The 144,179-nt window shown below is 38.2% G+C and overlaps 3 protein-coding genes across 4 annotated transcripts in view; 2 read left to right on the top strand and 1 right to left on the bottom strand.

The window, feature by feature from the left end:
- The first annotated feature begins 34,223 nt into the window (after nt 1-34,223).
- On the top strand, nt 34,224-82,827 carry LOC133541761 (protein Hook homolog 2-like). Its single transcript, XM_061885334.1, has 22 exons — nt 34,224-34,467; nt 44,083-44,165; nt 44,381-44,453; nt 44,520-44,570; nt 46,441-46,573; nt 46,862-46,929; nt 47,898-47,963; nt 48,051-48,131; nt 49,152-49,318; nt 49,521-49,661; nt 54,846-55,047; nt 55,191-55,301; nt 57,645-57,732; nt 62,626-62,692; nt 69,774-69,911; nt 70,396-70,483; nt 72,148-72,182; nt 72,252-72,334; nt 72,429-72,532; nt 72,592-72,699; nt 78,597-78,668; nt 81,486-82,827. Exons 1-22 carry the CDS (start codon nt 34,423-34,425, stop codon nt 81,612-81,614), a joined length of 2,133 nt encoding a protein of 710 aa, XP_061741318.1. The 5' UTR covers nt 34,224-34,422; the 3' UTR covers nt 81,615-82,827.
- A 16,636-nt stretch (nt 82,828-99,463) lies between these two features.
- On the top strand, nt 99,464-108,320 carry trir (telomerase RNA component interacting RNase). The gene is made up of 3 exons (XM_061885333.1): nt 99,464-100,182; nt 102,867-102,938; nt 108,010-108,320. The coding sequence occupies exons 1-3, from the start codon at nt 99,862-99,864 to the stop codon at nt 108,115-108,117; spliced, it is 501 nt and encodes a 166-aa protein (XP_061741317.1). The 5' UTR covers nt 99,464-99,861; the 3' UTR covers nt 108,118-108,320.
- Nucleotides 108,321-110,760: 2,440 nt separating this feature from the next.
- The window catches only part of ubn2b (ubinuclein 2b), a 102,134-nt gene continuing 68,715 nt past the window's right edge, over nt 110,761-144,179 (bottom strand). For both annotated transcript variants that reach the window (XM_061885328.1, XM_061885330.1), the window contains exons 16-17: nt 111,299-111,367; nt 110,761-111,220 (exon numbers count right to left, since the gene is read on the bottom strand). In XM_061885328.1, the coding sequence (XP_061741312.1) occupies nt 111,177-111,220; nt 111,299-111,367 (113 nt within the window). In that variant the 3' untranslated portion in view covers nt 110,761-111,176. The remainder of the gene's footprint in view (nt 111,221-111,298; nt 111,368-144,179) is intronic.

The following is a 144,179-nucleotide window of genomic DNA, read 5'->3' as shown; positions in this document are numbered from 1 at the left end:
ACATTGTGGTGAACCTTTCAGCCATTGCCATAGGACAGGGCTGTCAAACTCAAATACAGAGTGGGCCAAAATTTAAAACTGAACAAAGCCGCGGGCCGAGGTTGAACAAATAACCCTTTAATAGGGACCCAAACAAGTTTTGCATTGAATATTGACCAAGCAAGGCTTATATAACTTTATAGTGACATGCAAAATCCAGTTTCAAAAAATAATAATTAAAATATATCAATGGCATATCAAATCAAATAAAAACGCAAATTTAATACCTTTTTTCGGCGGCGGGTTTGAGTTGGGGCGGGGTTTGGTGGTAGCGGGGGTGTATATTGTAGCGTCCCGGAAGAGTTAGTGATGCAAGGGGTTCTGGGTATTTGTCCGGTTGTGTTACAGTGTGGATGTTCTCACGAATTGTGTTTGTCATTCTTGTTTGCTGTGGGTTCACAGCGTGGCACATATTTGTAACAGTGTTAACCTTGTTTTTATGGCCACCTTCAGTGTGACCTGTATGGTTGTTGACTAGGTATGCATTGCATACACTTGTGTGTGTGTATGAGCCGCATATATTATGTGAGTGGGCCGGCACACTGTTTTTATAGAAGAAAAGCGGACGTGGCGACATGTTGAGAACGCCAAAAGCAGCGCTTTTACGGCCCGCCCCCAATATTATTGTCCAGGTGGAAATCGAGAGAAATTCGGGAGGAGCACTGAACTTCGGGAGTCTCTCGGGAAAATTGGGAGGGTTTACGAGTATGAGTATTAGCGGTGAATGTGGTGTTACAGCGGCGGGCCAACTCTAATGTTAATTTGATATTGCCTCAAGGGCCAAATGAAATTACACGGCGGGCCATATATGGCCCGCGGGCCAGAGTTTGATACCCATGCCATAGGAGCTGCATGTATGTCCTTTTGTTTTACTGTTGCAATATAAAATAACAGGGATCTATTCTTAAACAGATAAACAATGTCAATAAATTAGCAAATTATTGCATATGCATTTAATACAAATGAATTAAAATATAAAATCCCTCAATTTTGTTATGTTGCGCAGATGTTACTGATAAAAAAAATGATGACATCTGGAGTAGACGCATTTTAGAGTGGTGACAACAGTTTTTTTTTTGTTTTGTTATGAATAATTGACGCATATTAAAAGTGCAATTTTAATGTTGACAATGAGCATTCATTCTAAAAAAAAGAGTGAAGATTATGGCAAGCAGAAAAGTCAACTATTTCCCCTCGCTGAGGCTAAAAAAGGTGTTACTCAAACTAATCGGTAGATAATCTGATTGCTGAAATGAAAGCAGGCATACAACTAATACAATAAACACAACATGTACGCATAGAAGTATAGACATGGGAGTGGGTTTTTTGTTTGTTTTTGTATTACAATTATTTATTTTTCTAATATTTGTGTTTATTTTTTAAATTATTGTTCTGTACTTTTTTATATACATGACATTCACTGTAATTATTGTATATTTCTTTTTAAAAAAAAGGCAATATGACAAATGGAATTATTGCAATAAAGTCATTAATAAACATGTATTTATTATTATTATTATTATTATTAGTGTTGTCAAATGATATTCTTTTAAATGATTATGAATCGCAGGTTATGACTCAACTTTAATTCATACTCAAATTCACAAAAAAGGAGTCTAATATCGTGCTGATCACTTGCTAGCGCGCTGATCGCTAGCTACGTTGGTGATTGCTACCTGGCAGCTTGCTAATCACGTGTAAATCAGTACGTTTTGATGTAATTAATGTCATTACCTCCCTAAAAGACACATTTTTATCAGTGACAAAGCCTAATAAGATTATTACACATGTGAACTGTTAACATTTGAACTGATACAGTACCAGTTCCCCGTACCTGGGAATAAGCACCAGTACTCAACGGTACCAGTTTTTAAAGTTTTGTGTGTATTGATGTATCAATTGTTTTTTAGGATAAAATCAAAATTTTTTTTGCAACTTGAAAAATGAGCTGACAATGATAACTGCTGTCCAGGGGTTTTATCTTGTTTTATTTTGTATATATATACCCTTTGGGTAACCCTGGTCTAGCATGTAAAAAAGTAATGCACATTACTAACTAAAAACATTTATTTCATTATAAATCCCATGGTCTACAGTAATCCCAGTGCTGGCCCTCTTGGCATACTGTGAGACCATTGGACTTTTTTTACATCCGGTGTCACCAAAGAGCAAAGAAACCTTTTCGACTTCTCGGCATCGCGATCGGGGCGTGGGATCAGTCGGCATCGTCTTCCAAGGGTGTTTATGGTTGCAAACTTGGAGACAATGGAGGCCAGTGTCACGTTGCCATCACCTGATACTCTCCAGGTGATCACGGAGGGACTGTCCCTGAGAAGAAGCCCTGGTTACCAAGCTGTGACTCATTCAAGATGGCCATGTGCAGCCTGCTTGTATGTGAAGGGAGAGGCTTGGAAACACGAACCCAGACAGAGAGGGACACGGAGACACAGACGCACGGGGACGAGGACCCGATTACAAGATTACACAGGGACATGGACCAGATTACACAGGGATATAGACCATATTACACGGAGACATAGACCATATTACACGGAGACATGGACCAGATTACACAGGGATATGGACCAGTTTGCACGGGGCCATGGACCATATTATATGGGGACATGGACCTGATTACATAGGGACATAGACCAGATTACACGGGGACGTGGACCAGATTATTAGATTACACAGGGACATGGACCAGATTACACAGAGATATGGACCAGATTACATGGGGACATGGACCAGATTACACGGGGCCATGGACCAGATTATACGGGGACATAGACCATATTACACAGGGATTTGGACCAGTTTGCACAGTGACATAGACCATATTACAAGGGGACATGGGCCATATTACACGGGTACAAAAAACAGATTATGTGAGGACATGGACCACATTACACGGGGACATGGACCAAATTACACGGGGATATAGACCAGAGTACAAGGGAACATGGACCAGATTACACGGGGACATGGACCAGTTTGCACGGGGCCATGTACCAGATTATATGGGGACATGGACCTGATTATACAGGGACATAGACCAGATTACACGGGGACGTGGACCAGATTATTAGATTACACAGGGACATGGACCATATTACACAGAGACAGGGACCAAATTACATGGGGACATGAACCAGATTATACGTGGACATGGACCATATTACACAGGGATTTGGACCAGATTACACAGTGACATAGACCATATTACAAGGGGACATGGGCCATATTACACGGGTACAAAAACCAGATCATGCGAGGACATGGACTGCATTATACGGAGACATGGACCAGATAACACGGGGATATAGACCAGAGTACACGGGAACATGGACCAGATTACACGGCGACATGGACCAGTTTGCACGGGGCCATGGACCAGATTGTATGGGGACATGGACCTGATTACACAGGGACATAGACCAGATTACACGGGGACGTGGACCAGATTATTAGATTACACAGGGACATGGACCAGATTACACAGAGATATGGACCAGATTGCATGGGACATAGACCAGATTACACGGGGACATAGACCATATTACACAGGGATTTTGACCAGATTACATGGGTACAAAAAACAGATTGTTTGAGGACATGGACTGCATTACACGGGGACATGAACCAGATTACACGGGGATATAGACCAGAGTACACGGGAACATGGACCAGATTACACGGGAACATGGACCAGACTCTACGGGGAAATAGACCAGATTACACTGGGATTTGGACCAGATTACACAAAGACATAAACCATATTACATGGGGACATGGATCAGATTACACGGGTACATAGACCAGATTACGCGGGAACATGGACCAGATTACACGGGGACATAGACCAGACTACACGGGACATAGACTAGATTATACAGGGACATGGACCAGAATATACGTTGACATAGACCAGATTACACAGGAACATAGTCCAGATCACATGGGGACATACATCAGATCACACAGGGACATAGACCAGATTACACAGGGACATGGACAAGATTGCACGGGGACATGGACCTGATTACACAGGGACATAGACCAGATTACACGGGGACGTGGACCAGATTATTAGATTACACAGGGACATGGACCAGATTACACAGAGATAGGGACCAGATTGCATGGGGACATGGACCAGATTACACGGGGCCATGGACCAGATTATACGAGGACATAGACCATATTACACAGGGATTTTGACCAGATTGCACAGTGACATAGACCATATTACAAGGGGACATGAGCCATATTACACGGGTACAATAACCAGATTATGTGAGGACATGGACCATATTACACGGGGACATGGACCACATTACACAGGGATATAAACCATATTACACGGAGCCATAGACCAGATTACACAGGGGCATGGACCAGATTACACAGGGACATGGACCAGTTTGCACGGGGCCATGGACTAGATTATATGGGGACATGGACCTGATTACACGGGGACATAGACCAGATTACACGGGGACGTGGGCAAGATTATTAGATTACACAGGGACATGGACCAAATTACATGGGGACATGGACCAGATTACACAGGTCCATGGACCAGATTATACGGGGACATAGACTATATTACAAGGGGACATGGGCCATATTACACAGGTATAATAACCAGATTATGTGAGGACATGGACCACATTACACGAGGACATGGACCACGTTACACAGGGATATAAACCATATTGCACGGAGCCATAGACCAGATTACACAGGGACATGGACCAGATTACACAGGGACATGGACCAGTTTGCATGGGGCCATGGACCGGATTATATGGGGACATGGACCTGATTACACAGGGACATAGTCCAGATTACACGGGGACGTGGGCCAGATTATTAGATTACACAGGGACATAGACCAGATTACACAGAGATAGGGACCAGATTACATGGGGACATGGACCAAATTACACGGGGCCATGGACCAGATTATACGGGGACATAGACCATATTACACAGGGATTCGGACTAGATTACACAGAGACATAGACCATATTACAAGGGGACATGGGCCATATTACACGGGTACAAAAAACAGATTATGTGAGGACATGGGCTGCATTACACGGGGACATGGACCAGATTACACGGGGATATAGACCGGAGTACACAGGGACATAGACCAGATTACATGGGAAAATAGATCAGATTACATTGGGATTTGGACCATATTACACGGGGACATAAACCATGTTACATGGGGACATTGACCAGATTACATGGGTATATAGACCAGATTATGCGAGAAAATGGAACAGATTACACGGGGACATAGACCAGACTACAGAGGACATAGACCAGATTACACAGGGACATGGACCATATTATACGGTGACATAGACCAGATTAGACAGGAACATCGACCAGATCATATGGGGACATACACCAGATCACACAGGGACATACACCAGATTACACACAGACGTAGACCAGATTACACAGTGACATGGACCAGATTATACGGTGACATAGACCAGATTACACAGGAACATAGACCGGATCACATGGGGACATACACCAGATCATACAAGGACATTGACCAGATTACACAGTGACATGGACCAGATTACACAGGGACATGGACCAGTTTGAACGGGGCCATGGACCAGATTATATGGGGACATGGACCTGATTACACAGAGACAGACCATATTACACGGGGACGTGAGCCATATTATTAGATTACACAGGGACATGGACCAGATTACACAGAGATAGGGACCAGATTACATGGGGACATGGACCAGATTACACGGGGCCATGGACCAGATTATACGGGGATATAGACCATATTACACAGGGATTTGGACTAGATTACACAGGGACATGGACCACATTACAAGGGGACATGGACCAGATTACACAGGGATATAAACCATATTACACGGAGCCATAGACCAGATTACACAGGGACATGGACCTGATTACACAGGGACATAGACCAGATTACAGGGGGACGTGGGCCATATTATTAGATTACACAGGGACATGGACCAGATTACACAGAGATAGGGACCAGATAACATGGGGACATGGACCAGATTACACGGGGCCATGGACCAGATTATACGGGGACATAAACCATGTTACACAGGGATTTGGACTAGATTACACAGGGACATAGACCATATTACAAGGGGACATGGGCCATATTACACGGGTACAAAAACCAGATTATGTGAGGACATGGACTGCATTACACGGGGACATGGACCAGATTACACGGGGATATAGACCGGAGTACACGGGGACATAGACCAGATTGCATGGGAAAATACATCAGATTACACTGGGATTTGGACCATATTACACGGGGACATAAACCATGTTACATGGGGACATGGACCAGATTACATGGGTATATAGACCAGATTATGCGAGAACATGGACCAGATTACACGGGGACATAGAACAGACAACAGGGGACAAGAGACCAGATTACACAGGGACATGGACCATATCATACGGTGACATAGACCAGATTAGACAGGAACATCGACCAGATCATATGGGGACATACACCAGATCACACAGGGACATAGACCAGATTACACAGGGACACAGACCAGATTACACACAAACGTAGACCAGATTACACAGGGACATGGACCAGATTATACGGTGACATAGACCAGATTACAAAGGAACATAGACCAGATCATATGGGGACATACACCAGATCACACAGGGACATAGACCAGATTACACACAGACATAGACCAGATTACACAGGTACATAGACCAGATTACATGGGAACATAGACCAGATTACAGGGGGGCGTAGACCAGATTGATCAAAAACAAATCCAATGTGCACTGAAATGCACTAAAATGTTATGTAACGATGAACAAACATTATTAAAGTGGTTTGGGGATTCTAGGTCCCATGACTAAAAAGCTATTGACGGTTGAAATTTGCTAAAATTGTTAAGTAAAAAAAAAAAAAAGTAAAATAAAAAATCGGGAATAACCAACGCGTGAGTCAAGTATAGTAAATTGTTGTCAAGATAAAAAAAAAAAACAATATACAAGTGGTTTGGAGTTTCTAGGTCACATGACTAAAGCGCTATTGCCGGTTGAAACTTGCACACATTAAATAAAACCCACAAAAGATAAAATCTGTAAAAAAAAAACAAAATGCGAGCCAAGTATAATGATGATGAACAAACAGTATGAAAGTGGTGTGGGGATTGTAGGTCACATGACTAAAACGCTATCGATGATTGAAATTTGCTATAAAAAAGTAATAATAAAATGAAAATATAGAAAAACCAAGATGCGAGCCAAGTGATTTAACGATGAACAAACAATATCAAAGTGGCTTGGAGTTCCTAGGTTACATGACTAATACACTATTGACGATTAAAATGTCCTGTATGAGCCATTGACAAGTCATTGATTGACAGTCAGCACGGACTGAGCTTCCAATGCCGAATGACAAACTTCAGCAAACTTGGCTGAATGTTGCACGTCTTGTTGAACATCCAACTTGAAACCAACTTCCCCTCGCTCCTTCGGCTCGATGACGGGGTTTCAACTGCCGTTTCTGTTGAGTCCATACTTGCCAACCCTCCCAATTTTCCCGGGAGACTCCCGAATTTCAGTGCCCCTCCCGAAAACCACCCGGTGCAACTGTTGTCCAGAATTTCTCCCGATTTTCACCCGGACAACAATGTCGGGGGCGTGCCTGAACGCACAGCCTTTAGCGGCCTCTACAACCTGTCATCACATCCGCTCTTCCATTCAAACAGCGTGCCGACACAAACAAATAATATATGCAACTACGACATACACATGAGTGAATCCAGGGCATACTTGATCAACAGCCATACAGGTCACACTGAGCGTGGCCGTATAAACAACTTTAACACTGTTACAAATATGCGCCACACTGTCAACCCACACCAAACAAGAATGACAAACACATTTCGGGAGAACATCTGCACCGTAACACAACATAAACACATCAGAACAAACACCCAGAATCCATTGCAGCACTAACACTTCCGGGTCGTTACAATATACAACCTCGCTACCACCAAACCCCCCCCCAACCCCCTCGTCCTCAAACCCCTCTGCCTACCCCCCACCCAACCCCCCGTTTCCCGAATTCGGAGGTCTCAAAGTTGAATCACCTTAAAATGTAATTGGCCCGAGGGGTCATTTTGTGCCGCTAATAGACTAAAAGTGATGTTTCTTAGTAAATTGGAGCTTTTTTTAGTACCTTATTGATTCCTTCAGGAGAGTTCCTTCAGGAAAATTAAAATTACAACAGCAATGTACAGAATTTAAATCAAATTTAAAAAGTAAAAAGTCAATAATGGGGGTATAAATGAAAACAAAATATTACAATAATAATAAAAATAAAAAGCAACGATGAAAATAAGAATATAACAGTAAAATAAGAACATAACAGGAGAAAGTATAGGCAGTAGTGACCATGTTATGAAAAAGTATTGCACTGTTATTGTTTTGCATCCCCTGTCATTCTAGTACCCCCCGCCCTCTGCCCCAGAGAAGAGTTGTACAGTCTAATGGTGTGTGGGATAAAGGAGTTTTTCAGTCTATTAGTCCTGCACTTGGGATGAAACAGTCTAGAACTGAACAAGCTCCTCTCGCTACTGATAACGCTATGCAGAAGCTGACTGGCATCATGGTATTAGTGCAGTATCAATGGAGGAAAATGATCAAACTATATCGATAACATACTGTAATTTGATTTTGATATATTTTTTGTATCTTGATAGATTTAAAATTATTACACCAATGACTTGACTGATGAACATTATCACATAGTTTATTCAGAAAATATAAATAAATAAAGATAGAATACTATTAACCGCAACATGTTACTGTAAAAAAAAAAAAAAACAACAACATTGTGAGGCGTACAATTTCAGATTGTGCTTGTTCGGTTTTTAAACTTAGAAAACAATCTGAAGTCGTCTTTATTTTTAAGTTATCGTGCCGTGATTTTACCAGTCCGGCCCACTTGGGAGTAGATTTTTCTCCATGTGGCCCCGGTCTAAAATTTGTTTGACACCCCTGGTTCAAGGGTTAGGGTTAGGCCAGCGGTGTCAATACTACGGCCTGTGGGCCAAGTGCGCCCCGCATGATGCACAGCTTTAAAATCTACCTTAAATACCAGGTGCTCTTTAAATGCTACATATTTGCTGCCATTTTGTGGCCAATGTGAGTAAATCAGATCAATGACCCTGAAATAATTTACAATTAATAACCCAGCATTCACTTATATGACACAATCCAAAAAACCTTCCCTAGTCATGGTGCAAAAAAAAGAAAAAACTTTAACAAAAGTCAGCTTACAGTGGAGTGAATAGGTGTCACTCTATTTTGTCTATAATGTGCATGTTTTGTTCAGATAGCTTAGCATGTATTGGCTAACGTTGTGTTATAGGTGAAAAAGCAAAGGTTGAGATAACTAATGATACACCTCATTAATAATTCATTGATTTTATTTTGATCTTATCCCAAGGTCCAATAAAAGAAGCTTCTAGATGAAAATTACCCTTCTGGACACTCCTGCCATATACTGTGAATCTTTGGGCAGCACACGAATCGATTCAAAATTAATTTTCGATTCAAAACAATTCTCGATGCAAAAAAAAAAAAAAAAAATTAATAACATTGGAAAAAAAGTTCATTAAATCTGCAAGCAGCGATAGACAGGACTGAGTTCATATGGAAGTGGCTGAGGAGAGGGAAGTCTGGGCTTCCCAGATGTAAGTTAGAACAACACACTACTTTGTATTATATTGTAGTTTTTACCTTCCATAACGTGTTTACTGACAGATATAAGTTAGAACTACTGTATACACTACTATTTACTATAAATGTTGTAGTTTTTACCTTCCATTATGTGTCAACTGACAGATATAAGTTAGAACTGTACACTACTTTGTATTATAAATGTTTTAGTTTTTATCTTCCCTAACGTGTCTACTGACAGATATAAGTTACAACTATACACTACTTTGTATCATAATTGTTGTAGTTTTTACCTTCCTTAACGTGTCTACTGACAGATATTAGCTAGAACTACACACTACTTTGTATTATGTTGTAGTTTTTACCTTCCATAACGTGCCTACGGAGATATATAAGTTAGAAATACTTAGTATTATAAATGTAGTTTTTATCTTCCATAACGTGTCTTAAAACGCCACAACAGTCAGGCACCATGTGTAAGTACCCAAAATAAAGACTCGACATAAAAATAAATCCAATCGGAGCAGAAACATAGGAGGAAACGGGTTAAAACCTGATGCTAACCGCCCATTGAAAATACATGGGTAAGGCTAGTAGCTACTATTAGCAAACAGATAGACCTACCAAAGTTTTGTAAAAACACTCACCTTTGCCTCTTTGAGCTGTAATTCAAAACTCACCAAACTGGACACACACATCAGGACTGGCGAAAATTGCAATCTAATCAAAAAACCTAACTCCAAAACTCAAAATTGTGCTCTAGTGCCCCCTAGGAATAAAACACAGACAAAACTGCTCCTAGGAAGAAAACACAGACAAAACTGCCTGAAACTCGCAGTAGGAATGTCATAGGGACATGAAACAAAAACCTATATGTAGGTCTCACTCAGACCTACATTTCATATACTGACAACTCACAGCAGAAATCACTAGAAAGTTTGAAATTCCCCCTTCAAAACAAAGGTTTTGTAAAAAACGGTCACCTTTTTTCAAACATTATCTCCTCTGAGCGCGTTTATTGTGATTTTATCAGCCTTCAAAGAACCGTTGCGCTGAAAAACATTTCAAAGATGGCCGCCGTGTGCAGACACAGTGAGGAAGACGTTTTTTTTGTTTGTTTGTTTTTTTCGTACCGTCTGCTGCTGGTGCGCACGCACCAACATTCGTGAGAGAAGGTCTGTGATCGTCTATACCAAGATGACTGCCAGGTGCCGTAGCTAAGCCGGTATGTTTTAATGTTGTCGTTTTCCTGCATATCCTAAAAAACAACCGTCCAACATTTTACAACTAATTGTAAACTTATAGGTGCTACAACTTCATTGTTTTTTTTTTATTTGTATTGTAATAAATTGTGAACGAGTAGAATCATCTACCCTTATTTTGGATGGTTGCTCTCACTACATTGGGTTCTTAATATTTTGATTGGTTTTTAATATTCCACCACTCGGATCCATCACACATACACATACACATACACATCACTTGAAAACAACACACTGCTATTATTACCATTACACTGTATAAATTAAAGAATTCTGCTCCTCTTTTTTGTATTTTTTTTATTTCCCCTCTTTTTTCCTTTCCCTTTTTAATTCAGTTATTCATTTAATGTATATATTGTTACATTTTAAATCAAAGTACTCAAAGTACTATTAATATTGGGCTTCACAGTGGAAGAGGGGTTAGTGTGTCTGCCTCACAATACGAAGGTCCTGAGTGGTCAGGGTTCAATCCCGGGCTCGGGATCTTTCTGTGTGGAGTTTGCATGTCCTCCCCGTGAATGTGTGGGTTCCCTCCGGGTACTCCGGCTTCCTCCCACTTCCAAATACATGCACCTGGGGATAGGTTGATTGGCAACACTAAATTGGCCCGAGTGTGTAAATGTGAGTGTGAATGTGGTCTGTCTATCTGTGTTGGCCCTGTGATGAAGTGGCGACTTGTCCAGGATGTATCCCGCCTTCCGCCCGATTGTAGCTGAGATAGACACCAGCGCCCCCGTGACCCCAAAAGGAATAAGTGGTAGAAAATGGAAGGATGGAGTCACTTGCCCTTCCTTTTGTATCATCAATCGGACGTCATTCCTGATCCCTGATTGTTTCCACCTGTTCCCCTTTACCCTCATGCGTTTTATAAGCCCACGCCTCCCTTTGTTCTGTGCCAGATTGTCTCGTTTGTTCGTGCCTCTCTAGCATCCTGTCCATGCCTTGCCTCGTAATCTTGTTTGAATATCTTTATCCTGAATTCCTTTGTTGATATTTTGAGTTGTCTTTTTCGGCAGGGTGATTTTGGTTATTTAATTTTGCAGCCAAGGTGGTGAGTTTTCAGTTTTTTCTTACAGTTCTTCTTTTTCCTTGATTTTTTGAGTGACACCTATTGTTTACCTTTTTTAGATGAGATACAGTGTAGAAGTTTTACAGCCATTCATTCTCCCTCCTTTTGGAGCGTTTTTTGTTTATGATATATTTAATAAATTATATCCTGCGCCAAGTTTAGTTTGTTATTGTTTTTGTGTTTCCGCCATTCGGAGTGATTTTCGGTTGTTCCTTTTTGTGGAACCTTTTTTCGCCGACTAGTCAGGTTATAGCCTATGTTGATTTGCCCTGACTCTGGAGGTGAAAAGAAACTTTCAAAATAAAAGCCTGCCGGATTGTTCCCTACTCTACATCTGAGTCCCATTTTTTTACCAAGCCTGACAGTAAATCTGTACAGCAGATATAGATCATAGTCCTGTGGCTGGACAGGACAGGTGAAAAAATAAAATTGAATCGATTTTTGATTTGTATTTTTCATTTTTGGGAATTGTTACGAATAAGAATCGCATTTTTCTAAAAAGGAAATTAAGCAGTACTTTATAACCGGCACAAAAAGAACACAACAAAAACAGTTGTGTGGTTTCAGGATCAAATTAATTCTTGAGCGTCATTGTTTTCAGATTGCAGAAACACAGACTTCTGTAACCTTGGTGGAGTTCTGCCAGTTGTGATGAACCCACGTGTTTTTTTAAGACAGACATCTAGTTTCTCTTGGCAGGCTTTTTCAAGATGAACGCTTGCCAGCGACTTAAGACGAGGTTATTATTAACTACTTTGGCGGACACCCTGTACTTGTAAAAGTGTGCTTTGAAAGGGAGTGATGGTCCAGATGATAAGGCCCAGGTCCATACAACAGTATGTACCTGTGAGTGAGGTCAGAGGTTTGTTATTAGATGTGAGATTTTTCCCACTATGGTTCTTTCCTCTCTCCCTGTAACACCTGAGAAAGATGCCGGGGAAATGATTGAGCCGCTGCCAGCTGTAACACATTCCAGCTCCGAATGCCTGGGCACAGCAGCACATCCTCGACATTCTTTAATTTAAAGGTGCAGCGTTTCTTTTGTTTGCATGTGGGAGCTTTTTTTCTCTCTCAATAAATATGTGGAACAACGACTAAGTCAACAAACGCCGGCTCCGTTTGGAATTCAAGGTTTTCCAGTTGAAAACACTAATAATTAATCTGTTTCCTTTTAAAACAAATGTATTCCTCTTTTTGCTAAAAACCACAATCATTTCGGATGTAGATCATTAAATCTAACTAGAATTTTTGTAAACGCCCTATGTCCGCGGATAAATGCTTCAATATCTAGGCTAAGGGTCGGCAACCCAAAATGTTTAAAGAGCCATATTGGACCAAAAATACAAAAGAAGAAATCTGTCCGGAGCCGCAAAAAATAAAAAGTTGTATATATGTCTTATAACGAAGGTAACACGTGATGTAAGTGTCTATATTAGCTATAATAGCCTACTATCAAAATGACCATGTGTCGCAGGCTGACGCAAATATTCGTTGTCAGAAATGTTTACTTTTAATATTTATTCTACACATTTTTACAACATTAGAAACCATTAGTAAATCAGAGGTTACTCAGAAGGTGAGATAACTCCTGGAAATTACTGTCTTAGAATGGTCAAAGGTATAAATGTTTGTGTCCAAGTTAAAAGAAACGGCGGGCTGTCTTCTTTTATTAGATTTATTACAATCTTTGGCAAAATAGGTAATGTTTGCTGTGGTCTGGAACAACATGGCACACAAACAACTATCTGAAATGGCAGCCAATATTACTGTACGTACAGCTAATGTGTCATGAGACATGCAAAACTAAATTATATAAAAAGAGGACATAAGTAAACTAAATTCAATGAGCTCAAATATACCTACAAATGAGGCATACTGATGCAATATGTTCATACAGCTAGCCTATATAGCATGCTAGCATTGATTAGCTTGCAGTCATGCTTTGACCAAATATGCCTTAATAGCACTCCAACAAGTCAATAACATCAACAAAGCTCACCATTGTGCATTCATGCCCAGTATAAAATGTTTGGTGGACGACATGAGAACAGAAGTTTTGTTTTGTTGGTGTTCGTTTCTTTGTTTGTATTTTTCCCCCATATTTTTCCATTTTCAATCCGTTTTTGAAAATGCTCCAGGGAGCCGCTAGGGCGGAACTAAAGAGCTGCGTGCGGCTCAAGAGCCACACGTAGCTGATCTCCGGTCGAGGGTGAATGGAGTGTGTTAATGTTGGAGCGCTTCCAATGGTTTGAGAAATAAGTTATCGGGAGAGGTTTGTATATTACCCATTCATTTTCAATGTGGGGAAATTCCTGGTTATTGCGGGTAATCGGGGAATGTTTGGAACTGGGAAACATGCTGGCCTGAATGTCCAGGGTGGGTGGAGTGTGTGGATGGTGGAGCGGTTCAAATCGGTTGTGAAATGTGGGATGTTTATTAGATTGTATAATGCCCATTGTCAATGTGGAGAAAATTCTGGGAATTTTGGGAAAGGGAAAACATGTTTTCCGTTTGCTAATTTGGAAGAGCAGTGTGGGTAGATTCTTGAAAGGTTCGGAATCTGGTTTAAATATGCTGCAACATTTTGAGAATATAGGGCATTGCAGAACTATAAATAGGTCCATTCATTTGAATTGGAATAACCTGTAAATCTTGGAATTTCAGGTAAACCTTAATTTTTTTTCAATATTGGGATGAGCACAATTGTCTTAAACGGTATGAATGGGTTGCTGTTAGAATTTTTTTAATCGGTTGAAGTAGTAACAGTTTAAATTGAAAATTGGTATTTTGGGATTCCTAGAATGTCTGGAAAATCGGGAATTTGTACAGAAAATAACTGGAGTGTTTGTTGTCCCAACTAAGAAAAATGTATGGAGGTGGAATGGTCAAAAACGGTTAAAAATGTGGACTGTGAAAATTCTCCAGGAAGAGGTGAAAATACATAGGACTTTGGAAACCGGGAATTCTGGGAATTCTGGGAATTCCTGGGATTCTTTTGAACTTGGTGGTTTGATTGTCCAAGGTGAGTGGATTGTGTGGATGGAGGAACAGTTGGAATCCTACTTGCCAACCCTCTCGATTTTTCCGGGAGACTCCCCAAATTCAGTGCCCCTCCCAAAATTCTCCTGAGGCAACCATTTTCCCGAATTTCACCCGATTTCCACCCGGACAACAATATTGGGGGCATGCCTCAAAGGCACTGCCTTTAGCATCCTCAATAACCTTCCGTCACGTCTGATTTTCCTCCATACACACAGCGTGTCGGCCCAGTCACATAATACATGCGGCTTTTACAAACACACGTAAGTGAATGCAACGCATACTTGATCAACAGCCATACAGGTCACACTGAGGGTGGCCGTACAAAACAACTTTAACACTGTTACAAATATGGGCCACACTGTGAACCCACACCAAACAAGAATAACAAACACATTTTGGGAGAACATCCGTACCGTAACACAACATAAACACAACTGAACAAATACCCAGAAGCCCTTGCAGCACTAACTCTTACGAGTCGCTACAATAAACACCCCCGCTCCCACCAAACCCCGCCCCCCACCTCAAACCCGACCGCGACCCGACCCCGACCCCGAACCCCCCGAATTCTGAGGTCTCAAGTTTGGCAAGTATGGTTGTAATCAGGGCAGAAATGTGGGAATTGTTCATGTTTGAAAATGGGATTATTCATTTTCAACGGAAATTCTTGGTAATGCGGGATTATTTTTTTTTACATTTTTCAATTAATGGTATAAAAATAAATAGAATTTTGTGTAGAATCTTTGCTGTGTGACTGCATTCAGACAAATATCTTTAAAAACTCAATTTATTTAAAAAGTTGAATTTAATTACTGTATTTTATATCAGAGGTCCCCAACAAGGGAATCTATTGTCGTGAAATTTTTGATGGATTAGACCATTTTTTCGCGGCACATTCTAAATATACTATCAGATCAGATGTTGAAAAAATCCGATTCGGGCCTCACCAAAATCAATAGGCTTAAGTTCCATTTGATAAGATCAGACTCCAATGGTATTCCTGATATGGCTTGAATCTGATGCGAAAAGATCAGATGTGAAGCACTTTGGAGCGTTTAGACTGGCAAGTAAAATACGACCTGTGTGACTTGAGGGATTAAAAACAGGATTTGGTGTGCAGTGTAAACATAGTGTCTCCATAGTGGAAAAAAACTAATTTGAATGAGGCTGTCACACCTATGGATCATGTTTTGTTTTGTCATGTTATGTTTTTGATTTTGGACATTCAGTCACGTTTTGCACTTCCTGGTTTTGTTTGTTTCCATGCCAACGTATTAATTCTCACATGTGCACGCACCCTACCCATGCTGCACCTCCTTCATGTCCTTGTCCATAGTTCCATGCCGTGTAAGTTTTTGTATTTATGCCACTGTGCTAGTTTTGTTTTGTTTGTATATAGTCATGCCATTGTGCTGTTTTGTTTTAAGTATAGTATAGATTTTTATCCGCCACAGAGCGCGTCCTTGGTTTGCCTTTTTGTAGTTTGTTTGTTTATTTAATAAATATCATGTACTTACATTCATGCCTGACTAGTCCCACATCATCCTTGCATCGAGGAAGCACAAACATCCACAGTCCAAGCTTGACAGAGGTGGTCTACACCAGTTATCAATTGTACACACAGTCTTAGTAGATCACACGCAACACGCAATTTTATCATTTGCACATGCTATGTTGGCGCTTGCGATGAGGTCGCAACTTATCCAGGGGGTACGCCGCCTTCCGCCCGATTGTAGCTGAGATAGGCACAAGCGCCCCCCGGGATCCCAAAGGGAATAAGCGGTAGAAAATGGATGGATGGACATGTTGTCAAGTGCGTTATTATGATCTTAGTAGATCAGGCCCTTTGAAAAAAGTGCGCTGAAATTCATTAAAAATATGTTCAAATCACTACTGTTTCTATTTTACCTGTAAACATAAGAATTATGACACAAATGATATAATGTTGTCAGTATTAGACAAGGTTCTTCGTGTTGCATTTCATGTAGAAGAAAAAAAAACAAAATAAGGAAGCAAAAAGCAATATTGTGTGATATGAAAGGTTTCTCTCTTCAACAGTTTTACCCGGATGATTTACGCTTAACGCACAAAAAAAGGAACCAGACTGTTTTTTTTTTCCATACAAGTCAACCCACAAGCTTAAAAAAAGTAAATCGTTACTCAATCTTAGCGTCTGACCCCCCCTAAGTGCGTCAGAGTAGGGTTGGAAAAGAGGAGAAGTAAAGCCTTTTGACTTTCAGGAAGGAAACACATCTGGGGAATAAGGAAAGAGAGAAGGGCTGAAAAGAGGAATTAACGTGGAGGAAGAGGAGCCGGCCAAAAATAGTCAGCTTTGCCTTGCCAGAGCCCCCCCCCCCCCCACACACACACACACACACCTCCTGCCTCTTAGTCAGCTCCGACCTGCCCCTTTCAGGGTAAATAACTTCTCTTCTAAAGCCCCCCGGGTTGAGAACCTCACTTCCTCCCGGACTTTTTTGTTCCACCTGACGTTTTGCTTCCTCTTACACGGCCACTCTTTATGTAGAATTCTGTAGAGCGTGCGGTATAGTTAAAGTTAAAGTACCAATGATTGTCTCACACACACACTCGGTGTGGCGAAATTATTCTCTGCATTTGACCCATCACCCTTAATCACCCCCTGGGAGGTGAGAGGAGCAGTGAGCAGCAGCGGTGGCCACGCCCGGGAATCATTTTTGGTGATTTAACCCCAAATTCCAACCCTTGATGCTCAGTGCCAAGTAGGGAGGTACTGGGTCCCATTTTTATAGTCTTTGGAATGACTCGGCCGGGATTTGAACTCACAAGCTACAGATCTCAGGCCTGACACTCTAGTGTAGTGCTTCACAGCGTTGGATTGGGATCAATACCCACTCATTGGGATTTTCACGATCAAACTGCGATTGGGTATTTTATTTTACTTCATAATTCCCATCCATCCATTTTTTACCGCTTGTCTCTTTCGGGTCGCTGGGGTTGCTGGAGCCTCAGCTGAATTCGAATACTTGATCATTTAATATATTAATTAATTTTTTAATATAGTTTTGTCTCTTTTTTAATAGCTATATACACATATAGATTAATATTTATACATATGTATACACACATTTTTATATATGTATATATATATATATATATATATATATATATATATATATATATATATATATATATATTAGGGGTGTGGGAAAAAATCGATTCGAATACGAATCGAATCGTTTATGTCAGTGGTCCCCAACCACCGGGCCGCAGAATAATTTTTTATTAAAATAAAAAATAATAGTAATGATAATATTTGTATTTATTTATTTTTTTTATTAAATCAACATAAAAAACACTATACTTACAATTAGTGCACCAACCACAAAAACCTCCTTTTGTCATGACAAAAAAGTCCCTTTTTCATGACAAAGAAGAAAAAAAAAGAAAAAAGAAAATAAAAAGGACGCGGGACAAATTATTAAGCGTTGACCAGTCCGCGGATACAAAAAGGTTGGGGACCACTGGTTATGTTGTGCGATTCAGAATCGATTCTCATTTTTTTTAAATCAATTTTTTTTTTTTTTTTTTTTTTTTAATATTTTTTTTTTTTTTTTTTAAATCAATCCAACAAACCACTACAAAGCAGTACCATAACAATACAATCCAATTCCAAAACCAAACCTGACCCAGCAACACTCAGAACTGCAATAAACAGAGCAATTGAGAGGAGACATAAACACGACACAGAACAAACCAAAAGTAATGAAACAAAAATGAATATTATCAACAACAGTATCAATATTAATTATGATTTCAGCATAGCAGTGATTAAAAATCCCTCATTAACATTATCATTAGGCATTTATAAAAATATTTTAAAAAGAACAATAGTGTCACAGTGGCTTACACTTGCATCGCATCTCATAAGCTTGACAACACACTGTGTCCAATGTTTTCACAAAGATAAAATAGGTATTATTTTTGGTTTGTTCAATAGTTAAAACAAATTTACATTATTGCATTAAGTTGATAAAACATTGTCCTTTACAATGTTTTTTATCTACTACTCTGCTAGCATGTCAGCAGACTGGGGTAGATCCTGCTGAAATCCTATGTATTGAATGAATACAGAATCGTTTTGAATCGGAAAAATATGGATTTTGAGAATCGAATCGAATCGAAAAAATCGATATATTATCGAATCGTGACCCCAAGAAACGATATTGAATCGAATCGTGGGACACCCAAAGATTCACAGCCCTAATATATATATATATATATATATATATATATATATATATATATATATATATATATATGATATATATCATATGATATAGAGAGGTGTCCAAACTTTTTCCCCTCATAGCCGCACACTAAAATCAAAGCATGCGAGGACCATTTTGATATGTTTCATTTCCTAAACCAATACAATACTGTATATAGATTTTTTTAGGGCTCCCCTAAAGTTTGGGGTCCCAAAAGGATCTCGGTCATAAAAAAATATTATTATTATTTTCATCCATCCATTTTCTACCGCTTATTCCCTTTTGGGGTCGCGGGGGGCGCTGGCGCCTATCTCAGCTACAATCGGGCGGAAGGCGGGGTACACCCTGGACAAGTCGCCACCTCATCGCAGGGCCAACACAGATAGACAGACAACATTCACACACTAGGGCAATTTTATTTGTGTTAATTCAACGCCTAAAACACAAGATCAACCTCAAGTCTATCTGTCAATATAGGTCTCAGGTCTATCTGTTTTTTTTTAATGTTATAATGCCCTTTTTTGTTAAACCTCTGTTTTTTATGGGAAAAAACACAAATACATGCAATATGTCAAAGTTGAATTTGTGATGTGAGTTAATTGGAACCTTCATTAGGTCATAATTCATAAAAAACATTGATTTTGAATTATTACAGTTTTTTCCATTTGCTTGCACACAATTTTACGTGTGTCTTTTTTCAAAAGATATACACACTTTACCCAACACCACATTCGATTTTCTTAATTCCGAGATTATTTGCGAAATGACTCACTTCGTTCAAAACATATGCCCATTCATTAAAATGAAGCAAGCATTTGTAAAAAATACAGTTTCATTTTCATCTCACTCACACAGACTTCAAATGATAAGACAGATTGAGTTACCTGGAACAGTGATAAATACAAAACGCATTTGTAAAAAACCCTATTGTACTATAAGAAATCACATGTTTGGGGCATTTTGCCCAACCTTTTTAGCATATGTGATTAATGATTACTGTAATTTGACAAGATATATTGGCAAATTGTTTCATTGTTTACTTTGAAGTGGGCCTATATGCACGGACCCAAAGAGAAAGTAAAAATATCCTGTAATCTTATAAAGAACTGCTCAACAATGATGCTGCAAACTGAAAATATTTATTTTCACCAGTCAGACAAAGTAACATATCACAGTAGTCAACAATGACATGCAGTACAAATTAAAATCTGAGACAAATAAAAAGGTTTGAAAAAAAATCTGGATATAATTACAAATTATAGCATAGAGTAGGGCTGGGCGATTTGGCCTTTTTTTAATATCTCGATATTTTTAGGCCATATCGCGATATACGATATATAGCTCAATATTTTTCCTTAGCCTTAAATTAACACTTGATACATATAATCACAGCAGTATGATGATTCTATGTGTCTACATTAAAACATTATTCTTCATATATGCTCATTTTAAACTTTCATGCAGAGAAGGAAATCACAACTAAGTCAATTTACCAAAAGTGGATTTATTAAAGAGTTATTATGCAGTGGCACAAACATTCATGTCATTTCAAAACAGACAGTGCAAGATTGTCAGAGACATTTTAAAACAAGCTTTAGGGCACTTTTGTGCATGATGTCACTAAGATGACATATCAAAACAACCCTAAATTAAAGTGCACTTTTTGTACAGAACGCCACTACAATAGTTAAAAACAAATAAAGTGCAATTTTGTGCATAATTTTGTGGGCGTGTGGCACCGAATGGAGATGTTGACATGCAGAGTTTTAAAGGGGAACATTATCACCAAACCTATGCAAGCATCAATATATACCTTGATGTTGCAGAAAAAAGAGCATGTATTTCTTTAACCGATTTCCGAACTCTAAATGGGTGAATTTTGGCAAATTAAATGCCTTTCTGTTTATCGGTCTTTTAGCGATGACGTCAGAACGTGACGTCACCGAGGTAACACACCCACTAGATTCATTTTCACATTACAAACACCGGGTCTCAGCTCTGTTATTTTCCGTTTTTTCGACAATTTTTTGGAACCTTGGAGACATCATGCCTTGCCGGTGTGTTGTCGGAGGGTGTAACAACACTAACAGGGAGGGATTCAAGAAATCTGCCGCCAGACCCCCATTGAATGTACCAAAGTGTCTTCACATTTAACCGGCGATGCTAAGACAGACATGGTACAGAGATGTATGGATAACCTGCAGATGCATTTGCAACGATTAAGTCAACGAAATCACAAAGATGAGTTTTGTTGATGTTGTTGACTTATGTGCTAATCAGACATATTTGGTCACGGCATGACTGCCAGCTAATGGATGCTAACATGCTACGCTAATCGATGCTAACATGCTATTTACGCTAGCTGTATGTACATTTGAAACTAGATACCCACATTTAATGCGAAACAAACACTTACCAATCGACGGATTTAAGTTGCTCCAGTGTCACAAGATGCGAAAGTCCTTATCGTTTGGTACGCACATTTTACCGGCGATGCTAATAAGGCAGCCATGCTATGGGCCACTTCATTAGGTACACCCACGCTATGGCCGAATAGCGTCAACAGCTATTCGCTCAATAGCTTCAATTTCTTCTTCAATTTCGTTTTCGCTATCTGCCTCCATACTCCGACCATCTGTTTCAATACATGCGTAATCTGTTGAATCGCTTAAGCCGCTGAAATCCGAGTCTGAATCCGAGCTAATGTCGCTATATCTTGCTGTGGTACCCGCCATGTTGTTTGTATTGGCAGCCCTGTATGACGTCACAGGGAAATGGATAGTGGTTTCGAAGATAGCGAAAATAAGGCACTTTAAAGCTTTATTTAGGGATATTACGGGACCGGTAACATTTTGAAAAAAAATTCAAAAAATACAACAAGCCACTGGGAACTGATTTTTATTGTTTTTAATCCTTTTGAAATTGTGATAATGTTCCCCTTTAAGCACTCTTCATTCTCTAGCAGGTGACTTTTCAAATGATGCTACATATTAACAGTAATGCTACTTCTTGTAGCAACGCTTTAGCACCACACTTGACAAATTACAGTTGTCTGTTTGACACATTCCCACTTGAAGCCAAACCACCTCCAGACGATGGACCCCTGCTGTTTTTCTTGGGAATTAATTCGTCCTTCATTTGTGACCAGATTCGTACTCTCTCGTATTACCACTCGCACGGCTCTGTGAGCATCACAGCTAACCTTACCCATGCTGCTACCTCTCTGCTCCGCTAGGGCATATACGTATGTTACGTATGACGTGACAGTATGTGACGTAAGTAAGAAGGTGCGCTTGCTGTCTGTGAGAAGGAGAGACAAGATAGAGTGAAGAAGGGCCTGTAGTGTAATGCCAGCAGCTAAAAGCCACTGCGTGAGAACGTATACTCAAATATCGCGATATAGTTATTTTCTATATCGCACAGAGACAAACCCGCGACATATCGCGTATATCGATACACCGCCCAGCCCTAGCATAGAGCTACATGTGAAGACTTAGACGACTTAGGCAACAGCAACTCTTTGAAAGCATGTACTCAAAAGCCTCAGTTACTGATTGTAATCATTAGCTGCCTGTCTAGCTAGATCAGGCAATATTATCTCATCCACAATCCTTATGTGTGCAAGACGGGAAGGTGTGTGTAAAGCATTGTGTGTAATATTTCGCAAAAACTGTGAAGGAGAGTCTACGCCTGTGAACGTCTCTGCGAGAGTGGGTTCTCTGTGGCTGTGGCAGAATGATGGGTTTTGATTGATTGATTGATTGATTGATTTAAACTTTTATTAGTAGATTTCACAGCACAGTACATATTCCGTACAATTGACCACTAAATGGTAACACCCAAATAAGTTTTTCAACTTGTTTAAGTCGGGGTCCACATAAATCAATTCATGGTAAATTCATGGGATCTGCAGTCCAGGGTTCAATTAGTCTTTTATTTGCTTCTCTTTCCAGTTCTCCAGCTCTCTCGCTCGCATGTGTTGGCATGTGCTTTCTCTCCCTCTCTCCTCATGGCCTCGGACGCTCCTAATAAGGGAGACAGGTGATTAAATAACCCGCTTCAGCTGGGGAATCCACTCACCTGTCAGCTGCTTTGTAGCCGGCTCCTGCACACGCCCTTCCCGCAGGTGACGCGCCAACCACGCCCCCTCCACAATGCCGAATACAGTTTTTTCTAATTGCTTGCACACAAAATGTTTAATTTTAACAAAAGTCTACACACTGTAAACAAAACCACGGTGCAGATTTGCCTAACATTAGGCATAGACTCTGCTTCACATTTTTTGCGAAATATTTATTACACACAATGCTTTACACACACCTTCCAATCTTGCACACAGATAACGATTGTGATACACACATTTTGACACTTTACACACACACTAGGATTTTGATACAAACATCTTTACACCTTACCCCAGGGGTGTCCAAACTTTTATCACTGAGGGCCGCACACTGAAAAATCAAAGCATTTTGATACATTTTTTATTTAAAAAAACAAAAAAATATATGTATAAAAAATATACATTTCGGTCTCCACTCAGACCCCATAGGATTTTGGTCAAAAAAATATTAAAAATGTGTCATTATTCAGTATTATTATTTGTATTATTTTTCAAGTTTTAAATCCCTAAATCAACATTAAGTTATTAAGTCAATATAACATTTTTAAAGATTTAGGTTGTATGCTCTTTTTGTCAAAGAAAACCCTGTTTTTATGGAAAAAACACAAAATATGCAATATTTTTACCCAATAAAATTTTCAAGTGGAATATTTGAGATTATATAATAATTGGAGCCTTAACGAGTTCAATAACTGATAACACCATTGATTTTAATTCATTATTAATTTTTGAGCAATGACACTTAAAAACAAATCAAACCAAAATTATTGGAGATCCAAAAAGGTCCTAACCATTAAAGTGTTAAAAAATAATTTTTTTTTTTTTTTTTACTGTTTACTTTTAACATAATAAACTCTAGATCATCTTCAGATCCATCCGTTAATTATAAGTTATATTGTGGTTTATGTTTTTTGTTTGTTCGTTTTCGGCCTTTATTTAAAAAAAAAAAAAAAAAACAGCTTAATTTTTTATATGGCAAACACAAAAAATGCATAATTTTCCCCTAAAATATCTCAAAGTGGAATATTTAATGTGACATAATTGGAGCCTTGTATCGGTCAATAACATTGATTTTGATTCATTATTATGGCAGCTTTGTGTTAGTATAGTAAACATTGCAACATTTTCTTGTTACATTTCACCTGTTTGCTCTTGTATACCACTTTTTATGTTTTAAATTTTTTCAATCGTATTTTTAAAATGTGCCGTGGGGCTGTTAAAAAATGACCTTTTTGGGGGGCCGCACTTTGGACACCCCTGCCTTACACCAAGCTAAGGATTGTGAAGTTACTTCCTGGTCAATCCAAAGGACTGGCTTGCCAATGACCACACAATTGAACACATTGGAAAATCACGTCCAAAATACAGCTTTCAAGTGGGTGCTACAGCTATACAGTTTTTTCCATTTGTAATTTTTTTCTCCATATTTTTTTTCAAACCTATTTATTTGTCTCATTTTTTTTAATTTGCATTGCATATCATTGTTGACCACTGTGATATGTTACTTTGTCTGACTGTGGTAAGAATACATATTTTTAGTTTCCAGCATCATTGTTGAGCAGTTCTTGACAATATTAAAGGGCAATTTTTACTTTTTCTTCAGGTCTTTATGTATACAGGACAAGTTTTACTTTCTCTTTAGGTCCTTACGTATAGGCCCACTTCAAAGTAAACGATCACGATTGCTATGGATTAGCCAATATATTCTGTCAAGTTACAGTGCTCATTCATCACATATGCTAAAAAGGTCAGGCAAATTGCCCCAAACATGTGACTTCTTATAGCAAAATAGTGCAGAAGTATCTCCATTGTGAAAGGCCAAGTCACACACCAGAGATTTCATGTCAGCGGAACACCAATACCAACTGTTTCAGAAATGCCAGTAAAGAGCTTGGGAAGGTGGTACGACGCAAGGCTCAAAGACACGGAGCAGTTTGAGCAACTAAAAAAGGATACCATCACTTACATGGATTGCACCAATAAAACCTTGTTGCCAGGATAACTCAAGTTGTGGTGTTTTCAATTTGGCATAGTCCCAAGACTCTTGTGGCCTTTAACTGGCGTCCCACTGGATGTGAATTCTCCCTGCCCACTGGGTGTGAGTTTTCCTTGCCCTTTTGTGGGTTCTTCAGAGGATGTCGTAGTCGTAATGGTTTGTACAGTCCTTTGAGACATTTGTGATTTAGGGCTATATAAATAAACATTGATTGATTGATTGATTGATTGATAACTGTGTACAAAATCCCCATCACCAAGGTTGGAAAATTGGAACGTGTGATAAGTACGCAGCTGAAACAGTGGCTTGGAATTCCAAGATGTTTCAGTTCCATCGGACTATATGGGCATGGCAAATTGGAATTACCAATCTCAGGACTGGTGGAAGAATTCAAATGCACCAAAGCAAGGCTGGTCATGACGCTAACCGAAACTGAGGATGCAGTCGATCGAACAGCGGCCCCCCGTTTAACAGCGGGAAGGAAGTGGATTCCATCAGAAGCTGTTCAAAGTGCAAAGTCTGCTCTTCAATTCAGAGATGCGGTTGGGCAAGTACAGCATGGGAGAGCAGGACTCGGACTCATCCCAAAATCTCCCCTATGGCACAAAGCAACAACAGAGCAGAAGAGACGGCTAGCAGTAGAGGAAGTCAGGAGACAGGAGGAGGGAGAGCGACCTGCTAAAGCCGTCTCAATGGCCTAGCAGGGGAGATGGACCAACTGGGAAAGTCTGGAGAAGAAAAATCTCAACTGGTATGACATCTGGCAGATGGAGGGAGCACGGCTTAGTTGTATCATCAAAGCCACGTACGACCTGCTACCGTCCCCCCGAAATCTGAAAACCTGGTACGGAGAAGATCCCGCCTGTTCCCTGTGTCAAGTACCTGCATCTCTAAGACATACCCTATCAGGGTGTACTATAAGTCTCACCCGAGGACGCTATACTTGGCGGCATAACCAAGAACTCAGAGAGCTTGCATTAACACTGGAACAGAGGCGAACCACCACAAACAATCTCCCACAAACATCAGCATTTTGTACCAGCTGGCCAACATCAAGAGTGTCAAAGGACACCAAATAATGCAAGCACCCTGCAATCGGCTCGAGATTGGAAATTGGAAGTAGACCTTGATAAAAAGCTTGTGTTTCCCCCAGAAATAATGGCTACAACACTCCGGCCAGACGTGGTCCTGTGGTCTCCAACAGCAAAGCTGGCTTATGTCGTGGAGCTGACAGTACCATGGGAAGAAGGGGTTGAAGAGGCTTACGAGAGGAAAAATAATATTCTGACCTGGCAGCTGCAGCATCCCAGAACGACTGGAAGACCAGCATTTTCCCAATAGAGGTGGGATACAGGGGATTCAGGGAAAAGGACGACCCTGCCTTGTAGAGTCCGACAGGATATGGAGGGTATGGCATGGAGGGGGGTGTACCTGGGACGCTAGGTACACCGTTGAGCCCTCTGGAGACGTCATGGGCTTCAAATCAACGAAACGTCGATGAAGCAGGGTGCCCACCCGAAGACCCCAATGACATACTTACCCTCCCTTTCACCACTCCACACCGACTGCTACCGTCAAGACTGTTCCTACTTACCAAAGGGATTGAAACATCTTGTTCTATTTGCTTTACTGATTGTTTTTTTACAAATGTGTTTTGTATTTATCACTGTTCTGGGTAACTCACTCCAATAATGTATAATTATTTGAAGTGTGTGAGAGTGAGATGACAATAAAACTGCATTTTTATAAATGCTTGCTTTATTTTGATGAATGGCCATAAGTTAATCTAGGAATTAAGTAAATTGAATGTTCTATTTGGAAAAGTGTGTACATAATTTTGAAAAAAGACACAGTTATTAAAATTGTGTGTAAGCAAATGGGGAAAAAAATGATTAGGTAAGTCTGCACGGTGGTTTTGCTTACAGTGTGTAGACTTTGTTAACTGTGTTAAAATTTAAAATTTAGTGTGTAAGGAATTGGAAAAAAGTGTAAAAAGACAATAAAATATAATCAAGTGTTTCAAAAAGTTGTTTTCAACCAAATTAATGCAGTTTTAAGTGCGTGTAAACATACCAAATGTGTGTATACCAAAGACTATAAAAATGGGACCCATTACCTCCCTGCTTGGCACTCAGCATTAAGGGTTGGAATTTGGGGTTAAATCACCATAAATGATTCCCGGGCGTGGCACCGCTGCTGCCCACTGCTCCCCTCACCTCTCAAGGGGTGATCAAGGGTGATGGGTCAAATGCAGAGAATAATTTCGCCACATCTCGTATGTGTGTGACAATCATTGTTACTTTAACTTTAACTTTATTTGGGGTGGCGACATTTGGTTTAGTACGAGGTCGTGTGTATGGGTATTTGGTGCAAAGCCCCTGAAAATAGATACTCTGGTAGAGGATTTTAAAACCCCAGTTAAATTAGAAAATGTGTTAATGTTCTCTGATTCCCAAATCCACATTTTATTTCAGTGTTTTAATGATTCGCTTGTTCCCAAACAAACACGTCCATAAACAATGTGTTTTGGTAATAAATGTGCACTCCTCTGGTTCTGAAATCATGTAGAAAAAGAAGGCAAATCTGCTATAAGAGACGATCCGGAATTATAGAGCAGAATAAAAAAGGTTTTTCAAAAAAAGGTGATCAACTTGTGTTTGATGACAAAGGAAGGAGATAGGTGGCCAGAGGGCGATACTTACTATAGCAAAGAAGAGGGAATATGTGTGTGACAGCATGTCGGTTACACAGGGCCACATTTTTTAGAACTACAGCCTTGCAAGAACGTGTCTAAACACTCTGCATAGTTCATGTCTTGAATGAAGAATTGAGGAGGAGCTGTGGAACATATCCAACCACAAGTTGGGTTTCTAATTTCTAATGAATTAGTTAGAAAAGAAGTCGGTGCCAATTCTGTTATTTAAAGGTCTAATTAGTGGCTTCCATTTAATAGGATTGCATATTACAGGTGTTTGTCCAAACTAGGGCTGTTAAAAACAACGAGTTAACTCATGTGAATGATCACAAAAAATATAGCATAATCATATTTAGTTGCAGATTAATCACATATTTATTTAGATTTGTATTAATTTTTTTAACAATAATGTTTTGTGAGCTCCTTTACCTTAACCTAATTGTTACCTGTCAGGTGGCATGGATCCTTATTAGGTCATGATCAGGTCAGTATATACACATTCAACATTTGGGCTTAAATTTGTGTAATCCCTGCAGGCACAAGACAAACGTTGATTATACGTACATGTACTTTAGAACTGACTTTGAAACAACGTCGCAAAATTGGTGGATTTGTAAATTGAGACAACATTAATGTCCCAACGTTGGATCCACGATGTTGGCTGGTAAATTACCAGATTTCAATGGTCAAATCAACGTTAGAACCCAACATTGATTAAACGTTGTCAAAAAGCATGTTGTTTGAATGTTGAATTCGTGTTGTACAATATTGGTTGGGAAATGACCAAATTTCAATGTCAAATCAACTTCACAACCTGACATTGAATAAATGTTGTCAAAAAGCATGTTTCAACGTTGTATTTGTGTCGTAGAATATTGGTTTGAAAATGATCAAATTTCAATGGTCAAATAAACATCACAACCTGACATTGATTAAACTTTGTCAAAAAGCATGTTTTTTCAACGATTTATTTGTGATGTAGAATATTAATTTGGGAAATGACCAAAATTCAATGGTGAAATCAACGTCACACTTTGACGTTTACCAACGAACTGATTAACGTGGACACTGACTTAAACAAGTTGAAAAACTTATTCGGGTGTTACCACTTAGTGGTCAATTGTACGGAACATGTACTGTATGTCATGGTCCACATCTTGGACCGTGTCAAATTCTGTTTTTGTTTCTGTTTTATTATCATCCTGTGTTGCATTCGACGTCGTTGGTTCCCGGTGGCACTTCATGTTTGGTTTTCTGTTGTCAGGGTAAATCATTCAATGTCACCTGACTTGATTAGTTATCTCCTTATTTAAGACCGCCCTTGTTTTACATTCGGTCTCGGACTATAGTTTGCTACACGCAACAAGTGACATCAATCTTCCCGCATTGTGGTAACTATCCTTTTTCACCCTATTAGCTTCCATCCTATTTTGTTTGTTTACTTGTCCCTAGTTCACATACTAGCGCTTTCTGTTCATTCTAGCTTCCACGCTAGTTCTGTTTGTTTTGTCTTTAGTGCCTATTGGGCCAGTATTTCTGTTATTAGTTTGTTTTTGTAGTTGGGAATAAATCATCATTCCTACCTTAACGCTGTGTTCCATCTCTGCTGCACCACGAGAAAGCAAACACACGCCACGATGCCACCTAGACGTCACACTGTACTGTGCAATCTACTAATAAAAGTTTCAATCAATCTATCAAAAAAAAAATGTTGAATAAACGCTGTCAAAAAGCATGTTGTGTCAACGTTGTATTTATGGTAGAATATTGGTTGGAAATTGACAAAATTTCAATGGTCAAATCAACGTCACAATTTGACGAAAATACGTTGTCAAAAAGTATGTTGTTTCAACGTTGTATTTGTGTTGTAGAATATTGGTTGGGAAATTACCAAAAGTCAATGGTCAAATCAACATCACAACTTGACATTGATTAAACATTGTTAAAACGCACTTTGTTTCAATGTTGTATTTGTGTTGTAGAATATTGGTTGGAAAACTACCAAAATTCAATGGTCAAATCAACCTCAGAACCTGACATTGTATAAACATTGTTAAAGAGCATGTTGTTTCAACGTTGTATTTGTGTTATTAAATATTGGTGGGGAAATTACTAAATTTCAATGTCAAATCAACGTCACAACCTGACATTGAATACATTTTGTCAAAAGGCATGTTGTTTCGACGTTGTATTTGTTTGTAAATTATCCATCCATGCATTTCCTACCGCTTGGCCCTCTCGGTCGGGAAATGATCAAAATGCAATGGCCAAAGCAACATCAGGACCCAACAATGATTAAACGTCGCCAAGGAGCATGTTGTTTCAATGTTATGTTTGAAATGCTCAATGCCAAAATGTAATTCAACAAGTTCTCAACATTGTTTCAATGTCTTTCGCTTTCTGGGTTTCTGCACCGTGTTGGAGACATCCATCCATCCATCCAATTTCTACCGCTTTTCCCTTTTGGGGTCGCGGGGGTGGTGGAGCCTATCTCGGCAACATTCAGGAGTGAAGTTGTTTGAGCCGTCATGTCATTGTTTGCCTGTACTTATTTGACTGATGCATGTTTTTTTTCTAGTTCATTTTTTATATGTACCTTTTGTGGGTTACTTGTTTGGGGGGAAATAATATTGGACATGTATTTAATTGTATTTCTGGACTGTATATGTCAAAAACTCAATAAACTTTTTTTTTTAAGTGCTTCAAAATAAATCTAGACAGAACCTGTAGATAGTAATAATATTTCTTAATAATTTAGATTAAACATTCTGATGATAAATATTAGGGTCTTTTTTTTAGGTTGATGTAAATTATGTAAACAAGTACCAAGTAGGGCGGCACGGTGGTACAGGGGTTATTGCATGTGCCTCACTATACAAAGATCCTGGGTTCAATCCTGGGTTCGGGATCTTTCTGTGTGGAGTTTGCATGTTCTCCCCGTGCCTGCATGGGTTTACTCCGGCTTCCTCCCACCTCCAAAGACATGCACCTGGGGATAGGTTGATTGGCAACACCAAATTGGCCCTAGTGTGAGAATGTGAGCGTGTAATGTTGTTTGTCTATCTGTGTTGGCCCTGCGATGAGATGGCGACTTGTCCAGGATGTACCCCGCCTCCCGCCCGAAGCAGTTGAAATAGGCTTTAGAATAGAATAGAATAGAAAGTACTTCATTGATCCCTGGGGGAAATTCAGCACCACAGTTCGCTCACAATGGACAATAATAATAATAAATAATATAAAACAACCAGCCATCCATCTTCTTCCGCTTATCCGAGGTCGGGTCGCGGGGGCAGCAGCCTAAGCATGGAAGCCCAGACTTCCCTCTCCCCAACCACTTCGTCTACCTCTTCCTGGGGGATCCCGAGGCGTTCCCAGGCCAGCCGGGAGACATAGTCTTCCCAACGTGTCCTGGGTCTTCTCCGTGGCCTCCTACCAGTTGGACGTGCCCTAAACACCTCCCTAGGGAGGCGTTCGGGTGGCACCCAGACCAGATGCCCGAACCACCTCATCTGGCTCCTCTCGATGTGGAGGAGCAGCGACTTTACTTTGAGTCCTTCCCGGATGGCAGAGCTTCTTTACCATGAACTGATTAACAAGTTGAAAAACGTATTCGGGTGTTACCATTTAGTGGTCAGTTGTACGGAATATGTACTGAACTGTGCAATCTACTAATAAAAGTATCAATCAATCAATCAAAAAACTCACCCTATCTCTAAGGGAGAGCCCCGCCGCTCGGCGGAGGAAACTAATTTCGGCCGCTTGTACCCGTGATATTATCCTTTCGGTCATGACCCACAGCTCATGACAATAGGTGAGGATGGGAACGTAGATCGACTGGTAAATTGAGAGCTTTGCCTTCCGGCTTGGCTCCTTCTTCACCACAACGGATCGGTACAACGTCCGCATTACTGAAGACGCTGCACCGATCCACCTGTCGATCTCACGATCCACTCTTCCCTAACTCGTGAACAAGACTGCTAGGTACTTGAAGTCCTCCACTTGGCGCAGGGTCTCCTTCCCAACCCGGAGATGGCATTCCACCCTTTTCTAGGCGAGAACCATGGACTCGGACTTGGAGGTGCTGATTCTCATTCCGGTCGCTTCACACCCGGCTGCGAACCGATCCAGCAAGAGCTGAAGATCCCGGCCAGATGAAGCCATCAGGACCACACCATCTGCAAAAAGCAGAGACCTAATCCTGCGGCCTCTAAACCGGAACCCCTCAACGCCTTGACTGCGCCTAGAAATTCTGTCCATAAAAGTTATGAACAGAATCGGTGATAAAGGACAGCTTTGGGGGAGTCCAACCCTCACTGGAAATGTGAGGGTTGGATGTTATATAATATATATATATATAATATATGAATAGTATAAATATATTCTACACAAGTGCAGTCAAGTTTAGCACCCCCGCAACAACGAGACAAGCGGTAGAAAATGGATGGATGGATGGAAGTACAAAGTAAAAAAATTGTGATTAATCACAATTAATCTAAATTGAAAACTGAAAAGGGTGGAGTGCCATCTCCGGGTAGGGGAGGAGACCCTGCCCCAAGTGGAAGAGTTCAAGTATCTAGGAGTCTTGTTCACGAGTTGGGGAAGAGTGGATCGTGTGATCGACAGGCAGATCGGTGCGGCGTCTTCAGTAATGCGGACGTTTTATCGATCAGTTATGGTGAAGAAGGAGCTGAGCCGGAAGGCAAAGCTCTCAATTTACCGGTCGATCTACGTTCCCATCCTCACCTATGGTCATGAGCTTTGGGTTATGACCGAAAGGACAAGATCACGGGTACAAGCGGCCGAAATGAGTTTCCTCCGCCGGGTGGCGGGGCTCTCCCTTAGAGATAGGGTGAGAAACTCTATCATCCGAGAGGAACTCAAAGTAAAGCCGCTGCTCCTCCACATCGAGAGGAGCCAGATGAGGTGGCTCGGGCATCTGGTCAGGATGCCACCCGAACGCCTCCCTAGGGAGGTGTTTAGGGCACGTCCAAACGGTAGGAGGCCACGGGGAAGACCCAGGACACGTTGGGAAAACTATGTCTCCCGGCTGGCCTGGGAACGCCTCGGGATCCCCCGGGAAGAGCTAGACGAAGTGGCTGGGGAGAGGGAAGTCTGGGCTTCACTGCTTAGGCTGCTGCCCCCGCGACCCGACCTCGGATAAGCGGAAGATGATGGATGGATAGATGAAAACTGATTCATCTGATTAAAAAATGAAAAATGAGCCCACACACCTTCACGGTAGAAGAGGGGTTAGTGCGTCTGCCTCAAAATACGAAGGTCCTGAGTAGCCAGGGTTCAATCCCAGGCTTTGGATCTTTCTGTGTGGAGTATGCATGTCCTCCCCATGAATGCGTGGGTTCCCTCTGGGTACTCCGGCTTCCTCCCACTTCCAAAGACATTACTTGGGGATAGGTTGATTGGCAACACTAAATTGGCCCTAGTGTGTGAATGTAAGTGTGAATGTTGTCTATCTGTGTTGGCCCTGTGATGAGATGGTGACTTGTCCAGGGTTTACACCGCCTTCCGCCCGATTGTAGCTGAGATAGGCACCAGTGCCCCCCGCTACCCCAAAGGGAATAAGCGGTAGGAATGGATGGATGAAGCCCACACACTACTATCAGGCTTCATTATAAGGCTGTTGGTCAACTAGAGCCATCCAGTGGCGCTTCTAGGAAGTCATAATGTGTCAAACTTTTCGGAACAGATGCACATATTAAGGATGTTTAGGAAACTAAAATAATGTGGTTGTTTTTAGCTGCAATTTGACAAACAGGCCCAAAATAATTTACACTTGTCGTATAAGTCGGCTTCAATTAGGGCAGCTCTAAATAGTAATATTAGAAATTTTACTCAGCATTTCAATCATAAATTACAAGATTAACTGTGTTGTCTTGTTGTTGTAATATTTAGCCTATTTTAGACAGGCTGACCCCCCCAAAAATAATCCGTTTCTATGGAAACGCTCTTAATACGGAAACTCGCGAGGCCAGCCGGAGGTGAGACAGCCGCGAAGAGGAGGCCATGGCAGCCTGACTGACGTGGAAAAGTGTCCAGAGTCCGCTCCTAACTTTTTAAGGAACGTCTTGGGAGCAACTTCGTCGTCTCCTCACTCTCACGCCGAAGCCGTAGGTTGGACGGTTATACCCCAAAAAAAATTATAAAAGAAAAAAAAAGAAGAATGAGTCTGGACAAAGCCGAGCTGTGTGATTCCCTTCTAACTTGGGTAAGTTTGACGTTAGCCACCTAGCGTGGTTAGCTGCTAAACAGGTGGCCGCACACGGTATTTAACCAGTGACGTCATGTCAGTGACGTAATGCGTGTACTTTTCTTCTCGGGAAAATACAGACGTCGTATTACTTATGATCCTTTTCGTGAACGGGTGTGAACGTTGAGCGTCTCTATGCTAGCAGCGCTAACCAGCACAAGAGCTAACTAGCTGAGTAAGTGAGCTGTTGTGTTTACCTTGCTGTCTTATTTGTAACTCGCCTGCACCCTCCCTAATCTATAAGAAAGTCCAATAGTATGTGTTCAGGTGAGAGTTTTGTGAGTGGTCGAATCAACGTCACAACCTGACATTGAATAAACGTTGTCAAAAAACCATGTTTCAACCTTGTATTTGTGTTGTAGAATATTGGTGGGGAAATGACATTGATTAAACGTTGTCGAAAAGCATGTTTTTTCAACGTTGTATTTGTGTTATAGAATATTCACAGAAAAAAATAACTCATAAGATTTACTTAAAAAAAATATTGTAAGTATTTGCACGCAAATGATTTAAGTAAAATTTAATGCTGCAATATCAAGTAACACTCACTTGCCAGTATCAAGTAAATTCTACTTGCCATATAACATAACAGTTGTGAAGATATTAAGTAACAGTTACTTAATTACATCCACGTTTTAAGTTATATTTATTTAAACAAATTAAGTAAAGTGTACTTGTTTTTCATTGGCAGGAACATCTTTTTACTCAAAATTTTAAGTACATTTTATATACCATATTTCCTTGAATAGCCGTCGTAGCACAAATTATTTTAAAACCTCATTTCACTCCTACGCTTATTGATGGTGTGCAGGAAAAAAATGTGTGATTAATTAGACTTTAATAAACAATTATTCTGCGGCCGCGGCATGGTGGTTGAGGACCATTCATCTTTAGCATGTCATCTCGCCCAGTCTTACACAATTCTGTCAACGTACCGGAAGGACGCATGCGTTTCGCTATTTGCAGTATGAGATTGCAATGCATACTTAGTCAACAGCCATACCTTTTACACTGACGGTTGTGATATAAACAAATTTAAAATTCTTTCTAATATGTGCCACACTCTGTGAACCCACACCAAATACATTTCTGATAAACATCGACTCTGTAACACATTACAAACGCAAGATAAGAATTACCCATAATGCCACCTAGCAGTGCTCTGTGAAGTGATCCTAAAGGCCGGAGCAGAGCCAGTCGGCCAGAGCCTGTTGTGCTGTGCGCATGCGTCGTTGTGCATTCGTTTCAAAACACTAGATTTTCAGAGTAAAGTTTAAGTAATATTTTTAGGTTTATGTACGTACTACTATTAAACATTTAAATAGTATGAGGAAACATAAGTAAAACTTACTCTTCCCCCATAATTCATGTATTACGTTAATAAAATGTTTAATTTTACTTAAGAAACTCTAGTTCTTACTGAATGTTAAAAATACTAGGTATAAATTATGACAGTTAGTCTAATAGAGTTTACAGCTCCAAAAAGTCACTTTTTCCGGTGTTGGTTGGGAAATGACCAAAATTCAATGACATCGATTAAAGTCCTATTGAAATGAGATTTTCTTATTTAAACAGGGATAGCAGGTCCATTCTATGTGTCGTACTTGATCATTTCGCGATATTGCCATATTTTTGCTGAAAGGATTTAGTAGAGAACATCCACGATAAAGTTCGCAACTTTAGGTGCTAAGAGAAATGCCCTGCCTCTACCGGAAGTCGCAGACGATGATGTCACATGTTTGATGGCTCCTCACATCTTCACATTGTTTCTAACGGGAGCCTCCAACATAAAGTGCTATTCGGACCGAGAAAACGACAATTTCACCATTTAATTTGAGCGAGGATGAAAGATTCCTTTTTTAGGATATTAATAGCGACGGACTAGGAAAAAAAAAAAAAAAGTTAATAAAAATAAAAAACACGATTGCCTTGGATTCCGATATTTTTAGACACATTTACTACGTTAATTCTGGGAAATCCCTTATCTTTCTATTGTGTTGCTAGTGTTTTAGTGAGTTAAATAGTACCTGATAGTCGAAAGGACGTCTTGACACGCAGTGTCTCAGGGCAGTCGACGGCAGCTATGGACGGCACAAGCTCAGCTTTTCTCCGGTAAGAACTGACTTTTTAACCACAATGTTCTCACCGAAACTTGCTGGTTGACATTTGGTAGGGATCCATGTTGGCTTGACCGCGCTCTGATCCATAGGAAAGTTTCACCTCCAGGAATTTTAAACAAGGAATCACCGTGTGTTTGTGTGGCTAAAGGCTAAAGCTTCCCAACTCCATCTTTCTACTGTGACTTCTCCAATATTAATTGAACAAATTGCGAAAGATTCAGCAACACAGATGTCCAAAATACTGTGTAATTATGCCGTTAAAGCAGACGACTTTTAGCTGTGTATGTGCTCATACTTCCTAAAAACCCATGACCTCTTGCATACACCTCATCATTACACGACGTTTCGACGACGAAACTCGCGGGAAATATAAAATTGCAATTTAGTAAACTAAACCGGCCGTATTTGCATGTGTTGCAATGTTAATATTTCATCATTGATATATAAACTATCAAACTGCGTGGTGGGTAGTAGTGGGTTTCCGTAGGCCTTTAAACATTGTCAAAAAGCATGTTGTTTCAACGTTGTATTTGTGTTGTAGAATATTGGTGGGGAAATTACCAAAATTCAATGACATTGATTAAACGTTGTCAAAAACCATGTTGTTTCAACGTTGTATTTGTGTTGTAGAATATTGGTTGGGAAATGACCAAAATTCAATGGTCAAATCAACGTCACAACTTGACATTGAAAAGGCCTACTGAAACCCACTAATAGCGACCACGCAGTCTGATAGTTTATATATCATTGATGAAATCTTAACATTGCAACACATGCCAATACGGCCGGTTTAGTTCACTAAATTACAGTTTTAAATTTCCCGCGGAGTTTCCTGTTGAAAACGTCGCGGAATGATGATGTGTGTTTATGACGTTATTGGTTGGAGGGGACATTTTAGCCCAGCACCACTTACGGCTAAAAGTCGTCTCTTTTCAGCGCATAATTACACAGTAATTTGGACATCTGTGTTGCTGAATCTTTTGCAATTTGTTCAATTAATAATGGAGAGTATAAAGAATAATGCTGTTGGTGGAAAGCGGTGGATTGCAGCTGCCTTTAGCCCCGAAACACAGCCGGTGTTTCTTTGTTTGTTGTGAAACTTTAACACAGAGGGGTCAAGCGAACATGTTTCTCTACGTCAACCAGCACGTTTTTGGATGGGAAAATTGTGATATTAAGTCAGCTCTTACCGGAGACTTGAGTGGGTTATGCGACCTCCTCCTGTAGCTGTCAAAAAGGAGGCTGTGATCTTGGCTCCTCCATTGGCTTCTCTGAGAGACGCTGGCGTTCACCGCAGCCCTCCGACTTTCAGGTATGACTTTATAATCTCACTAAAACACTATTAACACAATAAGCAGATAAGGGATTTTCCAGAATTATCCTAGTAAATGTGTCTAATAACATCTGAATCGCTCACACTGCCATCGCTTGGAGCCGTCGCCTTTTCTTTTTTCTTTTTTTTTAGTGCTTCACTCTAACTTTCCTCATCCACAAATCTTTCATCCTCGCTCAAATTAATGGGGAACTCGTCGCTTTCCCTGTCCGAATTGCACTTGCTGCTGGTGGCTATGATTATAAACAATGTGAGGATGTGAGGAGCCCTATAACCGGTGACGTCACGCGCACATCGTCTGCTACTTCCGGTAGAGGCAAGGCTTCTTTATTAGCAACCAAAAGTTGCGAACGTTATCGTCGATGTTCTCTACTAAATCCTTTCAGCAAAAATATGGCAATATCGCGAAATGATCAAGTATGACAGATAGAATGGACCTGCTATCCCCGTTTTAAATAAGAACATTTCATTTCAGTAGGCCTTTGAATAAACGTTGTCAAAAAGCATGTTGTTTTAACCTTGTATTTGTGTCGTAGTATATTGGTTGGGAAATGACCAAATTTCAATGACATTGATTAAACGTTGTCCAAAAACATGTTGTTTCAACGTTGTATTTGTGTTGTAGAATATTGGTTGAGAAATGACCAAAATTCAATGGTCAAATCAACGTCACAACTTGACGTTTAAACAAGTTGAAAAATGTATTCGGGTGTTACCGTTTAGTGGTCAATTGTACGTAATATGTACTGTACTGTTCAATCTACTAATAAAAGTTTCAATCAAACAAAAAAACCCATTGAATAAACGTTGTCAAAAAGTATGGTGTTTCAACCTATTTGTCATAGAATATTGGTTTGAAAATTACCACATTTCACTGGTCAAATCAACGTCTCAACTTGACATTGATTAAACGTTGTATTTGTGTTGAAGAATATGGTTGGGGAATTACCAAAATTCAATGTTCAAATCAACGTCACAACTTGATATTGAATAAACAATAGGGGTGTGGGGAAAAATAGATTCGAATACAAATCAAATCGAATGAGTTGTGCGATTCAGAATCGATTCTCTTTTTTTTTTAATAGATTTTTATTTTTTTATTTTTTATTTTTTTTAATCAATCCAACAAACCACTACACAGCAAAACCATAACAATGCAATCCAAAACCAAACCTGAACCAGCAACGCTCAGAACTGCAATAAACAGCAATTGAGAAAAGACACAAACATGACACAGAGCAAACCAAAAGTAGTGAAACAAAAATGAATATTATCAACAACAGTATCAATATTAGTTATACTTTCAGCATAGCAGTGATTAAAAATCCCTCATTTACATTATCATTAGACATTTATAAAAAAGTTAAAAAAAGAATAGTGTCACAGTGGCTTACACTTGCATCGCATCTCAAAAGCTTGACAACACACTGTGTCCAATGTTTTCACAAAGATAAAATAAGTCATATTTTTGGTTTGCTTAATAGTTCAAACAAATTTACATTTTTGCAATCAGTTGATAAAACATTGTCCTTTGTAATTATAAAAGCTTTTTTTTTAAAAATGTACTACTCTGCTAGCATGTCAGCAGACTGGGGTAGATCCTGCTGAAATCATATGTATTGAATGAATACAGAATCGTTTTGAATTTTGAATCAAAAAAATCGATATATTATCGAATCGCGACCCCAAGAATCGATTTTGAATCGAATCGTGGGACACCCAATGTTTCGCAGCCCTAATAAACAATGTCAAAAAGCATGTTGTTTCAACGTTGTATTTTGTGTCATAGAATATTGGTTTGAAAATGACCAAATTTCAATGTCATATCAACGTCGCAACCTGACATTGAATAAATGTTGTCAAAAAGCATGTTGATTCAATGATGTTTTCGTGTTGTAGATTATTGGTTGGGAAATGACCAAAATTCAATGGTCAAATCAACGTCACAACTTGACGTTTACCAAGAATTGATTAACTTAAAGAAGTTGAAAAACTTATTCGGGTGTTAACATTTAGTGGTCGATTGTACGGAATATGTACTGTACTGTGCAATCTACTAGTAAAAGTTTCAATCAATCAATCAAAAAAAGAAAAACATCAAATAAAACTTGTCAAAAAGCATGTTGTTTCAACATTGTATTTGTATCACAGAATATTGGTTGTGAATTGACCAACTTTAAATGGCCAAATCAACGTCACAACCCGACATTGATTAAACGTTAAAAAGCGTGATGTTTCAATGTTTTTTGTATCATAGAATATTGGTTGGGAATTGACCAAATTTCAATGGCCAAATCAACGTCACAACCCAACATTGAATAAACGTTGTCAAAAAGCATGTTGTTTGGACGTTGTATTTGTGTTGTAGAATATTGGTTGGGAATTGACCAAAATTTTAATGTCAAATCAACGTCACAACCCGACATTGAATAAACGTTGTTAAAAAGCATGTTGTTTGTGTCGTAGAATATTGGTTGGGAAATTACCAAAATTCAATGGTCAAATCAACGTCACAACTACACATAGAATAAACGTTGTCAAAAAGCATGTTGTTTCAACGTTGTATTTGTGTTGTAGAATATCCATCCATGCATTTTCTACCGCTTGGTCCGCTCGGTTGGGAAATGACAAAAATTCAAAGGTCAAATCAACGTCAGAACCCAACATTTATTAAACGTCGCCAAGGAGCATGTTGTTTCAACGTTACTTTTGAATAACTGAACGGCAAAACCTAATTCAACAAGTTGTTTCGATGTCTTGTGCCTGCTGGGTTGCTGCACCGTGTTGGAGACGTTCATGAGTGAAGTTGTCTGAGGCTTCATGTCAATATTTGCCTGTACTTACTTGACTGATGCATGTTTTTTTCTAGTTTATTTTTTATACATACTTTTATTAAATCAATGTCAGCCATTGAAATGAGTGGAAATCAATTTTAATAGCTTCCCCCCATCCCCAAAAACTGCACAATTTTAACATTTAACATGCCTTTTTAAAATTACTTCTCTATAAGAAATATTGTATAAGAAACGATACATTAGAACTGTGATTCTCTAACTGTGGTAAGTACGCCAGCTGCATCTGGATTAAAGTGCAGCGTTTCATTTTCCTATAGTCAAACAGTGTTACTGTTCAAACTGTGTAATGTTATAGTGGCCATAATGTTTAATATGCCTGTTTTTAATGAATACTTAGGTCTGCTACACTACTGTATTTTAATGCCTGTGTTTATGGTGGTACTTAATGAATACCTATAGTACACTACTGTATTTTAAGGCCTGTCATTATGGTGGTACTTAATTAATACTTACATCTGCTACAGTACTGCATTTTACTGTTGTCATTATGGTGGTACTTAATAAATACTTAGGTCTACTACACTACAGTATTTTATTGTTGTCATTATGGTGGTACGTAATGAATATTTAGGTCTACGATGCTACTGTATTTTAATGTTGTCATTGTGGTGGTACGTAATGAATACTTGGGTCTAGTATGCTACTGTATTTTAATGTTGTCATTATGGTGGTACGTAATGAATACTTAGGTCTACTATGCTACTGTATTTCAATGTTGTCATTATGGTGGTACGTAATGAATACTTAGGTCTACTATGCTACTGTATTTCAATGTTGTCATTATGGTGGTACTTAATAAATACTTAGGTCTACTACACTACAGTATTTTATTGTTGTCATTATGGCGGTACGTAATGAATACTTAGGTCTACTATGCTACTGTATTTTAATGTTGTCATTATGGTGGTACGTAATGAATACTTAGGTCTACTATGCTACTGTATTTTAATGTCATTATTGTGGTACGTAATGAATACTTAGGTCTACTATGCTACTGTATTTCAATGTTATCATTACGGTGGTACGTAATGAATACCTGGGTCTAGTATGCTACTGTATTTTAATGTTGTCATTGTGGTAGTACTTGGAGATTCAAGTGTTTTCATGGAAATATTGTAATATTTTGTGTCATCTACCTTGGCGATCGGACGTCAGCGGTATCTCCTTCTCGGTCAAACACACCATCAGCAGCTATTCCACATTGTCATAGATTTAAAATATGTCTACTATTTAGATATTATTTTAACGTCCTGATTTAACTACTACACGCTCGATCATGTTCTTAATTATTTCTTTAATTCATTGACTATCCTCTTCACACTCATGTTTTTCCTTGCCATGCTTGGACAAACAAAGATAAGTTAATTTCTTAATGCTCGTGAGTGAGACATATCCGATGTGACGTTTGCTATGGCAACTAATGGCAGATGTTTTTGACTCAAACTTAAAACACAACCATTAGCCGAGAGGCAGCTCTTATCCCTAAGCACTCTTAAGTTGAGGTACCACTGTATGCGTAATTCTGACCAGTATCAAATGTATCCATGTATTCCTACTTTATTTACTCAAATTACATTTGTATTTTATTTTGTGTAACTTGTTTCTTTAATTTCCTTTAACAATGCACACGCTATGTACTGTCAATTTTTGTTTTATCAAAGTTTTCCTTTTACCAATTTACTCAGTATTTTTTATGTAAGCAACACTTATTTTCTTCCACTGTGTAAGCTGTCCATATCACGTCAAAAACAAGAAGTGAACAAACTTAAAATGACAAAATGTTAGCCCAAAAAATATTGTCAGCATGTAAAATATATGGTATGAATGAAATATCACAAGTAACATATATGGGAAAGAAGTGAGGGTTAAATAAGCTCTGCTTCTTCCTAATCATTTTTTGACATGTGGAATTTTAGAAGTTTTTCTGCACTTGCTAAACACGTCCCAAACAATAAACCAGACCATGCCAATCTCCTTTGAGATGACCACCAATAATATATAAAAAAACAAAACCACAAGCAGCGGTTCTTTTATTATTTCCTTAGTAGTCACAATATTAGTGCAAATGTTGTATAAACCAATGTTTAGGTGTGTACACGTGCAGATAGTCAGGTGTGAGATTTGGTCAGTGTATTTGAAATGTATAAAAAGTGGGGCTGTTAAAATGAATACATGGTAAACGTGTTAACTAAACTATAAGTTTCTTTACCGCTGATCTTTTTTTTTAACGCGCATGCGTACTGGCTCCATTTTGATACTCGGCCTATTCCGTAGCATGGGGAAATACTGTATAAGGGTGTTCAGTTCCTGTTAAGCCACAAGCTCGAAAAAAGCTAGTAGAAATGCACAAAGAAACGCCAACATTATGGAAATCTCAGATCCAAAGACCATACCAATCACATACTTATGGCTTCATAATGATAGCACTACGCGTCACATCCTCTCTAACTAAAAATTGTTTTACATTACGATCATGCTTTGTCAAAGATGTTTTGTAATGCAGTCTGTGATATTTCTACCTAAATTAATGTTTTCTGGCAGATTGAAATAAAAATTAAAAAAATACATATATATATATATATATATATATATATATATATATATATATATATATACAGTATATATATTATTTTATAACCTGTTCTGGTTGATATTATGTAGTTACAGAATGTTTAGCAGGCTGAATATTACATGTTATTAATAAATAGAGAATATTAAAACATTGAAGACCATTAACTTGTAGAACATACAATGTACAGAATACCAAAAGCATTTATTCAGGTAGATATCACATTTTACATTACTAGACATCTTTGAAAATCAAAGCATGATCGCAATAATCCACCCTTTGTGTTATCAATGTGTGAAACTGCTATCTAAACAAGGTGTAGCTCGTCCCCTCTGATTGCAAGTGCTCCTACAGCAGGAATACAAATTATGTACTTCTACAAATCTGGTAAGACACCAGCGTACTGCAGCTTTTTTTAAATTTTTTTCTTAAAAGCGTGTTTGTCTACTTTGTGTTGAGCCGTTTAAAAAAACATATCATTAAAGCGAACTAGTCGTCCAGTCATGGTAATAAAAACCTGAAAATTATCTGTTTGGAGTACACTTATAAATGACAAAAAATGTATTCATTAATGATTTATTTGAGTTAACTGTGAACAAAGTGATTATCTCGATTAAATATTTGAATCGTTTGACATCCCTAGTAAAAAGCTATTGCTGTATAATGTCTTAATGTTTGCATGCCACTTGTTCACAGTTGCAGACATTTCAGGCGCCATCATGCAACTCCAAGCAAGACCTAACAAGTGGAGTGGCCATCGCACACGTCTTAAACACGATGTAAGGCATCCTCAATGTATATTTGTCCAAATGTAGTCATTGTCTTCACAAGCACATATGAAGCCACTAGTTTATTGTGGGTGAATTCATAACAAATGTTTTTATACCCATGCCTTTACAAAGAAAACAACATGAATATGCCTCAATACAATTATATTGAACTGTTTTATAATGTTGTCATGTTTTATTTAATGTGATGCTCTCACCATCAACAGAGACCCTTCTTGGTTTAATGAGACATGGCTGGGCAGGATCAAGGAGGAGAGCGAAGACAACTGGCGCCTGAAGGCAAGGACTTATTACACTAGTAATAACATATGTGCCTTATTTAAAACATTGTTTTTCTCTTTTTAGGTCAGCAACTTGAAAAAGATTCTCAAGAGCATGCTGGAGTATTACCATGACGTAAGGGGTATTTTGCTTACTTTCACAAGCATTGTTTTTCCCAAAAGTAATACACTGGCTGGACAAAAGTATTAGGATGTCTAGACTACCCAGCTAGCATGTTTTTCTTTAATAGTGACACAAGCAAAACAATTCTGTAATAGCGATATTTAAAACTTATTTTGAGAATCTATAGGTGAAATTGGGGCTGAAACAATGAGTTTGATTTAGCATTATTGGATGTGACGCATGAAATTGTAGCGGAATCTGTACGAAAATAATAAGGTACATAATCATGTGGAAGAGACAAGACAGAAGTTGGTAAAAACGGCAAAAGCAATACAAACATGTTCAGAAATACAACATTCTTTTGTATTAATTGTGTTTATTTATTTTACCAACAAGACTGTCAAAATGCGAATGGCTCACAGCAGCATCCGCTTATTGAGTAGAGTGATACATGCCAGTTTCATGTCAGTCTCTTAAAGACCCCGATGACACAAAAAAGTTGCTAGATTGGTCGCGAGTTGCTTTTTTATTTTTATTTATTTATTTATTTTTAAACATGTATACATAGGGTTTGAATACTCGCTAAATTGTGCAAAAAAGTTTTAAAGTTGGGAAGAGCTGGTTATCATGGCCAATTCCCCAAATCAGTTTTATTCCAGTCTATAAGGTTCTAAATTAATTTAGCACGCTTCAATCTACACTTAAGTATTGCAAATGTCTCAAATCTGTTACAAAGCACAAATTTACTTTTTTTAATCTTCACCATAAACAACAATGATTTATCGTGAAGTGGTTCTCAAAAGTGGAATTGTAAATTAGGAAAAATGACAAGTGAAAGTGTAATCGTATTCTAGCTAGGTATGTAACGATAAATGACAACTGCGGTAAAACGCCCAAAGGTTAGTATTACCAATTTTAAATTAGAATAATCGTGATTGAGAAATGCATTCTGATAAACTCACGGATTGACTAGTGCCAGCTTGCTAGCTTAAATGTTTGAAAACAAGAGTCAGTAAGTTCTTTCCCCATTAAGCAACGACACATCCCAATATAAACTTATATAAACACATTGCTTTCTGAGCATCTAAAATATTAAATTGGGAACATTGAATCTACAAGCTGCAGAGCGATCGTCCTATACTCGGAGGAATATAAGGCAGAGGTGTTTTTAAGGTGCGTTCATGGACCGCTGGACAAAGTAGGACGTCACAACACCCGCCAAAAATAATAAATAGATTTTATTTGTTACAAAATTTTAATTAAAGTATATCTGAAAGTACTACTATACAAACCAATGTTTAAAACAGTACAAGTTTAGCCATGAAAACAGATAAAACACTAGGATTTAAACACAAACACTAAAACATCAACCATAAGAAACATTAAACATGCAAAATAGTGGGTTTTCGAAAGGTTTGTATATTTTAATCATTAAAAAAAAATGGTCAAAGCATTTCAGTGTATGAATAAGTACTTTTTGATCATATTCAACAATACTTTGATAATTGTGATCATTTTGGACACGATAACCTTGAAGTACATTTTCATATCGTTATATCCCCAATTGCAATATTGATATTACGCAGTGTGACTCGTTCTTGCAAAATTTAAAAGGTAACACTCATCCTGAAAGAGCAAAAGCCAAATCTATTTGTGGCGGTCCAAATGTATAGCTCTTACGTTACGATTGCTTTGTGCTGGTTATATAAATTGCCGCCACTAGTTTATAAAGATAAATATTTATACCAAATGGCCTCCTGGATTGCTTTCTGAAAAAAAATCTGATTATTATTCTGAGCTCTTTCCTAAGACTGTCTATCGTTTTTCCACTGATGACTAATCATCTTACTGGCATTGTCTGTTTTAACCGTTTCGATAACAGATACTGGGTCACCAGGTCTCAGATGAGCATTTGCCAGATGTGACCCTAATTGGTGAAATGGGGGATGTCACTGAGCTGGGCAAGCTGGTGCAACTCGTATTGGGCTGCGCTGTCAGCTGTGAGAAGAAACAAGGTAAACACTGCAAAAAATCTTCTGGGGGAAAAAAAAAACAAGATTAGCTAGAGGTCCTATCACATGATTCCTGTTTGGTAACAGACCTTGTTTGATCATTGCAAGCCGACTGTCTGATTTAGGAACAATTGACAGATTATGCTTTGCAAAGAGGCTCAAAATAATCAGGTCACACTTTTTAAACATTACCTTAGATGCGATGCTTGGTTTCCTATCCGGATCGCATTTGTAGCTAATCTGTTCTTTTGGCTGCATTCATCAATCTCTGTTGTCTTTTCTTGAACACAGAGCAAATCCAGCAGATAATGACACTTGAGGAATCCGTCCAGCATGTCGTCATGACAGCCATTCAGGAGGTAAGTGAGCTTTGTGTCGATCCTGTCTCTGTTGATACTCTTTGGTTGATTAAAAAAAAATCCCTGATAATCTTTATATAGAAGTGAATGCTAGAAACTATTTTTTTTTAGTTTATGGTTTGTTCGTAAACGCATGCACATTGGCCAAAACCTTAGGCACACAGCTGAATGAGAGCCAATACAAGCTGTATCATAAATCCTTCTTTACAAAGATAGACATATTAATCAAATGCTGTTTATTACAGTGGTTGTAGTTTGTTTTAGAGCTACACTGCAGCGCAATGACTTCGTACCAAAATCTAATAACTATTTGTTGTATGTAGCTCTTGTATTGAATCTGTCAGATTTCAAATGACGTGTCATACAGTATGACAGTGCTTCTCAATTATTTTTTGTTAGGAAGAAAAAAACTTTTTGCACGTCCCCACTCACCGCAGCAACCTTTTAACACTATCATTTGTCTATAGAATTTTTATAAGTACTGCATAACAATGTATTTGTTTTATTCAACTATTGTTGAATACAAACAAAACATTATTATGATTAAATGTTTTTATAGACTTAACAACAAAGTGCATCAATTTGACTGAAAAAAGCCCAAAACATCTTTAAACTATAAACATATTTTGACCGTCTTGAACCACTTGATACTAAAAAATAAAATAAACTCAATAAATAATTATATATTCTAGTTTATCAGCAATATTCACTCAGTACCACAATATATAAAACACTTTGAAAAATGAATACCCAATTTGTGCTGATTTTTTCTTTTAAATCCAAATGAAAAGGTCAGGATTGATGGTTACAACGGGCAGGTTTTGTAATGCACAGCTTTTTCGAAGCGGGTTCGATGCATGATGCTCATAAAGCATGTTCCCCTGGCGTCACGCCCGACCCACTTTTTGAGAAGAACTGCTGTATGGTTCATTTTAAGATTTTGTGTCACTTTGCGGATTTGTATTCAGCTTTTATCAAGAGATCCCTCATCTGGACCAGGAAGCCCCGAGACCTACGGAGACTTTGACTACCAGGTGAGACACAGAACTAATTTCTCGCTGTTGTCCAGTTCTTCAACCACCATCCTCCCGCGACCTCACTTTTTATCCTTGTGTTTGCAGTCCAGGAAGTATTATTTTCTAAGTGAGGAGGCAGATGAGAAAGCGGACCTTAGTCAGCGCTGTCGTGATCTGGAACATCAGGTTAGTTTCTAAAATTGTGTTTTCCTAATCTTCCATTTGTCCGAAAGGGCCATCAACTGAGTATAGGGACATTTTTTTTGCTCATGTCACGATGACTGAACATCCACTTCAAGCTTTATGACAACCAAATTTGCAGCATGTAGTCGAGTGTGTGTGTCTGCAGTTGTTGTGTTCTGGGCCTTATTGACCAGTGTGCCTGTTTTTGTTTTCTTATCATTGTGTGTTGCTTCACCCACATTTTTCCAAGTTACATTTATTGTCAGCTGTTGCATAACATCAAGAAAAAGAACTGACACGTTGCCTTTGGATGAAGATGCAGCCAACTCTAATTGGCAGCGCTCACGACCCACCTGTTTGTTTACTTACATAGCCCACGCTTTGGGCATTAGTCACTTGTGTTGTTTGGAAAGCTATTTGCTGTTGGTGGTCCTGTGCTAAAGCATGCAATCTGTCCTTAAAGTGCAGTGTAGAGTTGTGCTGCTTTCACACAAGATGTCCAGCAGGTAAGTAGCCACGCTCCCTTTTTTTTAAAAAAAATATTGCATCACTGTCTTGTCTAACTGCCCCCTCTTGCTCGGCCTGACTTCAAACATACTGCTCACAATTCTCATGTGAAACTCCCCTTTCTTGGTCTAACTCATTTTTGTTCTAAATGTGTCAATATCAGTCACGCTCCATGCATATTCATTCACTTGTATCATGGAGACCTTGTTATCGAGCCTAAGGCTAAGGTTAACAGCTTCGCTATTGAGACCGTTCCAACCCCCTGGAAACATTTTATAGCAGCTGACAAAGTCTTGAGGAGTGAGCATGTAAAATGAAAACATAGCATGTGTTCACTGTCTGCTGTACACAATATGTTTTTTTTTCTCCATCATGTGCTTGTACAGTTCCGGTTATTTTCACAAGAACGCCCGTCTTATGCCTGCATTCTCAATAATGCTCACTTCCTTTCCAATGCATCTTCCAGCATTTGTGGTCGTGTCCAGCGTTTAAGTTCCTCTCTGTTTTCCCACCCAGTTGTCGGTGGCTCTGGAGGAAAAGTTGTCTCTACAGAACGAGACTCGTTCCTTGAAAGAGAAGCTGAGCAGCTGTGACTACTTGGACGCCTCAAACACTGCCATCACTGGCAAAAAGCTACTGCTGCTGCAGAGTCAGATGGAACAGCTCCAGGAGGAGAATTACAGGTAACAACGGTACAGAATCTGGGAATGTACTGCTGCACTTGTGATCATAATGTGCCTAAATTCACTTTGATTGGCTTTTATGTCTTTTAACTCTTTTAGTGTATCATAAAGAAAGACAAAACTTTTTTGCCTGAATTAAAAAAACAACAACCATGCTCTCTTTTTGGAATTTCACCGTTTTCTCTACTGTGTACTTATCCAGACTGGAGAACAGCCGAGATGACATATGTGTGCGTGCAGACATGCTTGAGCGCGAGGTTTCCGACCTGCAGCAACGTAATGAGTATCTGACCAGTTTGGCACAAGAAGCTCAATCCCTCAAAGACGAAATGGACATTCTCAGGTGAGACTGCTGTTGGCTCCTAAATATCAGTGTCAATAACTGGGAAGCTATGGAAGTAATATTGGAGCACAATGATTTACAAACGTGTATCTCAATCTGTGCGTGTGTGTACTGATTTGTGTGCCTGTATATTGATCCAAATGTGTTTAAAGTTGTATGTCTGTGCCTAATCAGAAAGAACCCTTGATAGGCTGTCTACTTTCACGTAGGCCTGGGCATATGGACGAAAAGTCTATCTCGATATATTTGTACTTAAACTCGATGTTCGATATACAAACCCCGTTTCCATATGAGTTGGGAAATTGTGTTAGGTGTAAATATAAACGGAATACAATGATTTGCAAATCCTTTTCAACCCATATTCAATTGAATGCACTACAAAGACAACATATTTGATGTTCAAACTCATAAACTTTTTTTTTTTTTGCAAATAATAATTAACTTAAAATTTCATGGCTGCATGACATGCCAAAGTAGTTGGGAAAGGGCATCTGTGTTTCATCACCTTTTCTTTTAAAAACACTCAAACATTTGGGAACTAAGGAGACACATTTTTGAAGCTTTTCAGGTGGAATTCTTTCCCATTCTTGTTTTATGTACGGATCAAGTTGTTCAACAGTCCGGGGTCTCCGTTGTGGTATTTTAGGCTTCAAAATCTGCCACACATTTTCAATGGGAGACAGGTCTGGATTACAGACAAGCCAGTGTAGTACCCGCACTCTTTACTATGAAGCCACGCTGTTGTAACAAGTGACTTGGCATTGTCTTGCTGAAATAAGCAAGGGCGTCCATGATAACGTTGCCTGGATGGCAACATATGTTGCTCCAAAACCTGTATGTACCTTTCGGCATTAATGGTGCCTTCACAGTGTAAGTTACCCATGCCTTGGGCACTAATACACCCCCATACTATATCACACATGCTGGCTTTACAACTCTGCACCTAGAACAGTCCTGATGGTTCTTTTCCTCTTTGGTCCAGAGGACACGACGTTCACCGTTTCCAAAAAGCAATTTGAAATGTAGTCTCGTCAGACCATAGAACACTTTTCCACTTTGCATCAGTCCATCTTAGCTGAGCTCGGGCCCAGCAAAGCCGGCGGCGTCGTTGATAAATGGCTTTGGCTTCGCATAGTAGTTTTAACTTGCACTTACAGATGTAGCGACAAACTGTAGTTACTGACAGTGGTTTTCTGAAGTGTTCCTGAGCCCATGTGGTGATATCCTTTACACGCGGATGTCGCTTTTTGATGCAGTACCGCCTGAGGTAACGAAGGTTCGTTATATCATCGCTTACGGGCAGTGATTTCTTCAGATTCTCTGAACCTTTTGATGGTATTATTGACTGTAGATGGTGAAATTCCTAAATTTCTTGCAATAGCCCGTTGAGAAATGTTTTTAAACTGTTCGACAATTTGCTCACGTATTTGTTCACAAAGTGGTCACCATTTCCCAATCCTTGTTTGTAAATGACTGAGCATTTCACGGGAGCTGGTTTTACACCCAATTATGGCACCCACCTGTTCCCAATTAGCCCGCACACCTGTGGGATGTTCCAAATAAGTGTTTGATGAGAATTCCTCAACTTCATCAGTATTTATTGCCACCTTTCCCAACTTTTTTGTCACGTGTTGCTGGCATCAAATTCTAAAGTTAATGATTATTTGCAAAAAAAAAAGTGTTCATCAGTCTGAACATCAAATATGTTGTCTTTGTAGCATATTCAACTGAATATGGGTTGAAAAGGATTTGCAAATCATTGTATTCCGTTTATATTTACATCTAACACAATTTCCCAACTCATATGGAAACGGGGTTTGTATATCTCAATACATTTTTGAGTGAGGTTCACTGAAATTGATTATGACATTTGTAATGTAAACAGTCAGTGGCACTTTTATGAACCCAGTTAGTCCAGATGGGTATTAACAGCACAGAAAATAAACTGTAAGCAACACAGAATTATATAACATAAATAAAATTGGAAAATATTATTTTTACGTAAAATAAATAACATAGCTCTGCAAATAGTACAAAATGTATCAAACTCAGATAAATACATTTGCAGGCACTTTTTAATTCCCAGTCGACAATGTAATGGACTTGTCAACACATGTACGGTTCTGGTCAGCGCCACGTAAGTGCCTGAACTTAACTGTGAGGCTATGATCTTCCTAACTTTAACGTACATTTTTGGCAACATTTCTCGTGCGAAATATGGCAACTGGAGAACAGTTTTGATTTGGGCTTGCATGGTAAACAACTCAAATGAATGTTTTATCCTGATGCATAAATTTTTTCAAATGTAGCCAAGTTTACACATTGTCAGTTTCCTGGATGTCGTCTACATCGCTAAAAGCGAAATCTAAGTAAGATAATCCCTCCGTTATCTCTCTCTAGTTTTTTTATTACACAAATCACCCGCTTGAATATTCCCCCTTTTCTTGTATGACTCGCTCATCGTCATTTGGGATGTCTGTTGTGATTTCCCTTCCTGGTTCGATGACCCGCTCTGTCGCGCCTCTGATTGGCCTAATCTCAACCAATCGTGACTCATCATAGTAAACAGCCAATTATAGATGTTCTTATACTCCAAGTATGTCTTGGAAGGGGAGGGGTTTAGTAGCCCATGGAGTGTTTAGAGGGAGTGGGAACCAGGGGAGAATCAAGGAACACAACTAATAAGCGGTGTTTGGTCTTTTTAACGTTAAATAAATGATATCGATATTACAATATTTTCTTAATTCATATCTTGTTTGAAAATATATCGATACATCTTACAAACTCGATATATCGCCCAGCCCTACTTCCGTGTGACTTTTGCCGTGTAAGGTTTGAAAGGGCGTATCCAGATTTGTGAGCATGTAACACGTGTGCACACGCATTCAGTAATACAATCTGCGTGTGCATATCTGAAGTGTGCCTAAATTTAGCCAACCACGGAAGACACCAAGCAATTTAAATTAATCGGAAACAATGTACAGCTGAGATGTGTGAAAGAGATGCCAAGACCCGCCTTACGTTGTTTCTGATTGGTTTAAATTGCGTAGTCTACTGTGGTTGGTTAAATGTAGGCACAGTGGATTGATGGCTTGGTCTCGGATTGGTTATTTCAATCAACCAATCAGTTACTCAAAACGACTGCAATCTGCGAAAACCAAAGTTTATTATTATGAAAACAAATCCTGAGTCGTGAATGGGGAATATAAGTGTGAGAAATGTCAAGTGTGGCGTGTCGCTAGAGAAAGGATTGAATTGTGTGACTGTCATGCTCAAAGCGACACTTGGCAGCTCTGAGCGTGGTCCATGTTGTTCACGCAGAATAACATGATCAGTAACCCTTATTACACCTTCAAATCACAGTACAGACAGATCGGAATTACCAATCCCAGACCAAGTCATTAATCTATTATAGGACACCACTTAACGTAAACTAATCAGGAAAAACGTAAGGAGAGTCTGGACGTCTCTCTTTCACACGCCTCAGCTGTACGTTGTTTGTGATTGGTTTCCCTTTCGGTAGACCTCAGATACGCACACGCAGATTGTATACACGCACACACTTCTTGATGCGCGCACACAGGTATTACACACTCAAATCTTACATGGAAGTGAATCTTACAGAAGTGTCGCCTAGCCACGAGTAAGTAGACAGCCTATCGAGCGTTCTTTCTCAGTAGGGACAGACGGAAAACTTAAAACATGCCTACGTGCATCCAAGGCACCCGTACGTACATCCAAGGCGAGCGTAGGTGGCTCCAAATACACACAGGGATTGATATACGGACACACAAATCGGTACACACGCATGTAATTGGACTACTGTTTTTTTTAAATTATTATTAGTCGCTCCGGAGTATACGTTGCACCGGCCGAAAATGCATAGTAAAGAAGGGAAAAAACATATATACGTCGCACTGGAGTATACAGTAAGTCACATTTTTAGGGGAAATTTATTTGATAAAATCCAACACCAAGAATAGACATTTGAAAGGCAATTTAAAATAAACAAAGAATAGTGAACAACAGGCTGAATAAGTGTACGTTATATGACGCATAAATAACCAACTGAGAACGTGCCTGGTATGTTAACGTAACATATTATGGTAAGAGTCATTGAAATAACTATAACATATAGAACATGCTATACGTTTACCAAACAATCTGTCACTCCTAATCGATAAATCCGATGAAATCTTCTTCCTCGACGTCGCTTCTAAACAACTCTGCCAACTCCGAAGGTATGTGCCGCTTCCTCTTGTCGTATTCTCCTGCATATTTCACTATGTCCAGCTTGTAATCTGCAGTACATGATTTCCTTTTCGGTCCAATTTTTGTTCAGTCCTTCTTAGTTTTTATAAGTTACCGTCAACGATGAAATGATCCATTTTAATAGCTACGGCAGTAGCATATTGCAGTTAGCATTCCATGACCCACAATGCACTTCTGCCATGACCCTCCCCTGCCGAATTCTTATTGGTTAACGTGTATGTGACGATTGCTGCTGTGTGTGTGACAATTGCTGACATTTTCTTCGTCTCTACCGCGAATGAGATACATATAATTTTTTATATTTTACGGTAATGTGTTAATAATTTCCTATATAAGTCGCTCCGGAGTATACTGTATGTCGCCCCCCCGGCAAAACTATGAAAAAAAACTGCGACTTATAGTTCGAAAAATACGGTACGTGGCACAGATTGAGATACATGTTTGCAAATAATTTTGCTACAATAATATTCGATGGGAGGTCTTTTAAGAGCTACAAAAGTATTTCATATCTAAATGAATGTGTGTCCTTTTTATGTGTGACCTTCTTTCTAGTACAACTTTAAAATATTCTATTTACCAAATAACGTGAGTCAAACCAGCCAGTCGCTTGACGTCTGTGGTGACGCATCAAAACACAATTATACGTGGGAACGCATCTGAAGGCTTTAAGCTGCAGTTCATCCATTATCATCTTCCACTCACAGAAACAACTCCCACACTACCCACACGCAGACGTCCATTCACCTCCTCACGCCGACATCTGTGTTGATAAAAGACATTTCATACATTGAAGCTAGTTTGCGTCAGAGTAGAATGGGGAACCAATCTGGGACATTCACACTTCATAACTTAGTGCAGCACATATCCATAGCTTCTTTTATCCGGCCTTGCGCCTCCCCTCCTCCCCCTCAGGCACTCATCCGACCGGGTGAACCAGCTCGAAACTCTGGTGGAGACGTACAAACGGAAGCTGGAAGATTTGGGTGACCTGCGCAGGCAGGTGCGCCTCCTGGAGGAGCGCAACACAGTGTATATGCAGCGCACCTGCGAACTGGAGGAGGAGCTGCGCAGAGCTAATGCTGTCCGCACTCAGCTCGACACCTTCAAGAGACAGGCAAGCTGTGGGCCGTGAAGAATCCTACTTTTACTGTGTAGACATCAAAATGCAATTGAACACAGTTTGGGCTGTGTGTGCGGTCATTGTTACTAATTGTCTTACCATCACAGCCTGTAGTAACTATACCCTCTGACTTACAGGCACATGAGCTTCACACAAAGCACCAGTTAGAGGCCGTAAAAGCTGAGAAGTGGCAGTTTGAGTACAGGAATCTTAATGACAAGTATGATGCACTCCTGAAAGAGAAAGAAGTGAGTGATGATCACTATTCAGTTCTGGTGGATAACGCAAGGTAGTAGTGTATGTCCTCCCCGTGAGTTCCCTCTGGGTACTCCGGCTTCCTCCCACTTCTAAAGACATGCACCTGGGGATAGGTTGATTGGCAACACTAAATTGGCCCTACTGTGTGAATGTGAGTGTGAATGTTGTCTGTGTTGGCCCTGCGATGAGGATGCGACTTGTCCATGGTGTACCCCGCCTTCCGCCCAATTGTAGCTGAGATAGGCACCAGCGCCCCCCATAACCCCAAAGGGAATAAGCGGTAGAAAATGGATGGATGGATAGTTAATACACACTGAACAATGTTTGCTGTATGATATGTGGTGGTTCTTAAGATTCCTGTGAATGGGTTATGGTTCTCCGATAGCAATATTTTGATACCGGTACCTTGATGTATTTCAGTATTTTGACATTTTTCAAAATTACGGGTACCACGAAAAAAATGTACTTAGCTTAATTTTAGTAATAAAAATACGATACATTAAACATATGGTTCTTATTGGACTCAAAGAACATTTTTTTAATATTATAACAAACAATAAAATGCATTAAATACACACTTTTCTGGACGCACTCAAATAATAATTTTATATATTACATGTAGTCTGCCATAATCTAGGATTAGATTAAAATAGAATAGTTTATTGATATTTTTTTATGATTGTTATTGCCACTCTTGGTCTATGCAAAATACAATCTTTAGTAATAACTAAAATCAATACTCTTGTTAAAAGTACACAGATGTAGATATTTAGCAGATAAAACACAGATTGTAGCAATTTGTTACAAAATTCAGTCATTTCACTTGCATTGGTTTAGGCTACGTGGGCAGTTTGGACTTCGTTAATATTTGGCATTAAGCCAAGCAGCTGCATGCATGTCTCGATTTCTGTATGTGCAGAAAATGATAGCTAATTAACTACATTACCTTCAAACTTATTGTGCAGGTATAGATTCTTTAAATCTTTACCAAATTTGGGGCACAGGTGGTCTTGCCCCCTTTGGCAAGGCATGTTTTAAAGCACTGCTTGCAGCGTATTGAAGGCCAAATACCTTTTTATTTTGCATTTCACGCACCTTCTTCATCTACCAATAGAATTGCCTTTGTTTGCCAGTTTTCCTCTCCTTGTTTCTATTTGTGCGCTGTGTGAGTGTGTGCACGCTGACACACTCAACATGCTCCTCGGCTCAGCAACGCCACCACCGCACAACAGCATGCGGATAAAAAAAACAGCTGTATTTTTCAAAGTCCGGATAGTACCATTTTTTTATTCATTGGTACTGCAGTATACATACGGTACAACCCTAGAATGTACATCTGTGATGTTAATACTACCCTAATTTAAAATGTTAATTTATGGTACACATCAGGTGAAGTCTTCGGTTTGATATTGTGAATTTAGGACTTGTTTTCAAGTCACGTTCTATCGTTTTTGATACATATTAATCCAAAATTCACATTTTCGTTTAAAAAATAAATAAATAAATAAATCTACATGAGCGGCTTTTGCTTTTGTGATGCCCATATAACATACTTGCTTTGTAAACAAGCGCACATTTAAGTAGTAATGCCTGGAATTAAAGCGGGACCTATGACTATTTGAATACACACTTCCTTGTTGAGATTATTTGTAATATGTCAGTATGGATATACTTTGTAAATTTTGTACTACAGACGGTCACATTTATAACCCATTTTTTGAGTCTGTCGGTCTGTGGAGCCGTTCCCAGATTGCAAATGAAACCACGCCCCACCCTCTTCCAAAAGCATCATCATTTTTCTTTTGAAAAGGTAAACTTTCTAAAATATATGTCACCGCTTTTTTCTTGAGGATATACTTCGTAAACATGATACAAATTTACCCGGTCAAAACATTAGATATACCTGCAAATTCTCTTATCAATTCTGACCTGCATAAAAACACGACTGCTTTTAGCAACATTAAAATCGCATGCCAAGATTGGATAAAAATGAAACTATAGTCTACTTTTTTTCAGTTCCCTGAAAACCTAGATCTGGGGAGCGCCTCCCCTTCTGGCTCAGCTCTTTACAAAGTGTCCAAATAAGTACATCCACCTCGCTACGACATACCCAGGCTGCAAAACCCTGCAAACATGGGCATCCATACCGCAGGCGTGGACATTGCTTACCATTAATATCCAACATCTTAACGATAATTATAAGTCAGAAAAGATGAAACGCATCATAGGTCCCCCTCTAACTCAAAAAAAAGTTGCACTGATGAGCTCATATTAACATATGATCGTTGCGTCCACACGGAAAATAATATATTGCCTTATGCTTTGTTCTCCAGCGTCTGATGTCCGAAAGAGAGACACTCCGGGAGACAAATGATGAGCTGAGATGTGCTCAAGTCCAACAGAGCTGTCTCAGTGGAGGAGGTGAGTTATAAAAACTGAAAATACGGAATTGAAAAACTGCATCTCTAAAAACAAATGACTAAATCACAACACCGAGTCATGGCGTGGTCAGTAACTGAGGTTTACTTGCATGTAAAACCTTGGAGTAGACTTTGCGCGATTGAGATTTTAATGATTCGATCGAGATTGAATCAGAAATTGCATTACTTTAAATTGTTTGTATTAAACTTTTCATAATGGAAACACAATAATACCAAATCTGTGGCTTTGCCCCTATGAAAATGGATGGTCAGATGTTTCCAAAACTACTGTTTTCTTCTATCTGGGGTTAATTTGGCAGTGACCATTCTGACGGTTGGTGCAAGCTCGTACTGCAACTATTGATTAGTCGACTAATCGGATTATGAAGCATGCAACTTACTTTTCAGTGGTTTTATTGTACCCTTGGGGTGCCGTGGCGCTGTTGGGAGAGTGGCCGTGCCAGCATCTTGAGGGATCCTGGTTCGATCCCCACCTTCTACCAACCTTGTCACGTCCGTTGTGTCCTTGAGCAAGTCACTTCACCATTGCTCCTGATGGGTCGTGGTTAGGGCCTTGCATGGCACCTCCCGCCATCAGTGTGTGTGTGAATTTTTAAATAGTGTCAAAGCGCTTTGAGTACCTTGAAGGTAAAAAAGTGCTATACAAGTACTGTATAACTAATTTACCATTTACCCTTCGGCTTTTAAATTTAGCTTGAGATATGTTTAGGCATGTGCTAACAAACAAAAAAATTAAGTATTTTTCTGCTGATTAGGGTACTACAAAAATAAAATTCAAACCTTTTTCCATTTAAAAGCAAGGACAGGCAAATGTATAATAAAAGCAAAGGACAATGTTTTATGTCAACAAATAACTGAAAAAAGCAGCAATAAAAACAAACATAACATCCAGCTTCTTCAAAAAAGTAATGTTTTGATGATGATGTGCTTAGAAAGCGGCACACAGGTTTTTAGACCAAGTTTGAAAAAAGTGATCGGTTGAAGCTATTTTTACTCTTTTTGTTAGCGAGCCAGTTATCTACACAGGAGAGTCAAAGATTGCATCATTCACATGTCTGACATGCCTCCACTTTAAATATTCCCGCATCCCAAACGTACTGCTATGAAAAGTAAGTAATTTGGACAAGTTGTTTGAGTCTTTGTCGTGTTTTAGGATTAGGCCTGGACCAAAATTCGATAAATTAACATGATAACTTTTGATACCTTTTTGTCTCCGCTTTCGAAAAGGATTGAAGAGGGCTCAGCACCTGAGTTCCCTTTATTCAATAGCAGGAATAATTTAACCGAGTGAATTCTCTTGTCTCAATCCACAATCTTTGGCCCCATTTAGACAGCACTTTTTTTTGCCCTCAAATGACACATATCTTGATTTTTTATTTTTTTTTGCCAGTCAAAGCGCTCCAAAGTACTTCCAATCTGATCTTTTGGCATCAGATTGAGGCCACATTAGGAGGTAGTCCCGAATCTGATTTGGAACCTGATCTTTGCAAATATGACTTTATTTAAAACGCATTGCGACCCAAATGTGACTTTTCAGTCAGCTATGAGCGAGCTGGGTCACTCGTGTGCGCCGGGAAAGACGCAGTAGTGCGTAAAAGTGTTCCTGTGTAGTATTTCTTCGGCAATGGTCATGTGGTGACATCAATGATGGTATTTTGAGAGGTAATCATTGGTCACAGGACATCACTGAAGGCCTAGGTGGGACTCGAGCGGCCTGCCACTGGATTATATTAATGCTTAATTTGGTAAAAATATAATTATATCGTTAGAACAATAAATTGTTTAGCAAAATGGGTTACCAAGCCTTTTTAGGGTGAAGTGCTCTACTACTTTTGGTGTATTCATGTTGTTGCAGCGACCACAGCCATTTTTCTATTCCTGTAGCTTGCCGTCACTGACTCGCAGGTTTTTTTCCCAACTGGGAAAACACAAGCATTGACATCACCGACAAATGAACTGGTCAGCGACAAATGTTATTGATTTTTTAATTGTTGCAACCCTAATGGAGGCACCTTTTGGCCTGACTTCTTCATCTGATGTGTGATTGATGGAAAACAAAGTGTGTGGTGCACATTTAGAGGACAGTCTGACTTGTGCATTGTAAATTATACCCTAAAGTGACTTGTTACAACAGTTAAGGCAATAAATCTTCTAAATCTATATCCACACAAACAGTCTTTAAAATCAGCACTCACACAGAGTCCTGGAGACAACGTTTTGTCTATATGGCCTGGCCGGTGTTCGATTCAAAGTCACACGCCTACATCGTCCACTGCTTGAAATCAAGTATGCACCTGTTAGTCTATAACTTTGACTCGTATTGTTAGATAAGGTTTACTGTAGCTGCAGGACATGAGATAATATCGCATATTTCAATTTTGGGGCAGATGACTTTAAAAAATTTAGTTACTTTCAATAAAATAATTCGTAATGATATTACTCATAATTGGTTTTACTCATAATTAGTTACCAGGGAAAGTAAATAGCGTATGACTTTTTGGAAACATTTTCAAATTCTTGGTGTGCTCCATTGAGAGATGTTTCATGAGATTAGAGTTACTCCCGAGCATGTTTGCTCTAGAACATTGGTATCAGTCATTTTAGTTTAGGGGCCACATGGAGGAAAATCTATTCACACGCAGGCCGGACTGATAAAATCATGTCATAATAATTTGAAAATAAAGACAACCTCAAAATATTTTTATTTTTGTTTTACTTTGGCCAAAAGTTGAACACATTCTGAAAATGTACATATTACTAATAATCCTCCTGGCAATAAACTTTAAGTTAGTTGAAAACTCTGAGGAAATAATCATTGCAGTTTCAAAAACACCATAAATAATAACACACTCAGCTTAGACTTTGTCTCAGGGTTTTTACAAAGCCAGTAAACTTTAAGTATTCTCATGTTGGCAGTTCACCATTAAAGACGTGTTTGGAAAAGCAACCGAGCGTTTCCTCAAACGGCCGGATTGGTGAAAACTGGCCAACAAATAATGTATCATCATTCAGATAATACAATATTACACCATGGCCAGTATCAAGGTAACATACATACAGACTTAACCAATGTGAACATGCTACATTTAAGCATCAAATAAAATGGAACAAACAACAATTTTACAATGGAGTTTCAGTGTGAACATCTTGCCGTTAACCAACTCTTAACTTCAAAGATGATGGTTATGTTAACTTAAGTCTTTCCATCTTACTGTTTTCTTTATTAGTCTGCTGCTGCTGATTGCTTGCACCAGTGCTGGTTTGAGTAGCAGTAGCCAATCCAGAGGGCACTTGAAGTCCGCTGACATGTCATCTTAAACAGTGTCATGTGTGACGTGGGTTGCACTTGCATTGCTATTGCGACATCCAGCTTACACATTTAGAACAGCAGTTTATTTCATTCAAAAATTGCAGCTCATTTTTAAATTTGGCGAACTCAAAGATTAAGGCCCGCAGGCCATACGTTTGACACCACTACTCTAGAACATGGTGTGCATATCCCATGTTTGTTCTTGCTTGTACATCAATTGTACAAGCAGTACTTGTATTTCCATCCTGGGAACGCCCGTTTTGACTCGCTTGTGTCCTTGAATGCACCTTGCGTTAGTGATTGGTGGAGGAAGTGTTGCATGGGAGAAGCAGTACTTGTATTTCCATCCTGGGAACGCCCGTTTTGACGCGCTTGTGTCCTTGAATGCACCTTGCGTTAGGTCGCTTGTGGCCTTGAATGCACCTTGCGTTAGAGTGATTGGTGGAGGAAGTGTTGCAGGGGAGTGGCGAGGACGGATATATATATATATATATATATATGTGTTGGAACTATGGATATAATGATAACCGCTCTAAAACTCCTGGCTATTAGTATTGCCGTTTTTAAATGACAAAACTGAGATTAATAACTGCACTTTGGTAAAATTACAGACTCAAACTAGCAAGCTTAAATGTTAACATGAATGCAAGACACAATAATGTCTTTTCACAATAACAAACAATTTACCACAAGCTAAACCTGTAAAAACACAACTAAGCAACTAAGATATGACGTTGTGATCAATCTGTACCCGAAACACATAACACGTAGGGTTTTCTTGGTTTAGTTTTTTTAACAACTTTATTAAAGAAAAAGAGTTACACAACAGAAAGTAAATTCGCCTGACATGAATCAAAGTGAACACTCAATTTGCCTTTCTCAATTACAAAAAACATTCTAAAACTTTTACAAATTAAAATTGGAGAAAAAAAGATTCAAACACTAAAATAATGTCTTAAAAATCCACAACAATATTGGATGTTTCTTCTGCCAAGAAAATATATTGTGTTTCAATTTATCATAGTTTATTTTACATCCTTTGGAAGCAAGCACTGCTCTCAGATGAATGGATTTCAAAAAGAGTGTCGCTGTCGATAACTATGAGGGTTTTATTTCTAACACTGTCGACATGTCACTCATATTTTGCATGACACCAGCCAGATAAATCAGTTACCGTCCATGCAAACTCTGTCACCATGGTTAGTGTTTCAAAAGCTCAGTTTTTAAGGACACAAACCTTTTGTTTGCGTGCACCAAAGAACATAATAGCATTATTTTAGTTGTCCTCATTCTTCAAAGTTCCACTCCCTTGCATTGTTTTATCCATTTTTTTATTCTTAATCGTGGAACCCGCGTTCCAACGACTCGTTTATGACGTCCTTAATCATATTGGATTCAATCAGTTGCATATTTTAAATTATTTGCCGATGTTATGACAGTGTAAAGTCTGGTTGCAGAGAGCCATATGCTGCCAGTATTTTTTTATTAAATACAGAGATGAGGCTTTTTTTTTTGTTGTTGTACATTTACAGACGTTCCCGCTCAACCTTAATCTCTCCACAGGAGGTTTGTGTGGCAATGAGGCGGAGGCAGGAAACCTTGCTGCAGAGATCATGCCTGCTGAGCTCAAGTACGTATTAATAATTGTGTATATAAGCTTTGGGCACCAGGGTTTATTGTATACCAGTCCTTCAATAAATCCTACTTGCTCCTATTATTATTATTTTAGCATAACTGATGAGATTGTCCCTTATCCTACCACAAACATGCACTGATGGTAATATCAGTGCCCTATATATTTTTTTATGATTGGGACAGTATTTACAACTCCTAACTCTTCAATTTAGGCTTTTGAATGCAAATGTTGGGCTAATCCAGTGCTTTTCAATTGTTTTTGTCAGGCTCCCCCCCCTCTTGGACATAAATTGAAATATATTATTGAGAACATGATACTTGTTTCTTTATTGGTACAAACCACATGCCACCTTGTGTAGTGTTTACTCATGTTTTCCCTGACACATTATCATGCCTGTCCCACTATATAAGAAGTACGGCTCTAATGATTATGAAACTCTTAAAGCAGGTGTGACCAAAGTGGGGCCTGTGGCCCAAGTTGGCCCATCGAGTTGTTTTTTTTAGCCCGCTGAAGGGCGTGAACTTTATTATTTACATTTAGGTTATTTGTTTCACGCTCAAAATTAGGGGTGTCCCGATCCAATATTGATATCGGATATCTATGCAATATCAGCAAATATCCAAGTATCTGATGCGATCGGCTCGTATATAGAATGTCCGATATAAGCTCCTATACAAGCAGTCGTTCAGCACGTTTACTTGTGCAAAGCTGGATAGACAGTGAACATCTAAATGTCCTCTGATCAATACACACGGTTGGTTGTTTCTCATATTTAAGTTACCGTATTTACCGACTATAAGGTGCACTTAAAATCCTTTTTTTTTCCTCAAAACTTAACAGTGCGCCTCATAACCCGGTGCGCATAATGTACGGAATGTTTGGTTGAGCTTAGTTAAGTTATTTGATTTGGTACATTGTGTAATAAGTGTGACCATTAAACATAAGAGATAAGTGTTAGGCAGCCCTATGATTGCAATATGTCTCAAGTAAACAACACCAATATTTTAATCGTTCCATTGAAAATATAGAACATTACACACGGCACTCAAAAATATATCAAAATGTTTTGCTACCACTTTGGTAAGCTATGAAGCCGGACCGCTTGAATAATTGGCGGCGCATCAAACATACGAGTATTATCATAGTGTGTGTATAACGTAAGACATATTATCTGGCGTTTTGTTTCGCAATATTACACAATAGCAACTTTTGTTACCTTCTGGTACCTGCTGATCTGCATTTGCGATCTTTAGAAGTCCTGAAAAATTGTCACGAGTCAATAAGCTCCTTCTTTTTCCTCTTATCTTCTTGTTATGGGACATTCATCCTCCGCTGTTGCCATTTGTAATATAAAGTAGTGTAAAGTTCTTACTTATACCTGTCAGTAAACTCGCCATGAAAGCACTAAAACATACCGGTGTAGTGAGTTTACATTATTCACCCAAGGAACTTTAGTTATTAGAGTTCCAGTCGGACGGTTTTTCATGGGACACATTTCTTGTTTTGTTTCCTGATTAGGAGATGCTGCTCCGTTATTGATTTAAATAAAGTCTGAATGTCATTGAAACCGTTAGCTCCATCTTTTGACACTTCTTACACTCCCGTCCTTGCACGCTACACCGCTACAACAAAAATGACGGAGAGAAGACACTGTTGAATGTGAGCCACGTAAATAAGACCGCCCACAAAACAGCGCATCCGGAAGCGACTGTCAGAAAGTGGCTTGAAGATGATCTGTAAAACAATCTATGCAACATTTTGACCATAGAACCACCATTACATGTTATGTAGACTACAAAAAAGTGTTGTCAAAGTAAGAAAAAAAAAAATAATAGGACTCCTTTAATGCACCTTTTGCATGAAAAAAAATCACAAATAGACCATTTGTCAGCGGAGCGCCTTTTAATCCGATGTGCTCTTTGGTCCGGAAAATACGGTAAGTCATTTACAAAAGGTAAACATGGTTACGGCAAGCGAGCAGCTACACAACAGCTTAGCACACAAACGTAAAAAGTGTCCTCAGTTGACCAATATTGCAGTCTAAGACAGCACATTTGTTGATATAAACAAGTATCAAATAATTATAGTTGCATATTACTTACATAGACAGAAGCGTATTTGAAAGTATCCAGTAACAAATGTGTCCGCATCATTCAACACACTGTGTCCTGAGCTTAGTTTAATTAATTATTTTGACCACAGCGTAAGTCCATTCAACCTTTTTAATAATAAATAGGTTTGTGTTCTTGAGACCTTTGTTCTCTGTTTAACACATTTCACTTGATAGCACATTTTATACCATTCCACTCTACCAAATCATTCCTGCTGATACTATTTTGGATCAAAATCGGCACTCAAGGCTCCAATATCGGTTGCAAAAAAATTGTATTGAGACAATCGATGTCTTTGGCCCACTGCCCTTTGGTACATTTCCGAGAAAAAACGTTTGGGCACCCCTGCTCTAAAAGATATCTGGATCTCAACAACCAATAGAGGAGCCACACTTGTCATTTACACTCATGTGAAAAAATAAAACCCTGCCCACCGCAGAACACACTTTTTACAACATGATAAAGCAGTGTAATGTTAGCTGCACACAGAACCTCTTTGGAACAAAGAATGCTCCTTCATCTTCGTGGCAGCTGTGTCATGGAAATTTCTGCGCAAATACAAAGAATTGAATGTAACACCTTTTAATAACTCAAGAACAGGATCGAAGTCCGTGTACTCCATAGATTAGTGATCAGCAATTATTTTCTATCACACCCCCGTTGGGAGACAAAAATATTCACACATTCCCTAAATTGAAATCCTAACATCTGTGTTGGCCCTGCGATGAGGTGGCGACTTGTCCAGGGTGTACCCCGCCTTCCGCCCGATTGTAGCTGAGATAGGCGCCAGCGCCCCCCGCGACCCCGAAAGGGAATAAGCGGTAGAAAATGGATGGATGGATGGATGGATAACAATATTTATTTATATCCTCATTACCAAAAACCGAAAGGTTATGTATGTGTACTTGGTCATATTTCCAGGTTGAGCCTTTTGATGAATTCAAGCAGTGCTGCCACCTAGTTGGAGGCGTGTGTATAGTTCAAGAATAAAAAAGGACAATAATACTGAAAGTCCCTTGCCTCTCACTGACACCCCATTGTTTCAGAAGCACTGGTATAATTGATACACCATTAGGGATGTCGTGGTATGAACATTTCTTATCACGATTATTGTAACCAAATTATCACGCTTATCATTATTATCACAGTATTTTTTCAAACTGTTCAAAAAGTACCTATACTGAAATCTTTTAACCAAGTTTTATTGGAAAAAACACAAACAACACATTGAAAATGACTTCCTTTGAAGAAGAAACATTAATGTACTTGTACCTAAAAGTAAAAAATTAATGTGCATATGAAAACAACACAAGCATTATAAACTAAGTAATATGGCAGAAACAAAATAACATAATAAAGTAAAAAACACATGTGGAAAATGTGCAAGATATTACCTTATGGACATAGGAGATAAACAAATATAAGAATGTTGAAAGATGGCACCTGATGGCAATAGGACATAACTGCACGTTTTGTCCATATAAATACAAATAGTGTGCTTATCGTATATGAGATGTAGTCTTACACTTAGGGCTGCACAATTATGACCAAATTAATAATTAAGACAATTTTTTTATCAATAGTGAAATCATGATTAACAATCAGGATTATTCATTATGTTAGGTAAAACAGTGTTTGGTTGGGGCGTGAACGTTATGTCTAATAAGGCTATAAATGTAATCCATATATTTAAAGGCAAATATTTGTCTATGTTCATTAATAGTAGCAAAATGTCACCCCTTTGACATTACACGATACCTTTATCTCGATGTTTGTATTTCTAAAGTATTCTTTTAATTTATGTACATTTACATGTACATGCTGTATTGGGACCGATCCATTGAGAGTTTGAGCAGAAATATGTCAAATAGGGATTAACTATACACAATAAAACATTAACAAAGAGCACATTGTCACACTTTCTTAAAGTAACTTTGTGAAAGAACAAATCCACAACATGTAAAAAACATAGTGTATACTTTTTGATATTAACATAAAACACAAAGCAGTTTGGCTAATGAAGACAAAGCCTAATAAACAAGTTTTCTTCTCCAACACCATATGTTTTAGCACAACACTTGGCCAAGAAAAAGTAACGGGAGTGATACCTCCTACATTGAATACACAATCTTCTGCGTTCAATTCAAAGAGATAACAAAACATATGAGCTAGTATTGATGTTATTTGAACACTGATACAGTTTATAGGTAAATGAATGAGTGAACATCCCAGCCAACAAACTACAGACTTTCTAAAAAAGTTGTTTTAACGTTCACGACACATCTTGTTAACACTGTCCCAGCATAAAATAGTCAGGAATTGTCATGCATACAAAGGATTATGGGTATTTTTTGTGTTGCGTTTATGTTGTTACTGTGAGGATGTTCTCCTGAAATGTGTTTGTCGTTCTTAATTGGTGTGGCTTCAAAGCGTGGCGCATATTACTAAGAGTGTTAAAATTGTTTATATCACAACCATTAGTGTACTCTGTGTCACCCAGTATGCCTTGCAGTCGTGTGCGTGTTGCTGCAGAAGCCACACACAACATGATGCTGGACTGACAAGCAGATCGTGTATGATGTAGAAGGCGACAAAGCCAATGGCTTCATAGCACGCACTAATATTTAATATCTGGGTGACTACCGGTAGTCATTCAAGAGAATAATAGCATCTCCTATTGACTTTATCCGCTTTATGACACGGGTCTTAAATGGCTCTTTGAATGGCAAAAGATACCGATCCCAGAACCATGTATATCAAATGTCTCCGGATGGTTCAACCGCCACCCGCCCGAATCTAATTCAAATCTACTTTTTCGTCGTGTCAACCGCCCAACCCGCGGTTTACCCGCGGATGAGACCGCAAACCGCGCATCTCTAGTGTACATGCACCGCCGCTGTTGTGACTCCTTTTTCAGGAAGTAAGCAGCGTTGCCTAAAATGTTAATAAATGACGGTTTTTCGGTAATTCAAATTTCAAATGGTATTACTAAACATTGGGAATTTTACCACGGTTTATCATTATACTATTGATCATTTCATCCCTATACACCATGTTGACAGTATTGGGTAATCATTTTTTAAAACCCATTCATTTCTTTTGAATTCTAATTATTCATCCTACCGAGACAAATTGCATGGCCCCATAAAGGCATGCTAGATGAGATTCCATGTTTGCACAATGTATTTGCAGAAAACTCTAACTTGTAAAAAGGGGACCAACTCTTTTCTTTTGAGGCGGTGTAGCAGGAGCATAGATGCGTTGTTTTTGGGCGAGGGAAATGTAAGCGTTTTCAAACTTTCGTTTTCGTGTCAAAATACAAATTTGGAGATTATTTTAATTAAATATTGTGCCGCGAGTCGAATGATTGTCAAAAGATGGAGTTTGTTATAATGACATTCAGATGTTTTCTTATCAGTAATCGAGCCGCATGTATACATCTATGGCTTCTCAGTACTGATGTACGGCTCGATACTGCCGATACCAGACCTAACACTGTTCGTTTCGAACCAGTTGTATTTATTAGTAGGGTATATTTGTGATGTGACAGTAAACCAAAGTCACAACACCAGAAGTAAATTAATCCGAGGGGGAGTGTGGCTACAAAATAGAGTTAGTTGCCAAATGGGAAACGTTTTCAGAGTTCTTTGCATGATGTTAAAGAAAGAAGTTTACTTGAATTGTACATGACATTTTCAATTTATGTTGGTAAATTGTAAAAAAAAAAAAAAAACCTACAAACTATGTGGTACATTACATGGGACATGTAAGTATCAAAAAGAAAATAAATCTAAAGGTCAAATATATTATTGAAATTATTTGTAAATATATTTTTGAGATTTTAATATAATTATGCTTGATTTAGTATTTGTATCGAATTTGCAGATGTGGATCACTTTTTTGCTTTCGTGTCAATGAGACATTCCTACCACAAACCAGATGCACAAATAGGTGTGACTTACACACTCCCCTGAACAACCAGCAGAGGCACTGCAGCCAGAGCGGTCTGGGTCACAGAGCATTATAGGCAAAATGCCCAAAGGTCTCTGTACAAAAACAATGCACGTCTTTAGAGAGAATGCGCAACAGGTCTGAGCTAGCGTTGTGTTAGCTAATACTAATTTATCCAGTAAATCTGAAAGACTGTGCTAGCTGCTTATTTTATTGTATCAATGCCGTTTAATGACCTTGTCCTGATGTAGATACTGATGTCTCTCGCAATGTGTGTCAAATCATCCCAAAAGTCTTGACGTAATATGACCTTCAATGTGTGTCAAATCATCCCAAAAGTCTTGACGTAATATGACCTTCCTTAAGTGTGCCTCTGATTGGCTCGCCAGTGTCTGACCATGTCTGTGACCCAGACCGCTCTGGCTGCAGTGGTTGTTCAGGGGAGTGTGTAGGTCACATTTATTTGTGCATCTGGTTTGTGGTAGGAATGTCTCATCGACACAAAAGCAATAAAGTGATCCACATATCCAAATTCAATACAAATACAAAATCAAGCATATTTGTATTCACATCTCAAAAATATAATCTCAAATACACTTTTTTTTTTAACAAATTGTTGATTTGTATGTCACGTTTTTATATTCATAAATTTCATTTGTATATATTTTCAAATCCCAAAAATGTATTAACAAATAAGCGTTTATTTATACAAATTATTTATTTATTTGTATATCACATTTGTATATGTATTAATCCATACGTATGTATTATTTATATATATATATATATATATATATATATATATATATATATATATATACGTATATATGTGTATGTATATATATATATGTATATATATATACACATACATAGTTGATGTGAGACAATTCTACTTCCTTAAGAATCAGATATATTTTGGCGGCTCGTGGCCCAACATTGGTTAAGAAACTCTGATCAGGACCATTCTGTAGAGCTTTCTTCAACTCCTGCTGCCTTTCTGATTTCCAATCCAGGGAGACAATGGTGCGCCTTCAGAGTGAAAACAAGATGCTGTGTGTCCAGGAGGAAACCTACAGACAGAAAGTAGTGGAGGTGCAGGCTGAGCTCGAGGGGGCTCAGCGCAGCAAGAATGCTCTAGAAACCCAAAACAGGTAGGTGACAGCCTGCCATCAACCTACATAGTGGGAAAAACAAATCCTCCTCCCTCCATGCTGCCATATTGTGTGTTCCTTGACATTAAGATGGGTGTTATACGGAGGGTAGGAGTGCTATCTGCCTAAATGTCAACTCACCCTCTGGACTGTGTGGGCTGGACAGACAGCAGAAAGCCAGATTGTCTCTTGTTTCTGAGCGTGCATCTGAGTGTGTTTACATGCCTGCGGACATGTGGACATGTGGGTGTACTGAGTGTGTGTGCGTGTGCGGCCAGGCAACACCAGGCCCAGGGTGTGGGAAGCATCCTCACTAACAGGAGGAGAGGAGTGGATTGAGCATGCTCAGTAAAGCGCCGCGCCGCATGGCCCGGCAACACACAGATGCACAAGGATCAACACTTCCCCCTACTTGTATTCCTCCCACACTTTTAACTTTCAGTCCTCCTCTCCTCCCTCTACAACAATTGTTCTGTCTCTTCAGGCTACAACAGCAGCAGATCTCGGAGCTGCGTTCTCAGGTTGAGGAGCTCCAGAAAGCACTTCAGGACCAAGACAGCAAAGCTGAGGATGTGAGTTGCGGTCGGCTAGTTTCTCCTCCGTTCTCTCCTGTCCCTCTTCTTGCACCAAACAGATCAAGTGCTGATTTTAGTGGAGTAGTATTTGCTTACATATGTTGGACTGTGTGATAGGAATATGTGTATCTTATAAACTGATTATTCGATTTCAGATTCGCAATTTGAAACTATTCTCAAATTTATTTTGGTATAAAAATTATAAAACATTTTCAAAAACCAATTACCATTTAGAAAAGCTCCTCTTGGCTAAAAACTATACAATGTAATGTAATCATCATATGCAATAATAATAATGCAAGTAACCATTTAAAAGGTAATACGTATTTATTTGTCATTACTGTAGAATGTTTTATCATTGGAAGGTAAATACTTAATCCTAAATAAATAAACCAAAAAATAACATGGGCTCTCATTTCTGTACGCGAAAATGTAACGTAAATAAATATTAAATACAATTAAAAAAGATAAATAATGCTCCTCTTGGCTGCTGACGGAGATGGCTTAAAAAAAAAGTATTTTTTTCTGGGGCGGTGGGCTCAGTTGGTAGAGCTGCCATCCCAGCAACTTAAGGGTGATTCCAGCTTTTGCCATCCTAGTCACTGCTGTTGTGTCCTTGGGCAAGACACTTTACCCACACTGGTTTAAATGTAGGTAATTGGTCTCACTATGTAAAGTGTTTTGTGTCTCTAGAGAAAAGTGCTATATAAGTATAATTCACTTCACTTGAAAATGTGAAGATGCATTCACAATTCAAATCATAACAGAATAAAAGGAAAATGAAAAATATTTTATTCATTAAAAAAAGATATATATTCATTGCTTATTCAATCTTCAAATCTGACATCCTGTGGTGTTCTTATTTCCCCCCACATGACTAAATTACATTCTAGCACCCCTCTAAAGGTAAGATACCCTATATAAATGTAATACAGATGCCATTAAAAACATTAAGACAAATGATAGACAAGGAGTTGCTAAGTGTCCCTGCAAAGACCTTGTACTTGATGGCAGCCTTTTTTTCCAGCCTATTTTGCTCAAACTTGACACGTTTGTCAGTTCTTTAGAAGTGTGTACCAAATTCTGTGGTGATTTTTCACATTTGACATGAGTTCAACCTATAAAGTATGCTAATAATAGCGGCACTATGTGCTGCTTTTGTCAGAACATAACACAGGCAGCAGAAAAAGGGTGCACAAAAGTTTTGTAAGCATGGTTGAAAAAACTATTTCCAGTACTGACATGTTTTTCAATGTTTAACACCCTAAACTCAATTGTGTTGATTTAAAATGCACATAATTGATAACATTTCAGCAAGCATGCTCTACAACCACAAGAGAACTGATTGCTTTATGAGTTTAAGTGCTTGCTGTACGTTGAAACATGTAGCATGTGGAAATGGAAGCCGTGCTTGCTGTGGTGATTCACTGTTAACGCCTGCCCCTCTTCTGTCTGTCTCTCCCCGCCTGCCCCACCGAACAACTCTGCCAAAATCAGGCCATCGTAAGTACGGCCCACCCTCTGTCCAACTGGCCTGTGATTGATTCTCTTTGACAGCTTCACACACACAACTTTTACTTTGTGCATGCGTGCGTGCGTTTGCCTGCCCTTACAATGAGGTGACCGTTTAATGTGTTTTTTCCCTTTTGTTGTTCATGCAGTCCTCTCTACTGAAGAAGAAGCTTGAGGAGCATTTGTGAGTACTCTGACTTACTACAGGTACTATCATCCACTCACACTTCCAGATAAATATATGGAATTTCAGGGAGAAGCTCCATGAAGCCCACACTGACCTCCAGAAGAAGAGAGAAGTCATTGATGAGCTGGAACCCAGAGTGGACAGCAACAGTTGAGTCTTAGAAGATGTTTTACTGCTTCAGTACAGAAAACATGTTTTTTTTCTACTTGGCTGAGCCCCTTTTGACCTGTGTGTATCTCTCAGTGGCAAAGAAGATAGATGAGCTCCAGGAGATATTGCGAAAGAAGGACGAGGACATGAAGCAGATGGAGGAGCGATGCAAGCGTTATGTGGAGAAGGCAAATGCGGTCCGTCTGTTTTTATAGGTACTGGCATTACTTTACCCTAACAAAATGTGTGTGTGTAGGTGATCAAGACACTTGGTCCTCAACAACAGCCAGTCACTGTGAGTCCTGATATTCTGGCCCTGAAGAACCAGCTGACAGAGAAAGAGAGAAAAATCCAGCACCTAGAGGTATGAAGTTAATTTTTTTAACAAAACATACAGTGGAGTATAAAACAACAACATGAACATTAGCTACTGTATGTGCACATGCACATATTTAATCATCTTAACCAGAATAAATAGGCTTCATGTTTAAGCGTTTTTCTGAATTTTCTGACCCGATCACACAGGTTCGGATCAAAATTTAATTCCGATCGAGACGGGTGGTTCATGCCGTAAATCATTTGGATTGTAGTGCATGTAAACACATCTTCAATTAATCAAAGTTTATTTATATAGCCCTTAATCTTTGGGTTGGAATGATCCCACTACATAAAATTATGATAAAGTTTGGGTTGGAATGATCCTACTGCACATGCTTTTGATGACAGGTATACTTTGGTTTGTGGAGGTGGGACTAAAATAATCTCGGAATGAAGCGATTGTCTTGCTGCTGTCTCCCCCCATTCAGCATGTACAGACGTATCAATCAATCAATCAATGTTTACTTATATAGCCCTAAATCACTAGTGTCTCAAAGGGCTGCTGTTAAGTTTGTTGCTTTAAAACCAGACGAGCAAAAACAAATGTATGGTCTGGAGTGTCATGTAACATTAAAAGAAGGGATGCAGTTGTCGTCTTAACGAGCTGTTTTATTCACAACATTACAGCTCCGCTAAGTGCTAACTGCTTGCCTCAAACACATACAAAGAACGTCGTAACATGGAGACGCACCGCAATCCGTACATAATCGCATAATTAAAAGCACAGAACATTTCAAGAGTGGTAAAACAAAAGTAGCAAACAGAAGAAAAAATGTATAAATACCATGATCATGTTGGACAAGCAGAAATGCACAAAGCCATGTTTGTTTACAGTGCTTAACTGCTTAGTCAGCACCTGCAGTGAGCAAAATCGTCCAAAAGATGGCGCAATAATATAAATAACACATTTTTCTGTTTTATGTAGGGTTCTGCACATATGAAGAAAAGTATTTAAGGTGTGGGACATTAAAATGCACATCATAATCAGATAATGTTTTCACGGTCCATGTACACAGGAACACTCTAATCCGAATAATGATCAGATTAAATAATTGTTCATGTACACGTGGTAATATTGTAATCCAACATAACAGTACATCATCTATGCTCCTGCTTCACAATTTGGACAGAAGTACAGTGGGACGGCGTGGCGCAGTGGGAGTGGCCGTGCGCAACCCGAGGGTCCCTGGTTCGAACCCACCTAGTACCAACCTCGTCACGTCAGTTGTGTCCTGAGCAAGACACTTCACCCTCACGCCTGATGGGTGCTGGTTAGCGCCTAGCATGGCAGCTCCCTCCATCAGTGTGTGAATGGGTAAATGTGGAAGTAGTGTTAAAGCGCATTGAGTAACTTAAAGGTAGAAAAGCGCTATACAAGAACAACCCATTTATCATAACCTCGATTTACGAATTTCAATGGTTCTTGAACAGGGTTCGTAAATAGAAAAGTTTGTATAGTGAGGCAAATTTTTATGAATAAAGCCTCAACAAAAGTCAATATTTGAATGAAGATGTGTACATTTTGAACTATGGAAGGGTGATATGGCAAAAAAAATTATCAAGATAATTTTTTTCCTACCATCCGATCTCGGTTAATATCACATTTTTTTTTTTTATTAAAGGCGGATTGTATGGTGCCGGATTATACCGAGTACCGTTGCATCCCTACTGTTTACTACTGCAGTGTCTTGAAACACACTTTTCCGCCATGTTTGATGGAAGTGATGTATACTAACAGCTGACAACTATCATTTTGTTCACATATTTACAATACAATCACAAAGACACGTGAGTGTCTGCGAGTCCGCATTCAGGGCACAATGTAAAGTCAAGCAGTGATATAATGTGTCACTTAAGTCGCTGCTCCTTCTAAATGCTGCGTTTCAACTTCTATGCTAGTGTTAGTCCATCCATTTAACCATCTTCTTCCGCTCATCCGAGGTCAGGTTGCGGGGGCAGCTGCCTAAGCAGGGAAGCCCAGACTCTCCTCTCCCCAGCCACTTTGTCCAACTCCTCCCGGGGGATCCCAAGGCCTTCGCAGGCCAGTCCGAGACACATAGTCTTCCCAACGTGTCCTGGGTCTTCCCTGTGGCCTCCTACCGGTCGGACGTGCCCATCTGGTCAGGATGCCACCCGAATGCTTTAGGGAGGCGTTCGGGCGGAATCCTGACCAGATGCCCGAACTACCTCATCTGGGTCCTCTCCATGTGGAGGAGCAGCGGCTTTACTTTTAGTTCCTCCCGGATGACAGATCTTCTCTCCCTATCTCTATAGGAGAGCCCTGCCTCCCGGCCTGGAAACTAATTTCAGCCGCCTGTAGCCATGATCTTGTCCTTTCGGTCATAACCAAAAGCTCATTTCTTCCCCTACGTTCTACAAATTGTACGCTTATTATCATTAAAGGAAACAATACACCGGTCTTTCCTGGTTTCCCATCGTGGTTACAGTGAAGCCAAAGCCTACATACGATTTGTAATATTCTGGTGCGGGAATAAAGCATGTTCTCCAACGACACACACGCCTCCCTGGACATGCGTTGCGTCCCTCCAGGAGGGCCCGCCCCACTATTCGTTTGGGACGGGGCTAAACAGACTCAATAACTTTTTGGTGAATATACAAACCCTGTTTCCATATGAGTTGGCAAATTGTGTAAGATGTAAATATAAACGGAATACAATGATTTGCAAATCATTTTCAACCCATATTCAGTTGAATATGCTACAAAGACAACATATTTGATGTTCAAACTGATGAACATTTTTTTTTGTGCAAATAATCATTAACTTTAGAATTTGATGCCAGCAACACGTGACAAAGAAGTTGGGAAATGTGGCAATAAATATTGATGAATTTGATTAATGCTCATCAAACACTTATTTGGACTATCCCACAGGTGTGCAGGCTAATTATAAACAGGTGGGTGCCATAATTGGGTATAAAAACAGCTTCCCAAAAAATGCTCAGTCTTTCACAAGAAAGGATGGGGCGAGGTACACCCCTTTGTCCAAAACTGCATGAGCAAATAGCCAAACAGTTTAAGAACAACGTTTCTCCAAGTGCAAATGCAAGAGATATAAGGATTTCAACATCTACGGTCCATGTATCGTCAAAAGGTTCAGAGAATCTGGAGAAATCACTCCACGTAAGTGGCATGGCTGGAAACCAACATTGAATGACCATGACCTTCGATCCCTCAGACGGCACTGTATCAAAAACCGACATCAAAAGGATGTCACCACATGGGCTCAGGAACACTTCAGAAAACCACTGTCACTAAATACAGTTCGTCGCTACATCTGTAAGTGCAAGTTAAAGCTTTACTATGCAAAGCGAAAACCATTTATCAACGACATCCAGAAACGCCGCCGGCTTCTCTGGGCCCGAGATCATCTAAGATGGACTGATGCAAAGTGGAAAAGTGTTCTGTGGTCTGACAAGTCCACATTTCAAATAGTTTTTGGAAATATTCGACATCGTGTCATCCGGACCAAAAAGGAAGCGAACCATCCAGACTATTATTGACGCGAAGTTCAAAAGCCAGCATCTGTGATGGTATGGGGGTGCATTAGTGCCCCAGGCATGGGTAACTTACACATCTGTGAAGGCCCCATTAATGCTGAAAGGTACATACAGGTTTTGGAACAACATATGCTGCCATCTAAGCGCTGTCTTTTTCTTGGACGCCCCTGCTTATTTCAGAAAGACAATGCCAAGCCACATTCAGCACGTGTTACAACAGCGTGGCTTTGTAAAAAAGAGTGTGGGTACTTTCCTGGCCCGCCTGCAGTCCAGACCTGTCTCCCAGCAAAAATGTGTGGCGCATTATGAAGCGTAAAATACGACAGCGAAGACCCCGGACTATTGAACGACTGAAGCTCTACATAAAACAAGAATGGAAAAGAATTCCACTTCTAAAGCTTCAACTATTGGTTTCCTCAGTTCCCAATTGTTTATTGAGTGTTGTTAAAAGAAAAAGTGATGTAACACAGTGGTGAACATGCCCTTTCCCAACTACTTTGGCACGTGTTGCAGCCATGAATTTCTAAGTTAATTATTATTTGCAAAAAAAAATAAAGTTTATGAGTTTGAACATCAAATATCTTGTCTTTCAATCAATGTTTACTTATATGGCCCTAAATCACTAGTGTCTCAAAGGGCTGCACAAACCACCACGACATCCTCAGTAGGCCCACATAAGGGCAAGGAAAACTCACACCCAGTGGGACATCGGTGACAATAATGACCCAGTGGGACGTCGGTGACAATAATGACTATGAGAACCTTAGAGAGGAGGAAAGCAATGGATGTCGAGCGGGTCTAACATGATACTGTGAAAGTTCAATCCACAATGGATCCAACACAGTCGTGAGAGTCCAGTCCAAAGCGGATCCAACACAGCAGCGAGAGTCCCGTTCACAGCGGAGCCAGCAGGAAACCATCCCAAGCGGAGGCGGATCAGCAGTGCAGAGATGTCCCCAGCCGATACACAGGCGAGCAGTACATGGCCACCGGATCGGACCGGACCCCCTCCACAAGGGAGAGTGGGACATAGAAGAAAAAGAAAAGAAACGGCAGATCAACTGGTCTAAAAAGGGAGTCTATTTAAAGGCTAGAGTATACAAATGAGTTTTAAGGTGAGACTTAAATGCTTCTACTTAGGTGGCATCTCGAACTGTTACCGGGAGGGCATTCCAGAGTACTGGAGCCTGAACGGAAAACGCTCTATAGCCCGCAGACTTTTTTTGGGCTTTGGGAATCACTAACAAGCCGGAGTCCTTTGAACGCAGATTTCTTGCCGGGACATATGGTACAATACAATCGGCAAGATAGGATGGAGCTAGACCGTGTAGTATTTTATACGTAAGTAGTAAAACCTTAAAGTCACATCTTAAGTGCACAGGAAGCCAGTGCAGGTGAGCCAGTACAGGCGTAATGTGATCAAACTTTCTTGTTCTTGTCAAAAGTCTAGCAGCCGCATTTTGTACCAACTGTAATCTTTTAATGCTAGACATGGGGAGACACGAAAATAGTACATTACAGTAATCGAGACGAGACGTAACAAACGCATGGATAATGATCTCAGCGTCTTTAGTGGACAGAATGGAGCGAATTTTAGCTATATTACGGAGATGAAAGAAGTCTTTGTAGTGCATTCAATTGAATATGGGTTGAAAAGGATTTGCAAATCATTGTATTCCGTTTATATTTACATCCAACAAATATTCCAAACTTATATGGAAACGGGGTTTGTACAAAATTAAAACCAATACAAATATGCATGAAAACACTACCGACATCACACATGGGGCAATGTAGTAAGTAACAATTGTTTTAGTTATATTGTAAAACTTTCAAATGTTCCTTGCAGTGATGAACGAAGAATCTGTACAAGTAAGATTAGAAAATGAAAAGGCACTTATTCTTCCGGTTCAAAGCTTTTAAATAGCAGGAAACACTGTAACCATTCACGCTGCATCGAGCAAACTTGTCCCAAATATGGCGCCATTGTTTGTGTTTTATGAAAACTATTTGCATTATGGCCGTCCGCGAAGAAAATTCCATATATTATTCGCACGGTTTTATAAGCCGCAGGGTTCAAAGCGTATGGAAGAAGTAGAGAGTTGTAGTCAGGAATTTGTTTTGAATATACATACTGCTACCTAATATGCAATAGGCCTGATTGTGTCAAGTCAATTATAATTACTTAACAAGTGACACTTTCCACCCAAGTATCACACACCTTAAATATAAAGTCAATATGCTAATATGTCGGGACTTCATTTGAACTTCTGAGTTAAGGGTCGTTTTAAATATTTAGCTTCAATTCCGAATTGTATATGATACATGGACAATATTCTTGCAGCTCACATGTGTTATTTTCAGCATGATTATGAGAAGAGCAGATCCAGACATGACCAGGAGGAGAAGCTCATCATCAGTGCTTGGTACAACATGGTAAGTCAGCTCAGCTTTTAACACAAACACTAACTCTCCCGTCCAAAGGCAAAACTTAGTAACTCACTTCTAGCTGATTTTGAGAAAACAAAGGAAAATCAATCTATCTTGATGCTGTCTTACAAAGATCTACAAAGTCATCAAACGTATAGATGTTTTCTTGAGCTTTCATTTTCTTGCCGATTGAGCCATGGATTGAATCTGCTCTCATGAACGTGTGCCCTTTCTCCAGATATTTTATTACAATCTCGGGTGGGCCCCATTCTGCGTTTGCACATTGGGCAAACAGCGTCCAGTTTTTATTTTGACCTCCACAGTTATCTGCCCAAAAGAGTATGCAAGGGGAAGAATCAAGAACAATACATTTAATGAAGGTTCCTGGCAACGTCTTGGGACGATCTTCCAAATATCCCCTCGTGCCATAATATCACATAATCAGGTTGACCGTCGGCCCCCATTCGTGCAAATGTCTCATTAAAGACAATAAGGCGACTGACAAAGAAGCTCCGATTGGTCCCTTGAGATACTAGGTTTTTCTGTTGTATCTACGCAGTTATGTGGTAGTTGCTAGGTCCTGCCATGCGTGTAACAGCTTACTTACAGAGCAAATTACAATATTTCATACACTAATGTAAAGCATATCACCTAGGAACTCCAAAATTATTATCAGCTCAGTTTTGACCAAAATTGAGTTACTGGGTTTTGCCTTTGGACGGGAGAACTGTTCCGTCTAAAAGTTTTTGTTGTTGTCGTTGGCCCGCGGCATATGCAGTTTGTGAACTCAATTGATTCCACGACTGGGCTCTTAACTCAAAACACTCATACTGTATCTCAAATCATTACCATCAGAATCAATTTCATCTGTGCTACAAAGGCAGCACTTTTTAACATGAAACATGCCATTTTGAAAGATAAACTAACTTTTATTGTTTGAAAAACAACACAATAGTTGTGTGAAATAATGTAATAATATAGTTCACTATTTTAATAGAGCTGAGAATCTCTGGGCACCCTACGATTCGATTCAGAATCCAACACAATTCTCGTATATAAATTGCAGTAAAACGTTTTCAAAACAGGTTAAAAAAGCTCCTCTTGGCTGCTGACGTACGACTTATATGTGCACTGTTGGCCTAACAACCTTATTTTATGAATGTTTTTTTCATTATTACTACTTAAAAAAATCACAGGATATTAATCAATCCTGATAAAAGAAAATGGATCAACCCTCATTCCAACCCAATCAAAACTTAGGATAGAAATACAATACTGAAAAAAATAGAAGTACAAAGAACAAACGCAATATTAAAATCAATAATTGTTTTTAATCCAAAATATATTCTTTTTTTTTGTCTTCTGTCGATTGTTCTTATTATGAATCAATTTAGAATCGCAATGAATAAAAATCGCGATTTAAACGTAAATGTATTTTTTGAGCACACCTAATAATGACCTCTATTGTTACCATTACTCTCCTTTCAAGTGTACATCTATTACAGGGGTAGGGAACCTATGGCTCTAGAGCCAAATGTGGCTCTTTTGATGACTACATATGGCTCTCAAATAATTATATTTATATAGCGCTTTTCTCTAGTGTCTCAAAGCGCTTTACAAAGTGACACCCAATATGTAAGTTACATTTAAACCAGTCTGGGTGGCACTGGGGGCAGGTGTGTAAAGTGTCTTGCCCAAGGACACAACGGCAGTGACTAGGATGGCGGAAGCGGGAATCGAACCTGGAACCCTCAGGTTGCTAGCACGGCCACTCTACCAACCGAGCTATGCCGAGTCACCGTGTAATACTCTTCCATATCAGTAGGTGGCAGTCGGTAGCTAATTGCTTTGTAGATGTGGGAAACAGCGGGAGGCAGAGTGAAGGTAAAAAGGTGTTTAATGCTTAACCACGGATAGGGAACCTATGGCTCTAGAGCCAGATGACCGCATATGGCTCTCAGATAAATCTTAGCTGACATTGCTTAACACGATAAGTAATGAATAATTCCGCTGGTAATCATAGTTTCAAAAATAACGTTCAAATTATAAAACATCCTCATGCATTTTAATCCAACCATCCGTTTCCTACCGCACCTGTTGAAGATGTTGCATTAATGGTAAGAAGTATTATATGTATTATTGGTTAACTTTTATAATAACAATGTTGTTCAAAAGAATAAGAGACTTATTATACTCTACAAATGTTGGTCATACTTAAAAATGCACGAATTTAGTTGTATTCAGTGTTGAAAAATGTTCTTTGGCTCTTACGGAAATACATTGTGAAATATTTAGCTTTCATTGCTCTCTCAGCCAAAAAGGTTCCCGACCCCTGATCCATTAGATAAATAGGGAGATTGTAAGATGTTAATTGCTATGAATAAAAAAATCATTTAAATTTGATCCAGAAAATAATCTTAAATAATATATAGGCTTTTTTTAGTGTTTGTATAATTCCAATTTTAGATGAAAAAAATATCCATTGTTGAGGTTGCGGGGGCAGCAACCTAAGCAGAGACTTCTCTCTCAACGGCTACTTTGTCCAACTCATCCTGAGGTGTTCTCTGGGCAGCCTGTAGACAGTCTCCCCACCGTGTCCTGGGTGTGTCCCGTGGAATTGCCCTAAACACTTCCTGAGAAAAATAATGGACAAAAATATGTTGTCCTATTTTGTTTGTAGTGAAGTATATTTAGCTGCTTAGCTTATTTTGACCTACATTGTGTTTTTTTAAAGACAAATGTGAAGAATATCCTTTCCTTATTATGACCTCCCTGAACTAAAGACTTTTTCCACGGTCACATTCAGTTGTTTTCTTTACTCAGGGAATGGCCTTGCAAAATCGCGTGGCCGGCGAGAGGCTGAGCCCCTCCAACCAATCCATGTCCTTCCTGGCTCAGCAGAGGCTGGCGACCAACATCAGGAGAGGCCTGACTCGACCTCACCCCAGATAAAAACCTTCTTTACATGCTTGAGGAAGGAACCAGAGAGAGAATGAAGTGATTTCTCATCACCTGAACTCCTCTTTTTCTGCCTTTATTTTTTGGCGCACTAGCTGCAGATTCTCCCTGTGGCGAATTTCAACTGGAGTATGAAGAAAGGCTGTCTCACCTTTTTTAAGGTGAAATGTACACTGTTTTTATTTCATCTTTTAATTTTTAACCCACTTTTAATACAAGTTTAGTTGTTTTTTTTAACATTATTGGTCCTTAGAGGACCTTTTAAAATGATGCTGTCCATAGGGACACGTGAAACAGAACGCCTCATTAAAATATACGAACGTTGCCCAATACCTCCAGATATAGACTTTACAACCACTCGAGTACACTGTTTATTTATTTAATTTTTTTTTTGTTATTGTTGCTTCCTCAGATCATGTAAACTGCCTTTTTTGGACTCTATAAGTATAAACTTCACTTGAATAATATTATTCTCTTTAAGAAGCACTTTCCTCTTACAGTAGCAGTGTTTAGTGCTTCGTAAGAGACACCAAATGCTTCCTGTGTGTTGGAAAGCATGTATGGGATATGTTCAGTCATATTATTTAACATGTTCAGTTAATTGAGTTTTTTTAATTAATTTCATTGCGATTTATTTTTCTCTCGCTTTGTGTGGGTTGAACCTAAATGCACTCACCACTTTAGACGACACAAATGTGAATGTAGGAACTTCCAAACCAACTGACAGCCTCCTGGGATCACAAATATGTGATCAAGGGGAAGAAACACTAAATGCTGATTAGAACTAGTTGGAAGTGTTATTGATTGCTCACATGGAGTTTGTCTGTGCGCATGAACATAAGTGTATATAAAGGTTTTGTTTTAAGAGATGCCTTTTATTCACTACTATTTTTTTTTTACAGACGAGTTGCTGCAAGCCTGTAATATTCATTAAATCCCGTGTCTTGTCGTCCTTCCCTGACTACGTGTGCTGTAGTCTATACAGACCGAAGGCCTGAATTTGTGTGCACAGTTTTTACTTTTTGGATTCACGTCATGATTATGTAGGTGTTTGGTTTGCAGTGTTTTGTTTGCAGTGTTTGGTTTACAGTGGTTGACTTTGTTTTGCTGTATATTGGTCTAATAGATTATAGCACACTGTACTTCACACAAGGATGTCCGCAATTTCCACCGGAGCACGACAAATAAATGGGATGTTTAAACACAAGATGGTGATGTTTTAATACATATTTGTGCTTATATGGTGCGTGAATTCCATTTGCAAAGAGAATAGACAACTTTTTTTAAGGAATGACATCAAATAAAAGTGAAAAGCTAACAGTATTTTGAACATCTTATTAGCCATATTTTTTTAAATGTTCTTGTAATCAGACCATATTTTTGGTATATTAGATGGAATCTTTACCTGACATGTTTGGACTGTCATCTGCAGTCTTCTACAGAAGATCACCTGACCGCTGTGACATTTTGCCTATCAGCTGTTCCTATAGTGTGGCCAACCAGGCACACCTGTCACGTCTACTTGGTTGGCTTTTTGTGTTTGGTTCAATTATTCCCCTAATACTGGGGTCCCCAAATTACGGCCCACAGACGTCCAAAATCTGGCGTGCGGGAAGTCTCAAGTTTAGTTTTTTTATTTGTCTGACCGCTTATATGTTAGCTACCTCTCTTTGTTTATTGTGTCTATTTTCTACTGAATCTACTCTCTCTTTTATGCTGCCCTTTTTTTTTTGGCTGCGGCTGTTACATATATAAGGGGTGTCCAACTCATTTGAGCTCAGGGGCCGCATGGAGGGAAATATGTGTACATGTTGGCCGAACTATTGAAATCATGGCATTAGAACAAAAAAATTAAGACAATTTTAGATTGTTTTCTTTGGCCAAAATTAGAACAAACACATTCTGTTTGTTACAGTTTAGATCAGTGGTCCCCAAACTACGGCCCACAGGCCGAATACAGCCGCCAGCGTCCAAAATCCAACCCGGGGAAAGTCTCCAGTTATTTTTAAAAAGTTGTCCTTTCTAATCTATTTTCTACTGCTTGTTACTCTCCTAACCGCTAAGGCAAATCCTATTGTCTAAAAATGCATCATCCACGTATCTTCTTTGCAAGTCTACCTAGAGCCAACCAGGTAGACTTAACAGGTGTGCCTAGTTGGCCACGCCTATTAGAACAGCTGATAGGCAACACGTCACAGATGACCTTCTGAAGAAGACTGCAGATGAGTCCAAACATGTCAGGTTTTTTATCCATCTATTTATCTAGATTGATGGATATACATGTGTGTATATAGATAATGTGTACAGTATATGTATGTCATATATATATATATATATATATATATAGATGTGTGTGTATATATAAATGTGTATGTGTATATATATTTACATCTATACATAGATGTTTGTGTGTGTATATATGTATGTATGTGTATATATATATAAATAGATGTGTATGTATATATGATAATTGTGTATGTATATAATACATATATATATATATATATAACATACATATATGTATATAATACATATATATAACATATATATATGTATGTAATATGTGTATATATATATATATATATATATATACATACACACACAATGTATGTACCCTGCCTTCCCCTCGAATGCAGCTTGGATAGACTCCAGGTGACCTGCGAGGGACAAGCGGTAGGAAATGGATTGATGGATCTATATATTTGTGTGTGTATGTGTGTATATATATATATATATATATATATATATATATAATTAGTGTGTGTGTATATATATATAATATAGTGTGTGTGTGTGTATATATACATATATATATATAATTAGTGTGTGTGTATATATAATATAGTGTGTGTGTGTATATATATAATATAGTGTGTATATGTGTGTGTGTGTGTATATATAGATAGGATAGGTCTTTATTGTCATTGCACAAGTACAACAAAACTTTGTTTTCAGCACAAACCTGTTCAAGATTAGACAAACAAACAGTGACAGTGTACAAGAACGCTGATGGGTCGCCATAAAGCGCCCCGTAAAAGATGGGAAAAAGGTAAACGCTCCTAAGGGGGCCCAGTCTGAAGTGGGAAAAAACCTCCATAGCAAAGCACATATACATATTACAACATGCATCTCGAGATGTCTAGCAACAGAGGGAAGGTAGTTCTAGGTCATGGTGGTAGGCCGCGGCTCTAGAGGCGCTGACCATCCATTCATCACCTCTATGGGATTTGCGTTGAGTGCGTTGGCTTGGGGAGGGTGGGGTGTGTATGTGTGGTGTATATTTTGGTGGATGTGTGTGTTTGTGTGTATAAGCCTGTAGTGTGTCTCTGTTCCGCGGCCTTGGTGTATTGCAGTCGCTAGTCCAAAGTCAACCACAACAGGTGTGTGTCCATGAGAGACAAGAAGGAGTTTGTTGTGTCTTCGCTGCGCTGTCCTTCGGGAGAGTCTCGAAGCCAGGGAAACAATCCAAGTTAGAATGATTTTTATATGGAAACGGGGTTTGTATATATACATATTTATACAAACCCCGTTTCCATATGAGTTGGGAAATTGTGTTAGATGAACAGAAACAGAATACAATGATTTGCAAATCCTTTTCAACCCATATTCAATTAAATGCACAACAAAGACAAGATATTTGATGTTCAAACTCTTATTTTTTATTTTATTTTTTTTCCAAATAATTAACTTAGAATGTCATGGCTGCAACACGTGGCAAAGTAGTTGGGAAAGGGCATATTCACCACTGTGTTACATCACATTTTCTTTTCACAACCCCTAATAAACGTTTGGGAACTGAGGAAACTAATTGTTGAAGCTTTGAAAGTGGAATTCTTTACCATTCTTGCTTGATGTCCAGCTTAAGTTGTTCAACAGTCCCAAGTCTTGTTGTCGAATTTTACGCTTCATAATGCACCAAACATATTCGATGGGAGACATGTCTAGACTGTAGGTGGGCCAGGAAAGTACCCGCATTCTTTTACTACGAAGCCACGCTGTTGTAATATGTGGCTTGGCATTGTTTTGCTGAAATAAGCAGGGGCCTCCATGATAACGTTGCTTGGATGACACCATATGTTGCTCCAAAATCTGTATGGACCATTCAGCATTAATGGTGCCTTCACAGATGTGTAAGTTACCCATGCCTTGGGCAATAATACACCCCCATACCATCACAGATGCTGGCTTTTGAACTTTGCGCCTAGAACAATCCCGATGGTTATTTTCCTCTTTGTTCCGAAGGACACCACATCCACAGTCTCCAAATATAATTTGAAATGTGCACTCATCAGACCACAGAACAATTTTCTACTTTGCATCAGTCCATCTTAACTGAGCTTGGGCCCAGTGAAGCCGGCGGCGTTCCTCTGTGTTGATAAATGGCATTCGCTTTGCATAGTAGAGTTTAACCTTGCATTTACAGATGTAGCGACCAACTGTAGTTACTGACAGTGATTTTGTGAAGTGTTCCTGAGCCCATGTGGTGATATCCTTTACACACCGATGTTGGTTTTTGATGCAGTACCGCTTGAGGGATCAAAGGTCCATAATATCATCGCTTACGTGTAGTGATTTCTCCAGATTCTCTGAACCTTTTGATGTTTTTACAGACAGAGGATGGTAAAATCCCTAAATTCCTTGCAATAGCTCGTTGAGAAATGTTCTAAAACTGTTCGACAATTTGCTTACAAATTGGTGACCCTCTCCCAATCCTTGTTTGTGAATTACTTAGCATTTCATGGAAGCTGCTTTTATACCCAATCATGGCACCCACCTGTTTCCACTTAGCCTGCACACCTGTTTGATGAGCATTTCTCAACTTTATCAGTATTTATTGCCAACTTTCCCAACTTCTTTGTCAAGTGTTGCTGGCATCAAATTCTAAAGTTAATGATTATTTGAAAAAAAAAAAAATGTTTATCAGTTTTAACATCAAATATGTTGTCTTTGTAGCATATTCAACTGAATATGGGTTGAAAATGATTTGCAAATCATTGTATTCCGTTTATATTTACATCCAACACAAATTCCCAACTCCTTGGAAACAGGGTTTGTATATATATTGTGTATATGTATGTGTATATATATATATATATATATATATATATATATATATATATGTATATATATATATGTATGTGTGTATATACTGTATATTTATATATATATATATATATATATATATATATGTACATGTGTATATATATATATATGTACATGTGTATATATATATAGTGTATGTCTGTATATGTATAAATAGTGTATATCTGTATATGTATATATACACTATATATATACACACTATATATATATATATATATACACACACATATATACACTATATATATACACACATATATACACTATATGTAGTGTATATATATGTGTGTATATATATTGTGTTTATGCATTGTGTATATATTGTATATATATATATTGTGTGTATATATGTGTGTATGTACATATATATGAATATTTATGTGTGTGTATATATGTATGTATATATTTGTGTGTGTATATGTATACATGTGTGTGTGTGTGTGTATGTATATACACGTGCCTGTTTGTGTGTGTATATTAATATATATATATATACACACGCATATATTTAAAACATGTATGTTATATACCTGTATATGCGTATAAATATACATACATATATTTACATACATGTATGTATGTATGTACCACAGAACATTCCTCCAGAAGATCTTTGTCCATGTGACGTCAGATGAAACAAAAATTGAGCTGCTTGGCCACAATACCCAGCAATATGTTTGGAGGAGAGTTGCTGAGGCCTTTAATCCCAGGAACACCAACCCTACTGTCAAGGGTGGTGGTCGTATGATGCTATGGGCCTGTTTTGTTGCCAATGGAACTGGTGCTTTACAGAGAGTAAATCGGACAATGAAAAAGGATTACCTCAAAATTCTTCAGGACAACTTCAAATCATCAGCCTGGAGGTTGGGTCTTGGGCGCAGTTGGGTGTTCCTACAGTACAATGACCCCAAACACACGTCAAATGTGGTAAAGGAATGGTTAAATCAGGCTAGAATAAAGGTTTTAGAAGGGCCTTCCCAAAGTCCTGACTTAAATGTGTGGACAATGCTGAAGAAACAAGTCCATGTCAGAAAACCAACACATTTAGCTGAACTGCACCAATTTTGGCAAGAGGAATGGTCAAAAATTCAAGCAGAAGCTTGTAGATGGCTACCAAAAGCGCCTTATTGCAGTGAAACTTGCCAAGGGACATGTAAGCAAATAATAACATTGTCGTATGTATACTTTTGACCCAGCAGATTTGGTCACATTTTCTGTAGACCCATAATAAATTCATAAAAGAACCAAACTTCATGAATGCTTTTTTGTGACCAACAAGTATGTGCTCCAATCACTCTGTCACAAAAAAAGAGTTGAAGAAATTATTGGAAACCCAAGACAGCCATAACATTGTTCTTTACAAGTGTATGTAAACTTTTGACCATGTGTATGTATATATGTATGTAAGTAATGTATATATGTGTATATGTATATATAAGTGTATATGTATGTATATATAAATGTGTGTGTGTGTGTGTATATGTGTATGCATATGTATGTATGTATACATATGAATTTATCTACACTATATTGGCAAAAGTATTTGGAGACTATGCATGGAGACTGTGTCTACAAACACTTGTGAAAGAATGGGCCGCTCTCAGCCTGGAGCTCACTGATTTCCAGCGTGGAACTGTCATAGGATGCCACCTGTGCAACAAATCCAGTCGTGAAATTTCCTCGCTCCTAAATATTCCAAAGTCAACTGTCGGTTTTATTATAAGAAAATATAAGAGTTTGAGAACAACAGCAATTTAGGCACGAAGTGGTAGGCCATGTAAACTGACAGGGGGGGGGGGGTTAAGGCAGATGCTGAAGCATATAGTTCAAAGACTTTCTGCACAGTCAGTTGCTACAGAGCTCCAAACTTCATGTGACCTTCCAATTAGTCCAGGTACAGTACGCAGAGAGCTTTATTGAATGGGTTTCCATGGCAAATTTATGATCTACAGCAGTAGTTCTCAAACTTTTTTGTCATCCCCCACTTTGGACAGGGGGGAGTTTTCAAGCCCCACCTGCCCCTATCGCCACAACAGAACGCTAATGCCAAGCTTAACATTTTAAAATTTATTGAACATCAAGTAACATTCAAGTCAGGGTTTCCCACACATTCATTTATTTGTGGCGGCTCGCCACGAAAGAATTACGGCCGCCACAAATAAAAAATAAAAAAATGTTTCGGCTTTTGACTCGCTTGACCACTCATAAAAGCAATGGGACTCTGTCTGTGAATGGAGCTTGTAGTTACATATTATATAAAAATGAAAATCTGATATAAATATGTATATAAATATGTACATAAAGTGTTGTAATTATATTCCAACTCCGCGTTCTTCTTGAGAAACGCTGATCTACAGTAAGCCAGTGGCCCCCAACCACCGGGTTCGATTGGTACCGGGCCACAGAACAATGTTTTATTAATTTTAAATTTTTATATATAGATTTTTTTTTTCATTAAATCAACATAAAAGTCACCTGATACACTTACAATAGTGCACCAACCCCCAAAAAAACTCCCTTTTTCATGACAAAAAAAGACTTGTGGACAGCCTTCCCAGAATCATTGAAGCTGTAACAGCTGCAAAAGGTGAACCGACATCATATTGAACCCTATTGGTTAGGAATGGGATGGCCCTTCAAGTTCATACATGAGTCAAGGCAGGTGGCCCAATACTTTTGGTAATATAGTGTATACATATATATGTATGTACAGGTGCTGTTCATATTATTAGAATATCATGAAAAAGTTGATTTCAGTAATTATATTCAGAACGTGAAAGTTACATATTATATCAGTTCATTACACACATAGTGATTTATTTGAAATGTTTATTTCTTTAAATTTTGATGATTAGTACTGACAATTACTGAAAATCCCAAATTCAGTATCTCAGAAGATTAAAATATTAGTTACGACTAGTTCCCAAAAATATTTTTTAGAAATGTGGGCCAACTGAAAAGTATGAACATGGAAAGTTTCAGCATGTACGGCAATCAATACTTAGTTGCAGCTCCTTTTGCCTGAATTGCTGCAGCAATACAGCGTGGTATGGAGTCGACCAGTCTGTTGCACTCCTCAGGTGTTACGAGGGGCCCAGGTTGCTTTAATAGTGGCCTTCAGCTCTTCAGCATTGTTGGGTCTGGCATCTCGCATCTTCCGCTTCACAATACCCCATAGGTTTTCTATGGGTTTAAGGTCAGGTGAGTTTGCAGGCCAATCAAGAACAGGGATACCATGGTCCTTAAACCAGGTACTGGTAGATTTGGCACTGTGTGCAGGTGCCTAGTCATGTTGGAAAATGAAATCTTCACCTCCATAAAATTGGTCCGCGGCAGGCAGCATAAAGTGTTCTAAAACTTCCTGGTAGACTGCTGCATTGACCCTAGACCTCAGGAAACACAGTGGACCAACACCAGCAGATGACATGGCACCCCAGACCATTACCGCTTGTGGAAATTTGACACTGGACTTCAGGCAACGTGGATTATGTGCCTCTCCTGTGTTCTTCCAGAATCTGGGACCTTGATTTCCAAAGGAGATACAAAATTTACTTTCATCTGAAAACATAACTTTGGACCACTCAGCAGCAGTCCAGTCCTTTTTGTCTTGAGCCCAGGCGAGACGCTTTTGACGTTGTCTCTTATTCAAGAGTGGCTTTACACAAGGAATGCGACAGCTGAAGCCCATATCTTGCATACGTCGGTGCGTGGTGGTTCTTGAAGCACTGACTCCAGCTGCACTTTTTTCTACCACATCTTTGTCTTCCCTTCGCCTCTCGATTAATGTGTTTGGACACAGAGCTCTGGGAACATCCAACCTCTTTGGCAATGACCTTTTGTGTCTTGCCCTCCTTCTTTAAAGTATCAATGGTCATCTTTTGGACAGTTGTCAAGTCAGCAGTCTTCCCCATGATTGTGTGTCATACAGAATCAAAACGAGAGACCATTTAAAGTCTTTTCCAGGTGTTTTGAGTTTGTTAGCTAATTAGAGTGTGGCACCAGGTGTCTTCAATATCTGACCTTTTCACCATATTCTAATTTTCTGAGATGTTTAATTTAGGGTTTTCATTGGTTGTCAGCTATAATCATCTCCTTTTGGCAAAAAACACTTGAAATGTATCAGTCTGTTTGGAATGAATGTATACATTCTACAAGTTTGACTTTCTAAATGGAATTAATGAAATAAATCAACTTTTTCATGATATTCTAATAATATGACCAGCACCTGTACATAGGTATATAAATGTGTATGTATGTATATGTGTATATATTTGTTTATGTACGTATATATGTAAATATAATGTGTGTGTGTGTAGATGCAGCTGAGGTTCCAGTGACCCCAAAAGGGACAAGCGGTAGAAAATGGATGGATATATATAAATATAATGTATATAAAAATGTGTGTGTGTGTGTGTGTGTGTGTATATGTGTTTAATATACTGTAATATACAGTATGTATTGATATATCCATCCATCCATCCAATTTTCTACCGCTTGTCCCTTTTGAGGTTGCGGAGGGTGCTGCAGCTCAGCTGCATTCGGGTGGAAGGCGGCGCACACCCTGGACAAGTCGCCACCTCATCACAGGGCCAACACAGATAGACAGACAACATTCACACTCACATTCACACACTAGGGCCAATTTAGTGTTGCCAATCAAGCTATTCCCAGGTGCATGTCTTTGGAAGTGGAAGGAAGCTGGAGTACACGGAGGGAACCCACGCAGTCACATGGAGAACATGCAAACTCCACACAGAAAGATCCCGAGCCCGGGATTGAACTCAGGACTTTCATATTGTGAGGCACATACACTAACCCCTGTTCCACTGTGCTGCCCGTATTAATATATACCGGTATTATATGTTTATTATATATATAGCTAGATAGATATAATGTACAATATTAGTTAAACTAGCAATTAATTGTTTATCGTTTTATTAGCATACATAATAAATAAAAGTAGGTTTGGTTGATATCAGCACCTCAGTCATCAACAATAATATCATCTGGAAAATCGACATTGAAACAGTGTAGGTCTGACTTGGGAGGATATTTACAGCGAGCAGTGAATATAGTGAGCTCAGGAAGCATAAGAACGAAAATATACATTTGATTATTTACATTTGATTAATTACAAATCCGGGGAGGTGGGATGTGGTCCAGGTTCTGAAACAGCTTCTTCCCTCAGGCCGCCTTGGACGCATTAAAATAATCCCCTTAATTCCCCCCCAAAACGGATTAACTCACTGGAATATAAAGACAATATAAACATACATCCATAAACATGGATGCATCTGCAAAAGTGCAATATATTTAGACTGACCATACGTCCTCTTTATCCCCGGACATGTCCTCTTTTGCGGGGCTGTCCGGGCATGGTTTCTTAAATGCGTCAAATGTCCGCCGTTTTGAGTTAGGGTTGCGTGTATTTCAATGTACGTACAATGGTTAAGAAGGGGTTAAAAACTAAACAAATCATGAAGGTGTGCGCATGCAGCAACATTTGTAAGGGAGAGGCAAAGACAGAGAGAGGGAGGTTGTGAATTGATTTTTAATCAAGGCATACTTGGTCAACAGCCATACCGGTCACACTGAGGGTGGCCGTATAAACAACTTTATCACTGTTACAAATATGCGCCACTCTGTGAACCCACACCAAACAACAATGACAAACACATTTCGGGAGAACATCCGCACCGTAACACAACATAAACACAACAGAACAAATACCCAGAAGCCATTGCAGCACTAACTCTTCCGGGACACTACAATATATACACCCGCTACTCCCCAAGCCCCGATTACGTCAGATCTAATATCCCACTATGAAAAATATTTTTGGTGGAAGATTTTGCATATTTTGTGTTTGCCATAAAATACAATTTTGTTTGACAAAAAAGGGCGGAAAACAAACAAACAAACAAACAAAAAAACAACATATAAAAAAATAAACATTTTGAAATGAGGAATAGATCTGAAGTTGATGTAGACTTTAGAGACTTAAGCGTTAATTATCAAATGTATGTATACCCTGGCACACCCTTATCATCATTTCATGACCGAAGCAAAACACTTCTTACACTTTTATACTGAAATAAATACACCTACAACTTATTAAATAAAAACAGAGAAAAAAATACCAACAGTGGTAAAATTTTGTTCCATGAAGTAAAGAAGAAAGTGAATGAATATTTATAACTGAATACATTTGCATACGCATTTTTTTAATAATTTCTTTTAATGAATTAAGTAACGTTTATGACAACCTTTTTCCAAAACATAATATAGAATGTGAGATATAACAGGACAATGTTTATTTACAGGACAATTTATCATTTGTTTTCAAAACACATACCAAAATGTACTGTGGGACCCCCTTTTGTAGGACTTGATGGGATCCATGTGATGGTTTGGGACCCCATTTAGAAAATTCCTAGCGCCAACGTATCATTGGCAAATTTTCACCTGCCCGCCTTGTCCTCTTTTTGGGATTTCACAATATGATCAGCCTAAACCAGTGGTTCTTAACCTTGTTGGAGGCACCGAACCCCACCAGATTCATATGCGAATTCACCGAACCCGAACCGTAATCATAAAATTATATTATTATATTAAAGAAATACTAATAAAGGTATATTTTAGAAACTGAAAGTTACAGGAATGTACACATGACCCCATGTTTACATCTCATTGTGCAACATGTGGATGTTTTAGTGGGAACTAAATGCGATATCTGAAAGGGGTACACATTATTTCCAAAGCAGGACCCCCCCACCCAGACATATAATACTCGTGCGCAGCTCAGGAAAAACAATATGTTACAGTCATTTTAAGTGGGCCAAAACACTTATTTTCAAAATAATATCATGGAAATGACTGCTGTCATTTGATTATAATAATAAAACATTGAACTTGTTATTTAGTCGGGTTTGGGACAGGTGTGCTGCAGGTGTGACCACAGTGCATGTGCACGTGTGACGTGGCTCACATGCGCTCCACTCAAGGAGTTTTTGCGTTTGCTCACACATATGGAAAATTAGAGGGAACATTTTCGAGGGGTATCCATAATATGCCGAGAGGGACAAGTTTTTATTTACACGATGAGTCGGGTGTGTCTTGCTCTGCCGAACCCCTGAGGCTGACTCACCGAACCCCTAGGATTCGATCGAACCCAGGTTAAGAACCACTGTCCTAAACATATTTATCTGTACAGTAATATATTGATTTATATCTGCACCTTATTGCTCTTTTATCCTGCACTATCATGAGCTAATGCCACTACATTTCGTCCTTATCTGTACTGTAAGGCAGTGGTTCTTAAATGGGGGTACACGTACCCCTGGGGGTACTTGAAGGTATACCAATGGGTACGTGAGATTTTTAAAAATATTCTAAAAATAGCAACAATTCAAAAATCTTTTATGAATGTATTTATTGAATAATACTTCAACAAAATATGAACTGTGAAAAGAAATACAACAATGCAATATTCAGTGTTGACAGCTAGATTCTTTGGTGGACATGTTGCATAAATATTGATGTTAAAGATTTCTTTTTTGTGAAGAAATGTTGGCCCTGCGATGAGGTGGCGACTTGTCCAGGGTGTACACCGCCTTCTGCCCGATTGTAGCTGAGATAGGCGCCAGCGACCCCAAAAGGGAATAAGCGGTAGAAAATGGATGGATGGATGGATGTTTAGAATTAAGTTCATGAATCCAGATGGGGACGGCGTGGCGCAGTGGGAGAGTAGCCGTGCGCAGCCCGAGGGTCCCTGGTTCAATCCCCATCTCGTTGTGTCCTGAGCAAGACACTTCACCCTTGTTCCTGATGGGTGCTGGTTGGCGCCTTGCATGGCAGCTCCCTTCATCAGCGTGTGAATGTGTGTGTGAATGTGTGTGTGAATGGGTGAATGTGGAAGTAGTGTCAAAGCGCTTTGAGTACCTTGAAGGTAGAAAAGCGCTATACAAGTACAACCCATTATCATTATCTCTATTACAATCCCCAAAGAGGGCACTTTAAAGGCCTACTGAAATGAGATTTTCTTATTTAAACGGGGATAGCAGGTCCATTCTATGTGTCAAATATGGCAATATCACGAAATGATTGATCATTTCGCGATATTGCCATATTTTTGCTGAAAGGATTTAGTGGAGAACATCCACGATAAAGTTCGCAACTTTCGGTGCTAAGAGAAAAGCCCTGCCTCTACCGGAAGTCGCAGACGATGACGTCACCCGTGTGATGGCTCCTCACATATTCACATTGTTTTTAATGGGAGCCTCCAACAAAAAGTGCTATTCGGACCGAGAAAACGACAATTTCCCCATTAATTTGAGCGAGGATGAAAGATTCGTGTTTGAGGATATTGATAGCGACGGACTAGAAAAAAAATAAAAAATAAAAAATAAAGGTTGCATTGGGACGGATTCCGATGTTTTTAGACATATTTACTAGGTTAATTCTAGAAAATCCCTTATCTTTCTATTTTGTTGATAGTGTTTTAGTGATTTAAATAGTACCTGATAGTCGGAAGGGTGTCTCCACGGTGTCATTTCAAATATATCAGGGGAGTCGACGGCAGCTATGGTAAGAACTGACTTTTTAACCACAATTTTCTCACCGAAACCTCCTGGTTGACATTTGGTAGCGATCCATGTTGGCTTGACTGCGCTCTGATCCATAGGAAAGTTTCACCTCCAGGAATTTTAAACAAGGAATCACCGTGTGTTTGTGTGGCTAAAGGCTAAAGCTTCCCAACTCCATCTTTCTACTGTGACTTCTCCAATATTAAATGAACAAATTGCAAAAGATTCAGAAACACAGATCTCCAAAATACTGTATAATAATGCCGTTAAAGCAGATTACTTTTAGCTGTGTGTGTGCGCAGCGCTCATATTTCCTAAAAACCTGTGACGTCTTGCGTACACGTCATCATTACACGACGTTTCGAAGACGAAACTCCCGGGAAATTTAAAATTGTAATTCAGTAAACTAAAAAGGCCGTATTCGCATGTGTTGCGATGTTAATATTTCATCATTGATATATAAACTAAAAGACTGCGTGGCGGGTAGTAGTGGGTTTCAGTAGGCCTTTAAGTTGATGATTACAGGTGCTGGTCATATTATTAGAATATCATGAAAAAAAAATTGTATTTCATTAATTCCATTTAGAAAGTCAAACTTGTAGAATGTATACATTCATTCCAAACAGACTGATAGATTTAAAGTGTTTTTTGCCAAAAAGGAGATGATTATAGCTGACAACCAATGAAAACCCTAAATTCAACATCTCAGAAAATTTGAATATGGTGAAAAGGTCAGATATTGAAGACACCTGGTGCCACACTCTAATTAGCTAACAAACTCAAAACACCTGGAAAAGCCTTTGAATGGAATCTCGTTTTGATTCTGTATGACACACAATCATGGGGAAGACTGCTGACTTGACAACTGTCCAAAAGATGACCATTGATACTTTAAAGAAGGAGGGCAAGACACAAAAGGTCATTGCCAAAGAGGTTGGATGTTCCCAGAGCTCTGTGTCCAAGCACATTAATAGAGAGGCAAAGGGAAGACAAAGATGTGGTAGAAAAAAGTGTACGAGCAAGAGGGATAACTGCGCCCTGGAGAGGATTGTCAAACAAAACCGATTCAAAAATGTGGGGGAGATCCACAAAGAGTGGACTGCAGCTGCAGTCAATGCTTCAAGAACCACCACGCACCAACCTATGCAAGATATGGGCTTCAGCTGTCGCATTCCTTGTGTAAAGCCACTCTTGAATAAGAGACAACGTCAAAAGCGTCTCGCCTGGGCTCAAGACAAAAAAGACTGGACTGCTGCTGAGTGGTCCAAAGTTATGTTTTCAGATGAAAGTAAATTTTGTATCTCCTTTGGAAATCAAGGTCCCAGAGTCTGGAAGAAGACAGGGGAGGCACAGAATCCACGTTGCCTGAAGTCCAGTGTCAAATTTCCACAATCGGTAATGGTCTGGGGTGCCATGTCATCTGCTGGTGTTGGTCCACTGTGTTTCCTGAGGTCTAGGGTCAATGCAGCAGTCTGCCAGGAAGTTTTAGCACACTTTATGCTGCCTGCTGCGGACCAATTTTATGGAGGTGAAGATTTCATTTTCCAACATGACTTGGCACCTCCACAAAGTGCCAAATCTACCAGTACCTGGTTTAAGGACCATGGTGTCCCTGTGCTTGATTGGCCTGCAAACTCACCTGACCTTAAACCCATAGAAAACCTATGGGGTATTGTGAAGCGGAAGATGCGAGATGCCAGACCCAACAATGCTGAAGAGCTGAAGGCCACTATTAAAGCAACCTGGGCCCCTTGTAACACCTGAGGAGTGCAACAGACTGGTCGACTCCATGCCACGCTGTATTGCTGCAGCAATTCAGGCAAAAGGAGCTGCAACTAAGTATTGATTGCCGTACATGCTGAAACTTTCCATGTTCATACTTTTCAGTTGGCCCACATTTCTAAAAAATATTTTTGGTACTAGTCGTAACTAATATTTAAATTTTCTGAGATACTGAATTTGGGATTTTCAGTAATTGTCAGTACTAATCATCAAAATTTAAAGAAATAAACATTTCAAATATATCACTATGTGTGTAATGAATTGATATAATATGTAACTTTCACGTTCTGAATATAATTACTGAAATAAATCAACTTTTTAATGATATTCTAATAATATGAACAGCACCTGTACTTCTATGTGTAGAAATCTTAATATATAATTCAATCACTTGTTTATTTTTCAACGAGTTTTTAGTTATTTTTATATCTTTTTTTACAAATAGTTCACGACCACTACAAATGAGCAATTTTTGCACTGTTATACAATTTAATAAATCAGAAACTGATGGCATTTGTTTGATTGATTGATACTTTTATTAGTAGATTGCACAGTTCAGTACATATTCCGTACAATTGACCACTAAATGGTAACACCAGAATAAGTTTTTCAACTTGTTTAAGTCGGGGTCCACGTTAATCAATTCATGGTACAAATATATACTATCAACATAATACAGTCATCACACAAGTTAATCATCATAGTATGTACATTGAATTATTTACATTATTTACAATCCGGGGGGTGGGATGAGGAGCTTTGGTTGATATCAGTACTTCAGTCATCAACAATTGCATCAACAGAGAAATGTGGACATTGAAACAGTGTAGGTCTTATGTAGTAGGATATGTACAGCCAGCAGAGAACATAGTGAGTTCAGATAGCATAAGAACAAGTATATACATTAGAAGTACATTTGAGTTGTTTATAATCCAGGGAGATTATAAACAACTCAAATATTAGTAAAGTGTTGAAGTTGCCTGGAGGTGTTGTTTTAGAGCGTTTTTAAAGGAGGATAGAGATGCACTTACTTTTATACCTGTTGGGAGTGCATTCCACATTGATGTGGCATAGAAAGAGAATGAGTTAAGACCTTTGTTAGATCGGAATCTGGGTTTAACATGGTTTGTGGAGCTCCCCCTGGTGTTGTGGTTATGGCGGTCATTTACGTTAAGGAAGTAGTTTGACATGTACTTCGGTATCAAGGAGGTGTAGTGGATTTTATAGACTAGGCTCAGTGCAAGTTGTTTTACTTTGTCCTCCACCCTGACCCAGCCCACTTTGGAGAAGTGGGTTGGATTGAGGTGTGATCTGGGGTGGAGGTCTAAAAGTAACCGGACTAGCTTATTCTGGGATGTTTGGAGTCTAGATTTGAGGGTTTTGGAGGTGCTGGGGTACCAGGAGGTGCAAGCGTAATCGAAGAAGGGTTGAATGAGAGTTCCCGCTAGAATCCTCAAGGTGCTTTTGTTGACCAGAGAGGAGATTCTGTAGAGGAATCTCGTTCTTTGGTTGACCTTTTTGATCACCTTGGTTGCCATTTTATCACAGGAAAGATTAGCCTCTAGAATGGAACCTAGGTAGGTGATCTCATCCTTCCTGGTGATAACAATGTCACCCACTTTTATAGTGAAGTCACTGACCTTCTTAAGTTTGATATGGGACCCAAATAGGATGGATTCCGTTTTACCTAAGTGTATGGATAGCTTGTTGTCAGCGAGCCAGGTGCAAATATTGAGGAGTTTGGCACTGAGGATTTGTTCCACCTGTGACTTGTCCTTGCCGGATACCAGCAGGGCCGAGTCATCCGCAAACAGGAACAATTCACAGTGGCATGCTGATGGCATGTCATTTACGTATGTTAGGAACAGTAAAGGTACTGGTATACTGCCTCGGGGGACTCCACAGCTTACTGAGAGGGGAGTGGACATGGTGCCGTTCACCTCTACCACCTGTTTCCTCCCCTCCAAGTAAGATTGCATCCAGCTCGATGAGGTTTTGTCGAATCCGATTGCTCGGAGCTTATCCAACAGTATAGCGTGGTTAACGGTGTCAAAGGCCTTCTGACTGTCCAGCATGACCATGCCGCAGTATTTGCCCGCGTCCACCTCATGTTTGATGTGGTCGGTCAGATAGAGAAGGCATGTGTCAGTGGAGTGGTTAGTTCTGAAGCCGGATTGGAATTTGTACATAGTGCTGTATTTTACATATTTATCTCTTTTTTTTCAACCAAAAATGCTTTCCTCTGATTAGAGGGTACTTGAATTAAAAAAATGTTCACAGGGGGTACATCATTGGAAAAAGGTTGAGAACCACTACTGTAAGGTTCAAATTTGAATGACAATAAAAAGGAAGTTTCAGTTTCACTTCCGGTGTAGCTGCTGGAGCCACACCCATGACATGACGTCACGGAGGAACTTAAACATGGCCGACAGCTAGCCCCAAATATTGGCGAACTAGGGCACATTCTACCACTCTGGGCGACAATTTTTACACGTTTTGGCGGGTATTATCTAAGTTTGTAACATTTTTGCCTTTACTAAACCCTGATTGTTGGGCTGTTTTCTTTGGTCGTAGCGCAGTCAAGCCGACTGCGTTAGCTTCATTAGCATTTGAGCTAGCTCGCAGTTTTGTGTGTTTGTCACTAAACACGCGCTCGAGGAGAGAAACTTTTTTTTTTTTTTGTTATATTTTTCTTGAGTCGACGAGTGTTACGGAACTTCAGTAAACGACTAAGCCATACCGTTGGGATATTTGCTTGAGAACCAACCGGTAACATGTCGCAAAGACGCAAACATGGCGGCTCTCACAGCACCCGCAGTAGCAAACATGGCGGATCTAACGACAACAACAACAACACCAGCAGTAGCAGCAGCAGCGGGGACTCGGACTGTGGCAGCCCCGCTTCCCACTCTGGTGCGTCCGCCGAGAGCCTCCAAGCCTCCTCGTCATCGGGCAACGCGTTCGCCAACGACGGCAGCTTCATGGAGATGTTCAAGAAGAAGATGGAGGAGGAGATGAGGAAAAAGGCGCAGGGCACAGATGGAGAGCAAGGACATGCGTCAGTGGAAAGGAAACCTCCTCCAGTGACGAGCTTTGTAAGAGCTTGTGTAGCACATCCAAACACAGCTAATTAGCCCTTGGTGTTGCTTTAAAACACAAACACATAGTGGCAACACATATATATGTACAGTCGTGGTCAAAATTTTACATACACTTGTAAAGAACACTATAAGGAGAAAAACTTGTAAGGAACAGTGTAATTTGGCCTGTCGTCACCATCACGTCTCCATCTCATCGCTACCTGGGGGGGCAATAGACAACAGGCTGTGGTGAAGTAGGCCAGCTTCGTCGTGTGAAGAAGCCTACAATTTTTGGTTGTGTTTTCCGCTCCATATGCAGAATGTCAATATAGATATATATCTTCATAGTTTTTCCATAAAGTAAAATCTAAACACAAAACAGTCACCTCAAGGACTGAGCTGCCGCTTATATTTCTAGAACGTCAACGTGCTCATAATGATGTTACTAGTAGTTGACTTGGAAGTGTTTGTTATAATTTAGGGAGAGTTGGCTGCATTATAGTTACCTGCTAAACACATTTCTGCTAACCCGCACCTTCAATCCTCTCTGCCTGCCTCCGCCATGAGCACTGACTCCATGCATTTCGAATACTCACTCCTGATTGGCTGTTACCGCTCTGCGTGTAACCAATTAGGTTGTGTGGGTGGAACAATGCTGGTTGCTGCAAAGACATACTGACAGAGGCAGGACGCTGCGTAGCAACTTGTTAAGACTTTAGTTATCACCAAATGATAATATAAATATATTGAATATAAAGTCAAATACAAATAAGGCAAAAAGAGAAGTATCCTACACTTTTGTAAAGTAAATCTGAACAGCCGATATGTGCATTTACCTCAACTATATGATTTGCCTGAGAAGCTGGACAGGACAAAAAAATATATATATATTTTTTAAGACTTTACTTTAAGCGGTGGCTCTGTGTTAAGGCAGCCGCCTTTTCAACAAAGCGCTGCGGAAAACCCTCCATACAGCAATGTTAATATTTGCTTACATGTCCTTAGGCAAGTTTGACTGCAATAAGGCGCTTTTGGTAGCCATCCACAAGCTTCTGCTTGAATTTTTGACCACTCTTGACAAAATTGATGCAGTTCAGCTAAATTAGTTGGTTTTCTGACATGGACTTGTTTCAAGATTGTTTATTGTCATAGGCACAGTTAAACAGACAGTTTGCCGTACAATAAAAATCTTACTTTGCTACTCCACCCGTCAACATGTCACACAATACTTAGCTAAAATAAAAATAAAAAATGTTATATGCAAGGCACGGTAAGTGACATTACATTATTTCACATTCTTGTTGACAGTCAATAGTATAAATATGGAGGTGACATTGGGTCATAGCAGCAGGTAAAAGTGTTCAGCATTGTGAACAAGTCAGGACTTTGGGAAGGCCATTCTAAAACTTTCATTCTAGCCAGATATAGCCATTCCTTTACCACTTTTGACGTGTGTTTGGGGTCATTGTCCTGTTGGAACACCCAACTGCGCCAAAGACCCAACCTCCAGGTGTGAACTCACAACCTACCGATCTCAGGGCGGACACTAACCACTACGCCACTGAGTAGGTATAATACTACCACCACCATGCTTGGTGTTCCTGAGATTAAAGGCCTCACTTTTTCACATGGACAATAATAAGACCTTCTGGAGGAAAGTTCTGTGGTCAGATGAAACAAAAATTGAGCTGTTTGGCCACAATACCCAGCAATATGTTTGGAGGGGAAAAAGGTGAGGCCTATAATCCCAGGAACACCAGCCTACCGTCAAGGCAAGTTTCACTGCAATAAGGCGCTTTTGGTAGCCCTCCACAAACTTTTTGTTGAATTTTTGACCACTCCTCTTGACAAAATAGTTGCAGTTCAGCTAAATGTGTTGCTTTTCTGACATGGACTTGTTTTTTCAGCATTGTCCACATGTTTAAGTCAGGTCTTTTGGAAGGCCATTCTAAAACTTTAATTCAAGCCTGATTTAGCCATTCCTATACCACTTTTGACGTTTGTTTGGGAATATTGTCCTGTTGGAAGCACCCAACTGCCCCGAGTCATACCAAAGACTATAAAAATGGGACCCATTACCTCTCTGCTTGGCACTCAGCATCAAGGGTTGGAATTGGGGGTTAAAGCACCATAAATGATTACCAGGCGCGGCACCGCTGCTGCCCACTGCTCCCCTCAGTGGGGCAGCTGCGGTGGTCGTGCCCGGGAATAATTTTTGGTGATTCAACCCCCAATTCCAACCCTTGATGCTGAGTGCCAAGCAGGGAGGTAACAGCTCCCATTTTATAGTGTTTGGTATGACTCGGCCGGTGTTTAAACTCACAACCTACCGATCTCAGGACGGACATTCTAACCACTAGGCCACTGAGTAGGCCATGCTTGACAGTAGGTGTGGTATTCCTGGGATTAAAGGCCTCACTAAAGGCTCCAGTCACTCTATCACATAAAATAATAGTTGTAGAAATTATTGGAAACTCAAGACAGCCATGACATTATGTTCTTTACACACTTTTGACCATGACTGTAATATATATATATATATGTATACACACACGTGTATATGAGCACGGAGAAGAGTTAAGTTTAGGGATGTTCTCCACAGATGAGGCTGGTGGTTGGTCCGCAGACTAGATGTAGTCTCCTTCATTGACAAGCCAAGGCCTCCTATAACGGTGTCAGTCTTCTATCCCCTAACCCAGGTGGGGAAGCGCAGAGGCGGAGTGTTCCTTAAGACCGGCATGGTTGCGAAGAAGCAGAAACCCGACTCGGAGGTAAGCCATCGCTGAAGATGACTGACATCACACTTTGCAAAAATAATCACCATCTGATATTAGTAGCACAAATATCCATTTATTGTACCACCAAAATTCAATTTTGGACATGATTTAACAGAAAAAAGGATAAACAATATTAATAAATAAACCTCATGTAAAATAATAATGGTAAAGCAATAAATTAGCAATATCCAAAAACAATTTTTTTGTTTATTGTTTTCGGAATTCTGTTTTTTACTTTTTACATTTATTTTGCCAACCTATGTGCCTTTTGTGTCATGAATAAAATGTTTGTTAATGAAACGCTAAACTCCTCACATTTAGTGATTTGGACAATTTTGACCAGTATTTCAAATATGCATCATCAAGAGGTGCGTCAAACTTGTGTAAGATACGGATGATTGTTTATACAATGTTACATAGATGATGTTGTTCAAAACAACACACCATGTGAGATGTGTTGTCAGTGTATGATTGTTTATACAGTGGGGGAAAAAAAGTATTTAGTCAGCCTTATGCAAGTTCTCCCACTTAAAATGATGACAGTGGTCTGTCATCATAGGTACACTTCAACTGTGAGAGACAGAATGCGAAAAAAAATCCAGGAATTCACAATTTTAAATAATTTATTTTTAAATTATGGTGTAAAATAAGTATTTGGTCAATAAAAAAAATTGAACTCAATCAATCAATGTTTATTTATATAGCCCTAAATCACAAATGTCTCAAAGGACTGTACGAACCATTACGACTACGACATCCTCGGAAGAACCCACAAAAGGGCAAGGAAAACTCACACCCAGTGGGCAGGGAGAATTCACATCCAGTGGGACGCCAGTGACAATGCTGACTATGAGAAACCTCGGAGAGGACCTCAGAAGTGGGCAACCCCTCGCCCTCTAGGGAACCGAAATCAATGGATGTCGAGCGGGTCTAACATGATACTGTGAAAGTTCATTCCATAGTGGCTCCAACACAGCCACGAGAGTTCAGTTCCAAGCGGATCCAAGACAGCAGCGAGAGTCCCGTCCACAGGAAACCACCTCAAGCGGAGGCGGATCAGCAGCGTAGAGATGTCCCCAACCGAGCGGTCCATCCTGGGTCTCGACTCTGGACAGCCAGTACTTCATCCATGGTCATCGAACCGGACCCCGTCCACAAGGGAGGGGGGGACATAGGAGAAAAAAGAAAAGAAGCGGCAGATCAACTGGTCTAAAAAGGAGGTCTATTTAAAAGCTAGAGTATACAGATTAGTTTTAAGGTGAGACTTAAATGCTTCTACTGAGGTAGCATCTCGAACTGTTACATTGTTGGCAAGAACAGAGGTCAAACGATCACTATAGGTCTTTACCAGGTTTGCACACACAGTAGCTGGTATTTTGGCCCATTCCTCTATGCAGATCTTCTTGAGAGCAGTGATGTTTTGGGGCTGTCGCCGAACAACACAGACTTTCAACTCCCTCCACAGATTTTGTATGGGGTTGAGGTCTGGGGACTGGCTGGGCCACTTCCAGGACTTTCAAATGCTTCTTACGGAGCCACTCCTTCGTTGCCCGGGCGGTGTGTTTGGGATCATTGTCATGCTGGAAGACCCAGCCACATTTCATCTTCAAAGCTCTCACTGATGGAAGGTTTTGGCTCAAAATCTCATGATACATGGCCCCATTCATTCTTTCCTTAACACGGATCAGTCGTCCTGTCCCCTTAGCAGGAAAACAGCCCCAAAGCATGATGTTTCCACCCCCATGCTTCACAGTAGGTATGGTGTTCTTGGGATGCAACTCAGTATTCTTCTTCCTCCAAACACGACAAGTTGAGTTTATACCAAAAAGTTATATTTTGGTTTCATCTGACTAGATAACATTCTCCCAATCCTCTGCTGTATCATCCATGTGCTCTCTGGCAAACTTCAGACGGGCCTGGACATGCACTGGCTTAAGCAGGGGGACACGTCTGGCACTGTAGATTTGATTCCCTGTCGGCGTAGTGTTTTACTGATGGTAACCTTTGTTACTTTGGTCCCAGCTCTCTGCAGGTCATTCACCAGGTCCCCCCGTGTGGTTCTGGGATTTTTGCTCACCGTTCTCATGATCATTTTGACCCCACGTGATGAGATCTTGCGTGGAGCCCCAGATCGAGGGAGATTATCAGTGGTCTTGTATGTCTTCCATTTTCTGATAATTGCTCCCACAGTTGATTTTTTCACACCAAGCTGCTTGCCTATTGTAGATTCACTCTTCCCAGTCTGGTGCAGGTCTACAATTATTTTCCTGGTGTCCTTCGACAGCTCTTTAGTCTTGGCCATAGTGGAGTTTGGAGTCTGACTGTTTGAGGCTGTGGACAGGTGTCTTTTATATAGATAACGAGTTCAAACAGGTTCCATTAATACAGGTGACGAGTGGAGGACAGAAGAGCTTCTTAAAGAAGAAGTTACAGGTCTGTGAGAGCCAGAGATCTTTCTTGTTTGAAGTGACCAAATACTTATTTTCCACCATAATTTACAAATAAATTCTTTAAAATTCCTACAATGTGAATTCCTGGATTATTTTTTTCACATTCTGTCTCTCACAGTTGAAGTTTATCTATGATGGACATTACAGACCTCTGTCATCATTTTAAGTGGGAGAACTTGCACAATCGGTGGCCACTAAATACTTTTTTGCCCCACTGTATATTGTTACATGGATGATGTCGTTAACAACAACACCATATGAGATGTGTTGTGGGTGTATGATTGTTTATACATTAATTTTATATGGATGATGTCATGGGCTTCACGGTGGCAGAAGGGTTAGTGCGTCTGCGTCCTGAGCAGGGGCGCCGAAAAGGGGGGGTAAAGGAGACGGATTCTAGGGGCCCATGATGGAGGGGGGCCCAGAGAGGCCCCTAATGATGATGAAATTATATGAAATGATGTGTTGGGGGCCCTCTAAAGATTCTTTTCATGGGGCCAAAAATCCCTAGCGGCGCCCCTGGTCCTGAGTAATCCTGGGTTCAATCCCAGGCTCGGGATCTTTCTGTGTGGAGTTTGCATGTTCTCCCCGTGAATGCGTGGGTTCCCTCCGGGTACTCCGGCTTCCTCCCACTTCCAAAGACATGCACCTGGGGATAGGTTGATTGGCAACACTAAATTGGCCCCAGTGTGTGAATGTGAGTGTGAATGTTGTCTGTCTATCTGTGTAAGCCCTGCGATGAGGTGGCGACTTGTCCAGTGTGTACCCCGCCTTCCCCCGATTGTAGCTGAGAGAGGCCCAAAGGGAATAAGCGGCAGAAAATGGATGGATGGATGATGTCATTCACAACAACACCATATGAGATGTGTTGCGAGTGTATGATTGTTTATACATTAATGTTAAATGGATGATGTCGTTCACAACAACACACCATGTAGATGTGTTGTGGGTGCTTAGATTGTTCTTCCTAGCTTTAGCTTCCTAGTTTAGTCGCTGTTTTAAGTTCAAGATGTGGCGGTGGAGAGTTTGGGGGATGGATAAGCAGTATGGGACACATTATTTGCCCAAACAAATGTTCCTTGCCTCACAATGACAACATTTCTCTCCCATTTTATGCCAATGTTCTTGCATAAACAGTGGATTTCCTTTTATTGGCCAATTCTAGTACTCTGAACCATCCGTGCTTACGTGAAAATAATATGCCTTATTTTTTTTGAGTGATAATTGCTTAGGCCAGGGGTCACCAACCTTTTTGAAACCAAGAGCTACTTCCTGGGTACTGATTAATGCAAAGGGCTACCAGTTTGATACACACTTAAATAAATTGCCAGAAATAGCCAATTTGCTCAATTTACCTTTAATAAATCTATATATATTTTTTTTAATGGGTATTTCTGTCTGTCATTCCGTCGTACATTTTTTTTCCTTTTACGGAAGGTTTTTTGTAGAGAATAAATGATGAAAAAAACACTTAATTGAACGGTTTAAAAGAGGAGAAAACAGGAAAAAAAATAATTTAATTTTGAAACATAGTTTTTATCTTCAATTCCGACTCTTTAAAATTCAACCAAAAAAAAAAAAAAACTAGCTGATTCGAATCTTTTTGAAAAAAAAAAAAAAAAATTATGGTACATCATTAGTAATTTTTTCTGATTAAGATTAATTTTAGAATTTTGATGACATGTTTTAAATAGTTTAAAATCCAATTTGCATTTTGTTAGAATATATAACAAATTGGACCAAGCTATATTTCTAATAAAGACAAATCATTATTTCTTCCAGATTTTCCAGAACGAAAATTTTAAAGAAATTCAAAAGACTTTGAAATAAGATTTAAATTTGATTCTAAAGATTTTGTAATTCGCCAGAATAATTTTTTTGAATTTTAATCATAAGTATGAAGAAATATTTCACAAATATTCTTCGTAGGAAAAACAGAAGCTAAAATGAAGAATTAAATTAAAATGTATTTATTATTCTTGACAATAAAAAAAATAAATTTATTTGAACATTGATTTAAATTGTCAGGAAAGAAGAGAAAGGAATTTAAAAGCTAAAAAGGTATACGTGTTTAAAAATCCTAAAATCATTTTTAAGGTTGTATTTTTTTCTCTAAAACCGTCTTTCTGAAAATTATAAGAAGCAAAGTAAAAAAAAATAATAATTTATTTACACAAGCGAAAACCAAGTCTTTAAAATATTTTCTTGGATTTTCAAAATTTATTTGTTTTGTCTCTCTTAGAATTAAAAATGTCGAGCAGAGCGAGACCAGCTTAAATAAAATAAAAATAAAAATACAGGCATCTCACGAGTAAGTGCTGCTATTTGAGCTATTTTTAGAACAGGCCCGCGGGCTACTCATCTGGTCCTTACTGGCTCCCTACTGCCCGCGGGCACCGCGTTGGTGACCCCTGGCTTAGGCCTACTGTGTCAAAAAGTAGCAACAATTGCAAACTTCTAGTAGGCCTGGTCTTTTTTCATCCGTTTTGTCACAATCTATAAAATGTGCCTGCAGATGAACGTTTTTTTTTTTTGTGGTTTTTTGTAATATTTTGATGATGGTCCAGTCCTCCGTCGACTCCTCCCCATAACTTGGCTTTTTTGTCTCCTGGCAGACCGAGCCGGGCAAGAGTGACGCCTGGTCAAAGTACATGGCCGAGGTGAAAAAGTACAAAGCCCACCAGTGTGGTGACGACGACAAGACGAGACCTTTGGTCAAGTAGAAGCTGAGCAGGAGAAGGAACCAGAGGAGAGACCTTCATCAGCCTTGCTTCCATTTTGCGTCGACCGGTTTGCTTTGACCCTTTTTTTTTTTTGTATGATTTTCCTTCATTCTGTTTCATAAACTTTCAATACGTGCTTGATGGTTAAGTCCTTTTAGTATGGCCTGATTTATGTTGGGGCTGGATTAAAATCTACACACTTAGTTGATGTTCAGTGTCATCGTGTCGCTGGAGGTGGGTTTAAAACGGTCCGTAATAGGAATGGCATTTATGGATCTTTCAAGGGAGTCGTTCAGAAGACTGACTCATTCATTCCACTGCTTGTTTTTATCAAGGAAACAATCACTAGTGTCAGATGATATGATTAATTTAATTTACACTAATGGGATGGACAATTATTCTGAAATATTGGCTATATTTTTATTTTGCTATGGCAGTGACACCACTAATTTGCATTTTAACAATATAGAAACAAATAAGAATACAATTCATTAATATAAAAGTATAAATATATAGAATTAACAGTTTGTTTACAAAATTGCACTGCCATACTTGGTGTGTACTAGAGATGCGCGGATTGCGGTCTCATCCGCAGGTAAACCGCGGGTCGGGCGGGTGACATGACGAAAAAATAGATTTTAAATAGATTCAGGTGGGTGGCGGTTGAACCATTTAGAAATATTTGATAAACATGGTTCAGGGGTCGGTAACCTTTACCGTTCAAAGAGCCATTTTGGACCCTTGTCACAAAGCGAAGAAAACAATAAAAGACGTAAACATTCTCAAGAATGTCTGCCGGCAGTCACTCAGTAAGTATTAGGGCGTGCTATGAAACCTTTGCCTTTGACGCCTTCTACAACATGTACAATTTACTTGCCAGTCTAGCAATATGTTGTGTGTGGCTTCTGCAGACACATGCACACGACTGAGAGGCATACCGGGTGATACAGAGTACACTAATGGTTGTGATATAAACAATTTTAACACTCTTACTAATATGCGCCACGCTGTGAAGCCACACCAAACAAGAATGACAAACACATTTCGGGAGAACATCCTCACAGTAACAACATAAACGCAACACAACAAATACCCAGAATAATTTGCATCCATGACATTTCCTGATTATATTATACACCCCGCTAGCAGCAAATCCTGCCATCCCCCCACCCCCGTGCGTCGGTAAGGTGGGCAGGGTTGGGGGCGGGGGGGTGTAAAATATAGTCAGGAATTGTCATGGATGCAAAGGATTCTGGGTATTGTGTTGTGTTACTGTGAGGATGTTCTCCCGAAATGTGTTTGTCATTCTTGTTTGGTGTGGGTTCATGGCGTGGCGCATATTAGCATGAGTGTTAAAATTGTTTATATCACAGCCAAAGGCATACTAAATCACCCGGTATGCCTTTCAATCTTGTACCTGTGTTTGAGGAAGCTGCATACAAAGGCATACTAAATCACCCAGTATGCCTTTCAATCTTGTACCTGTGTTTGAGGAAGCTGCATACAAAGGCATACTAAATCACCCAGTATGCCTTTCAATCTTGTACCTGTGTTTGAGGAAGCTGCATACAAAGGCATACTAAATCACCCAGTATGCCTTTCAATCTTGTACCTGTGTTTGAGGAAGCTGCATACAGCATGTTGCTGGACTGGCAAACGGTTCGCACATGATGTAGAAATCTTCAAAGGCAATGACTTCACAGCACAGCCTTTTTCTCGTTATCTGGTGTAGCACCATCAGATATTCGCAACACGGGTCAAACTAGCTCTTTTAGTGGTAAAGGTCGCCGACTCCTGATATATAACAACGGGCGGATGGCGGGCGGTTGCGGTTCTGATAAAATGTTGGTTCGGGTGGATGACGACTTTAGTGATGCGGTTGCGGATTATATAATTGCCTATCCGCGCATCTCTAGTGTGTACACTTAATTACCCTTAAGAATTATGGACCCGAGAAGTGATTACAGGTTAAAATACATTTAAAAACATGTTCTAAATAAATATATTTACTTTTATATTTAAAACATATTTCTTTTTAATCTGAATGCTGCAATATTGACTTATTTTCCAGTCAGGTGGCATGTGCATCAAAAAGAGATCAGTTCCCATGGTTTACTTAAAAGCCAGTCAAAAGAGTGGATTTGTTCATGTAAGTCACATCTTTCATCCCTAAAATGGTAAAGTACCACTGATAGTCTCACACACACACAAGGTGTGGAGAGTATTTAACCCAACCCCTTGTTCACCCCCCTGGGAGGTGAGGGGAGCAATGAGCAGCAGCAATTGCCGCCTCGGGAATCATTTTGGTGATTTAATCCCCCCATTCCAACCCTTGATGCTGAGTGCCAAGAAGGGAGGTAATGGGTCCCATTTTCAAAGTCTTTGGTATGACTCAACCGGGGCTTGAACTCACAACCTACCCATCTCAGGGAAACTTATACCTGAAATTAGACATTTTGGCAATTTACCAGTCCATTTTTTAAATGCATTTTATGATTGTAGCTGGGATAGGCGCCAGCGCCCCCCCGCAACCCCAAAAGGGAATAAGCGGTAGAAAATGGATGGCATTTTTTTATGACATGCTTGAAATAAAATAGCCTTTTTAAATGCATTCCATCATATATCGACTCGTAATCAGCCTGGTGAAAGAGGATTCTTTTTAATTAAAAAGTTTAAGTACTATACAGCATAGAACTCCTTTATGAATTCAAGTATGATTAAAAAAAAAAAGTACAGCTTGAAGGGGAAGCTCAGATTCAGCAATCTGCAGTTGACATGTCATACAAGTGATCATCTAGTTGGAAAACAGCACCATGCATCAGAGAGAAACATACAAAAGGCACGCTGTCGATGCTACCGTCTCACACACACACACACACACACACACACACACACACACACACGTCCTTCCTGGCCACAGTGATTCAGGTCTGTCTTGTAAACACAACAAGCTGTTTATTTAGCAAATCTGTGAAGGAGAGCACCTTAAAAATTAGGACAAAGTTTGTTTTTTCCTTTTAAAAACTGGCATTGGTGGGGGAAAGTGGTCTCCTGCAGTATCATAGAGTCTTCCTCTTGGTGTCTCCTTGGCTCTGGTTGACATCTGCAGACACAACATTGTTGGAACCCTTACTTTCAACACGAAGAGGATGGGGAAGACATGAGGACAGGTGATGTTTACCTGAGAAAGCCAGCTTCACGTGAGGAGGCCGAGCAACCTGAGAGCCCGACTGGAGGCTCTTATATAGATCTGTGAAGAAGACACACAACAAGTATGAAGGACACACAACACCACAGTAAGATGAACAGTCATGCTTCAAATATTACATCAGATTGAAGGCAAGATTATTCCGCACATTTCAGCCTAAATGAGATGGTATTGCAGTGAGTGTGTGAGACATCTTGCTGTTTAATGGAAATTCGTTTCCAGTGCAGTATATGTTAGACATCCACCAATTATTGATAGTTGGCATTTTGATCTGTATCAATATCGGCCTCTTTCTATCGATTTATCTTTTTGTTAAAGCAGTGTGTATTACTAATTTGATCGATAATCGATAGCATTTTGACGTATGATGATATCAGCTTTTTTAAAATCATCATCTATTTTTATTCTTCAGTATGTATTAGAGTTTGACTGATTATTGATATTAGACAATTTGACGTAGTTCGGTTTCGGCCTCTTTTTATCCATATTGGTTCTTTTTAAAAAAAAAAGAAAAAAAGACAACTACAACAGAATTACATCATCAGATAAAATATTTACACAAAAGAATGCCGTAATGAAATAACTTCTGAGAAAGTAGATAGTGCTGACGTGGCGATATGCATAGTGAAGTCGTTTGCTGCAACATTAGTTGAACATGATGTCACTACTGCAACATTAGTTAAACATGTCACTACTGCATCATTAGTTAAACATGACACTACTGCATCATTAGTTAAACATGTCACTACTGCAACATTAGTTAAACATGATGTCACTACTGCAACATTAGTTAAACATGATGTCACTACCGCAACATTAGTTAAACATGTCACTACTGCATCATTAGTTAAACATGACACTACTGCATCATTAGTTAAACATGATGTCACTACTGCAACATTAGTTAAACATGTCACTACTGCATCATTAGTTAAACATGATGTCACTACTGCAACATTAGTTAAACATGTCACTACTGCATCATTAGTTAAACATGACACTACTGCATCATTAGTTAAACATGATGTCACTACTGCAACATTAGTTAAACATGATGTCACTACTGCAACATTAGTTAAACATGTCACTACTGCATCATTAGTTAAACATCATGTCACTACTGCATCATTAGTTAAACATCATGTCACTACCGCAACATTAGTTAAACATGATGTCACTACTGCAACATTAGTTAAACATGATGTCACTACCGCAACATTAGTTAAACATGTCACTACTGCATCATTAGTTAAACATGACACTACTGCATCATTAGTTAAACATGATGTCACTACTGCAACATTAGTTAAACATGTCACTACTGCATCATTAGTTAAACATGATGTCACTACTGCAACATTAGTTAAACATGTCACTACTGCATCATTAGTTAAACATCATGTCACTACCGCAACATTAGTTAAACATGATGTCACTACTGCAACATTAGTTAAACATGTCACTACTGCATCATTAGTTAAACATGACACTACTGCATCATTAGTTAAACATGATGTCACTACTGCAACATTAGTAAAACATGTCACTACTGCATCATTAGTTAAACATGATGTCACTACTGCATCATTAGTTAAACATCATGTCACTACCGCAACATTAGTTAAACATGATGTCACTACTGCAACATTAGTTAAACATGATGTCACTACTGCAACATTAGTTAAACATGATGTCACTACCGCAACATTAGTTAAACATGATGTCACTACTGCAACATTAGTTAAACATGATGTCACTACTGCAACATTAGTTAAACATGTCACTACTGCATCATTAGTTAAACATGACACTACTGCATCATTAGTTAAACATGATGTCACTACTGCAACATTAGTTAAACATGATGTCACTACCGCAACATTAGTTAAACATGATGTCACTACCGCATCATTAGTGAAACATGATGTCACTACTGCAACATTAGTTCAACATGATGTCACTACTGCAACATTAGTTAAACATGATGTCACTACTGCAACATTAGTTAAACATGATGTCACTACTGCATCATTAGTGAAACATGATGTCACTACCGCAACATTAGTTAAACATGATGTCACTACCGCAACATTAGTTAAACATGATGTCACTACTGCAACATTAGTTAAACATGTCACTACTGCATCATTAGTTAAACATGACACTACTGCATCATTAGTTAAACATGATGTCACTACTGCAACATTAGTTAAACATGATGTCACTACCGCAACATTAGTTAAACATGTCACTACTGCATCATTAGTTAAACATGTCACTACTGCAACATTAGTTAAACATGATGTCACTACTGCATCATTAGTTAAACATGATGTCACTACTGCATCATTAGTTAAACATCATGTCACTACCGCAACATTAGTTAAACATGATGTCACTACTGCAACATTAGTTAAACATGATGTCACTACTGCAACATTAGTTAAACATGATGTCACTACCGCAACATTAGTTAAACATGATGTCACTACTGCAACATTAGTTAAACATGATGTCACTACTGCAACATTAGTTAAACATGTCACTACTGCATCATTAGTTAAACATGACACTACTGCATCATTAGTTAAACATGATGTCACTACTGCAACATTAGTTAAACATGATGTCACTACCGCAACATTAGTTAAACATGTCACTACTGCATCATTAGTTAAACATCATGTCACTACTGCAACATTAGTTAAACATGTCACTACTGCAACATTAGTTAAACATGTCACTACTGCATCATTAGTTAAACATGATGTCACTACTGCATCATTAGTTAAACATCATGTCACTACCGCAACATTAGTTAAACATGATGTCACTACTGCATCATTAGTTAAACATGACACTACTGCATCATTAGTTAAACATGATGTCACTACTGCAACATTAGTTAAACATGATGTCACTACCGCAACATTAGTTAAACATGTCACTACTGCATCATTAGTTAAACATCATGTCACTACTGCAACATTAGTTAAACATGTCACTACTGCAACATTAGTTAAACATGTCACTACTGCATCATTAGTTAAACATGATGTCACTACTGCATCATTAGTTAAACATCATGTCACTACCGCAACATTAGTTAAACATGATGTCACTACTGCAACATTAGTTAAACATGATGTCACTACTGCAACATTAGTTAAACATGATGTCACTACCGCAACATTAGTTAAACATGATGTCACTACTGCAACATTAGTTAAACATGATGTCACTACTGCAACATTAGTTAAACATGTCACTACTGCATCATTAGTTAAACATGACACTACTGCATCATTAGTTAAACATGATGTCACTACTGCAACATTAGTTAAACATGTCACTACTGCATCATTAGTTAAACATGATGTCACTACTGCATCATTAGTTAAACATCATGTCACTACTGCAACATTAGTTAAACATGATGTCACTACTGCAACATTAGTTAAACATGATGTCACTACCGCAACATTAGTTAAACATGATGTCACTACTGCAACATTAGTTAAACATGATGTCACTACTGCAACATTAGTTAAACATGTCACTACTGCAACATTAGTTAAACATGTCACTACTGCATCATTAGTTAAACATCATGTCACTACTGCATCATTAGTTAAACATCATGTCACTACCGCAACATTAGTTAAACATGATGTCACTACCGCAACATTAGTTAAACATGATGTCACTACCGCATCATTAGTTAAACATGACACTACTGCATCATTAGTTAAACATGATGTCACTACTGCAACATTAGTTAAACATGTCACTACTGCATCATTAGTTAAACATGATGTCACTACTGCAACATTAGTTAAACATGTCACTACTGCATCATTAGTTAAACATCATGTCACTACCGCAACATTAGTTAAACATGATGTCACTACCGCAACATTAGTTAAACATGTCACTACTGCATCATTAGTTAAACATGACACTACTGCATCATTAGTTAAACATGATGTAACTACTGCAACATTAGTTAAACATGTCACTACTGCATCATTAGTTAAACATGATGTCACTACTGCAACATTAGTTAAACATGTCACTACTGCATCATTAGTTAAACATCATGTCACTACCGCAACATTAGTTAAACATGATGTCACTACTGCAACATTAGTTAAACATGTCACTACTGCATCATTAGTTAAACATGACACTACTGCATCATTAGTTAAACATGACACTACTGCATCATTAGTTAAACATGATGTCACTACTGCAACATTAGTAAAACATGTCACTACTGCATCATTAGTTAAACATGATGTCACTACTGCATCATTAGTTAAACATCATGTCACTACCGCAACATTAGTTAAACATGATGTCACTACTGCAACATTAGTTAAACATGATGTCACTACTGCAACATTAGTTAAACATGATGTCACTACCGCAACATTAGTTAAACATGATGTCACTACTGCAACATTAGTTAAACATGATGTCACTACTGCAACATTAGTTAAACATGTCACTACTGCATCATTAGTTAAACATGACACTACTGCATCATTAGTTAAACATGATGTCACTACTGCAACATTAGTTAAACATGATGTCACTACCGCAACATTAGTTAAACATGATGTCACTACTGCAACATTAGTTAAACATGACACTACTGCATCATTAGTGAAACATGATGTCACTACTGCAACATTAGTTCAACATGATGTCACTACTGCAACATTAGTTAAACATGATGTCACTACTGCAACATTAGTTAAACATGATGTCACTACTGCATCATTAGTGAAACATGATGTCACTACCGCAACATTAGTTAAACATGATGTCACTACCGCAACATTAGTTAAACATGATGTCACTACTGCAACATTAGTTAAACATGTCACTACTGCATCATTAGTTAAACATGACACTACTGCATCATTAGTTAAACATGATGTCACTACTGCAACATTAGTTAAACATGATGTCACTACTGCAACATTAGTTAAACATGTCACTACTGCATCATTAGTTAAACATCATGTCACTACTGCAACATTAGTTAAACATGTCACTACTGCAACATTAGTTAAACATGTCACTACTGCATCATTAGTTAAACATGATGTCACTACTGCATCATTAGTTAAACATCATGTCACTACCGCAACATTAGTTAAACATGATGTCACTACTGCAACATTAGTTAAACATGATGTCACTACTGCAACATTAGTTAAACATGATGTCACTACCGCAACATTAGTTAAACATGATGTCACTACTGCAACATTAGTTAAACATGATGTCACTACTGCAACATTAGTTAAACATGTCACTACTGCATCATTAGTTAAACATGACACTACTGCATCATTAGTTAAACATGATGTCACTACTGCAACATTAGTTAAACATGATGTCACTACCGCAACATTAGTTAAACATGTCACTACTGCATCATTAGTTAAACATCATGTCACTACTGCAACATTAGTTAAACATGTCACTACTGCAACATTAGTTAAACATGTCACTACTGCATCATTAGTTAAACATGATGTCACTACTGCATCATTAGTTAAACATCATGTCACTACCGCAACATTAGTTAAACATGATGTCACTACTGCAACATTAGTTAAACATGATGTCACTACTGCAACATTAGTTAAACATGATGTCACTACCGCAACATTAGTTAAACATGATGTCACTACTGCAACATTAGTTAAACATGATGTCACTACTGCAACATTAGTTAAACATGTCACTACTGCATCATTAGTTAAACATGACACTACTGCATCATTAGTTAAACATGATGTCACTACTGCAACATTAGTTAAACATGTCACTACTGCATCATTAGTTAAACATGATGTCACTACTGCATCATTAGTTAAACATCATGTCACTACTGCAACATTAGTTAAACATGATGTCACTACTGCAACATTAGTTAAACATGATGTCACTACCGCAACATTAGTTAAACATGATGTCACTACTGCAACATTAGTTAAACATGATGTCACTACTGCAACATTAGTTAAACATGTCACTACTGCATCATTAGTTAAACATGACACTACTGCATCATTAGTTAAACATGATGTCACTACTGCAACATTAGTTAAACATGATGTCACTACCGCAACATTAGTTAAACATGTCACTACTGCATCATTAGTTAAACATCATGTCACTACTGCAACATTAGTTAAACATGTCACTACTGCAACATTAGTTAAACATGTCACTACTGCATCATTAGTTAAACATGATGTCACTACTGCATCATTAGTTAAACATCATGTCACTACCGCAACATTAGTTAAACATGATGTCACTACTGCAACATTAGTTAAACATGATGTCACTACTGCAACATTAGTTAAACATGATGTCACTACCGCAACATTAGTTAAACATGATGTCACTACTGCAACATTAGTTAAACATGATGTCACTACTGCAACATTAGTTAAACATGTCACTACTGCATCATTAGTTAAACATGACACTACTGCATCATTAGTTAAACATGATGTCACTACTGCAACATTAGTTAAACATGATGTCACTACCGCAACATTAGTTAAACATGATGTCACTACCGCATCATTAGTGAAACATGATGTCACTACTGCAACATTAGTTCAACATGATGTCACTACTGCAACATTAGTTAAACATGATGTCACTACTGCAACATTAGTTAAACATGATGTCACTACTGCAACATTAGTTAAAAATGATGTCACTACTGCAACATTAGTTAAACATGTCACTACTGCATCATTAGTTAAACATGATGTCACTACTGCATCATTAGTTAAACATCATGTCACTACCGCAACATTAGTTAAACATGATGTCACTACTGCAACATTAGTTAAACATGATGTCACTACTGCAACATTAGTTAAACATGATGTCACTACTGCAACATTAGTTAAACATGTCACTACTGCATCATTAGTTAAACATGACACTACTGCATCATTAGTTAAACATGATGTCACTACTGCAACATTAGTTAAACATGATGTCACTCCCGCAACATTAGTTAAACATGATGTCACTACCGCATCATTAGTGAAACATGATGTCACTACTGCAACATTAGTTCAACATGATGTCACTACTGCAACATTAGTTAATCATGATGTCACTACTGCATCATTAGTGAAACATGATGTCACTACCGCAACATTAGTTAAACATGATGTCACTACTGCAACATTAGTTAAACATGACACTACTGCATCATTAGTTAAACATGATGTCACTACTGCAACATTAGTTAAACATGATGTCACTACTGCAACATTAGTTAAACATGATGTCACTACCGCAACATTAGTTAAACATGATGTCACTACCGCATCATTAGTTAAACATGATGTCACTACTGCAACATTAGTTAAACATGATGTCACTATTGCAGCATTAGTTAAACATGATGTCACTACTGCATCATAAGTTAAACATGATGTCACTATTGCAGCATTAGTTAAACATGATGTCACTACTGCATCATAAGTTAAACATGATGTCACTACTGCAACATTAGTTAAACATGATGTCACTATTGCAGCATTAGTTAAACATGATGTCACTACTGCATCATAAGTTAAACATGATGTCACTATTGCAGCATTAGTTAAACATGTCACTACCGCATCATACGTTAAACATGATGTCACTACTGCAACATTAGTTAAACATGTCACTATTGCAGCATTAGTTAAACATGATGTCACTACTGCATCATAAGTTAAACATGATGTCACTATTGCAGCATTAGTTAAACATGTCACTACTGCATCATAAGTTAAACATGATGTCACTACTGCAACATTAGTTAAACATGATGTCACTATTGCAGCATTAGTTAAACATGTCACTACTGCATCATAAGTCAAACATGATGTCACTACTGCAACATTAGTTAAACATGATGTCACTATTGCAGCATTAGTTAAACATGATGTCACTACTGCATCATTAGTTAAACATGATGTCACTACTGCATCATTAGTTAAACATGATGTCACTACTGCAACATTAGTTAAACATGATGTCACTACTGCAGCATTAGTTAAACATGATGTCACTATTGCAGCATTAGTTAAACTTGTCACTACTGCAACATTAGTTAAACATGATGTCACTTCTGCAACATTAGTTAAACATGATGTCACTACTGCATCATTAGTTAAACATGATGTCACTTCTGCAACATTAGTTAAACATGATGTCACTACTGCAACATTAGTTAAACCTGATGTCACTACTGCATCATTAGTTAAACAGGATGTCACTACTGCATCATTAGTTAAACAGGATGTCACTATTGCAGCATTAGTTAAACAGGATGTCACTACTGCATCATTAGTTAAACATGATGTCACTACTGCGTCATTAGTTAAACAGGAAGTCACTACTGCATCATTAGTTAAACATGATGTCACTATTGCAGCATTAGTTAAACATGATGTCACTACTGCATCATTAGTTAAACATGATGTCACTACTGCATCATTAGTTAAACATGATGTCACTACTGCATCATTAGTTAAACAGGATGTCACTATTGCAGCATTAGTTAAACAAGATGTCACTACTGCATCATTAGTTAAACATGATGTCACTACTGCGTCATTAGTTAAACAGGATGTCACTACTGCATCATTAGTTAAACATGATGTCACTATTGCAGCATTAGTTAAACATGATGTCACTACTGCATCATTAGTTAAACATGATGTCACTATTGCAGCATTAGTTAAACATGATGTCACTACTGCATCATTAGTTAAACATGATGTCACTACTGCATCATTAGTTAAACATGATGTCACTTCTGCAACACTAGTTAAACATGATGTCACTACTGCAACATTAGTTAAACCTGATGTCACTACTGCATCATTAGTTAAACAGGATGTCACTACTGCGTCATTAGTTAAACAGGATGTCACTACTGCATCATTAGTTAAACAGGATGTCACTACTGCATCATTAGTTAAACATGATGTCACTACTGCAACATTAGTTAAACATGTCACTACTGCATCATTAGTTAAACATGACACTACTGCATCATTAGTTAAACATGTCACTACTGCAACATTAGTTAAACATGATGTCACTACCGCAACATTAGTTAAACATGTCACTACTGCATCATTAGTTAAACATGTCACTACTGCATCATTAGTTAAACATGTCACTACTGCATCATTAGTTAAACATGATGTCACTACTGCAACATTAGTTAAACATGTCACTACTGCATCATTAGTTAAACATGATGTCACTACTGCAACATTAGTTAAACATGTCACTACTGCATCATTAGTTAAACATCATGTCACTACCGCAACATTAGTTAAACATGATGTCACTACTGCAACATTAGTTAAACATGTCACTACTGCATCATTAGTTAAACATGACACTACTGCATCATTAGTTAAACATGATGTCACTACTGCAACATTAGTTAAACATGTCACTACTGCAACATTAGTTAAACATGTCACTACTGCATCATTAGTTAAACATCATGTCACTACTGCATCATTAGTTAAACATCATGTCACTACCGCAACATTAGTTAAACATGATGTCACTACTGCAACATTAGTTAAACATGATGTCACTACCGCAACATTAGTTAAACATGTCACTACTGCATCATTAGTTAAACATGACACTACTGCATCATTAGTTAAACATGATGTCACTACTGCAACATTAGTTAAACATGTCACTACTGCATCATTAGTTAAACATGATGTCACTACTGCAACATTAGTTAAACATGTCACTACTGCATCATTAGTTAAACATCATGTCACTACCGCAACATTAGTTAAACATGATGTCACTACTGCAACATTAGTTAAACATGTCACTACTGCATCATTAGTTAAACATGACACTACTGCATCATTAGTTAAACATGATGTCACTACTGCAACATTAGTTAAACATGTCACTACTGCATCATTAGTTAAACATGATGTCACTACTGCATCATTAAACATCATGTCACTACCGCAACATTAGTTAAACATGATGTCACTACTGCAACATTAGTTAAACATGATGTCACTACTGCAACATTAGTTAAACATGATGTCACTACCGCAACATTAGTTAAACATGATGTCACTACTGCAACATTAGTTAAACATGATGTCACTACTGCAACATTAGTTAAACATGATGTCACTACTGCAACATTAGTTAAACATGTCACTACTGCATCATTAGTTAAACATGACACTACTGCATCATTAGTTAAACATGATGTCACTACTGCAACATTAGTTAAACATGATGTCACTACTGCAACATTAGTTCAACATGATGTCACTACTGCAACATTAGTTAAACATGATGTCACTACTGCAACATTAGTTAAACATGATGTCACTACTGCATCATTAGTGAAACATGATGTCACTACCGCAACATTAGTTAAACATGATGTCACTACCGCAACATTAGTTAAACATGATGTCACTACTGCAACATTAGTTAAACATGTCACTACTGCATCATTAGTTAAACATGACACTACTGCATCATTAGTTAAACATGATGTCACTACTGCAACATTAGTTAAACATGATGTCACTACCGCAACATTAGTTAAACATGTCACTACTGCATCATTAGTTAAACATCATGTCACTACCGCAACATTAGTTAAACATGATGTCACTACTGCAACATTAGTTAAACATGTCACTACTGCATCATTAGTTAAACATGACACTACTGCATCATTAGTTAAACATGATGTCACTACTGCAACATTAGTTAAACATGTCACTACTGCATCATTAGTTAAACATGATGTCACTACTGCATCATTAGTTAAACATCATGTCACTACCGCAACATTAGTTAAACATGATGTCACTACTGCAACATTAGTTAAACATGATGTCACTACTGCAACATTAGTTAAACATGATGTCACTACCGCAACATTAGTTAAACATGATGTCACTACTGCAACATTAGTTAAACATGATGTCACTACTGCAACATTAGTTAAACATGTCACTACTGCATCATTAGTTAAACATGACACTACTGCATCATTAGTTAAACATGATGTCACTACTGCAACATTAGTTAAACATGATGTCACTACCGCAACATTAGTTAAACATGATGTCACTACCGCATCATTAGTGAAACATGATGTCACTACTGCAACATTAGTTCAACATGATGTCACTACTGCAACATTAGTTAAACATGATGTCACTACTGCAACATTAGTTAAACATGATGTCACTACTGCATCATTAGTGAAACATGATGTCACTACCGCAACATTAGTTAAACATGATGTCACTACCGCAACATTAGTTAAACATGATGTCACTACTGCAACATTAGTTAAACATGTCACTACTGCATCATTAGTTAAACATGACACTACTGCATCATTAGTTAAACATGACACTACTGCATCATTAGTTAAACATGATGTCACTACTGCAACATTAGTTAAACATGTCACTACTGCATCATTAGTTAAACATGATGTCACTACTGCATCATTAGTTAAACATCATGTCACTACCGCAACATTAGTTAAACATGATGTCACTACTGCAACATTAGTTAAACATGATGTCACTACTGCAACATTAGTTAAACATGATGTCACTACCGCAACATTAGTTAAACATGATGTCACTACTGCAACATTAGTTAAACATGTCACTACTGCATCATTAGTTAAACATGACACTACTGCATCATTAGTTAAACATGATGTCACTACTGCAACATTAGTTAAACATGTCACTACTGCATCATTAGTTAAACATGACACTACTGCATCATTAGTTAAACATGATGTCACTACTGCAACATAAGTTAAACATGATGTCACTCCCGCAACATTAGTTAAACATGATGTCACTACCGCATCATTAGTGAAACATGATGTCACTACTGCAACATTAGTTCAACATGATGTCACTACTGCAACATTAGTTAAACATGATGTCACTACTGCAACATTAGTTAAACATGACACTACTGCGTCATTAGTTAAACATGATGTCACTACTGCAACATTAGTTAAACATGATGTCACTACCGCAACATTAGTTAAACATGATGTCACTACCGCATCATTAGTTAAACATGATGTCACTACTGCAACATTAGTTAAACATGATGTCACTATTGCAGCATTAGTTAAACATGATGTCACTACTGCATCATAAGTTAAACATGATGTCACTATTGCAGCATTAGTTAAACATGATGTCACTACTGCATCATAAGTTAAACATGATGTCACTACTGCAACATTAGTTAAACATGATGTCACTATTGCAGCATTAGTTAAACATGATGTCACTACTGCATCATAAGTTAAACATGATGTCACTATTGCAGCATTAGTTAAACATGTCACTACCGCATCATACGTTAAACATGATGTCACTACTGCAACATTAGTTAAACATGTCACTATTGCAGCATTAGTTAAACATGATGTCACTACTGCATCATAAGTTAAACATGATGTCACTATTGCAGCATTAGTTAAACATGTCACTACTGCATCATAAGTTAAACATGATGTCACTACTGCAACATTAGTTGAACATGATGTCACTATTGCAGCATTAGTTAAACATGATGTCACTACTGCATCATAAGTCAAACATGATGTCACTACTGCAACATTAGTTAAACATGATGTCACTATTGCAGCATTAGTTAAACATGATGTCACTACTGCATCATTAGTTAAACATGATGTCACTACTGCATCATTAGTTAAACATGATGTCACTACTGCAACATTAGTTAAACATGATGTCACTACTGCAGCATTAGTTAAACATGATGTCACTATTGCAGCATTAGTTAAACTTGTCACTACTGCATCATTAGTTAAACATGTCACTTCTGCAACATTAGTTAAACATGATGTCACTACTGCATCATTAGTTAAACATGATGTCACTTCTGCAACATTAGTTAAACATGATGTCACTACTGCAACATTAGTTAAACCTGATGTCACTACTGCATCATTAGTTAAACAGGATGTCACTACTGCATCATTAGTTAAACAGGATGTCACTATTGCAGCATTAGTTAAACAGGATGTCACTACTGCATCATTAGTTAAACATGATGTCACTACTGCGTCATTAGTTAAACAGGATGTCACTACTGCATCATTAGTTAAACATGATGTCACTACTGCAACATTAGTTAAACATGATGTCACTATTGCAGCATTAGTTAAACATGATGTCACTACTGCATCATTAGTTAAACATGATGTCACTACTGCATCATTAGTTAAACATGATGTCACTTCTGCAACACTATTTAAACATGATGTCACTACTGCATCATTAGTTAAACCTGATGTCACTACTGCATCATTAGTTAAACAGGATGTCACTACTGCGTCATTAGTTAAACAGGATGTCACTACTGCATCATTAGTTAAACAGGATGTCACTACTGCATCATTAGTTAAACATGATGTCACTACTGCGTCATTAGTTAAACAGGATGTCACTACTGCATCATTAGTTAAACATGATGTCACTACTGCAACATTAGTTAAACATGATGTCACTACTGCATCATTAGTTAAACATGATGTCACTACTGCAACAGTAGTTAAACAGGATGTCACTACTGCATCATTAGTTAAACATAATGTCACTACTGCAACATTAGTTAAACATGATGTCACTACTGCAACATTAGTTAAACATGATGTCACTACTGCAACATTAGTTAAACATGATGTCACTACTGCATCATTCGTTAAACATGATGTCACTACTGCAACATTAGTTAAACATGATGTCACGACTGCAACATTAGTTAAACATGATGTCACTACTGCAACATTAAACATGATGTCACTACTGCAACATTAGTTAAACATAATGTCACTCCTGCAACATTAGTTAAACATGATGTCACTACTGCAACATTAGTTAAACATAATGTCACTCCTGCAACATTAGTTAAACATGATGTCACTACTGCAACATTAGTTAAACATGATGTCACGACTGCAACATTAGTTAAACATCATGTCACTATTGCAGCATTAAACATGATGTCACTACTGCATCATTAGTTAAACATGATGTCACTACTGCATCATTAGTTGAACATGATGTCACTACTGCAACATTAGTTAAACATGATGTCACTACTGGATCATTAGTTAAACAGGATGTCACTACTGCAACATTAGTTAAACATGATGTCACTACTGCAACATTAGTTAAACATGATGTCACTACTAGATCATTAGTTAAACAGGATGTCACTACTGCATCATTAGTTAAACATGATGTCACTACTGCATCATTAGTTAAACATGACGTCACTACTGCAACATTAGTTAAACATGATGTCACTGCTGCATCATCAGTTAAACATGATGTCACGACTGCAACATTAGTTAAACATCATGTCACTATTGCAGCATTAAACATGATGTCACTACTGCATCATTAGTTAAACATGATGTCACTACTGCATCATTAGTTGAACATGATGTCACTACTGCAACATTAGTTAAACATGATGTCACTACTGCAACATTAGTTAAACATGATGTCACTACTGCAACATTAGTTAAACATCATGTCACTATTGCAGCATTAAACATGATGTCACTACTGCAACATTAGTTAAACATGGTGTCACTACTGCAACATTAGTTAAACATGATGTCACTACTGCATCATTAGTTAAACAGGATGTCACTACTGTAACATTAGTTAAACATGTCACTACTGTTACGTTAGTTAAACATGATGTCACTACTGCAACGTTAGTTAAACATGATGTCACTACTGCATCATTACTTAAACAGGATGTAACTACTACACCATTAGTTAAACATGACGTCACTACTGCAACATTATTTAAATATGATGTCACTATTGCAGCATTAGTTAAACATGATGTCACTATTGCAGCATTAGTTAAACATGATGTCACTACTGCATCATTAGTTAAACATGATGTCACTACTGCATCATTAGTTAAACAGGACGTCACTACTACACCATTAGTTAAACATGACGTCACTACTGCAACATTAGTTAAACATGATGTCACTACTGCAACATTAGTTAAACATGATGTCACTACTGCGTCATTAGTTAAACAGGATGTCACTACTGCATTATTAGTTTAACAGGATGTCACTACTGCAACATTAGTTCAACAGGATGTCACTACTGCAACATTAGTTAAACATGATGTCACTACTGCAACATTAGTTAAACATGATGTCACTACTGCATCATTAGTTAAACATGATGTCACTACTGCATCATTAGTTAAACATGATGTCACTACTGCATCATTAGTTAAACAGGATGTCACTACTGCAACAGTAGTTAAACAGGATGTCACTACTGCAACATTAGTTAAACATGATGTCACTACTGCAACATTAGTTAAACATGATGTCACTACTGCAACAGTAGTTAAACAGGATGTCACTACTGCAACATTAGTTCAACATGATGTCACTACTGCAACATTAGTTAAACATGATGTCACTACCGCAACATTAGTTAAACATGATGTCACTACCGCATCATTAGTGAAACATGATGTCACTACTGCAACATTAGTTCAACATGATGTCACTACTGCAACATTAGTTAAACATGTCACTACTGCAACATTAGTTAAACATGATGTCACTACTGCATCATTAGTGAAACATGATGTCACTACCGCAACATTAGTTAAACATGATGTCACTACCGCAACATTAGTTAAACATGATGTCACTACTGCAACATTAGTTAAACATGTCACTACTGCATCATTAGTTAAACATGACACTACTGCATCATTAGTTAAACATGATGTCACTACTGCAACATTAGTTAAACATGATGTCACTACCGCAACATTAGTTAAACATGTCACTACTGCATCATTAGTTAAACATGTCACTACTGCAACATTAGTTAAACATGATGTCACTACTGCATCATTAGTTAAACATGATGTCACTACTGCATCATTAGTTAAACATCATGTCACTACCGCAACATTAGTTAAACATGATGTCACTACTGCAACATTAGTTAAACATGATGTCACTACTGCAACATTAGTTAAACATGATGTCACTACCGCAACATTAGTTAAACATGATGTCACTACTGCAACATTAGTTAAACATGATGTCACTACTGCAACATTAGTTAAACATGTCACTACTGCATCATTAGTTAAACATGACACTACTGCATCATTAGTTAAACATGATGTCACTACTGCAACATTAGTTAAACATGATGTCACTACCGCAACATTAGTTAAACATGTCACTACTGCATCATTAGTTAAACATCATGTCACTACTGCAACATTAGTTAAACATGTCACTACTGCAACATTAGTTAAACATGTCACTACTGCATCATTAGTTAAACATGATGTCACTACTGCATCATTAGTTAAACATCATGTCACTACCGCAACATTAGTTAAACATGATGTCACTACTGCATCATTAGTTAAACATGACACTACTGCATCATTAGTTAAACATGATGTCACTACTGCAACATTAGTTAAACATGATGTCACTACCGCAACATTAGTTAAACATGTCACTACTGCATCATTAGTTAAACATCATGTCACTACTGCAACATTAGTTAAACATGTCACTACTGCAACATTAGTTAAACATGTCACTACTGCATCATTAGTTAAACATGATGTCACTACTGCATCATTAGTTAAACATCATGTCACTACCGCAACATTAGTTAAACATGATGTCACTACTGCAACATTAGTTAAACATGATGTCACTACTGCAACATTAGTTAAACATGATGTCACTACCGCAACATTAGTTAAACATGATGTCACTACTGCAACATTAGTTAAACATGATGTCACTACTGCAACATTAGTTAAACATGTCACTACTGCATCATTAGTTAAACATGACACTACTGCATCATTAGTTAAACATGATGTCACTACTGCAACATTAGTTAAACATGTCACTACTGCATCATTAGTTAAACATGATGTCACTACTGCATCATTAGTTAAACATCATGTCACTACTGCAACATTAGTTAAACATGATGTCACTACTGCAACATTAGTTAAACATGATGTCACTACCGCAACATTAGTTAAACATGATGTCACTACTGCAACATTAGTTAAACATGATGTCACTACTGCAACATTAGTTAAACATGTCACTACTGCAACATTAGTTAAACATGTCACTACTGCATCATTAGTTAAACATCATGTCACTACTGCATCATTAGTTAAACATCATGTCACTACCGCAACATTAGTTAAACATGATGTCACTACTGCAACATTAGTTAAACATGATGTCACTACCGCAACATTAGTTAAACATGTCACTACTGCATCATTAGTTAAACATGACACTACTGCATCATTAGTTAAACATGATGTCACTACTGCAACATTAGTTAAACATGTCACTACTGCATCATTAGTTAAACATGATGTCACTACTGCAACATTAGTTAAACATGTCACTACTGCATCATTAGTTAAACATCATGTCACTACCGCAACATTAGTTAAACATGATGTCACTACTGCAACATTAGTTAAACATGTCACTACTGCATCATTAGTTAAACATGACACTACTGCATCATTAGTTAAACATGACACTACTGCATCATTAGTTAAACATGATGTCACTACTGCAACATTAGTAAAACATGTCACTACTGCATCATTAGTTAAACATGATGTCACTACTGCATCATTAGTTAAACATCATGTCACTACCGCAACATTAGTTAAACATGATGTCACTACTGCAACATTAGTTAAACATGATGTCACTACTGCAACATTAGTTAAACATGATGTCACTATTGCAGCATTAGTTAAACATGTCACTACTGCAACATTAGTTAAACATGATGTCACTACTGCATCATTAGTGAAACATGATGTCACTACCGCAACATTAGTTAAACATGATGTCACTACCGCAACATTAGTTAAACATGATGTCACTACTGCAACATTAGTTAAACATGTCACTACTGCATCATTAGTTAAACATGACACTACTGCATCATTAGTTAAACATGATGTCACTACTGCAACATTAGTTAAACATGATGTCACTACCGCAACATTAGTTAAACATGTCACTACTGCATCATTAGTTAAACATGTCACTACTGCAACATTAGTTAAACATGATGTCACTACTGCATCATTAGTTAAACATGATGTCACTACTGCATCATTAGTTAAACATCATGTCACTACCGCAACATTAGTTAAACATGATGTCACTACTGCAACATTAGTTAAACATGATGTCACTACTGCAACATTAGTTAAACATGATGTCACTACCGCAACATTAGTTAAACATGATGTCACTACTGCAACATTAGTTAAACATGATGTCACTACTGCAACATTAGTTAAACATGTCACTACTGCATCATTAGTTAAACATGACACTACTGCATCATTAGTTAAACATGATGTCACTACTGCAACATTAGTTAAACATGATGTCACTACCGCAACATTAGTTAAACATGTCACTACTGCATCATTAGTTAAACATCATGTCACTACTGCAACATTAGTTAAACATGTCACTACTGCAACATTAGTTAAACATGTCACTACTGCATCATTAGTTAAACATGATGTCACTACTGCATCATTAGTTAAACATCATGTCACTACCGCAACATTAGTTAAACATGATGTCACTACTGCATCATTAGTTAAACATGACACTACTGCATCATTAGTTAAACATGATGTCACTACTGCAACATTAGTTAAACATGATGTCACTACCGCAACATTAGTTAAACATGTCACTACTGCATCATTAGTTAAACATCATGTCACTACTGCAACATTAGTTAAACATGTCACTACTGCAACATTAGTTAAACATGTCACTACTGCATCATTAGTTAAACATGATGTCACTACTGCATCATTAGTTAAACATCATGTCACTACCGCAACATTAGTTAAACATGATGTCACTACTGCAACATTAGTTAAACATGATGTCACTACTGCAACATTAGTTAAACATGATGTCACTACCGCAACATTAGTTAAACATGATGTCACTACTGCAACATTAGTTAAACATGATGTCACTACTGCAACATTAGTTAAACATGTCACTACTGCATCATTAGTTAAACATGACACTACTGCATCATTAGTTAAACATGATGTCACTACTGCAACATTAGTTAAACATGTCACTACTGCATCATTAGTTAAACATGATGTCACTACTGCATCATTAGTTAAACATCATGTCACTACTGCAACATTAGTTAAACATGATGTCACTACTGCAACATTAGTTAAACATGATGTCACTACCGCAACATTAGTTAAACATGATGTCACTACTGCAACATTAGTTAAACATGATGTCACTACTGCAACATTAGTTAAACATGTCACTACTGCAACATTAGTTAAACATGTCACTACTGCATCATTAGTTAAACATCATGTCACTACTGCATCATTAGTTAAACATCATGTCACTACCGCAACATTAGTTAAACATGATGTCACTACTGCAACATTAGTTAAACATGATGTCACTACCGCAACATTAGTTAAACATGTCACTACTGCATCATTAGTTAAACATGACACTACTGCATCATTAGTTAAACATGATGTCACTACTGCAACATTAGTTAAACATGTCACTACTGCATCATTAGTTAAACATGATGTCACTACTGCAACATTAGTTAAACATGTCACTACTGCATCATTAGTTAAACATCATGTCACTACCGCAACATTAGTTAAACATGATGTCACTACTGCAACATTAGTTAAACATGTCACTACTGCATCATTAGTTAAACATGACACTACTGCATCATTAGTTAAACATGACACTACTGCATCATTAGTTAAACATGATGTCACTACTGCAACATTAGTAAAACATGTCACTACTGCATCATTAGTTAAACATGATGTCACTACTGCATCATTAGTTAAACATCATGTCACTACCGCAACATTAGTTAAACATGATGTCACTACTGCAACATTAGTTAAACATGATGTCACTACTGCAACATTAGTTAAACATGATGTCACTACCGCAACATTAGTTAAACATGATGTCACTACTGCAACATTAGTTAAACATGATGTCACTACTGCAACATTAGTTAAACATGTCACTACTGCATCATTAGTTAAACATGACACTACTGCATCATTAGTTAAACATGATGTCACTACTGCAACATTAGTTAAACATGATGTCACTACCGCAACATTAGTTAAACATGATGTCACTACCGCATCATTAGTGAAACATGATGTCACTACTGCAACATTAGTTCAACATGATGTCACTACTGCAACATTAGTTAAACATGATGTCACTACTGCAACATTAGTTAAACATGATGTCACTACTGCATCATTAGTGAAACATGATGTCACTACCGCAACATTAGTTAAACATGATGTCGATACCGCAACATTAGTTAAACATGATGTCACTACTGCAACATTAGTTAAACATGTCACTACTGCATCATTAGTTAAACATGACACTACTGCATCATTAGTTAAACATGATGTCACTACTGCAACATTAGTTAAACATGATGTCACTACCGCAACATTAGTTAAACATGTCACTACTGCATCATTAGTTAAACATCATGTCACTACTGCAACATTAGTTAAACATGTCACTACTGCAACATTAGTTAAACATGTCACTACTGCATCATTAGTTAAACATGATGTCACTACTGCATCATTAGTTAAACATCATGTCACTACCGCAACATTAGTTAAACATGATGTCACTACTGCAACATTAGTTAAACATGATGTCACTACTGCAACATTAGTTAAACATGATGTCACTACCGCAACATTAGTTAAACATGATGTCACTACTGCAACATTAGTTAAACATGATGTCACTACTGCAACATTAGTTAAACATGTCACTACTGCATCATTAGTTAAACATGACACTACTGCATCATTAGTTAAACATGATGTCACTACTGCAACATTAGTTAAACATGATGTCACTACCGCAACATTAGTTAAACATGTCACTACTGCATCATTAGTTAAACATCATGTCACTACTGCAACATTAGTTAAACATGTCACTACTGCAACATTAGTTAAACATGTCACTACTGCATCATTAGTTAAACATGATGTCACTACTGCATCATTAGTTAAACATCATGTCACTACCGCAACATTAGTTAAACATGATGTCACTACTGCAACATTAGTTAAACATGATGTCACTACTGCAACATTAGTTAAACATGATGTCACTACCGCAACATTAGTTAAACATGATGTCACTACTGCAACATTAGTTAAACATGATGTCACTACTGCAACATTAGTTAAACATGTCACTACTGCATCATTAGTTAAACATGACACTACTGCATCATTAGTTAAACATGATGTCACTACTGCAACATTAGTTAAACATGTCACTACTGCATCATTAGTTAAACATGATGTCACTACTGCATCATTAGTTAAACATCATGTCACTACTGCAACATTAGTTAAACATGATGTCACTACTGCAACATTAGTTAAACATGATGTCACTACCGCAACATTAGTTAAACATGATGTCACTACTGCAACATTAGTTAAACATGATGTCACTACTGCAACATTAGTTAAACATGTCACTACTGCATCATTAGTTAAACATGACACTACTGCATCATTAGTTAAACATGATGTCACTACTGCAACATTAGTTAAACATGATGTCACTACCGCAACATTAGTTAAACATGTCACTACTGCATCATTAGTTAAACATCATGTCACTACTGCAACATTAGTTAAACATGTCACTACTGCAACATTAGTTAAACATGTCACTACTGCATCATTAGTTAAACATGATGTCACTACTGCATCATTAGTTAAACATCATGTCACTACCGCAACATTAGTTAAACATGATGTCACTACTGCAACATTAGTTAAACATGATGTCACTACTGCAACATTAGTTAAACATGATGTCACTACCGCAACATTAGTTAAACATGATGTCACTACTGCAACATTAGTTAAACATGATGTCACTACTGCAACATTAGTTAAACATGTCACTACTGCATCATTAGTTAAACATGACACTACTGCATCATTAGTTAAACATGATGTCACTACTGCAACATTAGTTAAACATGATGTCACTACCGCAACATTAGTTAAACATGATGTCACTACCGCATCATTAGTGAAACATGATGTCACTACTGCAACATTAGTTCAACATGATGTCACTACTGCAACATTAGTTAAACATGATGTCACTACTGCAACATTAGTTAAACATGATGTCACTACTGCAACATTAGTTAAACATGATGTCACTACTGCAACATTAGTTAAACATGTCACTACTGCATCATTAGTTAAACATGATGTCACTACTGCATCATTAGTTAAACATCATGTCACTACCGCAACATTAGTTAAACATGATGTCACTACTGCAACATTAGTTGAACATGATGTCACTACTGCAACATTAGTTAAACATGATGTCACTACTGCAACATTAGTTAAACATGTCACTACTGCATCATTAGTTAAACATGACACTACTGCATCATTAGTTAAACATGATGTCACTACTGCAACATTAGTTAAACATGATGTCACTCCCGCAACATTAGTTAAACATGATGTCACTACCGCATCATTAGTGAAACATGATGTCACTACTGCAACATTAGTTCAACATGATGTCACTACTGCAACATTAGTTAAACATGATGTCACTACTGCATCATTAGTGAAACATGATGTCACTACCGCAACATTAGTTAAACATGATGTCACTACTGCAACATTAGTTAAACATGACACTACTGCATCATTAGTTAAACATGATGTCACTACTGCAACATTAGTTAAACATGATGTCACTACCGCAACATTAGTTAAACATGATGTCACTACCGCATCATTAGTTAAACATGATGTCACTACTGCAACATTAGTTAAACATGATGTCACTATTGCAGCATTAGTTAAACATGATGTCACTACTGCATCATAAGTTAAACATGATGTCACTATTGCAGCATTAGTTAAACATGATGTCACTACTGCATCATAAGTTAAACATGATGTCACTACTGCAACATTAGTTAAACATGATGTCACTATTGCAGCATTAGTTAAACATGATGTCACTACTGCATCATAAGTTAAACATGATGTCACTATTGCAGCATTAGTTAAACATGTCACTACCGCATCATACGTTAAACATGATGTCACTACTGCAACATTAGTTAAACATGTCACTATTGCAGCATTAGTTAAACATGATGTCACTACTGCATCATAAGTTAAACATGATGTCACTATTGCAGCATTAGTTAAACATGTCACTACTGCATCATAAGTTAAACATGATGTCACTACTGCAACATTAGTTAAACATGATGTCACTATTGCAGCATTAGTTAAACATGTCACTACTGCATCATAAGTCAAACATGATGTCACTACTGCAACATTAGTTAAACATGATGTCACTATTGCAGCATTAGTTAAACATGATGTCACTACTGCATCATTAGTTAAACATGATGTCACTACTGCATCATTAGTTAAACATGATGTCACTACTGCAACATTAGTTAAACATGATGTCACTACTGCAGCATTAGTTAAACATGATGTCACTATTGCAGCATTAGTTAAACTTGTCACTACTGCAACATTAGTTAAACATGATGTCACTTCTGCAACATTAGTTAAACATGATGTCACTACTGCATCATTAGTTAAACATGATGTCACTTCTGCAACATTAGTTAAACATGATGTCACTACTGCAACATTAGTTAAACATGTCACTACTGCATCATTAGTTAAACATGATGTCACTACTGCATCATTAGTTAAACATCATGTCACTACCGCAACATTAGTTAAACATGATGTCACTACTGCAACATTAGTTAAACATGATGTCACTACTGCAACATTAGTTAAACATGATGTCACTACCGCAACATTAGTTAAACATGATGTCACTACTGCAACATTAGTTAAACATGATGTCACTACTGCAACATTAGTTAAACATGTCACTACTGCATCATTAGTTAAACATGACACTACTGCATCATTAGTTAAACATGATGTCACTACTGCAACATTAGTTAAACATGATGTCACTACCGCAACATTAGTTAAACATGTCACTACTGCATCATTAGTTAAACATCATGTCACTACTGCAACATTAGTTAAACATGTCACTACTGCAACATTAGTTAAACATGTCACTACTGCATCATTAGTTAAACATGATGTCACTACTGCATCATTAGTTAAACATCATGTCACTACCGCAACATTAGTTAAACATGATGTCACTACTGCAACATTAGTTAAACATGATGTCACTACTGCAACATTAGTTAAACATGATGTCACTACCGCAACATTAGTTAAACATGATGTCACTACTGCAACATTAGTTAAACATGATGTCACTACTGCAACATTAGTTAAACATGTCACTACTGCATCATTAGTTAAACATGACACTACTGCATCATTAGTTAAACATGATGTCACTACTGCAACATTAGTTAAACATGTCACTACTGCATCATTAGTTAAACATGATGTCACTACTGCATCATTAGTTAAACATCATGTCACTACTGCAACATTAGTTAAACATGATGTCACTACTGCAACATTAGTTAAACATGATGTCACTACCGCAACATTAGTTAAACATGATGTCACTACTGCAACATTAGTTAAACATGATGTCACTACTGCAACATTAGTTAAACATGTCACTACTGCATCATTAGTTAAACATGACACTACTGCATCATTAGTTAAACATGATGTCACTACTGCAACATTAGTTAAACATGATGTCACTACCGCAACATTAGTTAAACATGTCACTACTGCATCATTAGTTAAACATCATGTCACTACTGCAACATTAGTTAAACATGTCACTACTGCAACATTAGTTAAACATGTCACTACTGCATCATTAGTTAAACATGATGTCACTACTGCATCATTAGTTAAACATCATGTCACTACCGCAACATTAGTTAAACATGATGTCACTACTGCAACATTAGTTAAACATGATGTCACTACTGCAACATTAGTTAAACATGATGTCACTACCGCAACATTAGTTAAACATGATGTCACTACTGCAACATTAGTTAAACATGATGTCACTACTGCAACATTAGTTAAACATGTCACTACTGCATCATTAGTTAAACATGACACTACTGCATCATTAGTTAAACATGATGTCACTACTGCAACATTAGTTAAACATGATGTCACTACCGCAACATTAGTTAAACATGATGTCACTACCGCATCATTAGTGAAACATGATGTCACTACTGCAACATTAGTTCAACATGATGTCACTACTGCAACATTAGTTAAACATGATGTCACTACTGCAACATTAGTTAAACATGATGTCACTACTGCAACATTAGTTAAACATGATGTCACTACTGCAACATTAGTTAAACATGTCACTACTGCATCATTAGTTAAACATGATGTCACTACTGCATCATTAGTTAAACATCATGTCACTACCGCAACATTAGTTAAACATGATGTCACTACTGCAACATTAGTTAAACATGATGTCACTACTGCAACATTAGTTAAACATGATGTCACTACTGCAACATTAGTTAAACATGTCACTACTGCATCATTAGTTAAACATGACACTACTGCATCATTAGTTAAACATGATGTCACTACTGCAACATTAGTTAAACATGATGTCACTCCCGCAACATTAGTTAAACATGATGTCACTACCGCATCATTAGTGAAACATGATGTCACTACTGCAACATTAGTTCAACATGATGTCACTACTGCAACATTAGTTAAACATGATGTCACTACTGCATCATTAGTGAAACATGATGTCACTACCGCAACATTAGTTAAACATGATGTCACTACTGCAACATTAGTTAAACATGACACTACTGCATCATTAGTTAAACATGATGTCACTACTGCAACATTAGTTAAACATGATGTCACTACCGCAACATTAGTTAAACATGATGTCACTACCGCATCATTAGTTAAACATGATGTCACTACTGCAACATTAGTTAAACATGATGTCACTATTGCAGCATTAGTTAAACATGATGTCACTACTGCATCATAAGTTAAACATGATGTCACTATTGCAGCATTAGTTAAACATGATGTCACTACTGCATCATAAGTTAAACATGATGTCACTACTGCAACATTAGTTAAACATGATGTCACTATTGCAGCATTAGTTAAACATGATGTCACTACTGCATCATAAGTTAAACATGATGTCACTATTGCAGCATTAGTTAAACATGTCACTACCGCATCATACGTTAAACATGATGTCACTACTGCAACATTAGTTAAACATGTCACTATTGCAGCATTAGTTAAACATGATGTCACTACTGCATCATAAGTTAAACATGATGTCACTATTGCAGCATTAGTTAAACATGTCACTACTGCATCATAAGTTAAACATGATGTCACTACTGCAACATTAGTTAAACATGATGTCACTATTGCAGCATTAGTTAAACATGTCACTACTGCATCATAAGTCAAACATGATGTCACTACTGCAACATTAGTTAAACATGATGTCACTATTGCAGCATTAGTTAAACATGATGTCACTACTGCATCATTAGTTAAACATGATGTCACTACTGCATCATTAGTTAAACATGATGTCACTACTGCAACATTAGTTAAACATGATGTCACTACTGCAGCATTAGTTAAACATGATGTCACTATTGCAGCATTAGTTAAACTTGTCACTACTGCAACATTAGTTAAACATGATGTCACTTCTGCAACATTAGTTAAACATGATGTCACTACTGCATCATTAGTTAAACATGATGTCACTTCTGCAACATTAGTTAAACATGATGTCACTACTGCAACATTAGTTAAACCTGATGTCACTACTGCATCATTAGTTAAACAGGATGTCACTACTGCATCATTAGTTAAACAGGATGTCACTATTGCAGCATTAGTTAAACAGGATGTCACTACTGCATCATTAGTTAAACATGATGTCACTACTGCGTCATTAGTTAAACAGGAAGTCACTACTGCATCATTAGTTAAACATGATGTCACTATTGCAGCATTAGTTAAACATGATGTCACTACTGCATCATTAGTTAAACATGATGTCACTACTGCATCATTAGTTAAACATGATGTCACTACTGCATCATTAGTTAAACAGGATGTCACTATTGCAGCATTAGTTAAACAAGATGTCACTACTGCATCATTAGTTAAACATGATGTCACTACTGCGTCATTAGTTAAACAGGATGTCACTACTGCATCATTAGTTAAACATGATGTCACTATTGCAGCATTAGTTAAACATGATGTCACTACTGCATCATTAGTTAAACATGATGTCACTATTGCAGCATTAGTTAAACATGATGTCACTACTGCATCATTAGTTAAACATGATGTCACTACTGCATCATTAGTTAAACATGATGTCACTTCTGCAACACTAGTTAAACATGTCACTACTGCAACATTAGTTAAACCTGATGTCACTACTGCATCATTAGTTAAACAGGATGTCACTACTGCGTCATTAGTTAAACAGGATGTCACTACTGCATCATTAGTTAAACAGGATGTCACTACTGCATCATTAGTTAAACATGATGTCAGTACTGCAACATTAGTTAAACATGTCACTACTGCATCATTAGTTAAACATGACACTACTGCATCATTAGTTAAACATGTCACTACTGCAACATTAGTTAAACATGATGTCACTACCGCAACATTAGTTAAACATGTCACTACTGCATCATTAGTTAAACATGTCACTACTGCATCATTAGTTAAACATGTCACTACTGCATCATTAGTTAAACATGATGTCACTACTGCAACATTAGTTAAACATGTCACTACTGCATCATTAGTTAAACATGATGTCACTACTGCAACATTAGTTAAACATGTCACTACTGCATCATTAGTTAAACATCATGTCACTACCGCAACATTACTTAAACATGATGTCATTACTGCAACATTAGTTAAACATGTCACTACTGCATCATTAGTTAAACATGACACTACTGCATCATTAGTTAAACATGATGTCACTACTGCAACATTAGTTAAACATGTCACTACTGCAACATTAGTTAAACATGTCACTACTGCATCATTAGTTAAACATCATGTCACTACTGCATCATTAGTTAAACATCATGTCACTACCGCAACATTAGTTAAACATGATGTCACTACTGCAACATTAGTTAAACATGATGTCACTACCGCAACATTAGTTAAACATGTCACTACTGCATCATTAGTTAAACATGACACTACTGCATCATTAGTTAAACATGATGTCACTACTGCAACATTAGTTAAACATGTCACTACTGCATCATTAGTTAAACATGATGTCACTACTGCAACATTAGTTAAACATGTCACTACTGCATCATTAGTTAAACATCATGTCACTACCGCAACATTAGTTAAACATGATGTCACTACTGCAACATTAGTTAAACATGTCACTACTGCATCATTAGTTAAACATGACACTACTGCATCATTAGTTAAACATGATGTCACTACTGCAACATTAGTTAAACATGTCACTACTGCATCATTAGTTAAACATGATGTCACTACTGCATCATTAAACATCATGTCACTACCGCAACATTAGTTAAACATGATGTCACTACTGCAACATTAGTTAAACATGATGTCACTACTGCAACATTAGTTAAACATGATGTCACTACCGCAACATTAGTTAAACATGATGTCACTACTGCAACATTAGTTAAACATGATGTCACTACTGCAACATTAGTTAAACATGTCACTACTGCATCATTAGTTAAACATGACACTACTGCATCATTAGTTAAACATGATGTCACTACTGCAACATTAGTTAAACATGATGTCACTACTGCAACATTAGTTCAACATGATGTCACTACTGCAACATTAGTTAAACATGATGTCACTACTGCAACATTAGTTAAACATGATGTCACTACTGCATCATTAGTGAAACATGATGTCACTACCGCAACATTAGTTAAACATGTCACTACCGCAACATTAGTTAAACATGATGTCACTACTGCAACATTAGTTAAACATGTCACTACTGCATCATTAGTTAAACATGACACTACTGCATCATTAGTTAAACATGATGTCACTACTGCAACATTAGTTAAACATGATGTCACTACTGCAACATTAGTTAAACATGATGTCACTACCGCAACATTAGTTAAACATGATGTCACTACTGCAACATTAGTTAAACATGTCACTACTGCATCATTAGTTAAACATGACACTACTGCATCATTAGTTAAACATGATGTCACTACTGCAACATTAGTTAAACATGTCACTACTGCATCATTAGTTAAACATGACACTACTGCATCATTAGTTAAACATGATGTCACTACTGCAACATAAGTTAAACATGATGTCACTCCCGCAACATTAGTTTAACATGATGTCACTACCGCATCATTAGTGAAACATGATGTCACTACTGCAACATTAGTTCAACATGATGTCACTACTGCAACATTAGTTAAACATGATGTCACTACTGCAACATTAGTTAAACATGACACTACTGCATCATTAGTTAAACATGATGTCACTACTGCAACATTAGTTAAACATGATGTCACTACCGCAACATTAGTTAAACATGATGTCACTACCGCATCATTAGTTAAACATGATGTCACTACTGCAACATTAGTTAAACATGATGTCACTATTGCAGCATTAGTTAAACATGATGTCACTACTGCATCATAAGTTAAACATGATGTCACTATTGCAGCATTAGTTAAACATGATGTCACTACTGCATCATAAGTTAAACATGATGTCACTACTGCAACATTAGTTAAACATGATGTCACTATTGCAGCATTAGTTAAACATGATGTCACTACTGCATCATAAGTTAAACATGATGTCACTATTGCAGCATTAGTTAAACATGTCACTACCGCATCATACGTTAAACATGATGTCACTACTGCAACATTAGTTAAACATGTCACTATTGCAGCATTAGTTAAACATGATGTCACTACTGCATCATAAGTTAAACATGATGTCACTATTGCAGCATTAGTTAAACATGTCACTACTGCATCATAAGTTAAACATGATGTCACTACTGCAACATTAGTTGAACATGATGTCACTATTGCAGCATTAGTTAAACATGATGTCACTACTGCATCATAAGTCAAACATGATGTCACTACTGCAACATTAGTTAAACATGATGTCACTATTGCAGCATTAGTTAAACATGATGTCACTACTGCATCATTAGTTAAACATGATGTCACTACTGCATCATTAGTTAAACATGATGTCACTACTGCAACATTAGTTAAACATGATGTCACTACTGCAGCATTAGTTAAACATGATGTCACTATTGCAGCATTAGTTAAACTTGTCACTACTGCATCATTAGTTAAACATGTCACTTCTGCAACATTAGTTAAACATGATGTCACTACTGCATCATTAGTTAAACATGATGTCACTTCTGCAACATTAGTTAAACATGATGTCACTACTGCAACATTAGTTAAACCTGATGTCACTACTGCATCATTAGTTAAACAGGATGTCACTACTGCATCATTAGTTAAACAGGATGTCACTATTGCAGCATTAGTTAAACAGGATGTCACTACTGCATCATTAGTTAAACATGATGTCACTACTGCGTCATTAGTTAAACAGGATGTCACTACTGCATCATTAGTTAAACATGATGTCACTACTGCAACATTAGTTAAACATGATGTCACTATTGCAGCATTAGTTAAACATGATGTCACTACTGCATCATTAGTTAAACATGATGTCACTACTGCATCATTAGTTAAACATGATGTCACTTCTGCAACACTAGTTAAACATGATGTCACTACTGCATCATTAGTTAAACCTGATGTCACTACTGCATCATTAGTTAAACAGGATGTCACTACTGCGTCATTAGTTAAACAGGATGTCACTACTGCATCATTAGTTAAACAGGATGTCACTACTGCATCATTAGTTAAACATGATGTCACTACTGCGTCATTAGTTAAACAGGATGTCACTACTGCATCATTAGTTAAACATGATGTCACTACTGCAACATTAGTTAAACATGATGTCACTACTGCATCATTAGTTAAACATGATGTCACTACTGCAACAGTAGTTAAACAGGATGTCACTACTGCATCATTAGTTAAACATAATGTCACTACTGCAACATTAGTTAAACATGATGTCACTACTGCAACATTAGTTAAACATGATGTCACTACTGCAACATTAGTTAAACATGATGTCACTACTGCATCATTCGTTAAACATGATGTCACTACTGCAACATTAGTTAAACATGATGTCACGACTGCAACATTAGTTAAACATGATGTCACTACTGCAACATTAAACATGATGTCACTACTGCAACATTAGTTAAACATAATGTCACTCCTGCAACATTAGTTAAACATGATGTCACTACTGCAACATTAGTTAAACATAATGTCACTCCTGCAACATTAGTTAAACATGATGTCACTACTGCAACATTAGTTAAACATGATGTCACGACTGCAACATTAGTTAAACATCATGTCACTATTGCAGCATTAAACATGATGTCACTACTGCATCATTAGTTAAACATGATGTCACTACTGCATCATTAGTTGAACATGATGTCACTACTGCAACATTAGTTAAACATGATGTCACTACTAGATCATTAGTTAAACAGGATGTCACTACTGCAACATTAGTTAAACATGATGTCACTACTGCAACATTAGTTAAACATGATGTCACTACTAGATCATTAGTTAAACAGGATGTCACTACTGCATCATTAGTTAAACATGATGTCACTACTGCATCATTAGTTAAACAGGACGTCACTACTACACCATTAGTTAAACATGACGTCACTACTGCAACATTAGTTAAACATGATGTCACTGCTGCATCATCAGTTAAACATGATGTCACGACTGCAACATTAGTTAAACATCATGTCACTATTGCAGCATTAAACATGATGTCACTACTGCATCATTAGTTAAACATGATGTCACTACTGCATCATTAGTTGAACATGATGTCACTACTGCAACATTAGTTAAACATGATGTCACTACTGCAACATTAGTTAAACATGATGTCACTACTGCAACATTAGTTAAACATCATGTCACTATTGCAGCATTAAACATGATGTCACTACTGCAACATTAGTTAAACATGGTGTCACTACTGCAACATTAGTTAAACATGATGTCACTACTGCATCATTAGTTAAACAGGATGTCACTACTGTAACATTAGTTAAACATGTCACTACTGTTACGTTAGTTAAACATGATGTCACTACTGCAACGTTAGTTAAACATGATGTCACTACTGCATCATTACTTAAACAGGACGTAACTACTACACCATTAGTTAAACATGACGTCACTACTGCAACATTATTTAAATATGATGTCACTATTGC

This window comes from Nerophis ophidion, linkage group LG23 (genome assembly GCF_033978795.1).
Source record: "Nerophis ophidion isolate RoL-2023_Sa linkage group LG23, RoL_Noph_v1.0, whole genome shotgun sequence".
NCBI lineage: Eukaryota > Metazoa > Chordata > Actinopteri > Syngnathiformes > Syngnathidae > Nerophis > Nerophis ophidion.
This window is presented reverse-complemented; position numbering and strand designations above follow the sequence as displayed.

Bases quoted from the DNA above. Each gene is read 5' to 3' on its own strand.
- LOC133541761 (XM_061885334.1), top strand. From the start codon at position 34,423: ATGAGTCTGGACAAAGCCGAGCTGTGTGATTCCCTTCTAACTTGG. The intron at 44,166-44,380 runs GTAAGGCATCCT...CACCATCAACAG, and splicing joins GCACACGTCTTAAACACGAT to AGACCCTTCTTGGTTTAATG. The intron at 57,733-62,625 runs GTGAGTTATAAA...ATCTCTCCACAG, and splicing joins GAGCTGTCTCAGTGGAGGAG to GAGGTTTGTGTGGCAATGAG.
- trir (XM_061885333.1), top strand. From the start codon at position 99,862: ATGTCGCAAAGACGCAAACATGGCGGCTCTCACAGCACCCGCAGTAGC. The intron at 100,183-102,866 runs GTAAGAGCTTGT...CCCCTAACCCAG, and splicing joins CTCCTCCAGTGACGAGCTTT to GTGGGGAAGCGCAGAGGCGG. The intron at 102,939-108,009 runs GTAAGCCATCGC...GTCTCCTGGCAG, and splicing joins AGCAGAAACCCGACTCGGAG to ACCGAGCCGGGCAAGAGTGA.